Genomic DNA, 111,081 nt, shown 5'->3' with positions numbered 1-111,081 from the left:
TTGCCTCAGCCAGGACCCCAGACAGACTGTATCCTTCTCAAACAGCACAATATATATTTTTTTAAGACAGAGTCTCGCTCTGTCACCCAGGCTGGAGTACAGTGGCCTGATCTCGGCTCACTGCAACCTCTGCCTCCCGGGTTCAAGCGATTCTCCTGCCTCAGCCTCCCGAGTAGCTGGGACTACAGGCACACGCCACTACGCCTGGCTAATTTTTCTATTTTTAGTAGAGACAGGGTTTCACCATGTTGGCCAGGCTGGTCTTGATCCCCTGACCTCATGATCCACCCGCCTTGGCCTCTCAAAATGCTGGCATTACAGGTGTGAGCCACTGCGCCTGGCCCAAGGCTGTGTCCTTCTCAAGCCAAGGTGAGTTGTCAGCATCCTGAGAACAGGGACTTGTCTGTTCCCTGTTGTGTTACTCCTGGCCTGGTGACCTTAGGACTGAGTGCACATGTGGTGAATGCAGGAAGGACTGAGCTATGATTGCAGGGGCTCAGAGCTGGATCCTTGAACCTTCTGCAGACTTGCCCCCTTCCCAGAGAAAAGAGTCGGGATGAGAGCCAGGGCTCAGCTTCTCCTTCCCAAGGCGGTGGACTCTGCCAGCAGAAGTGACCCTAGCCCTGCCACAGGACAGATCCCATTCAAATTTTGGTGCCTAAAGAGAGTTACTACGTGACCCAGAAATGCCACTCCTTTATTTCCCAAGAGAAAGAAAAAGTTATCAAATTTTGTACTTTATATATGGCACTTTACTATTTGTCAATTACATCTTGCGAAAACTGTTACGCACACACAGCTACTAAAATGGCTAAAATAAAAGATAAAAACAGGCCGGGTGTGATGACTCATCCCTGTAATCCCAGCACTTTGGGAGGCTGAGGTGGGAGGCTCACTTGAGCCCAGGGGATTGAAACCAGCCTGGGCAGCATAGCAAGACCCTCATCTTTACAAAAAATTAAAAAATTACCCAGGCATGGTGGTGCACACCTGTGGTCCCAGCTACTCAGGAGGATGAGGTGGGAGGATCATTTGAGCCCAGGAGGTCGAGTCTGCAGTGAGCTATGATCATGCCACTGCACTTCAGCCTGGGTGACAGAGTGAGACCTCGTCCCCAAAAAACAAAAACAAAACAAAACATTAAAACTGGGCTGGGTGGGGTGTCTCATGCCTGTAATCCCAGCACTTTGGGAGGCCGAGGTGGGTGGATCGCCTGAGGTCAGGAGTTTGAGACCAGCTTGGCCAACATGGCGAAACCCCGTCTCTACTAAAAATACAAAAATTAGCCAGGAGTGGTGGCACGTGCCTGTAATCCCAGCCACTTGGGAGGCTGAGGTGGGAGAATCGCTTGAACCCAGGAGACAGACGTTGTAGTCAGCCGAGGTCACACCATTGCACTCCAGCCTGAGTGAAAGAGTCAGATTTCATCTCAAATAAATAAATAAATAAATAAATAAAACTGATAATGACAAGTGCTGACAAGGATGCAGAACAACTTCAGCTCTCTCAAATGTTGCTCGTAGTCCACACACAAACCTGGACAGGAATGTTCACAGCTGCATTCTTCATAATAGCCCCAAAGTGTTTCCATTTATGAACCCAAATGTCCGTCAGTTGATGAATGAACAAATAGAATGTGCTGTATTCATCCAGACACAAAAATAATGAAGTTCTGTTATGCACTGCAACATGGATGAACCTCAAAAACATTATGCTACGTGAGAGAAGCCAGACACTAAAGACCACGTGATGACTTGTATGATCCATTACTATGATGCCATTTCTATGAAATGTCTAGGATAGGCAAAGCCATAGAGACAGAAAGCTGATTAGTTGTTGCCAGGAGCTGAGAGGAGGAGGAAATGGGGAGTGACTGCTCATGGCTATGGGGTTTCCTCTTCAGGTGATGCAATGTTCTAGAATTAGATAGGGATGATGGTTGCACAACCTCGTGAAGATACTAAAGCCTGCTGAATATCCTTTAAGTGGATGTAGCCTTTAAGTAGATCAATTGTGTGGCATGTGAGTTATATCTCAATACAGCCATTTTTTAAAATCCTGGTGCAGGGCCGGGTGTGGTGGCTCATGCTTAAAATCCCAGCACTTTGGGAGGCCGAGGTGGGTGGATCATGAGGTCAGGCGATTGAGACCAGCCTGGCTAACACGGTGAAACTCCGTCTCTATTAAAAATACAAAAAAAAAAAAAATTAACCGGTCGTAGTGGTACTTGCCTGTAGTCCCAGCTACTTGGGAGGCTGAGGCAGGAGAATCACTTGAACCCGGGAGGTGGAGGTTGCAGTGAGCAGAGATCGCACCACTGCACTTCATCCTGGGTGACAGAGTGAGACTCTATTTCAAAAAAAAAAAAAAAAAATCCAGGTACCAGCCAGGCGCAGTGGCTCACGCCTGTAATCCCAGCACTTTGGGAGGCCGAGGCGGACAGGTCACCTGAGGTCAGGAGTTCGAGACCAACCTGACCAACATGGAGAAACCCTGTCTCTTTTTATTATTATTGTTATTATTTTCGAGACAGAGTCTCTCTCTTGTTGCCCAGGCTAGAGTGCAATGGCGCGATCTCAGCTCACCACAACCTCTGCCTCCTGGGTTCAAGCTATTCTGCCTCAGCCTCCCAAGTAGCTGGGATTACAGGCATGCGCCACCACGCCTGGGTAATTTTGTATTTTTAGTAGAGACAGGGTTTTCCATGTTGGTCAGGCTGGTCTCAAACTCCCGACCTCACGTGATCCTCCTGTCTCAGCCTCCCAAAGTGCTGGGATTACAGGTGTGAGCCACTGCACCCGGCCTGAGAAACCCTGTCTCTACTAAAAATACAAAAATTAGCCAGGCGTGATGGCGCATGCCTATAATCCTAGCTACTCGAGAGGCTGAGGCAGGAGAATCACTTGCACCCAGGAGGCGGAGGTTGTGGTGAGCCAAGATCGCGCCACTGTACTCCAGCCTGGGCGACAAGAGCGAAACTCCATCTCAAGAAAAAAAAAAAAAGAAAGAAAAAAAAAAACCTGGTGCCACCACTTACCTAATGGCTGTGCATTCTTGGACAAGTCCTTTGTCTTTTCTGAGCTCAGTCCCTGACTCTCTCGAAGGGGCTGTCACCCCATGCAGCTCATTCCCTGGAATGATTGAGTCACAGCAGTGAGCACCTGCAAGGTGAAGATTTGTGGTCTTGGTGAAGATTCGTGGTCTGGGTGAATATTCGTGGTCTTGGTGAATATCGGCCCCCCAGAGTTGAAGAATGAGCTGTCCATAGATACTGAGGTGGAGGATGGATTCAGTTCACTGGCAGTGCTCAGGGTGGGCACCACAGGGCACCCAAATGTCACTCTATGGCCCTCAAGATTGACAGGGTGGCCATGACTGCAGAGTGCCAGACCCCCTAGGTCCCGGAACATTGCCAAGTGTTGCATGTTTTTCCTGTGTGTGTGTGTTTCTGTTTAAAAAGAAAAATACATACTCCTTACTGTTACTACTTTTTGTAGAGGTGGGGTCCCATTATGTTGCCCAGGCTGGCCTTGAACTCCTAGCCTTAAGGGATCCTCCTGCCTGAGCCTCCCAAAGTGCTGGAGTTAAAGGTGTGAGCCTGTAAAAACCCAAAACCCATGCCTGGTGCATGCTCATTACAGAAATTCAGAGACCTATAAAAAAGAAAACTTAACCCCAGCCACCCCACTATCCAGACAGAACCACTGTTGACCCCCAGGGCAGACAGGCGCTTCCCTCTGTGTGAAGGCAAGGATGGGTAAAGCTAGAGGTAAAATTTTACAGAAATGGGGCCTTGGCCAAGCGCAGTGGCTCACGCCTGCAATCCCACACTTTGGGAAGCTGAGGTATGTGGATCGCCTGAGCTCAGGAGTTCAAGACCAGCTGAGCACCATGGTGAAACCTCATCTCTACCAAACATTAGCCAGGTGTAGTGGCATGCACCTGTAGGTCCAGCTACTTGGGAGGCTAAGGTGGGAGAATTGCTTGAACCCAGAAGGCGGAGGTTGCAGTGAGCTGAGATCGTGCCACTGCACTCCAGCCTGGGTGACGGAGTGAGACTCTCTCAAAAAAAAAAAAAAAAAGAAAAGAAAAGAAATGGGGCCATATCATTTTTTCAGGCTGCTTGGCAAACTGCTTTTTCTGCCTGTCAGCACCTTCTCAAGGCAATGTGTGACAATCGAGTTTGTCCGTGGGACTATTGACTGCTTGCTTGTGAACTAAAAGATGCTCCCTTAGGGGAAGCTATCATAATACAGACGCAGAAGAGGTTAAACATTACCTAACAGGAAATGCCCTCCTCCTCGCCATTGCCTCAGCCTCCTCTCCCAGAAAATCACTGTGACTGTGGGTACAAACCTTCCAGATCCTTCCTTTTTTCCTTTCTTTTTCTCCTTTCCTTTCTGTCAACAAATATTCACTGAGTACTGACCGCTTATTCGTTCATTCATTTAATTGTTCAAGAAACATTTTGGGGCCGGGCACTGTGGCTCATGCCTGCAATCCCAGCACTTTGGGAAACCAAGGCAGGTGGATCACGAGGTCAGGAGTTCGAGGCCAGCCTGGCCAACATAGTGAAACCCCATCTCTACTAAAAATACAAAAATTACCCAGGCGTGGTGGCGTGTGCCTGTAGTCCCAGCTACTGGGGAGGCTGAGGCAGGAGAATCGCTTGAACCCCGGAGGTGAAGGTTGTGGTGAGGTCAGACTGTACCATTGCACTCTAGCCTGGGCAACAGAGCAAGATTCCAGCTCAAAAAACAAACAAACAAAAAAACAAAACCTAAAAATTAGCTGGATGTGGTGGTGCATGCTTGTAATCCCAGCTACTCGGGAAGCTGAGGCAGGAGAATTGCTTGAACCTGGGAGGTGGAGATTGCAGTGAGCCAAGATTGCGCCATTGCACTCCAGCCTGGGTGACAGAGAGAGACTCCATCTCGAGAAGAAGAAAAAAAAGCATTTTGGGCTGCTAATCATGTGCCAGGCTTATTCTTTCTCTGTTCATATGAGATACATATAATGGGCCGGGCATGGTGGCTTATGCCTGTAATCCCAGCACTTTGGGAGGCTGAGGTGGGAGGATCACTTGAGCTCAGGAGTTTGAGACCAGCCTGGGCAATGTGGCAAGACCCCGTCTCTACAAAAAAAAAATAATAATAATAATGCAAAAATTAGTGAGGCGTGGTGGCATGCACCTGTAGTCGCAGCTACTAAGGAGGCTGAGATGGGAAGGTCACTTGAGCCCGAGAGGTCAAGGTTGCGGTGAGCCGAGATCTCACCATTGCACTCCGTCCTGCATGACAGCGCAAGACCCTGTCTCCAAAAAAAAAAAAAAAAAAAAAATAGAGAAAAATATACATACCATGTATATTTTAGGGATTGTATAATCATCTATAATTGCAAAGTTTTCAGAACACACCAGGACTCCAGGTAACATATACAATCCACTTGTGCTGGGCATGTAGATTGTTGATGGTGTTTGCTCTACTGAAACGTGCTGGGTAAAATGTGTGTGTTAAAGTGCTTTTTATTTTATTATTGGGTCAAAAGTTAAGCACATTTTGGTGACCTGCAAAGTGAAGCTGGAGAAGGCAAGGACTCATCCTGGGTCACAAAGTGAGACATTGGTGGCATTTGTAACTGCAAGCAGAAGATTGACAGCCTTGGGAAAGCCCCGTGCCCAGCGCTGGGTCTTTCCCTGGGGTAAAGATGAGTTTCTCTGAGGGATCCCCGTCCCGAGGGCCCCCATGAGTGACACATGGGTTTCATTTCTCCTTGCTGCTACCTTTTCAGCCCCATTTAAGCTTTTATTTCAGGCCATAGCTCCAGCTAAATAGAATTGAGTTTGGTGCCCTGCGTCCCCTAGCCTGAGGACCTTCCAGGTTGTACCCAGAGAGGAAGTGTGCACGGCAAGTGTCCCGGCTCCTCCAGGTCTGGGCTGCCCAGCCCTGGCACTCAGGATTCCAGGGGATGAAACAGGATGCCAGACCCTGGGATCTGCAGGCCAGCTCAGGTCCCCAGACTTTGGTAAGAGACGCAGAGTGCCTGAAACCGTAGGATTATCCTCTAGATGAACTTGGAAAGCTTCGCTACTCTCCCTTTCTTCATATCCGTAAAATGGGCATAGTTACAGCCACTGTTTACTAAAGCTTACTCTTCCAGGCCCGAGGGCAAGCAATTTACAAGTTTTTTTTTTCTTTTTTTCTTTTTTTTTTTTTTTTGAGACAGAGTTTCTCTCTTGTTGCCCAGGCTAGAGTGCAATGGCACGATCTCAGCTCACCGCAACCACCGCCTCCTGGGTTCAAGCGATTCTCCTGCCTCAGCCTCCTGAACAGCTGAGATTACAGGCATGTGCCACCACGCCCAGCTAATTTTGTATTTTTAGTAGAGATGGGGTTCCTTCATTTTGGTCAGGTTGGTCTTGAACTCCCTACCTCAGGTAATCCGCCCACCTCGGCCTCCCAAAATGCCGGGATTACAGGCGTGAGCCACCGTGCCGGCCAATTTACAAGGATTTACTCACTGAATCTGTACAACAACCCCAGGAAGGAGAGGCTGCTTGTCAGATAAGAAAATGGACACTCAGAGAGGTTGAACAACTTGCTCTAGGTCACACAGGAGGTAGGCAATGGAGCAGAGACTGAACCCAGGAAGTTTGACTCTAGAGCCCCTAAACTCTATAGGACCTTCTCTTATACCCACATTGCCTCAGGCTGTTGTGATGATTAAATTAAATAATCCGTGCAAAACAGGTAGTGAACTGGAATGAAGTGTTTCTGTTACCATCATCGTCATTATTATTTGCCTGAGTGTTTGCTCTTTGCCTCCCTGGGTCCTTATTTCCCTCACTTGGCGAAAAATCCTGTCCCGGCATCATCCTTGTCTCCTCCCTCAGTCTGCTCATTCATGTGTCGCCAAACAGCACCCCTGCCTCATCTGCCACCATCACGGGGCCGTGGCCACCTCCTCAACTGCTCTTCCTGCTGCCAGACCTGCTCCCATCACAGTGGCCCCAGGGATCTTTCCAAAGAGTAAACCCACTCAGTCCCCTCCCTGCCAGCCCCTCCCATGGCTCCCCATTGCCCTCAGGATAAATCTGTAGTTCCCCACTCCGAGGCCCGCATGGCCTGGCCCTGATGCAAGCCGACCTCTCCCTCTGTGGCTGTCACCCAACCCTGGGGTACCTGCTCATGCAGTAACCTCTGCAGTCAGGGCTTGGTGGAGCTTTGACCTAGGGCTCTCTCTCTCTTCCTGGAGCCACAGAGGCAAAATCCTACTCACCTCCCAAGTCTCCTCCTAAGGGTCCCCTCCTCCAGGCCACCTTCCTGACCCTCCTGCAGGGTTTGGTGAGTGAATAATAAAAACTTCCTGGATCTGCTTAAGGCTACAGTGAGCTGTGATTGCACCACTGCACTTCCACCTGGGTGACAGCGTGAGAACCCCCCCCCCCCACCGACCTCCAAATAAATAAACAGATAAGTGCACCTGGATTCATTCCAGACCCTGAGAAAGCCTTGCCAAGCCTTTGGTTGTAGCCACCAGTACACCTGGGGTTGAATTGTAGAACCCAGAGATATGTTCAAGTCAATTCCCAGGACTTGGGAATGTGACCTTATCTGGAAATAGCATCTTTGTGGATGCAATCAAGTAAAGATTAGATAATCCTGGATTAGGGTGGCCCCTACATCCAATGACTGGTGTCTTAAGAGAAACAGAGACGGCTAACCAGTCGCAGTGGCTCACGCCTGTAATCCCAGCACTTTGGGAGGCCGAGGCGGACAGATCACCTGAGGTCAGGAGTTCAAGACCGGCCTGGCCAACATGGTGAAACCCTCTCTCTACTAAAAATACAAAAATTAGCCGGGTGTGGTGGCACATGCCTGTAATCCCAGCTGCTCTGTAGGCTGAGGCAGGAGAATCGCTTGAAGTAGGAGGCAGAGGTTGCAGTGAGCAGCCTGGGCGAGAGAGTGAGACTCCATCTTGAAAAAAAAAAAAAGAGAAACAAAGACACAGAGAAGAGACAAGGAAGGAGTCTACCCTACAGTCTGTGGAGGAAACACAGCCCTGTGGATGCCTTGATGTCCTGCTTCTGGCCTCTGGGACCATGAAGGAATAAACTTCTGCTCTTCCCACCAAGTTCATGGGAATTTGGTGGGGGCAGCCCTAGGAAACTAATATATCACCCAACTGTGGGTTTCACAGCAGAAGGAAGTCTAACCAAACAAACTCAAAAACAAAAATTCAAAATGGGCCAGGCGCAGTGGCTCATGCCTGTAATCCCAGCACTTTGGAAGGCTGAGGTGGGCGGATCACTTGAGGCCAGGAGCTCGAGACCAGCCTGGCCAGCATGGTGAAACTCCGTCCTACTAAAAATACAAAAAAAATTAGCTGGGCTTGGTGACACACACCTGTAATGCCAGCTACTTGGGAGGCTGAGACATGAGAATCATTTGGACCCAGGAGGCAGAGGTTGCACTGAGCTGAGATCGAGCCACTGCACTCCAGCCTGGGTGACAGTGAGACTCTGCCTCAAAAAAAAAAAAAAAAAAATGCTGGGCGCAGTGGCTCACGCCTGTAATCCCAGCACTTTGGGAGGCTGAGGCAGGTGGATTACCTGAGGTCAGGAGTTCGAGGTCACCGTGGCCAACATGGTGAAACCCCATCTCTACTAAAAAGACGACAACAACAACAAAAGGCATGATGGCAGGCGCCTGTAATCCCAGCTACTCGGCAGGCTGAGGCAGGAGAATTGCTTGAACCCGGTAGACGGAGGTTGCAGTGAGCTGAGATCACACTACTGCACTCCAGCCTAGGCAACAGAGGGAGATTTCATCTCAAAAAAAAAAAAAAAAAAAAATGGTGACCACACGGTGTTTCTGACAGGCACATATCAACTCACTCATCATTCCTTCAGCAATGTTTCCCGGAGCGTGTGCCTCCCACATGTGAAAGGGACTCCAGGGATCACTGCACAGTGAATGAAGAAGACAAAATTTCCACCTGCATGGCTGGGCATGGTGGCTCATGCCTGTAATCCCAGCACTTTGGGAGGCCGAGGCGGGCGGATCATGAGGTCAGGAGTTCAAGACCAGCCTAACCAACATGGTGAAACCCCGTCTCTACTAAAAATACAAAAATTAGCCATGCGTGGTGGTGTGCACCTGTAATCTCAGCTACTTGGGAGGCTGAGGCGGGAGCATTGCTTGAACCCTGGAGGCGGAGGTTGTGGTGAGCTGAGATCGTGCCATTGCACTCCAGCCTGGGCAATAAGAGCGAAACTCCATCTCAAAAAAAAAAAAAAAAAAAATTCCACCTGCATGGAGCTGACATTCTGGTGGGGGAAGACAGTCAACAGAGAAACTCTGAACAGGGAAATGAGTGTTTTGTCAGATGGAGAAAATAACAGGGAAAGGGGTTGGAATGAAAGGGAGAGGGATGGGAGGTGAGTGGCCATGTGGCTCTCTAGGGTAGTGCTCCTGGCAGAAGGAGTGGCAGTGCAAAGGCCCTGAGGGGGCAGGGAGCCTGGTGTGGCTGGAAGGAGTGAGGGGGGCGGGGAAAGGGATGAGGCAGAGGTGGTGGAGGCCCTTGTGGAACCAGGTAAGTGAGACGGAGCCATGTATGCATGGAAATATATTTGCTCATTTTTTTTTTGCTGGGTGCAGTGGCTCACATCTATAATCCCAGCACTTTGTGAGGCTGAGGCAGGTGGATCACCTGAGGTCAGGAGTTCAAGACCAGCCTTGCCAACATGGTGAAACTCCGTCTCTACTAAAAATACAAAAATTAGTGGGGCATGGTGGTGGGCGCCTGTAATCCCAGCTACTTGGAGGCTGAGGCAGGAGAATCACTTGAACCCAGGAGGCAGAGGTTGCAGTGAGCTGAGATCAGATCATGCCACTGCACTCCAGCCTGGGCAACAGAGTGAGACTCTGTCAAAAAAAAAAAAAAAAAAAAAAAAGAGACAGAGAGAGAGAAAGAAAAGAAATATAGTTGCTTTTTTTTTTTTTTTTTTGGAGACAGAGTCTTGCTCTGTTGCCCAGGCTGGAGCGCAGTGGCACAATCTCGGCTCACTGCAACCTCCGCCTCCTGGGTTCAAGCTATTCTCCTGCCTCAGCCTCCTGAGTAGCTGGGATTACAGGCACCCGCCACCATGCCCAGCTAATTTTTTTGTATTTTTAGTAGAGATCAGGTTTCACCATGTTGGTCAGGCTGGTCTCGAACCCCTGACCTCATGATCCACCCACCTCGGCCTCCCAAAGTGCTGGGATTATAGGCGTGAGCCACCACGCCCGGCCAGTTGCTAATTTTTTTAACTGACAAAGATGTAAACCAAGATCTCCATGGCGTCATGCTGGGGACAGTAAAGGCATAAGGATAGAGAGTGTTGATCACATGCCACTGGAGCTTCACATGTCACCTTCTCACTCTTTTAAAGGAGGGAATACGTTCCTGTGATATTTATGAAACTGACAATTTGGGCAGGTGTAGCGGCTCATGACTGTAATCCCGGCACTTTGGGAAGCTGAGGTGGGAGGATAGGTTGAGTCCAGGAGTTCAAGACCAGCCTGGGCAGCATGACGAAACTACATCTCTGCAAAAAACACAAAAATTAGGCAGGTATGATGGTGTGTGTGTTTAGTCACAGCTACTCAGGAGGCTGAGCTGGGAGAATCTCTTGAGCCCAGGAGGTTGAGCCTGTAGTGAGCCGAGATTGAGCCACTGCACTCCAGCCTGGGTGACACTCTGTCTCAAAAAAAAAAAAAAAAAAAAGGAAAAACGAAAAAAATAAACAGTTTGAAAGCAAAGAAGAACAAGGACAGTCCTGATCCCTGTCTACCAGGAGACCCTCATCCCAGCTCAGAGGATACCCATAAGTAGCCAACAGGTCACTAATGCAGCCCAGATGTGCCCAGAGATGGCCTTGGCCCCAGACCTGCCTGCCTTGACACTTGCATGGAGACTGGCTTTATAGCCAGTTTATTTCCTGGACTCGTTTTAAAGAAAATCCCCGGGGAGGATCTAATGGCCTGGCCAGATCCTGCTGCTCCTGGCCCCATTTCTCCCAACCCACAGCTCTAAGCCGCTGCCCCGACAGAGGGGAAGTCCTGCAGGAGAAAGCCAGCCAGTAAAGTAGAAGGAATGATGGGGTTAGAAAATCACCGTTTGGGCCGGGCGCAGTGGCACACGCCTGTAATCCCAGCACTTTGGGAGGCCGAGGCGGGCGGATCCCAAGGTCAGGAGATCGAGACCATCTTGGCTAACACGGTGAAACCCCGTCTCTACTAAAACTACAAAAAATTAGCTGGGTGTGGTGGAGGGTGCCTGTGGTCCCAGCTACTCGGGAGGCTGAGGCAGGAGAATGGCGTGAACCCAGGAGGCAGAGCTTGCAGTGAGCCAAGATCGTGCCACTGCACTCCAGCCTGGGCGACAGAGCAAGACTCTGTCTCAAAAAAAAAAAAAAAAAAAGAAAGGAAATCATCATTTGGTAACTACCATCGTAAAATGTAATTGATTTAGGCAAAAAGAACCTGAAAGGGATGAAACTTGTGGATGGAAGTTTGAGGCATCATAGGATCACATGGTCCTTTCCGTATCTTGTGAGGAGATACTCGGAGGCATCACATGGTCTTCAAGTATCTCTTCACAAGATACAGATTGAGCGCAAAGGGAAAAAGAGGAACTTCAGCAAGGAGGGACCTAGTGGGCCCCACCTTAACCAAGCAGTCAAAGTTGATGTCAGTCTGGGATGAGCCGACCTCATGTGCTTCATGACACCTTGCACCAAACAAGACACATGCTGCTTCTGTGGTTCTGCCCAAAGTGCGTATCCCAAATGTAATTATGAGGAAACATCAGGAAAAAAACTGGAGGGCATTCAACAAAACAACTGGCCTGTACTCTTCAAAAAACGTCAATGTTGTGAAAGACAAAGAAAGGCTGAGGAGCTGCCTTGGGAAAAAAGAGATTAAGTGAGCGGTGGCTCACGCCTGTTAATCCCAGCACTTTGGGAGGCCGAGGCGGGTGGATCACCTGAGGTTGGGAGTTCGAGACCAGCCTGACTAACATGGAGAAACCCCATCTCTACTAAAAATACAAAATTAGCCGGGCGTGGTGGCTCATGCCTGTAATCCCAGCTACTCAGGAGGCTGAGGCAGGAGAATCACTTGAACCCGGGAGGTGGAGGGTGCAGTGAGCCGAGATCATGCCATTGCACTCCAGCCTGGGCAACAAGAGAGAAACTCTGTCTCAAAAAAAAAAAAAAAAAAAAAAAAAAAGAGTCAGGACAAGTAGCTGGGCATGTCTGTAATCCCAGCACTTTGGGAGGCTGAGGCGGGCAGATTGCTTGAACCCACAAGAGTTCGAGACCAGCCTGGGCAACAGAGTGAGACCTTGTCTCTGTTAGAAAAAAAATTTTAAATAAATAAATAAAAGAGTGAGGACAAGTGAATGCAGTGTGTGATCCTTGCATTGCATCCTGGTCATTCCCCACCAGCTACACCCCCCAAAATGCTGTGAAAGACATCATTGGGGCACTTGCAGAAATGTGATTATGACTATGGATTACAGAGTAGCATTGCACCAATGTTAAATTTCCTAATTTTGATCATGAAACTATGGGAGAATGTCCTTATCCTTAGGACACATAGCTTAAATATTTAGCAGTAAAGGGGCACTGTGTCTATAACTTACTCTCATATGGTTCAGGCCGGGCGCCGTGGCTCACACCTGTAATCCCGGCACTTTGGGAGGCTGAGGCGGGCAGATCACTTGAGGCCATAAGTTCGAGACCAGCCTGGCCAATATGGTGAAACCCCGTCTCTACTAAAAATACAAAAATTAGCCGAGCATGGTGGCACATGCCTGTAATTCCAGCCACTGGGGAGGCTGAGGCACAAGAATCGCTTCAACCCAGGAGGCAGATGTCGCAGTGAGCCGAGATCACGCCATTGCATCCCAGCCTGGGTGACACAGCGAGACTCCATCTGAAAAAAAAAAAAAATTCAAATGGTTCAGAACTAAATAATGTGTGTGTATGTCTAGGAAGAGAGGGAAGATGTATCCATGATAAAACGTTAACGTATTGAAGAATCTGAATGTACGATTCCAGTTTACTGTTTCTTGCAATTTCTGTCAGGCTGCAATTATTTCAAAGTAAAACGTCTTAAAAATCTTTAAAAAATGGCTCCCTTCTTCCCTCCCTCCAGTCCTTGTCCACCCCAATCCCACCTCCTGCAACCCACCAGGGAACCACTTTTGTTAGTATATTGTCCTAACCTCCAGAGTCTCCGTATGCAAATACAAACAAGAATGAATCACGTGTTGATGATTTTCATCCCTCTTCTGCCCACAGAAGGGAGCACATCTGCCGGTGATTTCTTTTTCACTTAGTGCTTTGGGGTTTGCTCAGGATCAGAATATAGAGGCTTTCCCCATTCTTTTCTCAGCTTCATAGTATCTACCCCCACTAGATCCAACATCCCCTTGGTGGTGTGCTCCACCAAGCCCGGACTTTTTTTTTTTTTTTTTTTTTTTTTTTTTTGAGACAGAGTGTCACTCTGTAGCCCAGGCTGGAGTGCAGTGGCACGACCTCGGCTTACTGCAACCTCTGCCTCCCAAGTTCAAGGGATTCTCGTGCTCAGCCTCTCAAGTAGCTGGGATTACAGGCATATGACACCACACCCAGCTAATTTTTGTATTTTTAGTAGAGACGGGGTTTCACCATGTTGGCCAGGCTGGTCTCGAACTCCTGGCCTCAAGTGATCTGCCCCACCTTGGCCTCCCAAAGTGCTGGGATTACAGGCGTGAGCCACCTCGCCCGGCCAATTTTTAAATTTTTTTGTAGAGACAATGTCTCGATGTGTTGTCCAGGCTGGCCTTGGACTCCTGGGCTCCAGCAACCCTCACACTTCAGCCTCTAAATAGCTAGGACTACACAGATGTGAACCACCATGCCCAGTTCCCCAGATAATAATACTAAATAACTGTCACCCACTAGGGCTCAGGTGTGCTGGGCCATGGGCTGGGTGGCCACAACTGCCACAAGTTTCTTAAATACAGGCTTCATCTCCAAGGCCACCAACACCCTGAGCCAGGCCACCATCCTCCCTCCTTTCCTTCCCTCCCTCCCCTCTGGCCCTTTTTTGTTTGTTTGTTTGTTTGAGACAAGGTCTCGTTCTGTGACCCAGGCTGGAGTGCAGTGGCGAGATCTCAGCTCCCGACCTCAAGCGATTCTCCTGCCTCAGCTTCCCAAGTAGCTGGGACTACAGGCATATGCCCCACCATGCCCGGGTAATTTTTTATTTTAGTAGAGACGGGGTTTTGCCATGTTAGCCAGGCTGGTGTCGAACTCCTAGCCTCAGGTGATCTGCCTGTCTAAGCCTCCCAAATTGCTGGGATTACAGGCATGAGCCAGGGTGCCTGGCCCCCTCTGGCTTTCTCATGGTCTCCCTGCCTTTGTCTTTCTCCTCCTGGACCCCTGAGATCCATTCTCCCAAGCAGCCAGGGAGATCTTTGTAGGAAAGGTAACAGCAGGCCTCAGCACTCTCCTGCTTTACAGCCCCAGTGGCTGCCCTAGGGGCTTAGACAAAATTCCCACCTGCTTAGCACCACAAGCTCTGCAGAGCTGGGCCCACTCTCCTCTCCCACCCTGTCTTCCCAGTCCCTCCGCCATCCTGGTCTTTCTCATGGGGGCAGCACATTCCAGCAGGCTTGCTATTCCCTCCCCCAGATCCTTCCCTGCCGGCATCTTTCTCCTCCTTCAGGTCCGGGCTGGAATTCAGCTCTTCCAGGGCTCTCACTGCCTTGGCCTGGGGAGCCCCACCCCGTTGTTCTCTAGTGCCTGGCACCCTTTCATTCTGTCCTGGCACCATCACTGTAGAAAAGCGGCTTGTTTATTTAATCACTTGTTTGCTTTCTCTCTCCCCGACCAGAACATACGTCCCATGAACGCAGGGATGGCCTGTCTTGTTCACGGGTGTAACCCCAGGGCCTGGCACATATGGTACCCTCGAAACCCCTGAATGAATGAATGCCTCTGTACAGTCTCCGAGAGGAAGGCACTACTGTCACCCTGTTTTATAGACACAGAAACTGGGGCCCCCAGAGGGAGAGAGCCTTGCTCCAGGTGCCCTGAGAGTCAGCGGCATGAGCCCAGCCTACCGAACTCCCAGGATGACCTGAGGGGCCGGGCTTGGTGACCTCAGGCAAGCCCACCTCTGTGCCTCATTTTCCGGAGGCCCGACCCCCAGGGATTATGTGAAGTCATGAAATCATTCATTCAGCACCTACTGTGGGTGGATGGAGACGACCTAGAGGGACCCGCAGGGACCCAGGACACAGTAGGCCTTCAGCTCATGGATGCCCAACCCCCATCCCCCCAACTCCCTAACTTCCCTTCAGGGAGGCAGGCCACAATTTGGCGATTGTTAGAGAACGTTTTTTTTTTTCCTTTTGGGAGGAAAGCTGCAAGTCATTAAGGGCTGCTCCCGGCCTGCGGGTCACCATTTCCTGTTTAGAAGAAAGAATCATCTCTCCTTTGGAACATGAAGCTCCCCCCACCCCCAGCCTGACTCTGGGGCTCCGAAGCTCTGGGACGCCTCAGCTCCTCACAGGAAACTGGCACCTCCAGCACCTTTTGTGTTCAAAAAGGACACTCATTTTCTCCTGGCCCCAAGAGGCCCCCAGTGGTGAGGTCACCACCATCGGCTGGCGGGGAATGAATTACCCTAGCCCAAGACGCATGCTGACCGTCCCGCCGTCCTCGGAGCAGGAAGCTGAGTGACCCCTACCCTTTGGCCTGGCTTCTCACCCTACTGGCTCCAGCCAGCCAATTTCCTCGCATCAAAGGCCATTTGGTACCCAGCAGCAAGACGGAGGTGTGGGACTGACAAGGAGGCCCAAGGGGGCCTGGAGCCCTTGGAAACAGGAAGGACATCCTCTGTCTCCTTGGTCGCATTCCACTCGCATCTGGGGGAAGCGGACAATCCCACCCCAAAAGACCTGCAGTGCTGGGGCAGAGCTTTGCAGCCTGTCTAGTTGATAAGACCCAGGAAGCCAGCTTTGCACTCCGTGGGCCAGATCAACTTCAAAATTCAAGAACGAGAAAGTAAAAAGCCACAGTGTATAGTGAAGAGCTCGTATGGATGCCGCTGGCTCACCCAAACAGCAGCAGACAGGACACCCAGGCCAACGGGAAAACCCAGTCTCATAAGGTCCCTGACAGTGACACCCAGGACTCCAAAGCCCTATGATGTTTCCAAGGACAAGATTTAAGGCTGTGTCAGAAATATCTAAGCTTCAGGAATTCCTGTCCCCTCCTCCCTTACCAAAGACCTTTCAAAATACCCACTCCTCTATGACACCAAAGACTTTTTAATATATAAATTAACTGCTTTATTGAATATCAATAAACTGTACATATAACTATACAAAACGTTTCCTTGATACAAAATGTTTGAAATATAAATACCAGTGTACCTTTAAAAATGTAAACATCTTCCTCCCAGGCCCACCTGTCGGGCCCCCAGAATAGTTCTGGGAGACACATCGGTCAGACCAGAGCACCCCACTTGGGCCCCCGACAAGTGACAGCCATTACTCACAGTCCCTTTTCAGACATTGTTAAATTGCCCGGGAAACAGGTGCCACCCCACCAAACAGGAGGCTGAAATAGCTGCCTGGGCTCGGGGCATCTCAGACTCTAGTCTGCCACCGCCTCCGCAGGCCCTGGGGCTGCACCTGGGGGTGGATTATTGCATAGTTAGTCACACCTCGTGGAGGGTGGCCTGAGGGTTCCTTGTGGGGGGGTGTGTGTGAGGGGAGTGGGGTCCCCTGAGTGGGGTGGGAGCTTCCCAGTGAGTCTGTCAGCCTTTGTCCTGTAGCTCAAAGCAGCTGTATCCAAACAGCTCTGGATACAAAAACCCACGCAGACAGGCCAGCTCAGGAATCCCCCAGGGCTGGGGGCCAGCTGCCCTCCCTCCACAGAAATGGCCATGGGAAGGCCTCTTCCAGAGCCCAGGCAGAGGACACAGAACCAGAAAATGGTCTTCATCAAAGTCCTGTGGGGCTGATGTGGCCAGAAGTGGGGCACTCAGGAGGGAATTCCATGGCAGTGAGAAGGATGTGGGGTCCTTCCTGCTGGAGCTGGGGAAGGCTGTCAGGCAGGGGCAGGTATGGAGAGGAAGAGGGAGCCTCGAGGGTCAGCGGGGACATCCTGAGCAGCCGGACTCTTGGTGCTTGTGGAGCAGGGACATTCGGGAGAAGGTCCGAGCACACGCCTGGCACTGGTACTTCTTGACATCTGAGTGGGTCTGGAGGTGGGCCCGCAGGTTGGAGCGGTCAGCGAAGGCACGGCTGCAGTGGGGACAGGAGAAGGGCTTCTCGCCTGGGGAGAGAACGCCAGAAAGGCCGAGTGAGCCGTGGGACAACGGCTGGCAGTGATGGGAATCCCTCCCCGCATACCCCAAACCCTGAAAGAATCCCATGATCCCAGGAAAGCCAGGCCTCCGTCAAACACACAGCCAGGGTCCAAAGGCCGGGACCTGACGGAGCTCTGCTGCTTCCCACTGTGCAACTCTGAGCAAGTTGTCTGGCTTCTCTGAGCCTCCATTTTCCCACCTGTAAAATGGGGCTATTCACCCCCCACTCATAGGGGTTGATAAGTGACAGAAGGTAGGGTACTCATCCACATCCCGCAGGGACGTGCGAAGTGGTCAACAATGACTCAACACCTTTACTGATTCATCCTACTGTCACTTGATCCTACTGTGGTCTCATTTCAGAGACAGTGAAACTGAGGCCCAGAAGTAGCATGTTCAGGTTCCCCTGGCAGGACCCCAAAGCCTCTGATTTCACCTACTGCCCTTACTGCCTTCAGTCAAGGGAGGACGTGACTGGTGTCCTTACCATCAGTCCTGGAGTCATTCCTTGATTTACTCTGTTGGGGGCCAAAGCCAGAGTCAGCCTTAAGAGGCTTCCCCACCCCCACCTCCAAGCTGGTTAGGCCACTCCTGGGGCCCGGCCAGCAGCCTGCTTTCCTCACCACCCCACCTCCTGCGCTGTAATCCCAAATCTCCTTGTCTGTTCTCCAATCAGGCTGAGTCCCATAAGGGCAAGGGCCTCCTTTGAGTCCCTTCTGAGCCCCAGCCCAGGGCCTGGGCCCCTTTCTATCACCCAAGAGGCTACGGAAACCTGTGGCCCTGACACACCATCTGCCTGGCCAAGGCTGTGTTGGGAAAAGTCTTGCACATGGAGCTGGGTGCCCAGTAAATCCTCAACAAGCCCTTAGAGAATAAATAAGTCTGTTTTAAAAATTAAAGAGGCCTCAGAGGAGTCTGCCCCCTCACTCATGCCTCATAACAATCCCTGCTCCAACCAAAAAGCTATATAGTTCCAAAAACACCAATAATGTTGATTTGTTTTTTTCTGGGGGATGCAGCATTTTCCAAATAAAAGGTCATAACAGTAACCCATTAAACAAAAATCTATTGAGGCTGGGTGTGGTGGCTCACGCTTGTAATCCCATCACTCTGGGAGGCCGAGTGAGGCAGGATTGCTTGAAGCCAGGAGTTTGAGACAAGCCTAGGCGATAAAGCAAGACCCTGTCTATAATTTTTTTTTTAATCTACTGAGCTCCTACTAAGTGCTAGACACTATTCCATAATACTGAATAGTCTTTTTAAAAAACATGCAATTCTCCAATCCCCTCACGCCCAGTCTGATATGCCCGCAAGGTCAGGGCCCGCCTGTGAAATCCCAGCGCTGGATGGAATTTAAGAGCTGAGAGTGAATTCATTCCATCACCTCCTGGGTGCCTAGGGTGCCACACTGAGCTACCAGGGTAGGAGAGAGTCCAGAGGATGGCTCCAATGGGACCCATGCATTCAATAGGGACTTATGGAGCGCCTGAGAGCTGGACTCAGTCTCATGGGGCAGAAATGGAAACTCGCCACTCCAAAGGGTGGGGGACATAGAGGATTGGGGGAGGGGTGCCTGAGCACTACTCCACTCTGCCATTACTCAGCAGCCTCCACACGCCACGCCTGAAGGGTTTGTTGATTGCATTCTAAGTCTTCATGTGAATGAGAAGGGTAAGTTCACCCTTGTGAACTAAGGGCTGACTCTGGAGATCTGGAAAAGGGGCTGGAGTCCATTTGTAAGACCAGAGTTAGGACAGCACCTCCCTTCCCTTCCCAGGGCTGTTGGTGAAGTCCTGAGCACTACCCTCCTGTACAGTAAGTGCCCAAAGTGTGATGAGACCTGAACCCAAACAAAAGGGGAAGGAGACATTCTAGGACATGATGGGCTGGGGGCGGGGGCTGTGTGCACACGCAGGAGGCACAGACCCCCACTCCTTGGATCCCTCGCCCCCCAGACGCCTTCATGGTACTCCTGGCAAGTGTGAAATCGGCACCAGGCCGGCGGGGACAAAGGGCGCCGAGGGGGGCACTGTACATGCGATATCCCCGGATTAAAGGGGCCTGCCATGCAGTGGGCCAGCAGCTGTGACTGGAACAGGTGCTGGGCACCGCTGCCCCATGCACCTGCTCCACCCCTCCCAGCCCCCACCCACTGGGCCCACCATTAAGGCACACAATGGGAGTCAATGAGGACCGCAATGATACATTTCAAGGGGATTTCTGTGTCTCAGCCATGCCTTTACATTAAAATAATGTCCAGATGGGAGGTGAGAGAGGCAGGCAGGACTGCAGCACCCTGAGGGGTTCAACTGTCCCAAAATAGAGCCCTGTGAGCTGGGCAGGCACCCAGGAGGCCAGGCAGTTGGACCTTTACATGTTAAAATCAGAGCAATTGGTGCACGAAGGAAGAGAAATGGGTAGCCTTAGTCGAATAAGATGCCAATAAAGCCCGCGAATTGCCAGTCCTCCCAGACACCTCACTAACCCTCACCGCTCAGAGGTCAGGCGCCAGGCCAGGAAATGGCAGAACCTGGCCAGCTTGAACCCTGTGGAATCTTCTCCCTCAACTGTCACTCTCCAAAGAGCAGCTCCAGGCACAGTGGCTGCCACCATTCAAGTTCTAAAAAGTTCTACCTTTTCTCCATGTCCAGAAAGTTTTTTACACATTTAGTAAATTTTCAAAAGACGTGATTGTGTTTTCTGCCCCAAAGATGCCGTTTCCTGGTCTGTGTGCTAGGATTCAGTGGGGGTGGGGAAGCCGACCTGAGAACCGTTCGGGTATAATAAATTACTATAAAGTGATTAGCCACCTTTACAGCCACTCTCTAAAACATATGCTATCATAGTTTTCCCCTAAGGCTCAGAGAGGTTAAGTTGCTTGCCCAAAGTCACACAGCAAGGAAGCAGAGCAAATGCCAAGGAACCATTTTTGTGAGAGTTTAGCAGGTACCGGCACTTTGCCAGGTGCTTCCCATATGCATTCCTGCATTTAGCCTGTATAGAAACCCCAAAAGCTGTTCTCATGCCCATCTGAAAGATAGAGAAAATGAGGCTCACAGAAGAGAAACATCAGCCTAAGTTTTGAGAAAGTTCTCAAAGAAGGATTCAGAGCCAGGCGGGGGGTCTGACAACATCCTGTCTGGCTAGGGAGGGGGCGGACCCGGGAGAGGGTGTGGCCGGGTGGGCCCCTTCACACCTGGCCCCCACAGCAAGGTGTTGGTTGCACCTTTCCCATATCCAGCTCCGACCCATTTGGCTGAGAAACAGGCTGCAGGGGATTGGGAAGGTGTCTGCTTTGCCCATCTGCTTAGCTGATGAAGAAAGTTTCTGCCAAACGTTTCCAGAGAGCCAGGCCCTGGAACTTGAGCTAGAAGTTAGAAGACTCGGGGCCTCAGTGTCCACAGCTTTGGGAATGAGAACAGCAAGCCCAGATTCACAAAAGCTGCCAGAGAGAGCAACGGTGGGGGCGCCTGGAGGGGCACGTACCAGTGTGGGTCCGGACATGGCCTTGTAGCAGCCAGGGCCTAGAGAAGGCCTTCCCGCAGGTTCCGCAGACGCAGGGCAGCGTGTGGCTTCGGATGTGCATCTTGAGGGCACCCAGGCTGAGGTATTCCTTGTTGCAGTATTTGCAGTTGAAGGCCTTTCGAGCCTGGAGATCCTTGGCCTCAGAGAGCTGGGCCAGCTGCTTGGGCACTTGGCCCAAGCCTGGGAAGGCAGCATAGGCCTCGGCCTCCAAGGAAGAGACTGAAGTAGAGGAGAAGGACGAAGGAGCCGGTGAGGGTGGGCTGGGGGGCTGGGAGCCTTTCCCACTGTCCTCATCTGACAGGGAGGTCAGCTCTGCCACCCTGGGACTCTCCTGGAGCCGAAGGGAGGCCCAGGCAATTGGCTGGGCTTGGGGCGCCAGGACAGAGTCCCAGATGAGCATTGGCAGCGAGGCGGTGGGGTTGAGGATCTCCGGAGGTGGGATGGCTGCCAGCAGGTGGGCCTGGTCGTAGGGCTGCTGGAAGGTAAACTCTGAGGGAGAAAAAGCAGAGTCAGGCGTTAATTAAATCATTCACTCAATCAACAAACATGAGCCCACCGCTGGCCAGGGGCTGGGTGGGGCCGATTCTCAATACATAATTAGATCAAAAAAATTATCCACAGGACAGACCAGGTTCCTGCCCTCCTCGCCCAGGTCACCCAATCTGAGTCTCTCACACGTAGGACCCCCAGTTGAAGGAGGTCATTTCCTGATCTCCCTCTCCTAAGTCCCCAGTCTCCAGCCTGAGGCCAGAACCCCATCATCCCAGCCCCGGAGCCACCACCCTGCCCCAATCCCCCTCCTCACACACATCTCGTCTCCCCACCCCTCCCCTCAACCCTCTGGACTCCGGACTCTCCCCAGCAGCGTCCAGAGGGCCCTCCTGACACAGGCCTCCTCTCCTTCCCCTCTTGCGGAGCTCCTCCGCCTCTCGCCGGCTACAAAGGCCCCCCAAGCTGAAGACCCCTGCCCTCTACACGGCACTCCCCCAACCACCCAGACAGATCCCCGGAACTGGGGACCCACTTGCCCGGTCTCCCGAGCCCGCAATGGTCCACAAAACATCCTGTGACTCGATCCTGGCTCAGGCAGGCCGCCTCCCTCAGGTGCCCCCCACGCAGCCTTCGCCTGTCTCCCCCAAACCTCCTGGAGCCCAGAACCCCTCCAACGCACCTGGATTAGAGTCCTGCAGCTCGCTGTAGTTAGGCTTCCGATTGGGGTCGGAGGGCTTCCTGACGAGGAAAGAGCGCGGCATAGTGGTCGAGGCACTGGGGTCGCCGATTCGCGCAGCAGTAGCGCAGAAGAACCACTCGCTAGGCCGTGCCGCGGCGCAATGAATGCAGCAGCGCCGCCAACTCCCTTAAGTACTCCGGGGGGGTGGTGGGGGGTGGGAGGGGCGGGGCCTTATCTGCCACGCCCCTTTGTCACCTCCGCGCCAATCGGAGGCTCGTCTCCGCCGAAGGCCACTCCCCGAGCAGGTGCGCCGGCTGCTGGCCGGGCTCGCGCCGCGTGGCGGTGAGAGCCCGGGCGGGGACTCCTCCGAGGCGGGGTTCGCTGGCGCAGCGCGGGTCGTCCCCGGTGCTGGGGCTGTCCGGGGCGGGACGTCGAGCGAAGCGAGGCCTCTGCGAGGTGGGACCCCGGCAGGACGCCGCGCGCCCACCGGCTCAGCGCCCGGTGGTCTGAGCGCTTCTGACGCCCCCTGGCGCTGCGCGCCGGCCGGGACACCTGACCTTCCGACGCCCGCCCCCGCCTCGGGCTTGGGAGGGGGCGGAAATTTCCTCCGCCCGGCTGGCGCCTGGAGAGCGTGGCATTGACGAGGGAAACGCACATCACTGGGGAGGAAGCGAGGAAAGGGACACCGCACGTGGCTCTCGGCGGCTTGAAATGCCACGGCCTTTTTGCAAAGCAGCCTGGCCCAGCTAGCCAAGAGCACCCGTTCCTTCCCTTATCCAGTGTTTACGGAGCGCCCAGCACGTGTGGGGCACTGTACCTGGGGCCAGGGCACAGCCCCGGACAGAACACTCAGAGCCTCTCCCGAAGGGTAGCTTCTGGTCCAGTGAGGGAGACAGACGAAGTAAACAGATAATTACAATGCAAAGGGAAGTGTGCTTTGGTGGGGGAGAGACGGGACGCGGCGACCGTTAAGAGGCGGGTCACCTGACAGGGGGTCGGGGTGACTTCCCAGAGGAAGTGAAGAATTATCAAGGGAAAAGGCCCGAGGGAAGAAGTGGCAACTGCTTCAGAGTAACTCCTAGAGAGCAGCTTCCAGGGATGGGGTGGGATGGGCATGCCCGGAGGGGTCAGATGTGCTGGGCCCCAGGGCCTCGTAGGAGTTTGGACTTTGCCTCAAGGGCACTGGGGAGCCACCGAAGGATTTTCAGCTGAGGAGGGACCTGGTTAGAGTTTCGTTGAAAAAGATCCCTGTAGGCTGGCGGGAGAAAGAAGGCATGGGCCGGGCGTGTCTCCTCACCCCGTGAAGATCCTCGATCCTGTGTCTAAAGGCTGTAACACGGCTCCATAGGGGCCCTGACTGAATGCATGTGGGGTGGGCCCAAGTGAGGGGCAGCTGCACCCCCACCCCAGCTTCCCTGGGAGGCGTACCAGGCCCGGGGGTGGCTCTGAAATAAACCTCACAGGTCTCACCGTTCTTGTTTCCACCTGTGAAGGAAGACTATAAAAACCTATAAGCACCCCACACCACCACCACCACCAACCTGAAGGGCAGAACTACTGTCTGTTTAGTCACTTGGTGCCGGGTGTGACAGCCGTGAACAAAATCGTCCTCCCCTGGTTCTAGCTGGAGAGCGGGCAGTAGGGTGGGGGACAGAGGCAGTAAGCAGTCATTAAGCGGAATACTCCCCGTCCCGTGTCAATTTAGCTCCAATCAGGATCCTTTGCTTGAAGCCAAAGTGAGGCCAGATCACCCCCTCCTCTGCTCAAACCCTCCCATGCGCCTGTCTCAGAGTAAAAGCCAAAGTCCTCTCCTCAGCCAACTCGGCCCCGCTGCTCTGACCCCAGCTGACATTGGCTTGAGCCTCTCTCCCTCCCCCATGCACAAGGATCCCACCCCCAGCCTTCCTTCTGTTCCTCCAACATCCCAGACCTTTCCCACCTTGGCACCTGCTGCTCTTCCTCCTCTCCCCTACGTCTCTTGCTCCTAGATCTTCACGCTGGCTTCCTTTCATTCTTTGTTTCAGCAGCAACTTCACTAACTGCTCAGCCTCGTTTAGTGAAGAGAGAAATGGCAAATTCAAGCCACAGTGAGCTGCCATTTCACGCCCATCAGAAGGACAACAAGGAAAAATTTGGTCACTATCAAGAGTTGATGAGGAGGTGAGAGCTGGCGAGAGGGTCGGTGGGCATAGTCACTTTGGAAAAGTTTGGCATCAGCTAGCAACAGGTGACTCCTCTCCCTGTCTGTCCTCAAGCCAACTGCATCCCAGGGGCTGCAGCTGACAAGTCTGTCCTCAAACCAACTGCATCCCAGGGGTTCTCAGCTCTGGCAGCACATTAGATCCCCACAGGGAAGGATTAAAACACCTAAGCCTCGGCCCACCCCACCCCCACCCACATCTTGATTTAATTAGTCTGGGTGGGGCCTCTGGCATCAGCATTTTAAAAAACTCCCCTGGGGATTATAATGAGCAACCAAGCAAAGTAAAGAACTGTTGTCCAGCCCAAACCCCGAAAAAACAAAAAAGGATATTCATTGTACCCTCGTTCCTAATAGCAAAAAAAGCAAAAACTAAAACAAAACTGGATACAACACAAATGTTTATAAACAGTAGACTGGATTAATGAACCCTGGTGCAATCCTGTAATAGAATACTATACAGCAATAAAAATGAACTACAACTCCATGCAGCAACAGGGATGAATCTCAAAAACACAATGTCGAGCAGAGGTCACAAACAAATGCATAGTTATTTGGATTTATACGAGGTTCTGAAGCAGGCAAATGAAACCCTATATTATTTAGGGATGTATGTGGGGGTTGTAGAATTAGAAAGAAAAGCAAGGAAGTGGTTTTTTGTTTTGTTTTTGAGACGGGGTCTTGCTCTGTCACCCAGGCTGGAGTGCAGTGGCACAATCACGGCTCACTGCCGCCTGGAACTCCTGAGCTCAGCCTGCCAAAGTGCTGGGATTACAGGGGTGAGCCACTATGCCGGCTGCAAGGAGATGTTTGATACAAAATTCTGAAGAGTGGCTGGTGAGGAGGGGAGGCAAGAACAGGCTGCACATGAAGCTTCTAGAATTTTGGTAATGATCTGTTTCCTAGGCAGGGAGGGATCTTTATTGTTAGTCTTTCTACTGTACATGGACTATTTATTTTACCGTATCTTCATGACATGGTAGTGTACAGAGACAATTTAAACACTTTTAGGTATGAATAATATATTTAACACAAAAAATGTAAGTCACTTCCTCAGGGGAGCCTTCCCTGATCACCCTAGCCAAAGTAGGACCCACCCTTGCCCCAGCACCCACCTTCTTTTTTCTTTTTTTCCCCCTTTTTTCACTGAGACGCGCTACCATGCCTGGCTAATTTATTTTTTGTAGAAATGGGGTCCCACTATGTTGCCCAGGCTGGTCTCAAACTCTGCGGCTCAATTGATCCTCCCACTTTAGCCTCCCAACTTGGTGGGATTACAGGAGTGAGCCACCGCGCCCAGCCCACCTTTCTCTCTCATTGTCTTATTCTGTTTTCTTCAAAGCACATAATGGGGGCTCAATCAAGTACTTGCAGGCAGCCACTGCCTGGGCCTCCCGCTTTCCACTTTCCTTCAGTGGTCAGGCACCTGCGCGGGGCATGGGGGTGGGAGGCAACGCAGAGGGGAGGGGCCTTGCTCAGATCGGATCGAATTGTCCCCGCCACCCCCTCCAGGCCCGCCCTCGCTCCACTCCCTCCTGCAGGCGGCGGAGACCACGAGGTGAGAGGAGGCTTCGGGCCAGGCCTCTCGGCCGCAGACCCAGCTCCCTTTGCAGGGGAAGGTGAGGTGACACTTTTGATACTGTGGGGTCAGGTCCTCCCGGAAATGGGCGACATCTGCGGCCCAGGTGGCCTGGGACCCGGCAGGGCCAGGCCCTCCCCAGCTCCCCGCACGAGGGGGTCCCGCCCCAGGCCTGGGGCGCGGTCCTCTGGCGCCCTCTGCTGGCCAAGGCGCCTCCCTGCAATCGTCGCGGGGTGCAGGGGGCACGTGCTTTTCAGGGAGGTGAAGGCTGGTATAACTGCCGGGAGGGCAATCTGGGAATACCTAGTGTGCTCACGAAAGGCTTCTGGAAGGAAGGTACATTTGAATAGACACCTGCATTTTCTGCAGGTGCCAATCTCCCACTAGAAGTAAAACCAGTAGCTAAATAATGTGATTTACAGTTACCCAACTAAAAGAAGAGTCTCCCTCCATTCCAGACCTCCTTTTCCCTCCCCAAAGCAACCTTTTTTTTTTTTTAAACCAGTGTCTTGTATGACCTTCCAGGGATGGCCTATGTATATATTAATATGTGCATGGGCAGTGCGTGGTGGCTCACACCTGTAATCCCAGAGCTTTGGGAGGTCAAGGTGGGAGGATCGCTTGAGCCCAGAAGTTTGAGACAAGCCCGGGCAATATAGCAAGACCCTGTCTCAAAAAAACAAAACAAAACAAAACAAAAAATAGGCAGGTTACATGCCTGTTGTCCCAGCTACTCGGGAGGCTGAGGTGGGAGGATCACTTGAGCCTGGGAGGTAGAGGCGTCCATGAGCCAAGATCATACCACTGCACTCCAGCTTGGGCAACAGAGTGAGATCCTGTCTTTAACTATATATATATATATATATATATATATATATATATATATATATGTATATATGTACAGCCCTTTATGTATTACAAATAGGAACCTCCACACTAACCTACACCTTGCTATAGTAACATTTTTTTGTTTTGAATCGTCATCACATGGGTAATGCTATAACAATATTCAGTGTTTTGAAAATCATTCCATATCATTACACGCAGCTCCCTTAGTTTTCTGCAGGGATGCGGACTATTCATTGTATGGATTATAGCACAATCACACAATTTACCTAACACGAAGACTCATGATGGGCATTTAGGTTAGATTGCAATTTATTGGCTACTACAAATAATGTGGCAATTTCAATGAATGCCCTCTACACACATCATTGCACTTCACATCAAATGGTATGTTATATAAAATGTTGATACATTTGTCCAAATGCCATCCAAAAAGATGAAACTGAACTATACTCCCACTAGCAGGGAGTTGAGGGCCCCTTTTCAAAAGTTGCCCAACACAGAGTATTGTCTTTTTGTTTTTCTTTTTTGAGACAGGGTCTCGCTATGTTGCCCAGGCTGGAGTGCAGTGGCATGATCATAACTCACTGCAGCCTCCATCTCCTGGGCTCAAGTGATTCTCCTACCTCAGCCTCCTGAGCAGCTAGGACTACAGGGCTACAGGCATGAGCCACCACACCTGACCCTGTCTATTTTTTATTTTTTGAGACAGTCTCACTCTGTCACCCAGGCTGGAGTGCCATGGCATAATCCCTGCTCACTGCAACCACCGCCTCCCAGGCTCAAGTGATCCTCCCACCTCAGCCTCCAGAGTAGCTGGGACTATAGGTGCGAGGCATCACATCTGGCTAATTGTCTTTTGCTTTTTTTTTTTTTTTTTTTTTTTGTAGAGCCGAGGTTTTGCCATGTTGTCTAGGCTGGTCTCAAACTCCTTGGCTTAAGTGATTCACCTGCCTCGGCCTCCCAAAGTACTGGGATTACAGTCATGAGCCACCTTGCTGGCCTTTAACTTTTTTATCTTTGCCTGTCTGATAAGGGAAAATGGGATCTCCTGTTGTCATTTGCATTTCACATGACTAGGGTGGAGCATTTTTTTTTTTTTTTGCGACAGAGTTTCACTGTTGTTGCCCAGGCTGGAGTGCAATGGTGTGATCTCGGCTCACCACAACCTCCGCCTCCCACGTTCAAGTGATTCTCCTGCCTCACCCTCCCATGTAGCTGGGATTACAGGCATGTGCCACCACACCCACCTAATTTTGTATTTTTAGTAGAGCTGAGGTTTCTCCATATTGGTCAGGCTGGTCTCAAACTGCCAACCTCAGGTGATCCACCTGCCTCGGCCTCCCAAAGTGCTGGGATTACAGGCATGAGCCACCGCACTCAGCCGTGAGCCACCACGCCCGGCAGTGTGGAGCATTTTTTACATACACCAAAGCCATTTCTGTTTCTCTGTGCTCTGAACTATTGCTTCATGTCCTTTGGTCACCAAATTGATGAACTTGATTTCTTTCCTTTTTTAAAATCCTGCATGTCCTTCCAGTGAATGAACTTCTTAATTTCTAAGAGCTCTTTATTAGACTGGTGGCCCCTGTTGATTAGCTCATTATCAGTGAATGAATTGATCAGGAGTTGGAAAGTTAATCTTGACCAGGAGAAAGACATTGTCTACAGAAAGTTCAATGAATGAGTCAATGCTCTACTGCCATCCTCATCCTGGATTTAACCTCTTCCTATGCCTCACACTTGCCTAAAAACAAACAGTGATTCAGCCGTGGGCCTTATCCAATAAGCCCTCTGTGAAGTCACCATTTCAGAATACAAATTGCTTCTAAGGGAGGTTTCTGGGTCAAGGTCTAAGTCCGTTGGGCATGACCCATGGGGGGAGGCTCCAAGATAAGCTATACAAGCCTTTGTAAAATGGTATTTATTTTTTATAATTTTAAAAATTAGAGATGGGGGTCTCACTATGTTGCCCGGGCTAGTCTCAAACTCCTGGGCTCAAGCAAACCTCCCACCTAATCCTCCCAAAGTACTAGTATTACAGCTAGCCTTTTCATTCCTATTTACTGAGCACCTGCTGGGTGCCAGGCTCGTTGTAGGAGGCTCACCTCAGGGATGTCCCTATAGCATCCCAAAGTTGTATTCTAGGCTCCTGCATACAGGCCGAGGCCATGCGGGGACCAATGAATACATTACCCATCTGCCCCGAAAAGAAGGAAAAAGCTCTGGATGTAATGAAATCATATCAAGATATTAAGTGCTAAAAAGCAAGGTGCAAGCCGGGCTCGGTGGCTCACGCCCGTAATCCCAGCACTTTGGGAGGATGAGGCAAGTGGAGCACCTGAGGTCAGGCATTCAAGACCAGCCTGGCCAACATGGCAAAACCCCGTCACTACTAAAAATAAAAAAATTACCTGGGCACGGTGGTGTGCGCCTGTAATCCCAGCTACTTGGGAGGCTGAGGCAGCATGGCTTGAACCTGTGAGGTGGAGGTTGCAGTAATCCGAGATTGTACCACTGCACTCCAGCCTGGGCAACAGAGTAAGACTCTGTCTCAAAAAAAAAAAAAAAAAAAAAAAGCAAGGTGCAAAACACCATTATACAGGTATTTCTTAGGACATTAAACCATCTCTGGAGAGAGGGTAATGTGCCTGTCTCTGAGGAGAAGCTGGTAGCTGTCAGCAGGGGTGGAAGGAAGATTCTTTACTAAATATCCTTTCCCATGTCTTGATTTTATTTTTTATCATTTACAAGTATTATCGGCATTATTATTATTATTATTTTAGAGACTGGGTCTCGCTATGTTGCCCAGGCTGGTCTCGAACTCCTAGGCTCAAGCAATCCTCCCTCCTCGGCCTCCCAAAGTATTGGAATTCGGGTGTGAGCCACGAATCTGGACAATTGGATTAATTTTTAATAGGGTAGCAAAAGTCGTCCATACGGCCAGGCGCAGTGGCTCACGCCTGTAATCCCAGCACTTTGGGAGGCCAAGGCGGGCGGATCACGAGGTCGGGAGATCGAGACCATCCTGGCTAACACGGTGAAACCCCATCTCTACTAAAAATTCAAAAAATTAGCCGGGCATGGTGGCAGGCGCCTGTAGTCCCAGCTACTCGGGAGGCTGAGGCAGGAGAATGGCATGAACCCAACAGGCAGAGCTTGCAGTGAGCTGAGATCACGCCACTGCACTCCAGCCTGGGCGACAGAGCAAGACTCCGTCTCAAAAAAAAAAAAAAAGTCGTCCATGATAGAGGAACTGTTGAGTGTAAAACAGGCGCATCAATGGAATCTTTCACGACTGTTAAAATGTTCACGCCTGGCCAGGCATGGTGGCTCATGCCTGTAATCCCTGCATTTTGGGAGGCCGAGGTGGATGGATCACCTGAGGTCGGAGTTCGAGACCAGCCTGACCAACATGGAGAAACCCTGTCTCTACTAGAAATACAAAATTAGCTGGGCATGGTGGTGCATGCCTGTAATCCCAGCTACTTGGGAGGCTGAGGCAGAAGAATCACTTGAACCCAGGAGGCAGAGGTTGCAGTGAGCCAAGATTGTGCCATTGCATTCCAGCTTGGGCAACAAGAGCAAAACTCCGTCTCAAAAAAAAAAGAAAAAAAATTATGTTGATGCTCGGCCAGGTGCGGTGGCTCACACCTGTAATCCCAGTACTTTGGGAGGCCAAAGTGGGTGGATCACTTGAGGTCAGGAGTTCGAGACCAGCCTGGCCAACATGGTGAAACCTCATGTCCACTAAAAATACAAAAAATTAGCTGGGCATGGCAGCAGGCACCTGTAATCCCAGTTACTTGGGAGGCTGAGGCAGAAGAATTGCTTGAACCCAGGAGGCGGAGGTTGCAGTGAGCCAAGATCGTGCCACTGCACTCCATCCAGCCTGGGGGACAGAGGAAGACTCCATCTAAAAAAAAAAAAAAAAATGTCGATGCTGTTCTGTGGGTACATAAACCCTCCCTGGTCCCAGCTCTCTTGTAGGAAAATCCAGAGCCTTCACTATGGCCCACAACGAGGCCCTACAGGATTGGCCCCCTGTGGCCCCTTGAGCTCCCCACCCTAGCCCCCATACTCACTATCGCCCACAAGGCTCCGGCTGCAGGGCAAACCACATCAGCCATGCTCCTGCTTTGGGGACCTTGCATCTGGTGTTCCCTGTCTCCTCCCAGCTCTTCTCCCATATAGCCACAGGGCTCACCCCCCATCGCAGCAAAGCCTCCCAGGCCACCACTTCATCCCCCTCTCCTCCCTTTCCCTCTGGCACGCCTTCCCCTCTTGCTGCTTAGTTTTTCTCCACTTCGCTCATAATCTGGCATGGTGTATGTTTCACTGATTTTGTTGATTTCCCTTTAGACTGGAGGTTGCCAAACTACAGCCCTCAGGCCAAATCTGACCAAGGTTTGTTTCTTGTATGGTCCTTGAGCTAAGAGTAGCTTCTACAGATGAACACTGCAACCGATTTAATGGTAGATAACAGTTACTTGGAACCTCAATTAAGGCAATATGTGAACCTTCAAAATTCCATGCTTGCTGGACCTCATGGTTCATGCCGGCAGTCCCAGCACTTTGGAAGGTGAGGCGGGCGGATTGTTTGAGCCCAGGAATTCGAGACCAGCCCAGGTAAAATGGCAAAACCTCATCTTTACAAAAAGTACAAAACTTAGCCAGGCATGGTGGCATGTGCCTGTAGTCCCAGCTACTTGGGAGGCTGAGGTGGGAGGATCACTTGAGCCCAGGAGGTCAAGGGTGCTGTGAGCGGTGATTGTGCCATCGAACTCCAGCCTGGACAACAGAGATTCTGTCTTGAATTAATAATAATAATAATAATAATTCATGCTTACAAAAAAAACTGGCTGGGCCCAGTGCCTCTCACCTGTAATCCCAGCACTTTGGGAGGCCAAGGCGGGAGGATCAGTTGAGTCCAGGAGTTCCAGACCAGCCTGGACAATGTATCAAGACCCTATCTCTATTATTTATATTTTAAAAACAGACAGGCTGGGCACGGTGGCTCACGCCTGTAATCCCAGCACTTTGGGAGGCCAAGAAGGGTGGATCGCTTGAGTTCAGAAGTTTGAGACCAGCCTGGCCAACATGGCAAAACCCTGACTTTACCAAAAAATAAATACAAAAATTAGCCAGGTGTAGTGGTGTGTACCTATAGTCCCAGCTACTCAGGAGGCTGAGGTGGGAGGATTGCTTGAACCTGGGAAATCGAGGCTGCAGTGAGCCAATACTGCACCACTGCACTCCAGCCTGGGTGACAATGAGAGACCCTGCCTCAAAAAAAAATTAAATTAAAAAAATGAAAAACAAAATTGTACTCAAATATTATTATAATTTAAATATTGTCCATAAAAATTTTGTGGGAATTTGTTTTCTCTTGTTATATGAGTACTGACATAACATCCTTGCTATTTAAGTCTGCAAAACCTAAACATTCACTTTCTGCTCTAGACAGCTCCACACAGGCAGGAACTTTGTCTTGTCTGCTACTATGACCTGAGCACCAAGAACAGGGTCTGGTTCAGTAATTATTAGCTGAATGAAATGAATGAACTCATATATATATATGTGTGTGCGTATATATACATATATATGTATGTATATATATGCTTTTTTTTTTTTTTTGGAGACAGAGTCTTGCTCTGTTGCCCAGGCTGGAGTGCAGTGGGATGATCTCAGCTCACTGCAGACTCCGCCTCCCAGGTTCAAGCAATTCTCGTGCCTCAGCCTCCCAAGTAGCTGGGATTACAGGTGCGAGCCACCATACTGGGGTAATTTTTGTATTTTTAGTAGAGATGAGGTTTCACCATGTTGGCCAGGCTGGTCTCAAACTCCTGACCTCAGGTGATCTGCCCGCCTCGGCCTCCCAAAGTGCTGGGATTACAGGCATGAGCCACCATGCCCTGCCGGAACTCATATTTTTAACTGAAAAAAATATCAGGTGTTAAAAAAAAAAAAGAAGAAGAAGAAAAAATTCAAGTGGGCTGGGTGCAGTGGCTCACGGCTGTAATCCCAGCATTTTGAGAGGCCAAGGCAGGAGGATCAGTTGAGCCCAGGAGTTCAAGACCAGCCTGGGCAAGATAGCAAGACTCTGTGTCAACAACAACAAAATTAATAATTAGTTGGGCATAGTGGCACACACCTGTAGTCCCAGCTACTTGGGAGGCTGAGGTGGGAGGATCCCTTGAGCCCAGGAGTTGGAGACTGCAGTTAACTATGATCATGCCACTGCGCTCCAGCCTGGGTGACAGAGCAAGACTCCGTTGCTTTTTCTTTCTCTTTCTTTTTAATTAAAAATATGGAATGCTTTATGAATTTGTGTGTCATCCTTGCATAGGGGCCACATTAATGTTCTGTGTATCATTCCAATTTTAGTGTATGTGCTGCTGAAGCAAGCACAGGACTTCATCTCTTAAAAAAATATATCAGATGAACAGCATATGTAATAGGCTGCCTTTTGTGCAGAAGTAAATAATATCTGTCTCTGAGAGGTCCAAGAAGCTGACTGCTTCAGAGGACAGGAGCAGGGTGGGGTAGAAAGATGTCTTCTTTTTCTACAAGCATTTTTTTTTTTTTTTGGAGATGCAGTCTGGCTCTGTTGCCCAGGCTGGAGTACAGTGGCTCGATCTCGGCTCACTGCAACTTCCACCTCCCCGGGTTCAAGTGATTCTCCTGCCTCAGTCTCCTGAGGAGCTGGGATTACAGAAACCTGCCACCGTGCCCAACTAATTTTTGTATTTTTTTAAGAAACGGGTTTTTGCCATGTTGGCCAGGGTGGTCTCGAACTCCTGACCTCAGGTGATCCACCTGCCTTGGCCTCCCACAATGCTGGGATTACAGGTGTGAGCCACTGCGCCCGGCCTCTAGGAGCCTTTTTGTTTTTTGTTTTTGACGTGGAGTCTCTCTCTGTCACCCAGGCTGGACTGCAGTGGTGCGATCTTGGCTCACTGCAACCTCTGCCTCCTGGGTTCAAGCGATTCTCCTACCTCAGCCTCCCCAAGTAGCTGGAACTACAAGTGTGCACCATCACACCCAGCTAATTTTTTTTTTTTTTTAATTTTTAGTAGATATGAGGTTTCACCATGTTGGCCAGGCTGGTCTTGAACTCTTGACCTCAGGTGATCCACCTGCCTCAGCCTCTGAAAGTGATGGGATTACAGGCGTGAGCCACTGTGCCCGGCCTAGAAGCCTTTTTTAAAGAATATGAATGTTTTATTTCAGATATATGTGTCACCATTTCAAATAAACTTTTCATGAAAAAAACCCAGCCCCAAAAAATGAGGCAGATACTGACAGCCTCTGAGACTCTTCTTCCTCTGTCCAATGGAGTAATATGTCTGGTGACCAACCAGTCCAGTTTGCCTGGCAGTGAGGGTGTTCTGGGGCAATCCTGGACAAAGTGGGATGACGTGGTCACCTTGGAAAACAGAAAGCTGTGGAAGCCTTCGAGGGTGGACATGTGGGGGCTGAGCTGGGCCCTGAAGCCAGGCCTCTCTGCACCTGCCCGAGTCCGATCACACACCTGCCAGAGCCCAGCTCTACGCCTGGGAGATGGATGCCTCTGGAGCTCAAGGACTGAGATAGGCCATTGGGATGTCTCTATAGTGCAAAACACACCTTCCCCAGTGAGTCTCCAGGCACTTGCAGGGTGGGCGGGCTCAGGGGCTCATACACGCACACTTGCTCGCAGACTGTCTCGGGCCTAGGCCCCTTACCCATCAGACTGCACTGATAGAGCCCTGCTCTCTCCATCTTCCTCGCAGAAGGCTGAACCTGCCTCCAGGAAAGCCCCAGGGTCTCCTGGCTCCCCTACCTGCACCTACCTTGCATACCTGTAGAGCTTTGTGCACCTTTGACCCACAGCAGGTGAGAGGTATTGGCAAGAAGGGGAAAATGAGAGCAAACTCCTTTTTTTTTTTTTTTCTTAGGGACTTGGCTGCCACACAGACCGCAGTGACCTGGCTCTCACGGCTGCCCGCAGTCTCCTTTTTTTTCCCAAGGATGCCTGGAATACCCTTCCCCAGATCTTCCCAGTGCTGGCCTCAGTTGAAATATTACCTTAGTGATGCTAATGCCATTTCCCTTTCCCATCTCTGTCACATTGGCCTTGAGTGGTAGGCAAGATGATCAGCTCCATTTTACAAATGAGGAAACTGAGGCTCAGAGAGACGCTTTACTAACATGTCCAAGGTGTAGTGAGTAAGCTGTGGCATGTACCTGGCTGAATGGGCTAGGATACTGTGATAAACCAGCTGCACACAGACAAGGTTCCTGCACCTGCGTAGCTCACAGGCGAGGGGGGAAAGGGGGTAACAGCTGGTTCAGTGTTCTTGCAACTCCGAGGCACCTAAGGTGACTCAGAGGAGTGAGAACCAGGCTGACTCCAGGTTGAGGTCACAGGCATGAGCAGGTGAATGAGGGGGTTGGGGGTGGGGTGGGGTAAGAGGGCATTCCAGGCGACAGTGATAAAAAAGCCCAGGGGCAGATGAGTGTTCCAGGAAATGAAAATGTTCAGGGAGGCCCCTTAGAGTTTCTGAGACTGCCAGTTTGTTGTTGTTGTTGTTTTATTTTATTTTATTTTATTTTTTGGTGAGACGAAGTCTCACTCTGTCGTCCAGACTGGAGTGCAATGATGTGATCTTGGCTCACTGCAACCTCTGCCGCCCAGGTTCAAGTGATTCTCCTGCCTCAGCCTCCCAAGTAGCTGGGATTACAGACGCCTGCCACTGTGTCCGGTTAATTTTTGTATTTTTAGTAGAGACAGGGTTTCACCATCTTGGCCAGGCTGGTCTTGAACTCCTGACCTCGTGATCCACCCGCGTTGGCCTCCCAAAGTGCTGGGATGACTGGTGTGAGCCACCACACCCAGCTGAGACTGCTAGTATTATTTTTTTAAATCAGAAATGTTTAAATGGAGTTTAGAAAATTGTGGTCTGTCATACTTTTATTGAAAACACTTTTAACACATATATACAAATCACTACAGAGCACGGACCCTGGAGTGGAGCCTAGCCCTTCAACCTCTGCTTATGTGAGCCCGGATCAGTCCCTTCCCTTCAAGTGTAACCACACCCAGGACAGGAGCTGAAACTGACGGCCACCTCAGCAGCCCAAATACACACACACCCTCACCAAGAGCAACCCCTCTCCTGACCTCACCTGGCTTTTCTCACTTATCTTGGAGATTAATAGTTTCCAGATAAAATATACATGTGAATTTTAGATAAACAACAAATAGGTTTTTAGTGTATAAGGAAGGCTGCATGAGACATATGCTTCATTTTAAATTCAAATTTAACTGGGCCTTCTGTGGTTTTATTTGCTATTATCTGCCAACCCTACTTGGAGATGGGCTTCTATCAGCATTTCCAGCACAATCTATAACCAGTCCCCTGTTGATGGGCAATTAGGTCGTTTCCCATTTTTTGCTTTCCAGGAACAATAGCCCCATGAAGATCCTTGCACAAAGGACTCTGACCTCATCTACGATTGTATCTGTTGGGTGTGTTCCTAAAAGTCACTTAGTCACTTTCCTGACTGGATTCCTGTGGCCATAGAGACCCCATGGGTCAGAGGAATTCCTTCTCAGTCTCCATCGAAAGCAACTCCCTGTCACCCTCCCAATCTCGCTCTCTCTCAACCCTCAACCTTGCTCTTTCTCGTCTCTCTCCATCTCTTTTTTTTTTTTTTTTTTTTTGAGACAGAGTCTCACTCAGTTGGCCAGGCTAGAGTGCAGTGGTGCAATTTCGGCTGACTGCAACCTTTGCCTCCCAGGCTCAAGCGATTCTTGTGCCTCAGCCTTCTGAGTAGCTGGGACTACAGTCGTGTGCCACCAAGCCTGGCTAATTTTTGTATTTTTAGCGGAGACAGGGTTTCGCCATGTTGGCCAGGCTGGTTTCAAACTCTAGAACTCAAGTGATCTGCCCACCTCAGCCTCCCAAAGTGCTGGGATTACAGGCGTGAGCCACCGCACCCAGCCTCTGTCTCTCTCCATCTGTTTCTTTCCCCCTCTCTCTGCTTCTATAGATCTCTCTCTCTCTCTCAGTCTTTCTCTTGCAGTCTCCCCGACTGTCAGCCTCTGTCCCTTCTCAGAGACTCTCTCCTTTTGACCCAGCAGCTCTGCAAACAAAATAATCTGACAAGTTGGGGAAGATGTATTTTTAAGGATGCTCACTCTAGTACTGTCTGTAGGAGTCAAGCTGGAAACAACCTAAACACCTATTGATAAACAAAGTATGCTCTGTCCCTACCAGGCAGCATCATGCAGCCATTTGAAACACCAGCACATTAACATGGAAAGATATTGACATACATCAGAGTGAAAAACACAACTTATAGATGGAAAGTAAAGCATTCACGCATTTCAGTTTCAATCAAAAATATAATGCCCCAGGCCGGGTGAGGTGGCTCACGCCTGTAATCCTAGCACTTTGGGAGGCCAAGGCGGGTGGATTGCCTGAGCTCAGGAGTCGAGACCAGCCAGGGCAACATGGTAAAACCCTGTCTCTACTAAAATACAAAAAAAATCAGCCTGGCATGGCGGCATGTGCCTGTAATCCCAGCTACTTGGGAGGCTGAGACAGGAGAATCACTTGACCCTGTGACCCTGACCCTGGGAGGCGGAGGTTACAGTGAGCCGAGATCGTGCCATTGAACTCCAGCCTGGGTGACAGAGCAAGACTCTGTCTCAAAAAAAAAAAAATATATATATATATATATATATACACACACACACACACACACACACACATATACACACATATATATATATGCACATATATACATATATATAAAACGACCCAAAGACATGTAAGAGTTTCACTGCTGATTGAAATAGTCATCCTGGTTGTCTCAGGGACGGGGGATAGGGGAGGCAGGGAGGGAAAGGGGGGCGGGGGGGTAGGAGTAGGAGTGGCTTCCATTTTCTTCTTTATATTTTTCTTCCCGGTTATTTTTTTTTTAACAAGGGGCATTATAATTTTTAACACTGTGCATTTTTGCATATTTACTTTATTATACCTTACCTGCGTGTTCATGTGTGTGTGTATATATATTTTTATATGCACGTACACTATTATTTTCTAAACCATATCAGAGTGGATTAGAGATGTCATGCCCCTTTACCCCTATACTCTTTACTGTATGTCTGCTAAGAACAAGGACATTCTATTATGTAACTCTGATATCATTATCAAAATCAGGAAATCTAACATGGATCAATTACTTATTCCTTATTCCATAGGCCATATTCAACTGGCCCAATAACATCCTTTATAGCAACCCCCACACCCTCAAAGATTCAATTCAGGATCATGCAGCATTGCAGTGTTGTCAGGCATCTGTAGTTTCTGATGTTGACATTTTGGAAGATTTGTGGACTGTCCCTCAATTGCATTTGCCTGGTGCTTCCTTATGATGACACTGAGCTTGTATGTTTTCCTGCCTGGAACCACAGAAGTGGTGCTGCCTCTTCAGTGCATCCCATTGAGTCATCTATGGTCTGTTCCATTATCTGTGATAGTAACTTTCATCGCTTAGTTAAGATGGGATTAGCTAGGTTTCGCCACTAGCAGTGATTCTACAAAGTCACTAATTTTCCCTTTCTAAATAATGTATGTGATCATCTGAGACCATGTAAATAGACTAGTTTTTTGTTTTGTTTTTTGAGACAGTGTATCACTCTGTTGCCCAGCCTGGGGTGCAGTGACGGGATCTTGGCTCACTGCAACCCTCCACCTCCTCAGCTCAAGAGATCCTCCCACCTCAGCCTCCTAGCTGGGATTACAAGTGTGTGCCACCAAGTCTGGCTTATTTTTTACATTTTTTTGTAGAGACGGGGTTTCACCATGTTGCCCAGGCTGGTCTCGAACTCCTGGGCTTAGGTGATCTTCCCACCTAGGCATCCCAAAGTGCTGGGATTACAGGTGTAAGCCACCACGCCCAGCCCTAGATGATTTTTATAATCAGAAAAGGTAATCATCACTTTAAATTCTTGTAACCTGTAAGGGCTGAGCTAGTCCACCGATTCTAATCACCGGGCGCCTCCACCCCACCCCTGTCACAATGTGTTTGCTGTAGCACTATCCGGTCTTTTTTTTTTTTTTTTTTTTTTGAGACGAGTCTCGCTCTGTCAGCCAGGCTGGAGTGCAGTGGCATGATCTTGGCTCACTGCACCCTCCACCTCCTGGGTTCAAGCGATTACTCCTGCCTCAGCCTCCAGAGTAGCTGGGACTACAGAAGCATGTCACCACGCCCAGCTAATTTTTGTATTTTTAATAGAGATGAGGTTTCACCATGTTGGCCAGGATGGCCTCGATCTCTTGACCTTGTGATCCAACTGCCTTAGCCTCTCAAAGTGCTGGGATTACAGGCATGATCCACCGCGCCCTGTCTTTCCGGTTTTACATTACATAAGGACTTTCGAAATCAGCCTACAGATAGATTTCACCCGAGGCTTTTTTAAAGATACAGATTCCCAGGCCCCACCAATTAGAATCTCTAAGGCAGGGACCTGAGAATAGATTTCTGTAGCGAGTGCCTTCCAGGTAATTCATCTCTTCAGGCCAAATTAGGGAATCACTTCACTTCATAGTAATGTTTAGTCATCAAACATTAACAGCTAGCCTGCTGGGGTGGGGTTGGGCCCTGGGAGGGCTTAGGAATGGAGGGGACAAACAATAGTGACATTGGTAGCTCGCATTGATTAAGCACTTACATTGTGCCATGCTCTGGATTATTTCACTAAATTCCCACAACTCTACGAGAAAGACACTTATTAGCCCCATTTACAGATAAGCACAGATTAGAATAACTTGTCCAAGGTCAAGCTAGTGAGTGATCAGCTGACCCCTAGATCAGCTAGTGAGTGTGGATGCTGGGAATAGGAGACTCCACACAGTCTGTGTGGGGGACTATACATCTAATCGCACCTCTGCACTGGAATATCAAGTCTCACTTCTTGTCCTGGGCAAATGACCTCAGCTTCTCTGGGCTCCATTCCCTCATCTGTAAAGGTAATGCTATTTAGTATCCCTCCACCAATGCTGGCTAAGATAATTCCATGAGATCCACTTTCCTGGAGAAACTGAATGCCTGGTTTTGATCACCTTTCAGGGCCTAAAGTGGGGAGGATTAAATCAAAATTATTGTCAGGAACCAGGAATGAAAATAATTACCATCATTGTTGCTATTCTTGTATTCATAGGGCCCAGCTGAGCCCTGCATGAGACATTCAGCAGAAGACACCGCAGAAAGCCAAGGAGTAACAAGGGAGGAATAAAGGGACCACATTGAGGACCTGAGCAGGTCAGACCCCACCTGGCAGTAGCCATCTTGCCTGCCCACCTGTCTTGCCTCCTCTGCCTTCCAAGTTCCAGTTTCATGTGCTTCCGATTTGAGGCCCTGCCTCCCCATGGTGATGGACAACAGGAAGCCAGAGCCAGGGGGTGACACTGCCCCCTTCAGGCTCTCCTTACCGCTGCACCAGACTCCTTCCAGGGTGGACAAGCTGCCATGGAAAGAAAGTAACCACTGGAAATTCTTTTTTAGTTCTATTTCAATTCTAGGAACATTTATTGAGTCTACCCGGGGTCAGGCATGGAGGCCGGTGGTGCATAAGACAGACACAGCCATTACCCTCAAGAGCTTAATTTCTTGTAATTGGACAAATAACTTAATGAGAAGGTGTGAGTTGCCTGGCACAGAGCAGATGTTCAGAACATTTGTTCTGCAAACATGTCGAGTAGGGTTGCTAGAGTTAACCAATAAAAATACAGAATGCTCAGTTAACTGTGAATTTCAGATAAACAGCAAATAATTTTTAGGATGAACATTCCTGGCATTTACTTCCTGGCCTGCTTGTGCAAATTATTCACACTCGTATGCAATATTTGGAAAATATTTATACTAAAAAAGTATTTGGCCAGGTGCGGTGGCTTGTGCCTATAATCCCAGTACTTTGGGAGGACAAGGCAGATCCCTTGAGCCCAGGAGGTAGAGGCTGCAGTGAGCTGTGATGGTGCCACTGCACTCCAGCCTGGGCAATGAAGCAAGACCCTATCTGAAAAAAAAAATTTTTAAAAAAGGCAAAGATGGGCCTGGGGCACCAAATATTCCAGAGGAAAGGGAACGTGTGTACTCCTTGAGGTGGGGAACATGACCCACTTGAGGTGCAGAAAGAAGACTTGTATGGGGCTGGGCGCGGTGGCTCACCCCTGTAATCCCAGCACTTTGGGAGGCCGAGGCAGGCGGATCACCTGAGGTCAGGATGTCGAGACCAGTCTGACCAGCCTGAGAAACCCTGTCTCTACTAAAAATACAAAATTAGCTGGGCATGGTGGCGCATGCCTGTAATCCCAGCTACTCGGGAGGTTGAGGGAGGAGAATTGCTTGAACCTGGGAGACAGACGTTGCGGTGAAGCAGGTTGGGTTGCGCCATTGCACTCCAGCCTGGGCAACAAGAGCGAAACTCTGTCTCAAAAAAAGAAAAAAAAAAAAAAAAAGAAGGCCCGTGTGGTTGGAGTAAAAAGAGTGCAGAAGTAGATGTGAAAATATCAACCTAAATAACAGAGAGAGAGGCTCTCTAAAAGAGAAAGGGTCCTCAGCCTCCTGAGTAGTTGGGACCACAGGGGTGCATCACCATGCCTGGCTAATTTTTTATAGAGGTGGAGTCTCGCTATATTGCCCAGGCTGGTTTAGAACTCCTGGCCTCAAGCTATCCCTCCTGCCTCCACCTCCCAAAGTGCTGGAATTACAGGTATGAGCCACTGCACCTGGCCATATACAGTATTTTAAGATAACAACCAGAATCATGACTGACACAGTCACACAAGAAACATCAGACTTTTATAAATTGAATATAATCTTTAGAATATTCACATTAATTGGCCGGGCGCGGTGGCTCACGCCTGTAATCCCAGCACTTTGGGAGGCCAAGGTGGGTGGATCACAAGGTCAGGAGTTCGAGACCAGCCTGGCCAACATAGGGAAACCCTGTCTCTACTAAAAAATACAAAAAATAAGCCAGGCTGGTCGTGGGTGCCTATAATCCCAGCTACTCAGGAGGTTGAGGCAGGAAAATCGCTTGAACCCGGGAGGCGGAGGTTGCAGTGAGCTGAGACTGTGCCATTGCACTCCAGCCCAGGCAATAGTGTGAGACTCTGTCTCAAATTAAAAAAAAAAAAAATTCACGGCCGGGCGCGGTGGCTCACGCCTGTAATCCCAGCACTTTGGGAGGCCGAGGCGGGTGTAGCATGAGGTCAGGAGATCGAGACCATCCTGGCTAACACGGTGAAACCCTGTCTCTACTAAACAAAATACAAAAAATTAGCTTGGCGTGGTGGCGGGCGCCTGTAGTCCTAGCTACTCTGGAGGCTGAGGCAGGAGAATGGTGTGAACCTGGGAGGTGGAGCTTGCAGTGAGCCGAGATCGTGCCACTGCACTCCAGCCTGGGCAACAGAGTGAGACTCCATCTCAAAAAAAAAAACAAACTCACATTAATAAAATATCCAGATAAATTTAACTTTAGAAGAGATTAACATAACCAAAATTATGACAGATAATATTAGGTATCTATGAATTTATATAATTTTTGAAATATTTATATCAATAACAGACCCATAAATGTAACTGAAAGATCTAGTAATAGAATCACTTATCACTTGACAATGCTTCCTGTACAACTTACCAGATAAACCTAATCATTTAATATCTCTACAAGCTGAGAAATACATCATTAGAGGCCCTCCACTGGCCCAACTGCAAAATCCCTAAGTTCATTCCAGTTCAAACAGACTTAATTGGCTTGGGTGTGGTGACTCAGGCCTGTTAATCCCAGCACTTTGGGAGGCTGAGACATGAGGACTGCTTGAGGCCCGGAGTTCCAGACCAACCTGGGTAACATAGTGAGATTCCCATCTCTACAACAAAAAATAAATACAAATTTAAAAGAAAAAGAAAACCTGCCAGGCAAGGTGGCTCATGCCTGTAATCCCAGCCCTTTGGGAGGCCGAGGGGGGCAGATCACCTGAGGTCAGGAGTTCGAGACTAGCCTGACCAACATGGTGAAACCCTGTCTCTACTAAAAATCATGGTGGTGTGCGCCTGTAATCCCAGCTACTCAGGAGGCTGAGGCAGGAGAATGGCTTGAACCAGGGAGGCAGAGGTTGCAGTGAGCCGAGATCACGCAACTGCACTCTAGCCTGGGCGACACAGCAAGACTCTGTCTCAACAACAACAATAACAAAAATTAGGTGGGCGTGGCAGTGTGCCTGTAGTCCAAGCTACTCGGGAGGCTGAGACACGGAGAATTGCTTGAACCTGGGAGGCGGAGGTTGCAGTGAGCCGAGATCGCGACACTGCACCCCAGCCTGGGTGACAGAGCGAGACTCTGTCTCAGAGAAAAAAAAAAAAAAAAAGAAGAAGAAAACCTGGGCCAGGGGCAGGGGCTCACGCCTGTAATCCCAGCACTTTGGGAGGCCGAGGCAGGCGGATCACGAGGTCAGGAGATTGAGACCATCCTGGCTAACACAGTGAAACCCGGTCTCTACTAAAAAATAGAAAAAATTAGCCGGGCGTGGTGGTGGGCACCTGTAGTCCCAGCTACTCGGGAGGCTGAAGCAGGAGAATGGCGTGAACCTGGGAGGTGGAGCTTGCAGTGAGCTGAGATCGTGCCACTGCACTCCAGCCTGGGCGACGGAGCGAGACTCCGTCTCAAAAAAAAAAAAGAAAAGAAAAAAGAAAACCTAGTTGTTTTAACATAGGGGATATGAATTTTTTAGTTTTCTATCAGTGTATTTTTAATCTATCTTTAGAAAGACGTAGAAATAATTCCCTTCTAATTATAGCCAACTTGATGACACACAAAATGCCTTTCATAAGTTCTCCCTTCATGAACACCATCATGACTTATTCAGACCATTGATGATGTGCTTTGACTCTGTGCCCTGTCTTATACTTCCTCTTCATTAAATACCAATCATTTTACTTTAGAACATAAATTTACCAGAGACTCTTTCCCATACAAAATTATTCTTTTCAACTTTCCTTTTAAAAAATATATCTTCATAACCATAACTTCCTTCATATCTCTGTCTCTCAGTTATTGGTTTTCTTACTATCTTGTTTCTATTTCCTTCATAAGTCCATATTTTCTTTTTTTTTTCTTTTCTGTTTTTGAGACAGAGTCTCGCTCTGTCGCCCAGGCTGGAGTGCATTAGCGCAATCTCGGCTCACTGCAAGCTCCTCCTCCTAGGTTCAAGTGATTCTCCTGCCTCAGCTTTCCATGTAGCTGGGACTATAGGCACGTGCCACCACGCCCAGCTAATTTTTGTATTTTTAGTAAAGATGGGGTTTCATCATGCTGGCCAGGCTGGTCTCAAACTCCTGACCTCAGGTGATCTGCCCGCCTCAGCCTCCCAAAGTGCTGGGATTACAGGCGTGAGCCACCGCGCCCAGCCAGCCCATATTTTCAAAAAACTTACATAATCTCCAAATTAAACAAAATTATTCTTTTATTTTCAATAAAGAACACATTTTTTGGCCAGGTGTGGTGGCTCACGCCTGTAATTCCAGCACTTTGGGAGGCCGAGGTGGGCGGATCACGAGGTCAGGAGATTGAGACCATCTTGGCTAACACAGTGAAACCCCGTCTCTACTAAAAATACAAAAAAATTAGCCAGGCATGGTGGCGGGCACCTGTAGTCCCACCTACTCGGGAGGCTGAGGCAGGAGAATGGCGTGAACCCGGGAGACAGAGCTTGCAGTGAGCAGAGACTGCACCACTGCACTCCAGCCTGGGAGAAAGACTGAGATTCCGTCAAAAAAAAAAAAAAAAAAAAAAAGCGCACACTTTTGGCCAGGCATGTGGCTCACGCCTGTAATCCCAGCACTTTGGGAGCCTGAGGAGGGCGGATCACTTGAGGCCAGGAGTTCAAGACCAGCTTGGGCAACATAGCAAGTCCCTGCTTCTACAAAAAAAAAAAAAAAAAAAAAAATTAGGTGGGTGTGGTGGCACGTCTATAGTCCCAGCTACTTGGGAGGCTGAGGCAGGAGGATCACTTGAGCCCAGGAGTTCAAGGCTGCAGTGAGCTATGATTGTGCCATTATATTCCAGTCTAGGGGATAGAGTGAGACCCTGTCTCTAAAACAAAACAAAACAAAAAAGCCTCTACCAAAAAGAGGGAGGCTCAACCTGAGAGAAGACTCACCAGGGCAGAAAAGGGGAGCCATGGAAGCAGTGCGCTCAAAGGGCTCTAGTGAATACTGTACACCAGTTCCAAGAATCACCGATTTCTTCCAGTACTAATCTTTTTCAGGTCCCATTTCTGACACCATATATGTCAACCTAAATAACAGAGAGAGGCTCCCTAGAAGAAAAAGATATTTAGTCGGGAATAGAGCATTACCATGGGAATACATTTGTCATAGCAAACTACTGCATATTCAGGGAGGTAAAGGAAGACAAAAGCTTTTGTTTTGTTTTTTGAAACAAGTTCCCCCTGTCGCCCAGGCTGCAGTGCGGTGGCACAATCATAGCTCCGTGAAGCCTTGAACTCCTGGGCTCAAGTGATCTTCTCGCCTCAGCCTCCTGAGTAGCTGGGACTGCAGGCACGTGCCACCACACCTGGATAGACAAAGGTTGGTTCTTTTTGATGATCAAGTATCAACCAAGCTATGGAACAGACAAAGTTGTTTAAAGGACAAAATGAGGGTTACTTTTTAAAAATTGTTATTTTTTTTTATCTTTGAGATAGGGTCCCGTTGTGTCATCCAGGTTGGAGTGCAGTGGTACAATCTTGGCTTATTGCAGCCTTGACCTCCTGGGCTCAAGCAATCCTCCTGCCTCAGCCTCCTGAATAGCTGGGACCAGAGGCGGGTGCCACCACACCCAGCTAATTTTTTTTTTTTTTTTGAGGTTAGTCTGGCTTTGGTCCTGAACTCCTGGGCTCAAGTAATCCTTCTATCTCTGCCTCCCAAAGTGCTGGGACTATAGGCATGAGCCACCGTGCCCAGCCTACATAATTAAAAATAATTTTTTTTTCAAAGACGAGATCTCACTATGTTGGCCAGGCTGGTCTCTAACTACTGGCCTCAAGCGATCCTCTTGCCTCGGGCCTCCCAAAATGTTGGGATGATAGGCGGGAGCCACTGCGCTGGGCACATAATTTTTTTGAAAATTTATCTTTGGCTACAAAGATCATTAACAAGGGTGAAGGCAGCGTGAGGTTGTACAGGCAGTTGCTGGGCAGATGTCCTTGTAGAAGTATTTTTTGTATAAAGTTGCATTCTGGGCCGGGTGCAGTGGCTCATGCCTGTAATCCCAGCACTTTAGGAGGCTGAGGCGGGAAGATCACCTGAGGTCAGGAGTTCAAGACCAGCCTGGCCAACATAGTGAAACCCTGTCTCAACTAAAAACACAAAAATTACCCGGGCATGGTGCTGCGCGCCTGTAATCTCAGCTACTAGGGAGGCTAAGGCAGGATAATCGCTTGAACCTGGGAGGCAGAGGTTGCAGTGAGCCAAGATCATGCCATTGTGCTCCAGCCTGGGCAATAAGAGTGAAACTGTCTCGAAAAAAAAAAAAAAAAAGTTGCATTGCGATGGCCTTTGTGCAAGGTTGTGTTTTTGCAGAGTCTTTTGTGATGGTTTTTGTTATCAGGCATGCAAGCATTCACTGCATAGCCTTCCCTGACTCTGTGTCAGGGTTTTTTGGGGGTTTTTTTGAGACGGAGTTTCGCTCTTGGTGTCAGGGTTGTTTTGTTTAATACTGGTGACTACGTTTTGATTCTGACCTTTCACAAGAAGCCGACGTTGGAGACGTAGGCAGTTGGCAGAGGTCACAGGGTCTTGAGGACCCTGTGAGGTGTGGGGCTTTGAGGGTAACTGAAGCCACTGAAGGGTTTTAAAGGATATGGTCGGTCACATTTGGATTTTTGGAAGATCCTTCTGGCTGCTTGGTGGCGGAGGACTGGATGTTGGCTGGGCAGCAATGGAGAGAGGTCAAATGGAAAGTTGTGGCAGTATTTCAGATGAGATCACAGTGGCTTTTAAGATGTAGGTGCCGGCCGGGCGCGGTGGCTCACGCCTGTAATCCCAGCACTTTGGGAGGCTGAGGCGGGCGGATCACGAGGTCAGGAGATCAAGACCATCTTGGCTAACACGGTGAAACCCCGTCTCTACTAAAAATACAAAAAATTAGCCGGGCGTGGTGGCGGGCGCCTGTAGTCCCAGCTACTCGGGAGGCAGAGGCAGAAGAATGGCGTGGACCCGGGAGGCAGAGCTTGCAGTGAGCTGAGATAGCGCCACTGCAGTCTGGCCTGGGCGAAAGAGCAAGACTCCATCTCGAAAAAAAAAAAAAAATGTAGGTGCCAGTGGGATGATAAGAAAACACAAATGTGGGTTTTGTTTTGTTTTTTTACCTCTGAACTTTTTATTGGCCTCCTGTTTCCCAAAGGGTACCCTGCTTCTGCTGGCTTAATGTCTCAGAACTTTGGTGTCGTTGGTCTCAGACACCACTTTGCCATCCACTGTCTGGCGGGTGGTGGTCTTTTGGATGGTTTGCATGGAGTTGCGGCTGTCCAGGGCATCACCAAGATTGAAGTCCTCGCTGTCTTCCAGCAGGCGGCAGTAGGTGGTGATCTCAGCCTCCAGCTTGACCTTATGTTCAGCAGGGCTTCCTACTCCTGGGCCTGGCACTGTCCCTCTGCCTGGGTCTGTGCCAGCTCTGACTCCAGGTACAGCAGTATCCCACTGAGCTGTTCCATCTGCAGGAAATAGCGGGCCTCCACCTCCCTCAGGCTGTTCTCCAAGCTGGCCTTCAGATTTCTCATGGAGTCCAGGTCGATCTCCAAGGACTGGACTGCATGTCTCAGTTCTGTGAGTCATCTCAGCAGTTCCAACCTCGGTGGACTGCGTGGTGACTTCTGTAGTGTTCTCCTCAATCTACTGAGATCAGTACATGTCCAGCTCCTCTCTGTTCTTCTGAGCCAGCTTGTCATATTGGGCCTGCATGTCTGTCATGATCTTGCTGACGTCCTGAGATTTGGGGGCATCTACCTCCACAGTCAACCCAGAGCTGGCAATCTGGGCTTATAGGCCTTTTACTTCCTCTTTGTGGTTCTTCTTCATGAAGAGCAGCTCCTCCTAGAGAGCCTCGATCTCTGTCTCCAGCTGCAGCCAAGTGACATTGGTGTCATCAGTGACCTTGCAGAGCCCATGGATGTCGCTCTCCACAGACTGGCGCATGGCCAGCTCTGTCTCCTACTTGACTGTAAAGTCATCAGCAGCAAGACAGGCATTGTTGATCTGCAGAACAATGCAGGCATTGTCCACAGTATTTGTGAAGATCTGAGCCCTCAGGTCCTCGATGGTTTTGAAGTGATGGCTCCAGTCTCTGACCTGGGGTCCCTTCTTCTCCAGGTGCTCCCGGATTTTGCTCTCCGGCTTCCAGTTCTTGGTCTCCAGGCTCCTCATTCTGTCCAGGTAGGAGGCCAGATGGTCGTTCAGGCTTTGCATGGTCTCCTTCTCGTTCTGGATGCCTCCCATTCCTGCCAGATCCCCAGCCATCCCCCCGGCCAGGTCCCCGGACCCCATGCCGCCCCAGAAGCTGGTGGAGTGGGACTCGGAGATCCGGGAACCAGAGCCCCGGGCACCTGCATAGACGCTAACCATACTGCTGACCGGCCGGGCGCCATAGCTGGGCGCCTGGACAGAACCCAGGGACCGGGTAGTTAGTGGAGAAGGTGGAGCGAGTGGTGAAGGTCATGCTGTCCAGTGGGGAGAGCGAGAGGACAGGACTCAGGCTTTGCCAACATTATTTTTTTGTTATTTTTTTGAGACGGTGTCTCACTCTGTCGCCCAGGCTGGAGTGCAGCGGCGTAACTGCGGCTCGTTGCAACCCCTGCCTCCAGGGTTCGTATGATTCTCCTGCCTCAGCCTACTGAGTAGCTGGGACTACAGGCACCCGTTACCATGCCCAGCTAATTTTTGTATTTTTAGTAGAGACAGGGTTTCATCATGTTGGCAAGGCTGGTCTCGAACTCCTGACCTCAAGTGATCTGCCCGCCTAGGCCTCCCAAGTGCTGGGATTACAGGTGTGGGCCCCCACATCTGGCCCAAATGTGTTATTTAAGAGCTAAAATTAACTTGAGGCAAGAGAGCAAGAATCTGTCTCAAAAAAATAAAAATAAATAAAATTAACTTGATTTGGTAATATGGGGCATGGAGGTGGACAAGGAGTTAAAGATGAGGTGTGGGTTAATTCTTGAGCAATTAGAAGGATGGTGGTTACGTCTGCCGGGAAAGAGAAGCCAAGCACACAGTGTGGGGTGGTAGGAAGGTGGTGGATGAGTTCAGTTTGAGCCATGCAGAACTTAGAATGCCTTTATTTATTTAGAGATGGAGTTTCACTCTTGTTGTCCAGGCTGGACTGCAATGGCGCAATCTTGGCTCACCGCAACCTCCGCCTCCCGGGTTCAAGGGATTCTCCTGCCTCAGCCTCCAGAGTCGCTGGGATTACAGGCATGCACCACCACGCCTGGCTAATTTTGTATTTTTAGTAGAGATGGGGTTTCTCCATGTTGGTCAGGCTGGTCTTGAACTCCTGCCTCGGCCTCCCAGGTACTTGAGAGGCCAAGGCGGGAGGATCGCTTGAGCCCAGGGGTTCGAGACCAGCCTAGGCAACATGGTAAAACCTCGTTTCTACCAAAAATACAAAAATTACCTGGGCGTGGTGGCTACGCCTGTAGTCCCAGCTACTCGGGAGACTGAGGTGAGATGACTGCTTGAGCCCAGGAGGCAGAGGTTGCAGTGAGCCAAGATTGTGCCACTGCACTCCAGCCTGGGTGACGGGGTGAGACCTTGTCTCAAAAAAACACAGAAAACATACCTGACCACGTCAGACTACCTCAAAATCCCACCACCACCATCACCACACAGTTCCAAGCCCCCATCACCAGCTGCCTGGATTCCTGCAGCCGCCTCCCTGGTCTCTGCTTCCTGTTTCCCTACTACAGTCCCTTCTCCAAACACAGCCAGAAGCATCCTTTAGGAATCTAAGCTGGATCACCTCACTTAGAACCCAAGAATGCTCACTGAGAAAAGCCCAAGGCCTGACCATGTGTACACAGCCCCTCTGGTCTGCCTTCCAGACTGCCCCGTGCTGCCTCATTCTCTCCCTCATTCACTCCACCATGGGCTTACCAGCCGCCTCCTTGCTGCAGGGCCTCAAGTGTAACCCATGGGCTCCCACCTTAAGGCCTCTGAACTTGGTTCCCTCTGCAAGGAATCCTCTTCCCCAACATGGTCACTGGGCTTCTCCCCATTTCATTCAGGTCTCAGTTCCAGTGTCATTTTCTCGACCTGTTTTGGCGTGACACGGGACTTCATTTCCAGAGGATGTCAGACCTCAAAGAAACAGGCACAAATTGCAATATTCTGAGGTAACTGGCGTCCAGGACTCAGCTGATACTTAGACAGAGGTGGCCTGCACGGATGTGAGGGAGGAAGAGGCCTCCCAGGTTTCTGGCTTGGGTAGTTACCACTGCAAGATGGAATAATACAAAAGAAGGCATGGGTGAAGATTGGAGATGCTGAACTGTCTCGGCTGTATTAAATTTGAGGTTCCAGGGCCGGGTGCAGTGGCTCATACCTGTAAAACCAGCACTTTGGGAGGCCGAGGCAGTCGGATCACGTGAGGTCAGGAGACCAGCCTGACCAACATGATGAAACACCACCTCTACTAAAAATACAAAATTAGCCGGGTATGGTGGTGGGCGCCTGTAATCCCAGCTACTCGGGAGGCTGGGGCAGGAAAATCACTTGAACCTGGGAGGCAGAGGTTGCAGTGAGCCGAGATTGCGCCACTGCACTCCAGCCTGGGCAAAAAGAGCGGAACCCTGACTCAAAAAAGCAAAACAAAACAAATAGGTTCCAGGCCAGGCTCGGACTGACACCTGTAATCCCAGCACTTTGGAAGGCCAAGGTGGACCACCTGAGCCCAGGGGTTCAAGCCCAGCCTGGGCAACATAGTGAGACCCTATCTCTTACTAAAAAAAATTAAAAAATAACGTTTCTATGGGATTGGAATGAAGCTCAAGCAGCCAAACACTACAGTGAGCACCCACGATGCAGCGCTGTGCAGGGAGAGCTCTGTGTACTTTGCTCCTTGGATCCTAGCATCCTTAAGAGGCAGATAAAATTATCCCCACTTCATAGGAGACAGGTTCAGAAAATATTCGCTAGATGCCCCACAGCTAACAGCAGAGTATGAACTTAAACACATCCAGGACCTGAAACTTGACCCTGCGGAGCCCCTTTACTACAAGCCCTCAGCACTGCTGCTGTTACCCGCACGTAGCAGAAGCCGCATGTCTAAAGCCTTGCTATATGGAGCGCTGCCACTTCTCACCTCCCAGAGCCTCCCAACTGTAACAAGTGTTCTTTTTCCAGAGGACAGGCACCATGAGGCCCAGCTGGTGGCATCAGCTGAGATTTGACGCCAAACAGGACTCAGCAACAAGCAAGAACTTCCCTTCTAGAAAGGGTAACCATCTTCTGGAGACTCCCCAAGCCCATGCTATGGCAAATGTGTTGAATGAAAACAAGAACCATAGCTTACCACTTAGATTAAGTTATGAAATTTATTTATATTTTACCTTTTAAAAGCCAGAACATAACAAATCTCACTTTCTGGAAAGTCATCTTATTAGAAATACAAGAAGTGCACTTAATACAAGGAAGTAAGTTTCTCGGTGCCACCAGTGAGGTGGACATACACTCACATCAGTCCCTCAAACGAAGGTTTCGCCAGATTTCCCTCCAGACTTCTGAGATGATCTGAATTCAGGAAGGTCTGAGTGAACTTCTTCCAGAAATTACAGTGAACAAGCTGACCTTAACTTTTGGGTCCTCCCGAGAAATACTAATGAAAAAACTATTTTTTTCCAGTGGGCCCTGTGTTTGCTGGCTTCTCGGCATCTGCAGCTCTTCACCGGCAGGCGCGGAGCCCCACAGCAGCAGTGTACAAGCGCGAGGTAGCACTTGCAGCCCCATCAGAGACATATGACATCAAAAAACCAACCTAAACCCATATGCCTTTTGGTCAATCAGAGGTTCTGCTCCTACAGATTAGGCTGACAGCTCTTGGACTTATATTTATTAATATTTGTGAAATATGAACTCCAAGGTTCTTGAGCTGTTCCTAAAGCAAGTTTCCAGCAACAGCTTTTATTAACAACTGTTCATCTTGCGATGTGCTGTGCCTTATGAACGATGTCTCGTCAGAACAGACCAGGGGTGGTACTGGGTTTCCTATAGCTTCTCTCTGCATCTACAAAGCAGGTTTTCAAACACATTTTACATGTCGAAACCAGTGTCATAAGGAAAACATTTGTGACAGAAAAACAATGCTCAGTTTAATCTAAGTTACCAAGCAGAAGGTAAAAGAACTAGTATCCGCTGAGTCCCCAAACCTCTTTCTTCTAATTCATCTGAGGATTTTTTGTGCTTCTAGAACAAGAATGTAGGCAGGCTCCCAAATGGAGAGGTAAACATGACCGCGTTGTTTGAAACTACTTCATTAATTTGTAAATCAGAACCAAAAAGCTCTGGCCCTCCCACTTCTCTTAGCTGACCCTCCTCCCCACTTACGGATAAACAGACTTTAACTTCCCTAACCCAGAAACACTTCCACCAAAAATGTATGGTTATACCTTATCCTAAAAAGGCACCATGCAGGCATTTAAGACTGAACCAGTGAACTCTAAATATGTAGTAGTAGAAAATATCACTAATCAAAACTTCCAGCATCAGATGGTACAAAACCCCAAGAGGACTGGTGACATGTACCCCGGGATGGCAACCCCAGCTTCTGGCAACCCCACAGCCCAGCGGGAGCTTCAGCTCTGGTCAGGTGCACGGCTGCCAAAGTCTGCACACCTTGGGGACAAGGAAAGGAGACACTTGCTTCATTGTGCTATTCATGACCCAGAAAAGGTCCTGGCTGGCTTGAAGGACCCGAGAGACAAACACTGGATGGGAGGAATGAGTGTGAAACAAGAGGTGGAGAAGCTAGATTATCTTCCACAGGAGGCGGCAGAAGCTCCAGGAAGTAGCCGAGAACCAATACGAACTCGACCGTGTGACAAACAAGGTTAACAGTAGGGGAAGACAGCTTTGGCAAGAGCCCAAAGGGAAGAGAAGGGCTGACCTGGGGACCCACTTCCCCTGTCAGAAGTGACCCTGTCCCAATGCCATGGCTCATTTTCAGGTCTGTTGAACAGGTAAGGTACAGGAGTCATAGATTTCACGTTTAATATGTAATGGAAGCTCTGTAACATGAGACAGATAGCAAGCACGGACTCTGCTCACTGGTCGATGATGGAGCGCTGCAACACCTGATTCATCATGTCCTCTTCATCAACATCATAATCCTAAGGGCAAAAAGAGACATGCAGCCTCAGCAACTGTTTCTAGATGCAAAGACTGGCTTTCAGTAGAAGCAGGACAGCCTAGCAACTGGATCCGGAGCAGGTTGCCAGGGACCGGATCCCCAGTGCAACTGTTTGTGATGCTAGGTATGTAACTTTGGGAAAATTAATCTGTCTCTGCTGCCTTCTCTTTTTTTTTATTTGATGGAGTCTCGCTCTGTTGCCAGGCTGGAGTGCAGTGGCACAGTCTTGGCTCACTGCAACCTCTGCCTCCCAGGTTCAAGTGATTCTCCTGCCTCAGCCTCCCGAGTAGCTGGGACTAACAGGCGTGCGCCACCATGCCCAGCTAATTTTTATGTTTTTAGTAGAGACAGGGTTTCACCATGTTGGCCAGGATGGTCTCAATCTCTTGACCTCGTGATCCACCCGCCTTGGCCTCCCAAAGTGCTGAGATTACAGGCATGAGCCACTGCACCCAGTCTGCTGCCTGATTCTTAAATGAAGTTAAGGATGCCTCCCTTAAATGGAGATTGAGAAACCCAGACAGCACACGAATGGAGGCTGGCACAGACCAAGTGCTCAGAACATTTGTAAGTCTGTCGGAACAGAGCACGCAGATGCACTGAGCTGAAGAGTTGTTTCTGAGAGGTGGAATCAGTGCACAGTACAGAATCAGATTTTTAGAGCCATACAATACAGCAGAAACTATAGCGCAACTAGCCCTCTTTAATGAGTCATTTTTAGGACTCATTTTTAATGAGTCATTTTTGTTAATGTGACACAGATGAATGTAATTCATCTGTGTCACATTAACAAAAAGGGCAGTTATTCTGAAGTCTGAGTTTCAGACACTGTCAGACTGAGAAAAAATATTCTTTATGACAATTTAGCAGAGAGCTTTCTTTCTTAGATACTGAAATTCAGCCATCAAGACCGAATACCACTCTAAAATCCTAACTTGACATCTATATATGTAAGTAAGAGGTTTACTTGATATAGTTGGCCAAAGTTACCTACTACTATAATGGCAAGACAACAGTGTGCCCCTTTGAAACCATCCAGCTCTAGGGAAAGAATATAAACCTGACAGCCGTATTTGGCTAGTGGATATATGCTATTTGACCTGAAGTATTTTTGAAGATAATTAAAACCTGTGAAACCTCCTGTGAAATTTTCCTGTCCTGCTTGGGCATGGGGGGTGGAGAAGCTAGGCAATGCTGCGCCTGCATTTCCATAGGAAAACAAGGTGATGGCAGCATAACGAGTCAGGCACCACCTGGCTTGGAAATCCTCAGGAGGATCATTTCAATTATGGTCCCCATGGACATGCGAGATTGAGCCTCCCAAGTCCAAATTGTTGTTGTGTGTGTGTGTTTTGTTTTTTTTTTTTTTTTTTGAGACAGGGTCTCATTCTGTTGCCCAGGCTGGAGTGCAGTGGCATGATCTCAGCTTGCTGCAACCTCCGTCTCTTGGGCTCAAGAGATCCTCCTGTCCCAGCTCCCTCAAAGTAGCTAGGACTACAGGTAGGAGCCACCACACCTGGTTACTTTTTGTATTTTTTGCAGAGACAAGGTTTTCCCATGTTGCCCAGGCTGGTCTCGAACTCCTGAGCTCAAGCGATCCACCTGCCTCAGCCTCCCAAAAATGCTAGGATTGTAGGTATGAACCACTGCACCGCACCTGTCCCCAAACCAAGTTCTATAACAGGCAGAAATTATATAAACCACAAGAAAAGTAGACAAAAATTTGGTGGCAGGGCTAGGAGATGGAAAGAGCAAGTATCACTGTCTCTGTCTCAAAGACTGACCAGATCATCTTCTTGTTTGTTTTGAGACAGTCTTGCTCTGTTGCCCAGGCTGGAGTGCAGTGGCACGATATTGGCTCACTGCAACCTTGCCTCCCAGGTTCAAGCGATTCTCCTGCCTCAGCCTCCCAAGTAGCTAGGATTACAGGTGCCCACCACCACACCTGGCTAATTTTTTTGTATTTTTAGTAAAGACGGGATTTCACTATGTTGGCTAGGCTGGTCTCGAACCCCCGACCTCAGGATCCGCCCACCTCGGCCTCCCAAAGTGCTGGGATTACAGGTGTGAGCCACTGCGCCCAGCCCAGATCATCTTCTTAAATGTCACTCTGGGCCGGGCGTGGTGGCTCACGCCTGTAATCCCAACACTTTGGGAGGCCAAGGTGGGCAGATCACGAGGTCAGGAGTTCGAGACCAGCCTGGCCAACATAGTGAAAGCCTGTCTCTACTGAAAGTACAAAAAGTAATGGGGCATGGTGGCATGCGCCTGTAGTCCCAGCTACTCAGGAGGCTGAGGCAGGAGAATCACTTGAACCCGGGAGGTGGAGGCTGCAGTGAGCTGAGATCACGCCACTGCATTCCAGCCTGGGCGACAGAGCAAGACTCCATCTCATGTAAGTAAATAAATGTCACTCTGGCCACCTGCCTGGCCCATGAATAGAAACTGTATAGTAGCTACAGTATACAGACTGGAAGCCCATCTAGCTCCCCAGCTACAGCTGCCTGCCCGCCTCTTCCACTCAGTCTTCTTTTCTCTCTTGTCAATCCCCTTTATCACTGTATCCAGTATACAGACTGGAAGCCCATCACAACAGCGACAAAGTTCAACACTGGGGATCCCCATTTCCCCTTTTGAGAAGAGTGAAGTAGCCGTGCCACTCCCCCAGGGGAGGGATCAGAGCCCAGGCTCCAGACTTACCACAAAAGTGTCATAAGAAAACCGGTGCCGGCGCTGGATGTGCTCTCTGAAGTTGGCGCTGCGGTAGTTGGGGTCTCCCCAGGGCATCGAGGCACATATCGGACAAACCTTTCAACACAAAAGCAAGGTCTTAGGCACCCAATTTCCAAGCTTGCACCAGCCCTCTGTGGCCTGTGTCTGGCCTCCTTTCTTCCAGGACAGCTTTCCTGACATACTGTCCAGGGCCAGTAACTCCTTCCTGTGCACATCAGCAGCCCAAAAAAACACTGCAAATTTCCAGCTCAAGTCAAATGACACGTGGGACTGGGTAAAGTTCAAATCATGATACCACCCTTTCTCATTCCCTACTGTAAGCAGAGAAGTGAGTCAGCCTGGTGGGGGGCCTAGACTGGCCTTCCAATCCAGCACACAAGACAATCCAAAAGCATGAGGAAAACTAAGAAAATAAGCCGATGAGCAATGTCCCAGGGAAGTAAAACACAGCCTTACATGCATCTTAACAAAGGAAATGCTCAGAAGAGGGGGATCAGGCTGAAAAGCCCTCACACAAAAGGTTGATTTGGTTTTTGAAGATTGGGAAGTATTTGGAAAGGCAAAGAGGACATGAAAGAGTGCTCCAGGCCGGGCACAGTGGCTCACACTTGTAATCCCAGCACTTTGGGAGGCCAAAGCGGTAGATCACCTGAGGTCAGGAGTTTGAGACCAGCCTGGCCAACATAGTGAAACATCTTCTCTACTAAAAATACAAAAATTAGCCTTGCATGGTGGCACACGCCTGTAGTCCCAGCTACCTGAGAGGCTGAGGCATGAGAATCGCTTGAACCCTGGAAGTGGAGGTTGCAGTGAGCCAAGATTGTGCCACTGCACTCCAGCCTCCAGCCTGGGTGACAGAGTGAGACTCTGTCTTAAAAAAAAAAAAAAAAAAATTGTGCTCCAGAAGAGAGGCAGCAGCACGGAGAAAAGGCCAGAAGGCGGCAGTTACTGTCAACACATGTAAACAACCAGACCAGTGAGTGCAGAAAACTCATGCCAGGGAGAGAGAAGACCTAAGTGCCCCCACTTAAAGGTGGAACCCTACCCCACAGCAAGGAAGATACAGTGATAAAGGGGATTGACAAGAGAGAAATCTGGAATGGTAGAAGACTGAGTGGAAAAGGTGGGCAGGCAGCTGTAGCTGGGGAGCTAGAACATAGGGTGGGACTAGAGACTGAAAAGGAGATGGCTTCTAAAGGGAAGGGAGAAACGCAGAGTTAAGAACTTGCAGAGGGCCGGGCGCGGTGGCTCACGCCTGTAATCCCAGCACTTTGGGAGGCCGAGACGGGCGGATCACGAGGTCAGGAGATCGAGACCATCCTGGCTAACACGGTGAAACCCCGTCTCTACCATAAATACAAAAATTAGCCGGGCATGGTGGCGCGCACCTGTAGTCCCAGCTACACGGGAGGCTGAGGCAGGAGAATGGCGTGAACCCGGGAGGCGGAGCTTGCAGTGAGTCGAGATCGCGCCACTGCACTCCAGCCTGGGCGACAGAGCGAAACTCCGCCTCAAAAAAAAAAAAAAAAAAAAAAAAAAAAAAAAAAAAAAAACTTGCAGAGGGAGAGGAAGACAGAACAGAGGGCCAAAGGCTGAAGAGAAGGCCTCAACATAGACAACATAATCAGAGGGATTTCAGAAGCCAAAGGAGGGGAAAAAGACAGAAAATTAGGCTGCCATACCAGAAAAGTTCAGCAATAACAGTATCCAACAAAATTATGAGTGCAAGTAACATTTAACCAAGTCAATCTGTATCTAAGACTTTAGCTTATAAACATACATAGATACAGGCAAAGATATGTTTCTCAAAATGGCCAGTTCCATCTTAAGATGAGCATTGATAGCTGCCCTAGTACTCTCACAAAAGCTCATTAAAATTCTAAAATTTCTGCACCACTGTTTACAGCAATGGAGCTGAAGGCTGCCCATACAACAGAGTATGTAGTTCAAGAGAAGCAGTATGAGATAAATGGAAAAATTAAAACTATAGAGGAAGTATACACCTAACTATAAAAAAAGACCTGGTCTGTCAATCACATTGAGAGAGAAAGGTAACACATTGCTAAGATGGAACAAATACTTTTTTGGGGGGGGGGGGGGGGGGGGGGGCAGTTTTGTTCTGCTGCCCAGACTAGAGTGCAGTGGCAGGATCTCAGTTCACTGCAACTTCTGCCTCCCAGGTTCAAGCAATTCTCATGCCTCAGCCTCCCAAGTAGCTGGGATTAAAGGCGCCCGCCACCATGCCTGGCTAATTTTTGTATTTTTAGTAGAGATGGGGTTTCACCATGTTAGCCAGGCTGATCTTGAACTCCTGACCTCAACTGATCCACCCGCCTTGGCCTCCCAAAGTGCTGGGATTACAGGTGTGAGCCACCGTGCCCAGCCTACATTTTTTTTTTTTTAAAGGAGACTACACATGCCAGTAGGTAATATCTGAGTAAAATGTCCAAGGATTGATAAGCCTTTTCCTAATAATTTCACCTAAATCCTCTTTCCCCACAACTATGAAGAAGCTACTTCCAAAAATAAAATGGCAGCTTCATGGAGAAATTTGGTGGACACCAAGGGAACCAAGTTAATGTTACCAACAACAGACATCACATGACTTAATGTAGCACCCAGAGGACAGAGAACTCGTGTACCATCCCTGCCTCTGCCTTGGGGGGAGGGGGAAATTGCTATGAAAGACATTACAATTGTTAAAATTAAAACATGAATTTCACATTAGACATTAGATTGAATCAATGTTAAATTTCTTGAATATGATTAATTATACACACAAAAATATAATTTTCCAAGAAAACATTCTTGTTCTTAAGACATACACACTCCTGTATCAGGGTGCGAAGTATTCAGGGTGCAAAAATGGTCATGGTATCTGTAGCTTATTCCCAAGTGGTCAGCAAAAAATGTGTACTATAGAGCATGGTTAAGCAAATATGGTAAAATGTTAACAATCTGTCAATCTAGGTGAAGGGCACACAGGAGTTCATTCTACTAATCCCGTCATTTTTCTCCAAGCTTGATCCTTTCCCTTAATGAAGTTTAAAAAAAAAAAAAAAGGTTACTCACCACAGATTTGGTATCCGTGCTATGGAATAATTTGCAGTGTTCCACAAGTCCTTCCTGATCAAAGTTCTTCTCAGGACAGTAAGGACAAGGAAAGGTGTAACGGTTTGGAACATTCCTGGAAGGTGAAACACAGGAAAAAAGAAAACTTTTCTGTGAGTACCTTTCCATTAAACTTCAACCACAGTACACTCCAAAAAGGAGCAAAGCTCACCAAATGTGTAATGATAAGGATGCTGATGATCACTTCAGACTCAGGTCAAGTGTTGTGAAAATAACAGCTCAGCTGGCCGGGCGTGGTGGTTTACGCCTGTAATCGCAGCACTTTGGGAGGCCAAAGCAGGCGGATCACCTGAGATCAGGAGTTCAAGACCAGCCTGACCAACATGACAAACCCTGTCTCTACTAAAAAATACAAAATTTAGCCAGGCATGGTGGCAGGTGCCTGTAATCCCAGCTACTTGGGAGGTTGAGGCAGGAGAATCGCTTGAACCCGGGAGGCAGAGGTTGCAGTGAGCTGAGATTGCACCACTGCACACCAGCCTGGGCAACAGAGCGAGACTCTGTCTCAAAAAAGAAAAAAAGAATATAGCTCAGCTAACATCTGAAGTGAACACCAGAGTCCTCCCTTGCATACTCCTCCCAAAATACTTGTATCAGCTTTAGCCAGCATAACAATTCATACAACTAAACCCCTGGGCATGCAACCTCTTTGTATTAATAGCAAGAGATGACCTCCACCTAAGGGGAGACTGAGTCATTTACCTTGGCTGAAGAGATGCATCCTTAATGGTGGCCTTCACACCTTCCATGATGTAATTCTGGTATTTGGAACAAGTAGCCACGTGGGACCGGATCTTGGACAGGAAGAACTCAAATAGGAAGAATCAGAGCCCATAAGTTAGTGAGGACCTTGCAACAGGCAAAATATAGTCCCAAACAAGGGCACAAAGAAAACTAGACCTACACCACCCTGGCAAATAATCTCACCAAACTCCTGACTACGCTGATGGGGCTGAAACCCTGATTATTGCAGATTTCCCATTAATACCAAGGCTGCTATTTTATTCGACTAAATCAGGATATCCACTTCCACTCTAAAATAACTCTCCTAGAGGTTTGCTCCTATTCATGATAGGCTGTCTGCTCACAGACAAGCTCCAAATCTAGGATGTTTTTAAAAGTTTTCTATACTAGCATTTAAACTAGTCTCCTTACAGCAAGCCAAAAACCACATTCTGTTATGTGCAGCAGAGAAAAGTGATCCTTTAGGTAAAACATATAAAAGCCACTAACCCTGGTTAAAGTATCTATCACCAGCCTCTGAGAAATAATCTTTAAAATCTAAATTCTCTTTTTTTTTTTTTTTGAGACAGAGTCTCACTCACTCTGTCGCCCAGACTGAAGTGCAGTGGCACCATCTCGGCTCACTGCAACCTCCGCCTCCCGGGTTCAAGTGATTCTCCCACCTCAGCCTCCTGAGTAGCTGGGATTACAGGTGTGTGCCATCAGGCCCAGCTAATTTTCATATTTTTAGTAGAGATGGAGTTTCACCACGTTAGCCAGGCTGGTCTCGAACTCCTGACCTCAAGTGATCTGCCTGCCTCAGCCTGCCAAAGTGCTGGGTTTACAGGCGTGAGCTACCACGCCCGGCCCAGCCTTTCATATAAAATCTAGGCTGTGCAACAGTAAAACAGAAAGAGAAGAAAACCCAGAGAATAGTGCTTCATTACAGGTTTTCTAAAAAGAAAGAAAGTTTTAAGAATTGAAGAAAAGAGGGAAGATAAAGGAAAGAAAAACATTTTCTGAGGCATGCCAACAGTACAATCACTAATCTTGAAAATGGAGAAAAGCAAAAGCATACAGTAAAACAAACAAAAAGCCCATCATGGGCGGAGTACGGTGGCTCACACCTGTAATCCTGAGGGAGGCTGAGGTGGGCCATCACTTCACGCTCCCGAGTTCGAGATCAGCATGGGCAACATGCAAAACTCGTCTCTACTGAAAATACAAAAAAATTAGGCAGGCGTGGTGACACATGCCTGTAGTCCCAGCTACTTGAGAGGCTGAGGTGGGAGGATGGTTTGAGCCTGGGAGGCAGAGGTTTCAGTGAGCTGAGACCACGCAATTGCACTCCAGCCCGGGCAACAAAGCCAGACCCTGTCTCAGAAAAAAAACAAAACAAAACCAAAAACCACATTATGCATGCATAAATAAAGATGAAGAGACCGGGTGCAATGGCTCATGCCTATAATCCCAGCATTTTGGGAGGCTGAGGCGGGCGGGTCACGAGGTCAGGAGATCGAGACCATCCTGGCTAACACAGTGAAACCCTGTCTCTACTAAAAATACAAATATATATATATATATATATATATATCTCTGTGTGTATGTATGTGTGTGTGTGTGTGTGTGTGTGTATATATATATAGCTGGGCGTGGTGATGGGCACCTGTAGTCCCAGCTACTCAGGAGGCTGAGGCAGGAGAATGGCGTGAACCCAACAGGCGGAGCCTGCAGTGAGCTGAGATCACGCCACTGTACTCCAGCCTGGGCAACAGAGTGAGACTCCGTCTCAAAAAAAAAAAAAAAAAAAAAAAAAGAAGACAGTAGGGAATTGTATTTCAATATTTTGAGTTTCTAAAAGTAAACTTCAAAGGGGGAAAAAAATGCTCCAATATTTGAGCTCCAGCTTACCATGATGATTGTCTCACCTCCAGCTCAAGAACTTGACTTTAAGCTACAAACTGAGGAATCCTCAATTTTTTTTTCCTTTTTTTGTAGAAACTGGGTCCACTATATTCCCCAGGCTGCTCTCAAACTTCTGGGCTCAAGCAATCTTCCCACCTCAGCCTCCCAAGGAGCTGGGACTACATGCATACACCACTACACACAGCTGGTTTTGTTTGTTGGTTTGTTTTGGTATATACAGAGTCCCACTATGTTGCCCAGGCTGATTTCGAACTCCTGGGGTCAGTGATCCTCTTGCCTTGGCCTCTCCAAATGATAGGATATAGGCATGAGCCACCATGCCCAGCCTCAAGAGTGAAGCCCCCAATTAAGACACAGAAAATAGCCCTATTCAGCATTGAAATGGCCCTACTATGCATCCCTAATACTAAATCACGCTGAAAAGGAGATGGTAAGGTATATTCTTACTATGGGCATCCATACCGAAGTGTTAAAAATAATGAAACTGACATGCAAGGCTGTCCAATATGTAAGAGAAAAAAAACCTGAAAAGTGGAAAAAAAAAGTTGGGAATGAGTGTACATTTAAAAAAGTGAAAAAAGTTGAAGAAATATATATATTATAGTATAATCTCATTTTGCAAAAATCCTACAACTTGGTTGGTAAAAATTCTACAGTGTTTGTCAAAGGGCAGAAAATGTTATGCAGCTTTCGAAATTAAATCACTTTTTTTTTCCTTGAGACAGGGTCCGGCTCTATCACCCAGGATGGAGTGCAGTGGCACGAACTCAGCTCACTGCAACCTCTGCCTCCTGGGCTCAAGCCATCCTCTCACCTCAGCCTCCCGAACAGTTGAGACTACGGGCACACACCACCATGCCCTGCTAGTTTTTTGTATTTTCAGTAGAGCCGAGGTTTCACCATGTTGTCCAGGCTGGTCTAGAACTCCTGGACTCAAGCAATCCACCCACCTTGGCCTCCCAAAGTGTTGGGATTACAGGCATGAACCACCTTGCCAGGCCTTAAGTTGAACGAATTTTGAAGTAATCTCTGGAATGAGGAACAAGCCTACATTATTGTGTACTTTTGTATGGTCTGCAATTTTAAAAATTTTAATGATTCTAAAATCAACAAGGCTGTGTATATCTCTTGGAAAATAAGACAACAGTATTTCTCCTTTCCAGTAGCAGTTATAACAGGTATGAAAATAAATATACTTGACTCTGATTATACAAGAGCATGGATGCATTTCAAATGTTAGCTATTGTTATTACAATCCAATGATTTCATATTGACTTTTTTTTAAGAGACAGGGTCTTGCTGTCAGCCAGGCTGGAGTGCAGTGGCATGATCATAGATCACTGTAATCCCAAACTCCTGGGCTCAAGTGATCCTCTGGCCTCTGCCTCCTGAGTAGCTGGGCCTACAGGTACATACCACCACACCCGGCTAATTTTATTTTTTTGTAAAGATGAGGTCTCACTATGTTGTCCAGGCTGGTCTCTTAACTCCTAGCCTCAAGCTCTTGCCTCGGACTCCCAAAGAGCTGGGGTTACAGGAATGAGCCACCGCGCCTGGCCATAATTGATCTTTTATAGGAAAAAACTGGGATAACTGATTTCTATGGCTTTCAAACCTAAAATATATACTTAACCAACTCTTAAAAAAAGAAACAAAAACCAGTAAGGTTATGAAAACAAACCAGCCCAGCCATCACCACAGGTAATTGGCATGCACGCGTGCTGTTAGTGACCTAGTCATGCTCTAACTTCAGCAACAACATGGCAGCTGTACGTTTTACCCCAACTTATCATGGAAAGACATGGACTCTTCCACATCACTTCCACATACATTCTTACGGCAGCCATGGCAAGAAGTCTCTGTGCTCTCGATCTGCCGCTCGAGCTCCACGGCTCGGACGCCAGGTGCCAGAGCGCTGCGACACACCCCACAGACAGGCTTCTTCGGCTTCAGACATTCCTGCAGGCATGCAGAGCAAAAGCTAGAACAAGACATACAGAGAACCTCTGTCACGCATCATGGAGACAAGACGACAAATATGGATCAACTTTTAAAAAGACATCAATGGATAATGGAGTAAAAAACAACTTGCTCTCTCCTCCCAGTTCAAATACTAAGTCCTTCCAAGCCAGAAAAAATGAGGGATAGGAGTGGACTACAAAGAACACACAACTACAGAAACAAATGCAAACTCCTGTGATAGACACAGTGAAGGTGTTAAGGTTGAGGCTTCAAGCCTTAGGCCCTGCCACTGAAGGATCTCAGTGGGGTTTCTTGAATCTCCATTTTTTCCTTTGTGAAATGGAGAGAGTAGTACCTACCTCTAGGACTGCTGGGAGGATACAGTTTGTATAGCAGACCCCTGGCAGAGTGTCCAGCCCTTACAAAACGCACCACAAACGGGAGCTGCTATCATTACAGGTGAAGGCAAAGCGCTACAGGAACATAAAGGGAAAATCAACTAGTGACCTGAGAAGGAAAGGGCTGGTAAGACTGCAGTGAAGGCTGGGAGCGGTGGCTCACGCCCGTAATCCCAGCACTTTGGGAGGCCAAGGCAGGCAGATCACGAGGTCAGGAGTTTGAGACCAGCCTTACCAACATGGTGAAACCCGTCTCTACTAAAAATACCAAAATTAGCCAGGCATGGTGGCAGATGCCTGTAATCCCAGCTACTCGGGAGGCTGAGGCAGGAGAATTGCTTGAACCTGGGAGGCAGAGGTGGCTGCACACTCCAGCCTGGGCAACAGAGTGCGACTCTGTCTCAAGGGGGGGGTGGAGGGGAAGACTGCAGAGACGGCATCTCTGATCAGCCTTAAAAGGGTTCAGCTCAGCCAGGCGCGGTGGCTCATGCCTGTAATCCCAGCACTTTGGGAGGCCGAGGCGGGCAGATCACAAGGTCAGGAGATCGAGACCATCCTGGCTAACACAGTGAAACCCCGTCTCTACTAAAAATACAAAAATTAGCTGGGAGTGGTGGCGGGTGCCTGTAGTCCCAGCTACTCGGGAGGCTTAGGCAGGAGAATGGCATGAACCCAGGACGCAGAGCTTGCAGTGAGCCAAGATCGCGCCACTGCACTCCATCCAGCCTGGGAGACAGAGCGAGACTCCGTCTCAAAAAAAAAAAAAAAAGGGTTCAGATGGATCCTTTTGTAGTTCATGAACCTGAGGACTGGGTGTTCATGTGCATGTGTGAGATGTGCCACCCTCGAACCTTGTTACAGATGTTGGCCCATTACCCCTCTGGCATTTTAAAAAAAGAGGTCAGCTAGCAGAGGAAGGGAAGACTATTCTAGGCCTAATTTAGGCTTAAAATTGATATGTATCTGAGGAAATAAAAATCTAACAGACTTTTCCTCATAAACAGTAGGGAGCCAGGAGTTTAAAAGGAAGGTATTAACAAAACAAGGCCAAATCCAGGTTTCAGAAAAATATCTCTGTGCTATCATGGAAAACAAAGTTTTGTTACTTTTTTTTTTTTTTTTTTTTTTGAGACAGAGTCGTGCTCTGTTGCCCAGGCTGAAGTGCAATGGTGCAATCTCGGCTCACTGCAAAATCTGCCTCCCCGGTCCAAGCGATTCTCCTGCTTCAGACTCCCAAGTGGCTGGGGTTACAGGCGCGCATGACCACACCCAGCTAATTTTATATTTTTAGTAGAGACGGGGTTTCACCACGTTAGCCAGGCTGGTCTCGAACTCCTGACCTCTGGTGATCCACCCGTCTTGGCCTCCCAAAGTGCTGGGATTACAGGTGTGAGCCACTGAGCCCAGCCCTATAGTTTTTTTTTTTTTTAGGTGAGAAGGTGAGAAGAGACAAAGTAGAAACCAAACAGATGGCTAAAGGCAGAGGATTGTGAGGGTCTGACTGAAGCAGCAGGGGATGAATTCAGGAAACCATTCACAGAAAGGTAGAATCAGGAGGACTTGATAACTTACTGACTTTGAAGAAAAGAAGTCAAAGATGACCGAGTTCCTATCCTGAAGCCTAGGAAGATGGTAATGCTGAGATAAGGCATACAGAAAGAATGGAGAAGACACCCTGGGCTACTTACCCAACCTGATAGATTAAGACAGTATAACCAAATCTGCCAGAAAGAACTAAAGATATATAATGAAAGGCCATCTTCTGAACACTTGACCATTTTCTACTGCCTCTAAGAATCTCCTTCCTCCTTGTCATTAAGTTAGATGTTAATGCTGTTAGGCAAAATTCCAGACCAGGTACAGAGAAGGTGAGGGAGTCTATTCATTCACCACTGAGGGCAATGGAAACTTGACAAAGCCCTGTTCTCATGATGCTTACATTCTAGAGTGAAGGGAAACACAAATGTTAATTTCAGATAGTGATTAAAAATATGAAGGAAATATGGCAAACAGACCAGCTGGGGTGATCATAGAAAGCTGCTTCTGAGGAGTTGGCATTTGAGCTGGGTGGGACCTGATTACGAGGACAGCCACACAGATCTGGGTGCAGAGCTCCACACCAAGATCACGCCACACACAAATGAGGACTGGAAAGGAAGGCAGGCAGACCTTGGGGGCCATGATGCGGTAGACCATGGTGAGAAGGGCAAGTGATGAGGCAGTAGAGACAGGCAGGGCCTGTGGCCATCACTTGTGTTGCCTGTTCACAAAGGCAGATGACAAGAGGAACCCAAGAGAGCACAGAGGGTCCAGTGAGTATAATGGAACCAAACCCAGCATGCAGATAAAAGCAGCTCGAAGTCTCTTCTCAAGCACACACACAGGTACAGCTCATCTATCAAATGTTCACGAGTCACTTTGTGCCTGAGACATGCCCAAACTACCAGCCTGCTTTTGAACAACTCAAATATCCTGGGATGGCTTTTCAGTTTCTATTTCCTACTTATGCGCCCTTTTCTAGTTCAGCCTTCCGATGCTCCACTCCGTCACAGTGCTAGGAAGAAATTCCCTTCTCTTGGGCACCCAGCCAGCTGCCTTTCTCCAGCTGTATTCTACCAGATTGGAGAACACAGTCATTCAGGGCTTGAAATAAAGTTTTATAAAAATCCAATGCCCCAGCCAGAGTTGCAGTGATGCTCAACTTTCCAAGCACAAAAGGTAAAAATCAACTAGGCACAGGAGAAAGCAGTCGGTTGGAGCTAGCGGGGATTTGGGCTGCCCTCACAGAGGTGCTTCCATCTGTCTTCAATTTGCACTGAACTGCTGATCACGTGGGGCTAGGACAGCGAGGATAGAGAAGAGCCAAGGTTTGAAAACCAGTACTGTTCCTTGCCCTCTGACCTAGGAAAGGTTCACCAAGCTCAAGAAAATCTCAAATTTTGCTGCTCTTCATTTAGCAAACTGTGCTGGGTCTAGCCTTTTTACAAATGTTAATAGTAAATGAAATCCACTGAATTAATCCAAAATCAGGTAAATCTGATCCAAGGATAAGTGGATTCAATGAAAAAGCTAAAGACCACTTCAACTCTCGTGAAGCTTGCTTACACGACTTATTAGTTCATTCAACCATTACCTGATCACTCACCCCACGCACAGAGGTGTGATCCCTGAAATACCCTCCCACTTGCAGAATGAATTTTTACAATAGTTTGACCAGTCATTGGTACTTATTTATAATCAATTCACTGGACTGTAAACTCTGAAGGCAGAGTCTACCCCAAAATCTGGCACACAGAGGCCATTCCAGTCAGTTCAGGGGCAATAAAGATATGGCCACTCCGTCATGAGCTGTTAAGTTTTGCTCTGTGCAAGCAAGGAGAAGGAAGTTAAGTCCCAGAAAGGAAGTGGGGGAAGTAATTTAGATGGGGATGGTATTTGGTGAGGTAACTTAACCTGGGACTTGAAGCCTGAAAAGGGAGGGGTGGGGGGAAGAGTTCCAGGCTAACCGAATTGCAAAGATGAATAGCCTAAAGCAACATGATGAAGCAAAAAGCAGCCAGCTAGGTGCCAAGCACTGTTCTCTGGACTACTGAAATGGTCACCTGCAGTACATCTGGGAAGAGCTAGGCCACGGTGACCCTTCCCTAAGAGAGCCTCGGACCCTCAGTGTATTCACCTGTAAAATGGCTGCCAACCCTCCCCCGCTGCAGGGTGGCTATAGAATAATGCCCATGGAGTGCAATGGCTACTGTGCCCGCTGCCAAGACCAATGCCAAGGTGATCCCACGATAAGCACTGAGAGGGGCCAGAGGAAAAGCCAATTCTGAGGCAAGAAGCAGGTGGCCACGTTGTCTACAATTCTTTCAACTCAGATGTGTTTGTGCGTCTGATGGAACAAGGCTTAGATTCAAATCGACCAACCTGACCAACCTCGAAAGCCCCGGCCACAGCCCAGGACCTGGACTGGACATTTATACACATATCTGCTTTAATCATTATAACCACTCTATTCACAATATTCAGGTCATGAAGGCTTAATTGAAAACTGAAAGAAACAAACCTCCTACACAGGAAGTAGAATGCTAACAATCCCATCTGCCAACTCCCACCCCCCTTTCACAGCTAAGGGCAAACTGGCCAGATCCCCATAAAGACTTCCCTTTTGTTGTTTTAGTCTAGTTCAGCGTTTCTCCCGACTTTAGTGCACAGTAGAATAACTCGCCACAGCTAGACACGACGCCAAATGTCCTATGCTTTAAGAGCGACGTGGACTAGAAAGGAAACGTCGGCTCTCCAAGGGCGGACTTCGGAGCCTAAAGTCCCCGCAGGGCACGAGTCCACTATCACGTGTGGGAAGGAGACTGACAGGCCGCCTGGAACATCGCAGGCGCTCAACAGACAGCAGCTGCCCCGCTAAGACGGGCGGAGGAACGGGATACTTAGGAGTGAGCGGGGCGGGACAGAAGAGCGCCCCGGCAGCTTTCACGGCCCTTAGGAGCCCCGGGGGACACCCCCGGGAGGCCCCTCTGGGTGGGTCCTCTGGCTCCCGCCCTGAGACCCATCTCGCTCCTCGGCTCCATTCCCTTCCCAGTTAAGCGCCCCCCGACCAGGCCCGGGCTCGCCGCTTACACGTGTCCGCAGGGCACCTGTACCGGCTTCTCGTACACCTCTAAGCACACGGGACACGTGAAGCGTCCTAGGGGGTCAGCCTCCGCCGCCGGCCCCGCCAGCTGCGCAGCACCCCCGCAGTCCCGCTGTTGCGCCGCCATCTTGCTGCCGCTCTGCGCCGCGCAACGGCGGCCGATGAGGAGGAGGCCGAGGGGGCGGGGCTCGCGGGGCGGTGAGCGGTTGGGGGCGGGGCTAGCGGGTGGGCCGCCCCTCGGGGCCCCTCTGACGCAAGCGAGCTAGAGGCCGAGGGAAATCTGGAAAACGTGGAAGCCAAATCCAAAGGCTGCCAGAATTGGGACGGGCTCTGCGCGTGGGCCGCTGTTTTCCAAATTTATCGTTAGTTCGGCACCACTTGCACTATCACTATTTATCTTCGAATCAAGTTGCTTTTTCCTTAAATTTATTTATTTATTTATTTAATCTATTTTGGGACAAGGTCTTGCTTTGTCGCCCAGGCTGGTGTTCAGTGGCGCGCGCGATCATGGCTCCCTGCAGCCTCGACCACCGGGGTTCAAGCGATCCTCCCACCTCAGCCTCCTGCGTAGCTGGACCACAGGCAGTCACCACCATGCCGGACTAATTTATTTATTTTTGTATTTTTTGTAGAGACGGGGAAAGGAGGGGGGGAAGGAGTGGTGCAGAGAGCGGGCGGGTCTCACTGTGTTGCCGAGGCTGGCCTCGAACTCTTGGACGCAAGCAATCCGCCTGCCTCGGCAACCCGAAGTGCTGGGATTACAGCGGTGAGCCACAGTACCCAGCCATTTCTTAAATTTAAGCAAATTCTAATAACAGATCTAATTCCTGAGCTGCAAGAAGAAAATCAATATCATTTATTTATACAAAGGAGCTGGGCAAGGTGGCTTACTTCTGTAATCTCAGCACTTTGGGAGGCCGAGGTGGGCGGATCGCTTGAGCCTAGGAGTACTAGAGCAGCCTGGCCAACATGGTGAAACCCCGTCTCTACTAACAATACTAAAATTAGCCAGGCGTGGTTGCCCATGCCTGTAGCCTCAGCTACTCAGGACGCTGAGGCAGGAAAAGCCTTTGACCTGGGAGGCGAAGGTTGCCGTGGGCCAAGATGGCTCACTCACTCCAACAGTCACTAAACTCCAGCCTGGGCAACAAGAACGAAACTCCGTCTGAAAAAAAAAAAAAAAAACAAAAACACAACCTGGCTAACACGGTGAAACCCTGTCTCTACTAAAAATACAAAAAATTAGCCGGGCGTGGTGGCGGGCGCCTGTAGTCCCAGCTACTCGGGAGGCTGAGGCAGGAGAATGGCTTGAACCTGGGAGGCGGAGCTTGCAGTGAGCCAAGATCTTGCCACTGCACTCCAGTCTGGGCGACAGCGCGAGACTCCCTCTCAAAAAACAACAACAACAACAACAAAACAAAACAAAAAAACCCCAACAACAAAGTACATTCATTTCATATTGTGCAATCATCACCATCAGCTATCTCTAAAATTCTGGTCTTCTTGCTAAACTGAAACTGAAATTCTGTCCCCATTAAACAATAACTTCCTCTTCCCTCCTCCCATCCCCATACCCCCAGGCCCTGGCAATTTTCTGTCTATGATTTTGAAGCACTTATAGCTATAAAATTTCCCCTGAGCACTGCTTTCACTGTGTCCAGTAAATTTTGGCATGCTGTGTTTTTGTTTTCATTTGTTTCTCAATATTTTCTCTATTTATTTAATTAATTTATTTATTTTGAGATGGAGTCTCACTCTGTCGCCCAGGCTGGAGTGCATTGGTGCAATCTCTGCTCGCTGCAGCCTCCCTCTCCTGGATTCAAGCAATTCCCTTGCCTCAGCCTCCCAAGTAGCTGGGATTACAGGTGCCTGCCACCACGCCTGGCTAATTTTTGTATTTTTAGTAGAGACAGGGTTTCACAATGTTGGCCAGGCTGGTCTCAAACGCCTGACCTCAAGTGATCCGCCAACCTCGGCCTCCCAAAATGCTGGGATTACAGGTGTGAGCCACCCAGCCTGGCCTGTTTCTGAGTATTTTCTAATTTCCCTTGTGATTTCTTCTTTGATCCATTGGTTCTTTTAAGAGTGTGTAAATTTCCACAAATTTGTGAATTTTCCAGTTTTCCTTTGATATTGATTTCTTTTTTTTTTTAACCCCCCCATATTGATTTCTAGCCTTATCCAATTGTGCTTGGAGAAGATATTTGGTATGATCTCTTTTATTTCTTCTTTCTTTCCTTCTTATCTTTCTCTCTTTCTCCTTTTCTTCTGTCTCTTTTTGTAGAGATGAAGTCTGGCTGTGTTGCCCAGGCTGGTTGCAAACTCCTGGGCACGAGCAATCCTCCTGCCTCAGCCTCCCAAAGTGCTGGGATTACAGGCCTAAGCCACCACAGCTGGCTGATGTCTACCTTTTAAAATCTCTTGAGGCTTAATCTGTGGCCTAACATATGGTCCATCCTGGAGGATATCCCATGTGTGCCTGAGAAGAATGTGGATGCTGTTGTTGCTGGGGAGTGTCTGTACATGTGTTAGACCTGGTTGTCTTACTGTGTCGCTCAAGTCCTTTATTTCCTTACTTGTCTCCTGTTTGTTCTATTTATTCTTGGGAGTGGGGCATTGAAGTCTCTAACTATTATTGTGGAATTGTCTATTTCTTCCTTCAATTCTACCAATTTTTGCTTCATATGTTCTGATGGTCTGTTATTAGGTATATAAATGTTTATAATTGTTATATCTTCTTGCTGTATTGAACTTTTTATTAACATACAATGCCTTCTTTATCTCTTGTAACCTTTTGGACAAGTAATTTTTCTTTTTTCTTTTTTTGAGACAGGGTCTTGCTCTGTCGTCCAGGCTGGAGTGCAGTGGTGTGATCTCAGCTCACGGCAACCTCTGTCTCCTGGGTTCAGGTGATTCTCCTGTTTCAGCCTCCTGAGTAGCTGAGACTACAGGCATGCACGACCACGCCTGGCTAATTTTTGTATTTTTAGTAGAGACAGGATTTCACCATATTTTTTAGGCTGGTCTCAAACTCCTGACCTCAGGTGATGCACCCGCCTCGGCCTCCCAAAGTGCTAGGATTACAGGTGTGAGCTACCGTGCCCGGCCTGGACAAGTAATTTTTCTGATATTAGTATTGCCAGCCCTCCTCTTCTTTGGTCACGCAAAAAGATATTTGCATGAAATATCTTTTTCCATCCTTTCAGAACCAGTCTATAAAGTGAGTTTCTTATAGAGAGCAATACAGTTGAATCATGTTCTTTAAAAAAAAAAAAAAAAAAAGCTGGGTATGGCGGCTCATGCCTGTAATCTCAGCAGGAGGAGGCTGAGGCGGGTGGATCACCTGAGGTTAGGAGTTCAAGACCAGCCTGACCAACATGGTGAAACCCTGTTTCTACTAAAAATACAAAAATTAACCGGGCCTGGTGGTGCATGCCTGTAGTCCCAGCTACTTGGGAGGCTGAGGCAGGAGAATCGCTTGAACCTAGGAGGCAGAGGTTGCAGTGAGTGGAGAACGAGCCACTGGACTCCAGCCTGGGCAACAAGAGTGAAACTCAGTCTCAAAAAAAATTTCTTTTAAATTAATTTTTTTTTTTTTTGAGACAGAGTCTCGCTCTGTTGCCCAGGCTGGAGTGCAGTAGCACAATCTCGGCTCACTGCAAGCTCCGCCTCCTGGGTTCACGCCATTCTCCTGCCTCAACCTCCTGAGTAGCTGGGACTACAGGCGCCCACCACCACGCCCGGCTAATTTTTTTTGTATTTTTAGTAGAGACGGGGTTTCACCATGTTAGCCAGGATGGTCTCGATCTCCTGACCTCACGATCGGCCCACCTCGGCCTCCAAAGTGCTAGGGATTACAGGCGTGAGCCATTGTGCCCAGCCTAAATTTTTCCTTCCTTTTTTCCTTCCTTCCTTCCTTCCTCCCTCCTTCCCTTCCTTCCTTCCTTCGTTCCTTCCTTTGTTCCTTCCCTCCTTCCCTCCCTTTCTTTCTTTCCTTTTTTTTTTTTTTTTTTTTTTTGAGACAGAGTCTCACTCTGTCACCCAGGATGGAGTGCAGTGATGTGATCACAGCTCACTGCAGCCTTGACTTCCCAGGCTCAAGTGATCCTCCTGCCTCAGCCTCCTGAGTAGGTGAGACTACAGGCATGTGCCATCACACCTAGCTATTTTTTCTATTTTTTGTAGTGATGGGGTCTCACTATGTTGCCTAGGCTTTTTTTTTTCTTTTTTGAGACAGGGTCTGGCTCTGTTGCCCAAGCTGGAGGACAATGGCAAAATCTTGGCTCACTGCAACCTCCACCTCATGGGCAAAAGCCGTCCTCCCACCCCAGCCTCCCAAGTAGCTGGGACTATAGGCGTGCACACCACACCCAGCTAATTTTTAAATTTTTTGTAGAGACAGGGTTTCACCATGTTGCCAAGGCTGGTCTCGAACTCTTGAGCTCAAATGGTCCTCCTGTCTTGGTCTCCCAAAGTGCTGGGATTACAGGAGTCAGCCATCATTATTAAAATTTGTTTGCTTAAATTTAAGAAAGGGCTGGGCATGGTGGCTCACGCCTGTAATCCCAGCACTTTGGGTTGCTGAGGGGGGTGGATCACTTTTGTCCAGGGGTTTAAGACCATCCTGGGTAACACAGTGAGACACCCCACCACCCCCAACTCCCTCCCCCATCTCTACAAAAAATACAAAAATAAGTGGGAGGATCACTTGAGGCCAGGAGTTCAAGATCAACCTGGGCAACGTACCAAGACCCTGCTGTCTACAAACAAACAAACATAAAATTAGCTGAGTGCAGTGGCATGTGCCTGTAGTCTTAGCTACTCAGAGGAGGGTTGCTTGAGCCCAGGAGTTCAAAGCATCATTGAGCTGTAATCTTGCCACTGCACTCCAGTCTGGGCAAGAGCAAGACCCTGTCTCAAAAAAAAAAAAAAAAACAAAATTAATGCCAGGTGCAGTGGCTCACACCTGTAATCCCAGCACTTTGGGAGGTCAACATGGGAGGATCGCTTGAGGCCAGGAGTTTGAAACCAGCTTAATCAACATAGCAAGACCCCGCCATCTCTACATAAAAAAAACTAGCTACGTGTGGTGGTGCACACTTGTGGTCCCAGCTACTCAGGAGGCTGAAGTGGGAGGATTGCTTAAGCTCTAGAGATCGAGGCTGCAGTGAAACATGATTGTGCCACTGCATTCCAGCCTGACTGACAGAGACCCTTTCTCAAAAAAAAAAAAAAAAAAAAAAAAGGCCAGGCGCAGTGGCTCACACCTGTAACCCCAGCACTTTGGAAGGCCGAGGTGGATGGATCATGAGGGCAGGAGATCGAGACTATCCTGGCTAACACAGTGAAACCCTGTCTCTACTAAAAAATACAAAAAAATTAGCCGGGCCTGGTGGCGGGTGCCTGTAGACCCAGCTACTCGGGAGGCTGAGGCAGGAGAATGGCGTGAAGCCAGGAGGCGGAGCTTGCAGTGAGCTGAGACTGCACCACTGCACTCCAGCCTGCGCGACAGAGCAAGACTTTGTCTCAAAACAAAACAAAACAACTAAATAAAATATAAAATTCTATTCCCCAGTCTTACTAGCCATATGTCTAGTGCTCAATAGCCACAAGTGACTCGTGGCTACATATTGAAAAGATCAGACACAGAACATTTCCATCGTTGCAGGAAGATCTATTGGACAGCGCTGCTATAGATACCCTCATGCATGTGAGACAGCTACATGCACACGGATATCCAGGACAGCGTTGTCACACTAGGAAGATACTGGAAGCAACCAAAATGATGATTGGGGGTGATTAAACAAATGCAATAGATATAATTACTAGTATATCAATTCCATGAGGTCAGGAGGTTTTGTCAATTTTGTTTACTGCTGTTATCTTCAGCTTCCAAAATAATGCCTGGTGCATGCTAGGTAATTACATAAATATTTGTTAAATAAATATGAAGCTGATATTGAATCATCTCATATATATATATATATATAAAACTTTTTTTTAAAATGGAGTCTCGCTCTGTCACCCAGACTGGAGTGCAGTGGCACGATCTCAGCTCGCTGCAACCTCTGCCTCCTGGGTTCAAGAGATTCTCCTACCTCAGCCTCTCGAGTAGCTGGAATTACAGGCATGCGCCACTGCACCTGGCTAACTTTTGTATTTTTAGTAGAGACGGGGTTTCACCATGTTGGCCAGGCTGGTCTTGAACTCCTGACCTCAAGTGAGCTGCCCACCTTGGCCTCCCAAAGTGCTGGGATTACAGGTGTGAGCCACTGCACCTGGCCCAAAAAATATTTTTAATTAAAACAACATCAAGATGCCAAGTAATGCAACTAATATATGTATATGTTTGTATATGATAAATAGATGCCTTTGGAAAGTAGGGTGACCAAGTGTCCAGGTTTGCCTGGGAGTGAGGGGTTTCCCAGGATGTGAGACTTTCAGTGCCAAAACTGGGAAAGTCCCGGGCAAAACAGGATGAGTCAATTGCCCTACTGGAAAGATTTTTTTTTTTTTTTTTCTGAGACGGAGTCTCACTCTCACCCAGGCTGGAGTGCAGTGGGACCATGTTGGCTCACTGCAACCTCCATCTCCTGGGTTCAAGCAATTCTCCTGCCTCAGCTTCCTGAGTAGCTGGGATTACAGGTGTCCACTACCACGCCCGGCTAATTTTTTTATATTTTTAGTAGAGACGGGATTTCGCCATGTTGGCCAGGCTGGTCTCGAACTCCTGACCTCAGGTGATCCACCCGCCTCGGCCTCCCAAAGTTCTGGGATTACAGGCGTGAGCCACCGCGCCCGGCCTCCTGGGAAGATTTCTGAGAATCTGGTACCAATGGTTCCTATTAGAAAGGGAAAATGGCCCGGGTGTGGTGGGTCATGCCTGTAATCCCAGCACTTTGGGAGGCTAAGGCAGGTGGATCACTTGAGCCTGGCGGTTTGAGACCAGCCTGGGAAACATGGCAAGACCCTGTCTCTATTTTATATGAAAAGAAACAAACAAACAAAAAACCAAAAAACAAAAGGGGAGCTAAGGGACTGGGTCTTAGGTTCTGGGCCTGGAGAAAGACTTCTCCTTCTGTTTCCTCTTGTGTTGTCTAAATATTTATATCAAGTTCATGCACCACTTTTTAATTAAAAATTCGGGACCAGGTGAGGTGGCTCACATCTGTAATCCCAGCACTTTGAGAGGCTAAGGCAATTGCCTGGAGCCCAGGAGTTCGAGACCACCCTGGGCAACATAGCAAGATCCCATCCCTACAAAAAATACAAAAAATATCTGGGCATAGGGGCATGCACATGTGGGCTCAGCACTTGGGGAGGCTGAGGAGGACTGCTTGACCCCAGGACGTTGAGGCTGCAATGAACCATGATCGTGCTATTGCACTCCAGCCTGGGTGACTTTTTTTTCTCTTAAAAAAAGAAAAAATAAACAATGATGCATTAAGAACAGTTAAGATGAATCGGAAGTAACTCCAGCCCTCAAATCCTGTAACTCTCAGGCGTCACAGTTCTATCAGCCTCAGGCCACATGTAAAATTTATCGCTATACTTGTCTAAGTTAGGCATAATTTACCCCATCATGTATTGCTACATTTTTAAACCTGTGGGCAGATAATTTCATCTTGATTTCAGCCGGTTCTTCAAGATTGCCAAATTGCTGAGCGCCAGGAAGAATTCCTACTGACACCACCAGGGGGCGTGTGAGCATCTCACAGACTCACCGGGCCCTGCGAAGAGAACACCGGCTCCTTTATTCTTTCCAGTTCTCTAAGTATTTCCTGCCTCTGCCCATCATGGCTTACTGTACATTGCCTGAAAACAAAAATTAAAAAAAAAAAAAAAGAGTCTCAGCCTAAAAGGAGTCTTAACAGAGGAGACACTGGCATGTAAATATTCATTCAACCAATAACTCTATGTGCTAAGTATCCTGGTAAGTGTTGGAAATGTAACAGTGAATTATTCAGTCTCAAACAGGAAAGCCACGCGGGGATGATCACATAAAAATGCGGCCCCTGGCAGGGTGCAGCGGCTCACGCCTGTAATCCCAACACTTTGGGAGGCAGAGGCCGGTGTATCACTTGAGGTCAGGAGTTTGAGACCAGCCTGGCCAACATGGTAAAACCCCAGTCTCTACCAAAAAAATACAAAAATTAGCCGGGTGTGGTGGCGCATGCCTGTTAATCCCAGCTACTAAGGAGGCTAAGGCAGGAGAATCGCTTGAACCCAGGAGGCAGAGGTTGCAGTGAGCCAAGACTGCGCCACTGCACTCCAGCCTGGGCGACAGAGTGAGAGCCTGTCTCAAAAAAAAAAATTAAAAAAAAACTGCCTCCAGAAAATTGCATTTCATCAGTTATCCCACCAGCTCATAGCATTTTACAGTTTCTATTATATCAAGGGTCAGCCACATAATGAGGTAAAAACATAACGATCTCATAATATCTGACAAGAACTACAACCAAATAATGAGTACTAACAAGAAGACATTGAAATAGGGGATTTGAATCCACCTTCATCTACAATAAACTGCACCTCATGTGTATATTGTGACTTGAGACATTGGCTAAGGATAGAAGAAAGTCATCACAATTAACAAGACATTTCAAAACTAAGCATTCACATAGAAGTAGAATTTCCGGGTCATTTCGTAAATGTGTGTTTAATTTTTTTTGTTTTGTTTGTTTGTTTGTCTGTTTTGTTTGTTTGTTTTTGAGATGGAGTCTTGCTGTTGCCCAGGCTGGAATGCAATGGCACGATCTCGGCTCACTGCAACTTCCGCCTCCTGGGTTCAAGCGATTCTTCCACCCCAGCCTCCTGAGTAGCTGGGATTACAAACACCTGCCATCATGCCCGGCTAATTTTTGTATTTTTGTAGAGATGGGGTTTCACCATGTTGGCCAGGCTGGTCTTGAACTCCTGATCTCAGGTGATCTGCCCGCCTTGGCCTTCCAAAGTGCTGGGATTACAGGCGTGAGCCACCGTGCCCGGCCAATGTGTGTTTAATTTTATTAGAAACTGCCAAACCAAGCCATTTTCCAACTATTTCCCATGACCACTAACAAGGTATGAGTTGCTTCACGTCCTCACCAACATTTGGTTGTCAGACACTTTTAGCCATTCTAGTGAGTGTGTAGTGGTACTGTGCAATTTTAGATTTCATAATGATTAATGACGTTGAGTACCTTTTCATTTGTTTATTGGCCATTTTGTATGTTTTACCTCTGTGAAGTGTCTGTCCAGATCTTCTGTTATTTATTTATTTATTTTTTTTTTTGAGATGGAGTCTCACTTTGTTCCCAGGCTGGAGTGCAGTGGTACCATCTCGGCTCACTGCAACCTTTGCCTCCCGGTTCAAGTAATTCTTCTCCCTCAGCCTCCCTAGTAGCTGGGATTTCAAGTGTGTGCCACCACGTCCAGCTAATTTTTTTGTATTTTTAGTAGAGACAGGGTTTCACCATGTTGGCCAGGCTGGTCTCGAACTCCTTACATCAAATGATCCACCCAGATTGGCTTCCCAAAGTGCTGGAATTACAGGCATGAGCCACTGTGCCCAGCCACACCATTTTTTTTTTTTGAGACAGGGTCTTGCTCTGTTGCCCAGTCTGGAGTGCACGGATTCCAATGGTGTGATCGTGGCTCACTGCAACCTCCACCTCCTGGGTTCAAGCAATTCTCCTGCCTCAGCCTCCCGAGTACCTGAGATTTCAGGTGGGTGTCATGAGATCCAGCTATTTTTTTTTTTGTATTTTTAGTAGAGACAGGGTTTCACCATGTTGGCCAGGCTGGTCTCGAACTCCTGACCTCAAGTGATCCACCCACCTCAGCCTCCCAAAGTGCTGGGATTACAGGTGTGAGCCACTGGCCTGGCCCCCCCCAAAATTTTTTTATTGTGATAACATACATAACATAAAAATTGCCATTTTAACCACCATAAAGCATATACTTTAGTGGCAGTAATTACATTCACAATGTTGTGCAAACATCGCCTCTGTTTCCAAAATTTTTTCAGCAACCTAAACAGAAACTCCATCTATAAGAAATAGCTCCCCATTCCTCCCTCTCCAGCCACTGGTAACCTCTAATCCTTTTTCTGTCTCTATGAATTTGCCTATTACAGACATCTCATCTAGTGGAATCACACAATATTTGTCCTTTTGTGACTGGCTTCTTTCACTTAACATAATATTTTTAAGGTTTATCCATGATGTAGCATTGGAATTTCCTCACTTTTTAAGGCTGAATAATATTCCATTGCATGGATGTACCACATTTTGTTTATTCATTCATCTGTCAGCAAACACTTGGGTCGTTTCTACCTTTTGGCTAATGTGAATAATACTGCAATGAACATTGATGTACAAGTGTCTGTTTTGAGTCCTTATTTTCAATTCTTTCAGGCATATGCCTAGGAGCAGAATTGCTGAGTCATATGGTCATTCTGTATTTAACTTTTTGAGGAACTGCCAGACTGTTCTTTACAGTGGCTGCACCATTTTACATTCCCACCAGCAAGTACGAGTATTCCATTCTTTACATCATTGCCAACATTTGTTATTTTCCTTTTCAAAAACATTTTATTATAGCCACCCTAGAGGGTTTGAAGTGGAATCTCACTGTGGTTTTGATTTACATTTCCCTAAAGATTAGTGATGACACACATCTTTTCACATGCTTATTGGCCATCTGTGTATCTTCTTTGGAGAAATGTCTATTCAAGTCCTTTGCCCATTTTTAATTTTATTTATTTATTTATTTTGAGATAGAATCTCACTCTGTTGCCCAGACTGGAGTGCAATGGTGAGATCTTGGCTCACTGCAACCTCCACCTCCTAGGTTCACATGATTCTCTCACCTCAGCCTCCCAAGTAGCTGGGATTACAGGGGCCTGCCACTACACCCAGCTAATTTTTGTATTTTTAAAAAAATTTTTTTATTATTTTTTTTTGAGACAGAGTTTCACTGTTGTCACCCAGGCTGGAGTGCAATGGCAAAATCTCGACTCACTGCAGCCTCCGCCTCCTGGGTTCAAGCGATTCTCCTGCCTCAGCCTCCCAAGTAGCTGGGATTACAGGCACATGCCACCATGCCTGGCTAATTTTTGTATTTTTAGTAGAGATGGGGTTTCACTATGTTGGCCAGACTGGTCTCGAACTCCCAAACTCAGGTGATCCACACACCTTGGCTTCCCAAAGTGCTGGGATTACAGGCATGATCCACTGCTCCTGGTGTATTTTTAGTAGAGATGGAGTTTCACCATGTTGGCCAGGCTGGTCTTGAACTCCCGACCTCAGGTGATCCTCCCGCCTCGGCCTCCCAAAGTGCTGGGATTACAGGTGTGAGCCACTGTGCCCGGCCAACTTTTGCATTTTTAGTAGAGATGGGATTTTGCCATGATGGCCAGGCTGGTCTTGAACTCTTGAGCTCAAATGATCTACCCCCCTTGGCTTCCGAAAGTGCTGGGATTACAGGTGTGAGCCACCATGCCCAGCCACCTTTGCCCATTTTTAAATTGGGTTGTCTATTTGTTGTTGCGTTATAGAAATTCTTCATATATTCTGGATATTATACAATTCTACACTTTTTTTAACTTATTTTTTTTTTTAGAGACAGGGTCTCACTCTGTTGCTGAGGCTGGAGTGCAGTGGTGCCATCACAGTTCACTGTAACCTCAAACTCTTGGGCTCAAGAGATTCTCCCACCTCAGCCTCCCCAGTAGCTAGGACTATGGGCTCATGCTACGTGTCTACCTAATTTTTAAAATTTTTTGGAGAGATGGGGCTTTACTATGTAGCCTAGACTGGTCTCCAACTTCTGGCCTCAAGCAATCCTCCAGTTTCGCCCTCTCAAAGCATTGGGATTACATGCGTGAGCCATGGCCCCTAGCCAAAATCCTCCTCTTTTGAGCAGCATAAATGCAAGGTGTCAAGGCCTGACCATAATGGCATAAGTCCCATTATGTTCCCCATTGGTCTGAGGCTGACTCTACACCCCAGCCTGGCAAGCCCTGTGACTGAGTCAGTCATATCTAGCTTGTGTTGAATGCTCACTCTGCACTTGGCATCGTATATTATTAGCTCATTTAATCTCTCAATAATCCTCAGGGGTACTATTAATCCCATTTTACTGATAAGGAAATAGAGGCAGTCCCAGAGAGGTTAGATAGCTTGTCCAAGGTCACACAGATGGAAAGCGGCAGGGCTAGGATCTGAACTTAAGCCTTTCGGCTCCAGAGCCTACTTCGACTTCTGGCCTAGGGATAATGTTGCTATGTAATAAGGACAACCTGTGTGTGGCTTTCCTTTGCTTGCTTCAAGGGAGAGGGAAGGACAAAGATGTTTGCTTCCAGCAAGCCGTCTTCTAAAACCCAATACTTTTTTTTTTTTTTTTTTTTTTTTGCGATGGAGTCTCGCTCTGTTGCCCAGGCTGGAGTGCAGTGGTGCAATCTCGGCTCACTACAACCTCCGCCTCCTGGTTCAAGCAATTCTCCTGCCTCAGCCTCCCAAGTAGCTGGGATTACAGGCATGCGCCACCATGCCCGGCTAATTTTAGTATTTTTACTAGAGATGGTGTTTCACTATGTTGGCCAGGCTGGTCTGGAACTCCTGACCTCAAGTGATCCTCCTGCCTTGGCCTCCCAAAGTGCTGGGATTACACAAGTGAGCCACTGTGCCCAGCCCTGAAACCCAGTACTTTAAGAGACTGTTATAGTACACACTGGGGCTCGTAACTTTGGGGTTACTGTTTTCAGGAGCAATTAAGAATCATAAGGAAGAAATGCTGAGTTGCCCACATCCAGTCCCATGAAGTGTGTCTCCTTGGAGCTGGGCTGGGCTGGGTGGATCCCACTAACAACAGCCCTCTGCCAGCTGCCTCACCTTTGGACTCGTGGGTTGCTCCTGCTGCAGACATGAAGACTTTAAAGCGATTGGCAGTTGGGTTTATATTTAGGGAAAAGGGGGAAGAAAGCCGTTCTTACTGATTGTGAAGAAGCTTGACAGCGCCAGCTTTCAGTTCAAGACGTGCCATCTTTAGAGTTACAAACCTCCCCCAAACCCTGCCTCCACCCGTGGGAGGCCAGAATGAATTCTGAGCTTTGGGAGCCAGACAGAATCTGTAGCACCCAGCAAATTCATGTGGGACAACAAGAATCCTAATCGTGGATAACATTTGCTGCAGGATCACTGCCTTCCAGGCACTGGGGGAACTTCTTTGCACATGTTATCCCATTCAATATGCAAAATAACCTTATGAAGAAGATACTATGATCAGCTCCATTTTACAGGTGGGGAAACTGAGGCTTAGAAAGATGATGAGGCTGGGCGCAGTGGCTCACGCCTGTAATCCCAGCACTTTGGGAGGCCAAGGCGGGTGGATTGCTTGAACTCAGGAGTTTGTTTGTTTGTTTGTTTGTTTGTTTGTTTTTATTGATCATTCTTGGGTGTTTCTCGCAGAGGGGGATTTGGCAGGGTCACAGGACAATAGTGGAGGGAAGGTCAGCAGATAAACAAGTGAACAAAGGTCTCTGGTTTTCCTAGGCAGAGGACCCTGCGGCCTTGCGCAGTGTTTGTGTCCCTGGGTACTTGAGATTAGGGAGTGGTGATGACTCTTAAGGAGCATGCTGCCTTCAAGCATCTGTTTAACAAAGCACATCTTGCACCGCTCTTAATCCATTCAACCCTGAGTGGATACAGCACATGTTTCAGAGAGCACAGGGTTGGGGGTAAGGTCACAGATCAACAGGATCCCAAGGCAGAAGAATTTTTCTTAGTACAGAACAAAATGAAAAGTCTCCCATGTCTACCTCTTTCTACACAGACACAGCAACCATCCAATTTCTCAATCTTTTCCCCACCTTTCCCCCCTTTCTATTCCACAAAACCGCCATTGTCATCATGGCCCGTTCTCAATGAGCTGTTGGGTACACCTCCCAGACGGGGTGGTGGCCGGGCAGAGGGGCTCCTCACTTCCCAGTAGGGGCGGCCGGGCAGAGGCGCCCCTCACCTCCCGGACGGGGCAGCTGGCCAGGCGGGGGGCTGACCCCCCCCACCTCCCTCCCGGACAGGGCGGCTGGCCGGGCGGGGGGCTGACCCCCCCACATCCCTCCCGGACGGGGCGGCTGGCCGGGCAGAGGGGCTCCTCACTTCCCAGTAGGGGCGGCCGGGCAGAGGCGCCCCTCACCTCCCGGACCGGGCGGCTGGCCGGGCGGGGGGCTGACCCCCCCACCTCCCTCCCGGACGAGGTGGCTGCCGGGCGGAGATGCTCCTCACTTCCCAGACGGGGTGGCTGCTGGGCGGAGGGGCTCCTCACTTCTCAGACGGGGCGGCTGCCGGGCGGAGGGGCTCTTCACTTCTCAGACGGGGCGGTTGCCAGGCAGAGGGTCTCCTCACTTCTCAGACGGGGCGGCCGGGCAGAGACGCTCCTCACATCCCGGACGGGGCGGCAGGGCAGAGGTGCTCCCCACATCTCAGACGATGGGCGGCCGGGCAGAGACGCTCCTCACTTCCCAGATGTGATGGCGGCTGGGAAGAGGCGCTCCTCACTTCCTAGATGGGATGGCGGCCGGGCAGAGACGCTCCTCACTTTCCAGACTGGGCAGCCAGGCAGAGGGGCTCCTCACATCCCAGACGATGGGCGGCCAGGCGGAGATGCTCCTCACTTCCCAGACGGGGTGGCGGCCGGGCAGAGGCTGCAATCTCGGCACTTTGGGAGGCCAAGGCAGGCTGCTGGGAGGTGGAGGTTGTAGCGAGCCGAGATCACGCCACTGCACTCCAGCCTGGGCACCATTGAGCACTGAGTGAACGAGACTCCGTCTGCAATCCCTGCACCTCGGGAGGCCGAGGCTGGCGGATCACTCGCGGTTAGGAGCTGGAGACCAGCCCGGCCAACACAGCGAAACCCCGTCTCCACCAAAAAAATACGAAAACCAGTCAGGCGTGGCGGCGCGCGCCTGCAATCGCAGGCACTCGGCGGGCTGAGGCAGGAGAATCAGGCAGGGAGGTTGCAGTGAGCCGAGATGGCAGCAGTACCGTCCAGCTTCGGCTCGGCATCAGAGGGAGACCGTGGAAAGAGAGAGAGAGGGAGACCGTGGGGAGAGGGAGAGGGGGAGGGGGAGGGGGAGGGGGAGGGGGAGGGAGAGGGAGAGGGCGAACTCAGGAGTTTGAGACCAGCCTGGGCAACATGAATAAATCCTGTCTCCACAAAAAATACAAGGGCATGGTGGCGCATGCCTGTAGTCCCAGTTACTTGGGAGGCTGAGGTAGGAGGATTGCTTAAGCCTGGGAGGTGGAGGTTGCAGTGAGCCAAGATGGCACCACTGCACTCTAGCCTGGGTGACAGAGACCCTGTCTCAATAAATAAATAAATAAATAAATAAATAAATAAATAAATAAATATGATGTCCCAGGCAGTCTGACTCCATGTCATAACCCTGAAGATAAGCTGTCTGACAACACAATTAAATTATGCTCTTAGATCAGAGTGAGGATCCTGAAAAGAAAACAGTATGGGAAGTAAGAGCTAGTAGTTAGCAAAACTGTATCATTTCATTCAATCAAGAGAAATGTAATAAATGTAATAAGCAGCCACTATGGATAAAGTGCTTCTCTAGGCTTTAAAACATATAAAAGGATTGATTCATGATAGCTAATGCTAATTGAGTAATTAACATGTTATCATGTCACAAGGACTATCTCATTTAACCTGTATTTTGGTAGGTACTATCGTTACCTGTAGCACCAACCAGCTCGACTGCCTGTCGTTCCTCACCCATCCTTAGTGCAGGGTGCAGACCTGGCACCCAGGGCCAAACACAGCCTCAGCCACACTCCTGTGATAACCATGGTATTGACTGGTCCAATTGCAGTGGTGCTTACGACTAATTCATCACAACCAGTTATAGATTTGTTTCTTCTCCATTCCCATTGCTTCACTTGACTAGCCTAAAAAATAAAAAATAAAACATGGTTGTTGTTGTTTTTTTTGAGACAGAGTCTCGCTCTGTCACCCAGGCTGGAGTGCAATGGTGCAATCTCAGCTCCCTGCAACCTCCACCTTCTGGGTTCAAGTAATTCTCCTGCCTCAGCCTCCCAAGTAGCTGGGATTACAAGCACCCACCATCATGCCCAGCTAATTTTGTTTTGTATTTTTCTAGAGATGGGGTTTCACCATGTTGACCAGGCTCCTGACCTCAGATGATCTACCTGCCTCGGCCTCCCAAAGTGCTGGGATTACAGGCATGAGCCACCATGCCTGGATGAAGCATGATATTTTATGTTTAGCATTAGTATGGGCTCATAACTTCTCTCCCCACAATTAAGTTTTATAATCTGTTATTATTATTTATTTTGATACTCACATTGCCCATATCTGGCCAATAGGGACCCTCCATCCTGGCTTTTGTGTGCTTTCAACATGTCCCATCATTCTTTGGGCACTTCCTACTTTCTGGCTCAATAACATGTTCCAACCTCATGTTGTAATTTCCCTGACCTACCCCTGGGAATCAGCCATTTCTCCAGGAAGCCCTGGTTCCATGGACTAAGATCTGGTTAGTCTTAGTCTACGTGCTTGTTGCTACAGGTGTGCCATTTCTTCTAGGCCCTCTCAACAGGTAGAAACAGGAGGTATATTTACAAATATTGTTTATAATTAAGAAATTTTATTTAAAAATCTGGATTCCAGGCTGGACGCAGTGGCTGGTGCCTGTAATCCCAGCACTTTGGTGGGTCAAAGTGGGAGGATCACCTGAGGCTAGGAGTTTGAGACCACCCTGGGCAACACAGCAAGATCCCACGTCTTCAGAAAATAATTAACTGGGCATGATGGCATGAGCCTGTAGTCCCAGCTGTGTGGGAGGCTGGGGTGGGAGGATCCCTTGAGTCCAGAAGTTTGAGGTTGCAGTGAGCCATGATCATGCCACTGTACTCCAGTCTGGATGACAGATCAAGACCTTATCTTTAAATAAATAAATAAACAAACAATCTGGATCTCTAACTCCTCTCCAAAAATCAGAGTATCTGGTCATTCCTGGTGAGTGGGGATCTTGGCCACAAGTCAGCTGAAGCATGGAAGGAATTCAACAATATTTGTTTTCTCACTGAAGTACTTATTGGATGCCTACTGTGAGCCGGGTACCATGTTAGATTACATTACTCATTTCTGGTCCTACGCAGTGTGAGGCTATAGTACTCTAGTACCTCGTATTTGCCCACATTATGTGCTTGCAGGTAGCTGAGTTTGTGTTTTTGTTTTTTGTTTTTGTTTTTGCTTTTTTGAGACAGGGTCTCCCTCTGTGTCCCAGGCTAGAGTGCAGTAGCGTGATCTTGGCTCACTGCCACCTCCACCTCCCAGATTTAAGCGATTCTCCAGCCTCAGCCTCCTGAGTAGCTGGGACCACAGGTGGGCACTACTACAGGCTGGCTAATTTTTGTGGTTTTAGTACAGATGGGGTTTCACTGTATCGGTCAGGCTGGTCTCAAACTCTGGGCCTCAGGAGATCCGCCTGCCTCGGCCTCCCAAATTGCTGGGATTACAGGCTTGTGCCACTGAGCCCAGCCACAGGTAGCCGAGTTTTTGATCTCAGGTCCTTGCCTTTGATTGCTCCCTTTACTCCAGCTGGAAGGAAAGCTGGACAGCCTCACATGTCCAGGTCACTCAAAGCCCAGCTCAAATGCTACTTCCTCCTGGAGGCTATCCTTCATTTACCCTGTCAGAGGTCACTTCTCCATGCTCTAAGCTCTATACCCCTCTCATATCATTTACCATCTTCTATCCTGAATTCTAGGGTTTTATTAATCCTACTCCTATGTTATGAATATTCTCTTTCGGTTAAGGAGACTGGATGCTCTGTGAGGGCAGGAACTGTGTCTGTCTCACTCACAGTTATGCCCTTTAAACCTAACATCAGGGTGGGCATGGTGACTCATGCCTGTAATCCCAGCACCTTGGGAAGCCAAGGTGGGAGGATCACTTGAGCCCAGGAGTTTGAGAGCAGCCTTGGCAAAATTGCGAGACCCTCCCTCTACAAAACAGTTAACAAAATTAGCCAGATGTGGTGGTGTGCAACTGTGGTCCCCGCCACTCAGGAGGCTAAGGTGGGAGGATCGCTTGAGCCTAGGAGGTTGAGGCTGCAGTGAGCTATGATCATGCCACTACACTCCAGACAGGGTGACAGAGTGAGAGACCCTGTCTCAATTAAAAAAAAAAAATCTGACATCAAACTTGGCACATGGTAGGTATTCAGTGAAAATTCTGGTCAGAAACAAATTATGTTGAACAACCTATTGCATGCTAGGTAGTGCATATATGTCAGGTAGTAGTAATATAATTGTGAACAAAACAGACATAGTTTTGTCCTCATGGAGTTCACTGACTTCTGGGGGAGAAAGATATTAATACAGATCACATAAATGTGTGTTTGTGGAATGAAAGACAGATATCTGTATCTGTGTTCCTGTCCCCAGTTGACTTTTTTTGTTTTGTTTTTTTGAGACAGAGTCTCACTCTGTAGCCCAGGCTGGAGTGCAGTGGTGCCATCTCGGTTCACTGCAACCTCTGCCTCCCAGGTTCATGCCATTCTCCTGCCTCAGCCTCCCGAGTAGCTGGGACTACAGGCACCCGCTACTGCGCCTGCTACCACACCCGGCTAATTTTTGTATTTTTAGTAGAGACAGGGTTTCACTGTGTTAGCCAGGATGGTCTCGGCCTCTTGACCTCGTGATTTGCCCACCTCGGCCTCCCAAAGTGCTGGGATTACAGGCGTGAGCCACCGCGCCTGGCCATGCATCACCCTTTTTAAGTGATCCACAGTATTTGTTAGTATGGATATACCATTACCCCAGTGATGGAGATTTAAATATTTCCTATTATTGCTTTTGCATTAGAAACAATGATGCAAGAGGTCTCTTTGGGCACAGTGTATGTTTCTCTAGCAGATTTTGAGAAATCCAATTGCTGGGTCATGGGGTAGCTTTTCTGTTTTGCTTTTTGTTCTATACTCCTCTGTATTGTTGGAATCATGTATTACTTTGGTGATGGAAAAAAAAACTAAAAAATAGAAAGAGGTAGGTAGATTGTTCGTGTTGTTGGCTCTTCGGAAGTAGAAGTGCCTAATCATTGTCACGTGACCCTTACATAATCTGGTAATCATTATATAATAAAGTCGGGAAAGGACGCTCCTGTCATTTCTACATCACCAAGTAGAGAAATCACAAGCCTTCAACTGTGTTTAAAAGATGAGAAACATGGCCGGACACAGTGGCTCAGGCCTGTAATCCCAGCACTTTGGGAGGCCGAGGTGGGCGGATCACGAGGTCAAGAGATGGAGACCATCCTGACCACCTTGGTGAAACCCCATCTCTACTAAAAATACAAAAAATTAGCCAGGCGTGTTGGCGCGTGCCGGTAGTCCCAGCTACTCCGGAGGCTGAGGCAGGAAAATGGCGTGAACCCAGGAGGCGGAGCTTGCAGTGAGCTGAGATTGTGCCACTGCACTCCAGCCTGGGTGACAGAGCGAGACTCCGTCTCAAAAAAAAAAAAAAAAAAAAAAAAAACTGAGAAATGTGACTGTCTTTGGAGACTTTGGGTCTTTTCTGATAGTAGATGATGACCAGGGTTTCCTACTGGTAAAGCCCTTCTTCAAAATCTTTGTTTCTCTTTTGCCTGTCATAGACCCACAGAGCTGGAGGGGACTTTTTTAAGCAGCCCCACGTGAAAATGCAATATTGTAAGAGCTACCAAACCAGAGTGCTGAGTTGCTGTAAGAGGCAGACTTAAGGTGGGACAGTTTGTCTCAGATGGAATTCCTGTGAACATCATCACATTGCAGATAATTAAGAGAGGAGCTTAAACATGAGCTGATAAAGAACACAGGGACTTTGAGCGGTGCTCAGGCAACGACAGGTAAACACAGTAATGCTACTGTTTGGACAGCAGCAGATTGCTGGTTCTCCAAACGTTTCCCAGTATTGTGTCACTGACTCATCACACAAGCCCCACCGGTTTTAGCTGGGGTCACCAAGACTCAGAGTGAGAATCCTACAATCAATGAACATCTGTTGTGTGCCTCCTCATCAGACATGTGCAGAGCTCGGGGGGAAATAGATGAATAAGAAGCTCAGGGTCTGGTGGGGATGTCAGATTATATATATATATAGTTTATCCGAAAGTGCTGGGATTACAGGCGTGAGCCGCCGTGCCCGGCTTTTTTTTTTTTTTTTTTTTTTTTTTTTTTTTAAGAGACGTGGCCTCGTTATGTTGCCCAGGTTGGTCTCGAACACCTGGGAGCAAGCCATCCTCTCGCCTCAGCCTCCCGACTAGCTGGGACTACAGTCGCGTGCCACCACGCCTGGCTTTATTATTTAATATTACAGGTTAGAAAGCTGAGGCTCAGAGAGGTTAGGTAACTTGTCCAAGGTCACACAGCTAGTAAGTGGCAAAACTAAAAATAGAACCCACGCTCTTAACCGCCGCCCACGGCCCGTAACACCCGCAGCCCTAGCAAGGCTGGATTCCAATCACGCGTGATTTCAGCATCTCACTGGCTCTCTTTGAGCCTCGGTACTTCTGTCCGTAAAATGGGGGCGAGGGATCCGACCGTCAGCCCCTGCTTGCTTGTGCGGAGTCATGAGTACAGCTCGTGGATCATGATAAGTGGCAGGTCCGGGAAGTGGAGGCCGAGTTCACGCAGTCAGCACTCATAGCTCCCAGCTCCCTGCTCCTGAGCGGTTTCCATGACAACCCGGCCAGCCACCATCCCTAGGCCGAGCGGCTTGCGTCACGTCCGGCCTGTTTACTTCCGGGTCCCAGTCTCAGACGCAGCGATGGCTCGTTAGGCTCCAAAGTGCGGTTCCGCCGGTTTCGTCCTCGCTCTTCGGCCTTCCGCTTTGTCCTCCGCCTCTGGGTTGTAGTCTCCGTCGGCCGCGGGCATCGACCGCTTCCCGGAGCCAGCGCGCAGCCGTGGTCCACCCTCTCTTCGGGCCCGCCTCATGGTGACATCATTTCCGGGCCGAGTGTTTCCGGGTCGCTGCTGGCCCCCGGGTACTGGTCTCAGTACCCCTGCAGCCGGCCGGAGAGGCTAGAGCCCGACGGGGCCCGGCTCCGGCGGCAGCCGCGCCTCTCGCTTGCTTCCCTCGGCCGGGCCGTCCTCGGCGGCAGTGTCAGGGTGAGTGACGGGCGGCCGCGGGCGGAAACTGCCTTCGGGGCTTCCCCAGGCGGAGGGGGCGCCAGACAGCGGCAGGGCTCGGCTGGCCCGGGAGCGGGGTACCCTCACGGCAGGCAGGACTACAGGTGGGCCCGCTGTTTCGGCGCTCCCGGGACCCCCAGCCTATCCTCAGGACCCCCATTCTCCCGGGAGCTGCCTCGCAGGCTCCTGGGACCCGCCGAGGGTGGCTCAGGGCCGCCCAAGAGGAACACCCCTCTTCGGCGACTGGCCAAACAGAAGGACACCCCGATTTCGCCACGAGGCAGTTACCGCGCAGGGGTTCCCAGTTCAGGCTCTGGCGGCACACCTGGGTTTGTACTCACTGTGTGACCTTGGATAAGTCACTTCATCTTAAGAGCCTCAGTTGCCTATTTAAGTGATTGAACCTGGTTGCTAGGGCTGGAGTGGAGATGGAATGAGATCATGCAGGGCCTCTGGCATACAGCAGGCGTCCAATAAGTGATAGTTCCTGTTACTTCATTCAATTCACGAAGCCGTAGGGGGGGCCAGAATTTGAGACTGGGCTGTTTTTCACAACTGACGTGGCCCCCCGAGGCTGTAGGAATGACCGAGCTGGGACTTAGCAGCCGCCAGCTTCTGTCCCCTGCAGGGAGGGAAACAGCTTCCTTCAGAGCTTCTCCGAGAGAGGCAGCTGCCACTAGGGAAGCTTCTTTCAGCACCGCTGAGGTTATTTTCAGAGGTTTGGAAGGACTCTGTGTGAATTTCTTTGGAATCTAGTAGGAGTGTGGGGACCTTCTGGTGTTTCACAGCCAGTGGAAGGTGCCTTGGATGTTTCTCGGAGCCTCTTGCTTGGAACGAGTGCATTGGTGTGGGTGGGGAGGTGGAGGGGGTTGAACTGACTTCCCCGTCTCCTGTTTGGAGGCTGATGGAGCTAGACCAGGGATGTGTAAACCTGTGGACAGGGGCAGTGCACAGACCAAAATAGGTCTGCCTGTGCAGAGAGGGGGCGCCTTCAAATGCTGCTTGGGGAACATTTCTGCTTGAATGGGCCAGCTGAGGTAAAGCCAAGCTAATGCTTAGCTACTCGGAATCACTTCACTTCCATGCAGTGGGACTCTAAACAGATACAGCTTTCCTCTTAGATGTTCAAAAAATAACTAAAGAAGCCACTGGCTCCCTGACTGTGCAATATCTCTTTTTCCATTGACTTGCTTTTCAAGAAGGTACCTAGATTGTGGGTGCAGGAGGTGCTGACTGGAGCCGTTGACTCTGGGCACCTGCCTGTCTCTGTGTTCAGGATATTCACAGTGCTGTTTTTTTGTTTTTTGGGTTTTTTTTTTTTTTTTTTTCCACCAGACTGGCACGGCTTGGCGTTCCAATCCTTGGGTTGCTTGGAGAAATTAGCAGCTTCTGTCGCTGGGCTGTCTCGGTCTCCTGTAACCACGATGTTTTTGCAGAGAGCGTATTTTGTTGTTCTTGCAGAGTGCTGGGAATGAATTGCTGGCTCTGTGCTCAGAAAAAACACCAGCTATGACCAGCTACAAGGCATCTTGTATTCTCAGAAAATGTTTTCAGCAGGGATGATGTCAGCTGCTTCATCACTGGCCGATGTCTCTGACCAGCCTCTTTCCTTGGCCCTTGAGCTTACATCATATAGAGATTAGCTCTCCTAGCCCCATTCGGTGTGGGAAGATGGGAATTTTGCTACTACAGGAATTTTTGTAACTCAACTCTGCTCGCGCCGCCATAAGGCATTCTAACTTAGCCAAACACTTTCGAGTAGAGCTGTCCAGCAGATGCAGCAGGATGGCTTTGCAAGAGTCGGAGTTTTGGCGTTAGACCTAGGTTCAGAGCTCAGATCCACTTCTTCCTAGCCTTACGACTTAGGGTAAGTGAGTTGGCCTCTCCGAGCCTCAGTTTCCTCTTTAACCTTGGATCTATCCTGTGGATTTCATTGGTTTTCACAGAGCAGTTAGCAGAGGGATGCCACACAGTAATCCCTTGGTAAATGGTACTGATGTAACAATAAATGAGTGAGGTAAATTGGAGAAAGCCCAGGCATCAAGGGCCTCCCAGCAAGAGTTCAGATTCCAGCTCTGACCCTTTCAAACTCTGTTGGGCAGGTTGTTTTAATGGGAAGAGCCTGTTTTCCTTATAGAGTTGTGAGGATTAAATGGGATGATGTAGGTAAAGTGGGAAGCCCAATGCTTAGCACATAGTAGAACCTCAGTAATTGTTAGTCTCTTTCTTTCCTTTCCTTATTGACTGATTGAGACAAGGTCTTGCTCTGTCACCCAGGCCGGAGTGCAGTGGTGCCATCATAGCTCACTGCAGCCTCAAACTCCTGGGCTCAGTGGATCCCCCCACCTCAGACTCCCAAGTAGCTAAGACTACAGGTGGGTGTCACCACACCCACCTAATTTTTTTTTTTTTTTTTTTTGTAGAGACGGAGTCTAACTATGTTGTCCAGGCTTGTCTTGCCCTTAATTATCTTTTAGCTTTTACTTTCTTCCGCCTTTTCCCTCACCTACCCAGGTTGGTTTGAGATTTGTTTTAGATAGGCTTCCTGTCCTTATTGTGAGTATTTTGAACATCAGCTGGGCTGTTTGGATCCCTTTCCTTTATTTATTGTTTTTCAGCAACAAACAAGGGTGTGGACTGTGGTGCGATTATAGAGCAGCAGACGCTGAGCCGAGCTTGAGACTGGCTGACTTTGTAAAAAATCAGTCTCTTTGAGTTCAAGGCTGACTTCCTTGGAGAAAAATTACAGCAGTATTCGGAAGCTTAATGTCTCTGTGTTTGAATGGTTCTCAGACTACCAAAAAACAGACCCTGGGGCCAGAGGCGTGATGGCAGCTTCTCTTAGATAAGTCAAGAATGGTAAATGCATGTGTGACTATCCTCTCCAGTGGTGCAATACATTTATTTATGTAGAGATGGAGTTTTTGCTCTGTTGCCCAGGCTGGAGTGCAATGGCACGATCTCAGCTCACTGCAACCTCTCCCTCCTGGGTTCACGCCATTCTCCTGCCTCAGCCTCCTGAGTAGCTGGGATTACAGGTGTTCGTCCAGCTAATTTTTGTATTTTTAGTAGAGGCGGGGTTTCGCTATGTTGGCCAGGCTAGTCTCAAACTCCCAATCTCAGGCGATCCACCCACCTTGGCCTCCCAGAGTTGTAGGATTACAGGCGTGAGCCACCGCGCCTGGCCTGCATTTTTATTTTTTAAGAGAATATACATTTTAAATTGTTTATTTTTTTATGGACAGAACAGTATGAAGTTAGAGCACATACCTACTTTGATACTAGGTGGTATGCTCTTCCAGCTAGAGCTGCAGGCAGGATGTGTCTCCTTTATTGCTGTCCTCTACCTGTCCCACCCATCCCCATTCCCCGACTGGGTCCAGCTCAGGCAGAGGGTGGGGGCTGCAGAAATGCTTGCTGGACATGGGAATCGTGGGGTGGTGAGAGGAATACAGGTTCCAAGTCAGAAGGCCAGGCTTGGATTATCGGGTCCATCATCTGCTAACCTTGAGCTACTTGTCGTACCTCATGCCATCTTTCTGAGCCCGTTTCTTTGCTCTCCAGCTGATCTCCCAGGATTCTTGGGAGGTACCAATGAGAAACTAAAGTGATGGCATCGTGAATGCAGACATCCTTTGCAGCATCCATTTCTCTTTTTCTCTTTTCTTTTTCTTTTTCTTTTTTTTTTTTTAGAGACGGAGTCTCGCTCTGTTGCCCAGGCTGGAGTGCAATGGGGCGATCTCGGCTCACTGCAGCCTCCGCCTCCTGGGTTCTAGCAATTCTCCTGCCTCAGCCTCCCGAGTAGCTGTGATTACAGGCGCATGCTGCCACACCCGTCTAATTTTTTTTTAAATTTTGGTAGAGACGGGGTTTCACCGTGTTGCCCAGGCTGGTCTCGAACTCCTGAGCTCAGGCAATCCACCTGCCTCGGCCTCCCAAAGTGCTAAGATTACAGGCGTGAGCCACCGTGCCTGGCTGCAGCATCCATTTCACCTACTTTATCAAGCACAGGCAGGCTCTGTGTTAGGCATCGTGGTGAACAACACAGACATGGTCCTTGCCTTTATGGAGCTTACCACGAGCTTACCAGCTTACCAGGGAGGGTGAGGGGTGGACAAAGAGAGGAAGCTAATGAATGAATGAAGTTGATAGTTTCAGATTGTGGTTATCGTAGGAGAATGTGACAGTGTGGAACTGGGAAGGTGAGATAGGGTGGTACCTCTAGAGGCTGATGTTTGAGCTGAGGCCTGAATGATGAGAATCTTCCTGAAGCAGAATTTTATCCCAAGTGGATTTTGTTTTCTTTTGTAAAGACAGGGTATTGCTATGTTGCCCAGGCTGGTCTCGAACTCCTGGCCTTGAGCAATCCTCCTGCCTTGGCCTTCCAAAGTTTAGGGATTACAGGCGTGAGCCCCCGCACCTGGCCCCTAAATGGATGTGTTTGCCTCCTGTACTCCTCAGCCTTATTTGTCACTGTAGCACTGGGCTCCCTCAGCAGTGCAGTGTGTTGGAGACAGTGGCCTCTCTGTGTCCCTAGTTTTGCTACACATCCCACCTCTCACCGCACCATTAGTACTCCCAGGAGTCTCCTCCTGGGGACAAAATCTGTGGAGGAGCCAGACTACTGGCTCTTTGAGATGAGGATGATTTTGTTGACCTCCTGATAGTTGCTGGGCTCGTAGGACCTTCCTAGCTGAACACAGGTCTGCTAAAGGAGTCCCCCACATGCCAGGCCCAGTCCTGCTGCAGCTTCTCTCAGCCCCTTGCTGTCTCCCACACTCAGCAGACATGAAGCACACAGGTCACCTTACTGAGCAAGATGGTCACAGGCCTGCACCCACGGAGCTTCTGGGCAGGAGCAGCAGGACCAGAGCATGTGAAAATGCACATCTACCACCCAGTCAGAGGTATTTGCCCCACTCAGAGAAGGCCTGTCCACTTAGGGGTACAGCACCTTCAGACAACAGCAATGGCCATCAAGGACTTCCCGGAGCCGGCTCTCTGAGCAGCTTCATATTCCATCATGCATAATCCTCTCGCCAGCTCTGGACAGAGGCGCTATTATTAACCCCGTTTTATAGGAGAAAACCGACACCCAGGGAGGTGGAGCAATTTGCCCAAGTAACCTGGAGAAGCAGCCCTGGCCTCACTCGCAGGTGCCTGGCCTTGGACCCCGTGTCCGTGACCCTGCGCGTGTTGTCTCCCCTGGCCCTGGCAGTGTCCCTCCATTAATCCGGATTCGCTCCCAGCGTTGTGGTGACAAGAATATTGCTGGATCTGTGCCTGTTCTACTAACAAGTGGCTAAGCAGATGACAAGATTGTGTAAAGCCTGTGTCCCAGCTCAGAACATTCTATCCTCTCCCAACAGGGGGCTGTCAAGCGCTCTGGTGATAAAGGGGCCGCAGGCTGTCAAAGGCCGGTAACAGCACTCCAGGGGCCGGTAGCCACGGTGGCCTCTTTTGAAAATTGTAAATAAGACCGTATCTCTCTCCCCTCGCTGTAAACTCTTCAGTGGCTTCACGTGGCTCTTTGTATAAAATATCGAATTCTGAATGTGCTCTTGCGGCCTTGGGGCTGAGGGTCCCGCTGATGCTGGCATCTGCCTCTCCTCATGCCCCTGCCCTCGTGGCCTCGGCCTCACTGGCTGCAGTTCTGTTACTGTTCCAGGCTTCCTGCCTCAGGAAAGCAGGGTGTGGTGGGTAAGGGCATGGACTTTGGAGCCAGATTGCCTGGGTTCTGAGCTCAGCTTCTCTGCCTCCTGAGAGTTCTATAACCTTGGACAGTTTCTTTTTCTTAAAAATTTTTTTGTATTTTTGTAGAGACGTGGTTTCACCGTGTTTCCCAGGCTGGTCTCGAGCTCCTGGACTCAAGCCATCCTCCCCCGTCAGCCTCCCAAAGTTCAGGAATTACAGGTGTGAGCCACTGTGCCTGGCCTACCTTGAGCAGTTTCTAATGTCTGTGTCTCAGTTTGCACATGGTCCACTGGGGCTGCCTGTAGCGTCTCTCTCCTAGGATTGTTTAAGAAGAAAAAGTGAGGCTGGGTATGGGGGCTCACACCTGTAATCCTGGCACTTTGGGAGGCCAAGGCTGGTGGATCACTTGAGGTCAGGAGTTCGAGACCAGCCTGGCCAACATGGTGAAACCCCATCTTGACTAAAAATACAAAAATTAACCAGGCGTGGTGGCAGGTGCCTGTAATCCCAGCTACTTGGGAGGCTGAGGCAGGAGAATCGCTTGAACCCGGGAGGCGGAGGTTGCAGTGAGCTGAGATCACGCCACTGCACTCCAGCCTGGGCTACAGAGCAAGGATCCATCTCAAAAAAAAAGTAAGCGAGTTAGTGTGTGTGAAGCTCGTCACGTGTCTGGAGCCTCTGGTACTATTAGCTCAGGGCCTTCCTCTACTGCGACTCCTTCCCCGGCCTCTTGGCCTGGCAGACTCCTCATCCTTCAGGTCTGTTGCTGTCTCAAGAGGGCTTTCCTAAACTCGCCCTTCCCCAACGAAACCAGGACAGGAGCTCCTGCTGTACTCACCCGAATTTCTCTTTCAGGAATATTAATCGTATTTTTCATTTGTGAGCACAACAAAGTCAAGGTCCATCTCTCTCTGGCCTCTGTTGTAACCCTGCTTGTAGTACATGCTCTGTAGTGTGCTGCTGGGGTCCAGTGTAGCCCAGGCCAGTTCTGCTGTTCATTTTGCCTCAGCGACCTGAAGCCGAAGCGCGACCGTATCGAGGAATGACATGCTTCTTGTTCCCCTCCTTCCAGAGCACTCCGCTGGTCCAGGCGGCAACATGTCCATGCTTTTAGTGATGTCCCTGCCTCTAATCCAGAAGCCATGGAGGAGATAAGGTAGCCCCCCTCGATCGGATGGGGAAGCCCAGTTCAATGGATACTAAATTCAAGGATGACTTATTTCGGAAGTACGTGCAGTTCCATGAGAGCAAAGTGGATACCACCACCAGCAGGCAGCGGCCTGGCAGCGATGAGTGCCTGCGGGTGGCAGCCTCAACCCTGCTCAGCCTGCACAAGGTGGATCCCTTTTATCGATTCCGGCTGATCCAGTTCTATGAGGTGGTGGAGAGCTCCTTGCGCTCGCTCAGCTCCTCTAGCCTGCGGGCTCTGCACGGCGCCTTCAGCATGCTGGAGACGGTGGGCATCAACCTCTTCCTCTACCCGTGGAAGAAGGAATTCAGAAGCATCAAGGTGAGGTCCTGGAGCAGCCTCCATACAGGCCCTCCTTCTCTCTTCCTGCCCCTGGCAGTCCCTCCTGAGAGGCTATGCCAGTCTGATCCCATCCATCCTGTGCTCTCAGATCCTTCCGGGCTCCGAACCTTCCCCGTCTCTCCAGCATCACCTCTGAACCGTTTCTGGCCCGGCTGCCACACCTTAAGCAGAGAAGCTGGGAAGGCAGGGGCAGCCAGGTTATGCAGGGTCTTGTGGCCCAGGGCAAGGCTTGGATTTGTTCTGAGTAGGCGGGGAAGGAGGCAGTGTGGGATCTGGCTTGCATCTGAAGAGGGTCATTCTGGCTGTGGTATGGGAAGTAGGCTGTAGAGGGGTGGGGGGAGGTGGGAGGGATGGGGAGAGCAGTTAGGAAGCTTCTCAGCGGTCCCAGCAAGCTGAGGGGTGTTCTGTACTAAGTGGGAACAGTAGAGGAGGAGGGGGAATTGAGAGAGGGATCCTGAATCAGACCACGCGGGGGATGGCACAGGAGAGCTGTCACCTAGCCAGGCTTCTTCATTCTGCCATGGGAGGAGTGGTAATCAAGAGAGGGGATGGCACAGGAGAGCTGTCACCTAGCCAGGCCCTTCAGTCTGCCGTGTTACTCAGCCCCTCATGGAAATACCAGAGAGGAACGTTCTGATTGTCACCGCGTTCTGCCTGTAATCTGGCCCCTTTATTCAGCCATGTTTGCCCAGGCTCTCTCTTCATATGGAGTAGAGTCTTCGTGCCCCACTAGGAAGCGAGAGGTTTTGCTTCCTGTGTTTAACAAAGTAGCTGCTGCCAGGCGCGGTGGCTCACACCTGTAATCCCAGCACATTGGGAGGCCGAGGCGGGTGGATCACGAGGTCAGGAGTTTGAGACCAGCTTGACCAGCACGGTGAAACCCCATCTCTACTAAAAACAGAAAAATTAGCTGGGCGTGTTGGCGGGCGCCTGTAATCCCAGCTATTCAGGAGGCTGAGGCAGGAGAATCGCTTGAACCCAGGAGGCGGAGGTTGCAGTGAGCCAAGATCGCACCACCGCACTCCACCCTGGGCAAAAGAGCGAGACTCCGTCTCAAACAAAAGAAAGGAGCTGCTGGGTCATTTCCTTGCACAATTCCTGAGTGCTTAGCAAGCCCCAGCTCCTGCGTCTTCTGCCTCCCGCAGGGTGAGGCTGTCGAGATCCTTCCCTGCCCTGCCCTCTCCCCGCCGCCCCACTTCAGAGCTGGACATCCTTTGCTTTGACATAGTCTCTGTCTTGTGTCTCTGACAGAAAACCCCACCTTTCTTTTCTACTCCCTCCCTTCTAGACCTACACGGGCCCTTTTGTTTATTATGTCAAGTCGACATTACTGGAAGAGGACATCCGAGCCATCCTGAGCTGCATGGGCTACACACCTGAGCTGGGCACTGCATACAAGCTCAGAGAGCTCGTGGAGACCCTCCAGGTGAAGATGGTCTCCTTTGAGCTCTTTCTGGCCAAAGTCGAGTGTGAGCAGATGCTAGAAATCCACTCACAAGTGAAGGACAAGGGCTACTCCGAGCTGGACATTGTGAGCGAGCGCAAGAGCAGTGCAGAGGATGTGCGCGGCTGCTCGGACGCCCTGCGGCGGCGGGCAGAGGGCCGGGAGCACCTGACGGCCTCCATGTCACGAGTGGCACTCCAGAAGTCGGCCAGCGAGCGGGCGGCCAAGGACTACTACAAGCCCCGCGTGACCAAGCCCTCGAGGTCAGTGGATGCCTATGACAGCTACTGGGAGAGCCGGAAGCCACCCCTGAAGGCCTCATTGAGTCTTCGGAAGGAGCCTGTGGCAACGGATGTGGGGGACGACCTCAAGGATGAGATCATCCGCCCATCCCCTTCGCTGCTGACCATGGCCAGCTCCCCCCACGGCAGCCCGGATGTGCTTCCACCCGCCTCCCCCAGCAACGGCCCGGCCCTGCTGCGCGGTACCTACTTCTCCACTCAGGATGACGTGGATCTGTACACAGACTCTGAACCCAGGGCCACCTACCGTCGGCAGGATGCTCTGCGGCCGGATGTGTGGCTGCTCAGAAACGATGCCCACTCCCTCTACCACAAGCGCTCGCCCCCTGCCAAAGAGTCCGCCCTCTCCAAGTGCCAAAGCTGCGGGCTGTCCTGCAGCTCCTCCCTCTGCCAGCGCTGTGACAGCCTGCTCACCTGTCCTCCAGCTTCCAAGCCCAGCGCCTTCCCCAGCAAGGCCTCGACTCATGACAGCCTGGCCCACGGGGCATCTCTGCGGGAGAAGTACCCAGGCCAGACTCAGGGCCTCGACCGCCTCCCGCACCTTCACTCCAAATCCAAGCCCTCCACCACGCCCACTTCCCGCTGTGGCTTCTGCAACCGCCCAGGCGCCACCAACACCTGCACCCAGTGTTCAAAAGTCTCATGTGACGCCTGCCTCAGCGCTTACCATTATGACCCCTGCTACAAAAAGAGTGAGCTGCACAAGTTCATGCCCAACAACCAGCTGAACTACAAGTCCACCCAGCTCTCCCATCTCGTGTACAGATAGACCGGCCTCGCCCCTTCCAGCTCCAAGGGCTACATCAACCGACCTTTCGGGTTTCACGGTGAAGAAGTACTAACGCATTGATCTCAGAGGCGGAGGCCTGCACTTGACCATGTAGGTGGCAGAGATCGTGGGCTGGCTGTGTCCACGTGGGAGTTCACTTAGCGACTCAGATATCTCAACCAATGGCTGCTTTGTTGTCTGACAAGGGAGAAGGTGGCACTTCCGTTCAGATTCATTTTGCTAATCTCTCCACTCCCTGTTCAGTTGGTTCTTTTTTTGGGGTTTTGTTTTGTTTTGTTTTGTTGTTTTGTTTTTTCCTTTAAAGAGGATTTCTGTCTCTGGGACCCTCGCTGCACCTACCCCTCCCATTGCAAAGCCAACTTGGACTGGGAAGGGCCCTTCAGGTCACCAAACATCCACCTGGAGCGGCGAGCTAGAGGCCTGTTGGCTTGTGAAATGAGCCCTCCTGCCACACGGGGCCTCTCCCAAAGGCTCATCCCTTGGCCGCCCCCTTCCTAAACACAAGGATCCCCAGCTGGACTCCCCACCCCCTGGCTTCCCCACCTCTCCAGGTGTCAAAGGTGAACCGAGTCCAGTATTAGCTGAATGTCATTTCGTACACCACAGCTCAGTCAGCCCATGGCCTTCGTGAACTTTGCTCCAACACACTGATGTGTGGGCTTCCCACAGCAGGACTGACTTCCCCCTTTCTGTTGTTTGCACATGCCCCTCTTACTGTACTGTCAATAGATATTTTTGAGATTTATTTTTAAATAAATATTCAACTTGCTGTGTGTTTCAACGTGGTTAAAAAAATGAATTATGTAGCTATTTATTAAATGCCCTGGGTTCTTTAGTCTTCCAAGGGAGGGCCTCGCGCCCATTCGTGTTGTATCCTCCACTCACTATGGCCCGAGGGGAGAGGAGAGTTTGGGGCAGGGAGGAACAGACATGAAGCCTCCTTTTCTTGAGCTGGTGGAGAGCCACTGTCTTCCCTGCAGTAACTATCTATACACCTACCTCCAGTGTGCACTTAGGGGGTGAGCGCGGGTGTCGAGGTCTGTGTGTCTGCAGACTGCTAACCTATGACAATTCAGGGACCTCACCTGTCGGACCTATAGCTTGCTGAGCAGGAACCTTGCACTTCACACTTCTTGAGTCTCGTTTCAGAAGGAAAATCATTTGGGATTCCTACTGCCCCTCCATCTCAATCCTCTTCTCTTCACCAGTTTCCAGGACTCATCTGCAACATTTGCAATCTTTTTGCACTAAAAGTGGGCAGGAGTCGGCATGTGCCCATCAGAGAGACGGCTCCTCAGATGCTCAGCTAAGCCTAAGCGCTTCCAAGCCTGAAGGCCCCTTCAGCTTCTCATGTGAATTACCAACCCCTGGATTTTCCTTGTGGGGGTACAAGAGCAGGAGTGGGGCAAGAGTTTGAAAATAAAGCCGCTTCCTTGTGAACTAACTATATTTTAGCCATAACTGTTTGTGATGTACACAATGTTAAGGGATTTATATGCAGTGGGCTTTTCTGGGAGAAAGTTATTCAGCTCTTGAGCAAGTTTAAGTCTGGCTGAATCCTGAGGCCACTGTGAATTTGCTGATGTTCTTCCAACTCAGTTGAGTGATTTTAAGGTTTTCCAAATCTTCTATGGCTCTCTTTTTAATATATATATATATATATATATATATATATATATATATATATATATATATCTATCTGGTAGATCACATGTAGATGTACAGTGTGTATATTAAGCTGAATTTCAACCAACTTTATTACTAAGACCAGCCTAGCAGGGCATTCATCTTTGATGTTCTTCCTTTTCACATTTCAGAATCGGCAATGCCTGGCCCACTCCTGAGAGCTCTAGTTTTCTAGTTTTCCATTTCCAGATTGCGCCAGCATTACAGTAACTAACTCTTTCTAACCAACCGTGATGCCACGTAACTTACCCTATGGACAAAAGCAGGAATGACTAACACATCCTAGGAGGGAAAGTCCAGTGTACCTGTCATCACGGACGCACTGTGGTCACAGACTGGAATACGAAATACTACAGCCCTGCTCCCAGGTGTGCATCTTACTGGATGAGGTTGCTGTGATTGAGATAGTTAAATACATGCTAATTTAAAAATGCAGATGTTTTACATTTGATTTCTACCAAGAGTTGAAATGTTGAGAGATGATTAAAAATAATAATAATAAAGTGTCTTCCATTGTTAAATGAAGTGTTTGGGGTTTTATGTCCCCTGGCCCTGCTTTGAAGTTTGGTTACTTGGGAGTTTATTTTTCCTTAAGCTGTATTTAGTTTTTTAATGACAAGACTTAAATTTTCTCTTCCATGAAACTGACAAATAGCATTTGAGTGCTATACTGCGAGCCTGGCACTTTTTATTTTTTTAATTTTTTGTAAAAAAAATTTTTTTTTTTTTCGAGACGGAGTCTTGCTCTGTCGCCCAGGCTGGAGCACAGTGGCGCTATGTCAGCTCACTGCAAGTTCCGCCTCTTGGGTTCACGCCATTCTCCTGCCTCAGCCTCCCAAGTAGCTGGGACTACCACACCTGGCTAATTTTTCGTTATTTTTAGTAGAGACGGGATTTCACTGTATTAGCCAGGATGGTCTCGATCTCCTGTCCTCGTGATCTGCCTGCCTCGGCCTCCCAAAGTGCTGGGATTATAGGTGTGATCCACTACGCCCGGCCATGTTTTTTTTTTTTAGTTTAAGACGGGCTCTGTTACTTCCCAGTCTGGAGTACGGTTGTGTGATCATGGCTAGCTGTAGCCTGGACCTCTTGGACTTGAGTGATCCTCCCACCTCAGCCTCCCAAGTAGCTACAGGTGGGCACCACTATGTCTGGCTAATTTTAATTTTTTGTAGAGGTGGGGTCTCACTATATTGCCCAGGCTGGTCTCAATCTCCTAGGCTCGAGTGATCCTCCCGCCAGGCATTTGTATCCTGAGACTATGTGCATGATCTTACTTACTAGCTTCAGTCATCCTATTAAATAGGCACTGTTACCATCTCCATCTTACATATGGGGAAATGGCGGTACACAGAGTTCAGATGTTTCCCAAAGAGGGGACTGCATCATCCAGGAGAAATGCTTGTTAGTAGAGACAAAGAGGCATTAATAACATTGGAAGATGTTTTTTAAAAGTTAATTCCATTTGAATTTTTTTCCATCCATTTAACTGTCTTGAGGAGGGAGTCAGTTCGATGCTACCTTGTCTTTAACAGAGAAACCTGGCATCAGACACAGCGTGTGGCAGGCTCTTAGCCAGGTTTTGTTACCTTCTAGGGCAGGCCATACTACTTTTCCATTGTAACAGTGATAGGTTTGCTTTAAAAATCAATTTAAGGGCCGGGTGCGGTGGCTCACGCCTGTAATCCCAGCACTTTGGGAGGCCGAGGCAGGAGGATCACCTGAGGTTAGGAGGTTGACTAGCCTGGCCAACATGGTGAAACCCCGTCTCTACTAAAAATACAAAAATTAGCTGGGCATGGTGGCGGGTGCCTGTAATCCCAGCTACTTAGGAAGCTGAGGCAGGAGAATCGCCTGAACCCGAGAGACGGAGGTTATAATGAGCCAAGATTGTGCCATTGCACTCCGGCCTGGGTTGACAGGAGTGAAACTCCATCTTGGAAAAACAAAACAAAACAAAAAAGGTGTTTTTTTCTTAAGTGAGGATTGACTTAAAAGCAAAATACATGGCAGAAATCTTAAGGCAGCAGCAGCAGGCCTGTGCCCACCCACTGACCACGCTGCTGTGTGGGCTCCCACCAGGCAGCTCAGCTGTCAGGGCAGACACTGAACAGGTTTCTCCATTTCATTTGCTGGCTGAACAAATACCCAGGCCTTGGGCCAAAGCCAGGCTCAGGTGCTGGATTGCTTTGAGCTATAGCATAGGAAACGGCATTGCCACCCTGGCTGTCGGGGGTAGCAGTTTCCTGGAGACGCACACCTACCCTGGGAGAGCTAAGGAAGCCAGGTGCTTGCTCCGCATCCAAAAGGGAACAGAGACTTCAGAGCAGATTGCTTCATGTACATTACATGTACATGTAAATGACAAACATATTTAAACCTCATTGGGCCCACCAGCTGGACAGCATTAGCTCTGCTGGCCGATCTGTGGCACCTAGGATGCTAGATTACCAATCTCAGGGATGAGAGCTGTGGCAGACACCAAATCGTACCCCAGTCTCCATCCCCTCCCCCTTGGTAGTAGAAGCCCCGGTTTTCAAATCTGTGGCCACCTATAGTAAAGATTGCCTTCCCTAGCCTTTCCTGCAGCCACGTGTGGTCAGATGACTGTCTGGTCCCTGGATGGAGAGGTGCTTTGTGTGGTGTCTGGGCATGGCCTTCAAGGAAGGGAGCTTGCCCTTCCCACCCAGCCCTTCTTCCTGGCTGGAATGGCTGTGATGGCTGGAGATGGAGCTGCTCTATGAAGCTGAGGGGGCCAAGCGAGGAAGGGGTGGGCAGCAGCTACAGCAGCTGGCCCTGATGCTCTGGAAGCTGCCCCCATGGCCTGCCCGTGCTGCCTGCCTCTAGGTCTGTTATATGAAAAATAAACTGTTATCTCACTTAAGCCCCAATTTGTCTATTTTTTTTTTTCTTTGAGACGGAGTCTCGCTCTGTCACCCAGGCTGGAATGCAGTGGCGCAATCTCGGCTCACTGCAAGCTCTGCCTCCCGGGTTCACACCATTCTCCTGCCTCAGCCTCCTGAGTAGCTGGGACTACAGGCACCTGCCACCACGCCCGGCTAATTTTTTGTATTTTTAGTAGAGACGGGGTTTCACCATGTTAGCCAGGATGGTCTCGATCTCCTTACCTCGTGATCCACCCGCCTCGGCCTCCCAAAGCGCTGGGATTACAGGCGTGAGCCACCACGCCCGGCCTAATTTGTCTGTTTTTAAAACCTTTTTGTTTACAAAAGACATGAAGCCTAATCTGGGCAACATAGTGAGACCCCATTAAAAAAAAATTAGCTGGGATGGTGGCACATGCCTTTGGTCCCCAGCTACTTGGGAGGCTGAGGTGGGAGGATCACTTGAGGCCAGAAGTTCCAGGCTTCACTGAGCTGTGATGGCACCAGTGCAGTCCAGCGTGGGCAGCAGAGTGAGACCCTGTCTCAAAAAAAAAAAAAAAAAAAAAGCAAAAAAGTGATACTAGTATAATGAATCCCAGCTTCAGCAATTGAACAGTTAGTTACCAACTTGTGGCCAATCTGGTTTTGTCTCTACCCTTGCCATCCACTTTCCTACTCCTGAACTCTTCTGAAGCAAATTCTAGATGTCTGTCTCATTTGTGAATTTTTCAGTGTTTATCTAAGAGACGAGGGCTTTTAAAACATGATACCTGCTACGGACTGCATATGTCCCCCCAAGAAAAAACAAACGTTGAAATCTAATCCCCCCAGTGTGCTTGTATTAGGAGGGCACTTTGGGAGCTGATTAGGTCATGTGGGTGGGGCCTTCACGAATGGGATGGGTGCCCTTACAAGGGGCTGAAGAGAATGGAGTTCTCCCAGCACAGGAAGACCCAGCGAGCTGACCGTCTGTGAACCAGGAATTGGGCCCTTGCCAGACACTGAATCTACCAGTGCCTTAATCTTGGACTTCTCAGCCTCCAGAACTAAGATAAATAAATTTTTGTTGTATAAAAGCTACCCAGTCTGTGGTATTTTGCAGCCTGAACAGGCTGAGACAGTATTACCTTCACATCTAACTTTTTTCTTGCGACGTGTTTGTTGAGGAAACTGGATTATTTGTCCTTTAGAGTTTGCCAGAGCCTAAATGTTTACTTCAGCCTGCTTGTTGTTTTAGCACTGGGAGTAGTTGTTCTCTCTGTTTACCTCCAATTTCCTACTGTTTATTTGCACATATTGTGCAAAAGTAGAAAAATAAATACTTCTTATGGGAATGATTCAAGGCTGCAGCTTCATAAATGAGAGATGAGAGGAAATCACTTAAGGCAGGGGTGAGCTTAAGGGATGGGAGTAGGTCCAGGTTTTCAGACATGCGAATCTCCACTGGTAACATATTTCAGGTCCTATGTGAGGAGGAGGAGGCGGTTCAAGTGGAACTGCAGGACTATACGGCGTTCTATTTTTAATGTTTTGAGGAGTCTCCATACTGTTTCCATAGCAGCTGTACCCATTTTATCATTTTTATTTATATTTTAATTAATTTTCTTATTGTACACCTGAACTTAATATATTTTATTTTTTTGAGATAGAGTCTGACTCCGATTACCCAGGCTAAAATACAGTTGGCATGATCTTAGCTCACTGCAGCCTCGACCTCCCAGGCTCAGGTGATCCTCCCACCTCAGTCGCCGGAGTAGCTGGGATGACAGAGGCACGCCACCATGCCTGGCTAATTTTTTTGTATTTTTAGTAGAGACGGGGTTTCATCATATTGCACAAGCTGGTCTCAAACTCCTGGACTCAAGCGATCCACCTGCCTCAGCCTCCCAAAGTGCTGAGATTACAGGCATGAGCCACCACACCCGGCCAGCGGTACCATTTTATATTCCCACCTGCAGCACAGGAGTCCCCATTTCTCCACCTCTTTGCTAACGCTTGTTATTTTCTGGGGTTTGTTTGTTTTTATAGCAGCCTTCCTAATGGGGTGAGATGATATCTTATTGTTTTGATTCATATTTCTCTAATGATTAGTGATGTTGAGCATCTTTTCATATGCTTTTCGGCCATTTATATATCTTCTTTGGAGAAATGTCTATTCAAGTCCTTTGCTCACTTTTAATTTTTGTTATTTTAAAAATAGAGACGGGATCTCTCTATGTTGCCCAGGCTTGTCTCAAACTCCTGGGCTCAAATTATCTCCTATCTCGGCCTCCTAAAGTGCTGGGACTACAGGCATGAGCCACTGTGCCCAGCCCTTTGCCCACTTTTTAATTGGGTAAATTTTTTGTTTTTTATTTGCAGTTCTTTATATAGTCTGGATATTGATCCCTTATCAGATACATGATTTGCAAATATTTTCTCCCATTCCATAGGTTATCTTTTTCATACTGTTATTTCTTTTGATGTGCAAAAATTTAAAAGTTTGATGTAGTCGGCTGGGCGTGATGGCTCACACCTGTAATCTTAGCACTTTCGGAGGCTGAGGTGGGCAGATCACCTGAGGTCAGGAGTTTGAGGCCAGCCTGGCCAACATGGTGAAACCCCATCTCTACTAAAAATACAAAAATTAGCTGGGTGTGGTGGCGCATGCCTGTAATCCCAGCTACTCAGGAGGCTGAGGCAGGAGAATCGCTTGAACCCAGGAGGCAAAGATTGCAGTGAGCCAAGATTGCGCCACTGCACTCCAGCCTGGATAACAGAGCAAGACTCTGTCTCAAAAAAAAAAAAAAAAAAAAAAGTTTGATGTAATCCCATTTGTCTATTTTCGCTTTTACTGCCTATGCTTTTGGTATAATATCTAAGAAATCATTGCCAAATCCAATGTCATGAAGTTTCCCCTTAAGTTGTCTTTATAGTTTTGGGTCATACATTTAGGTCTTTTATCTATTTTGAGGTAATTTTTGTATACAGAATAAGGTAGGGGTCTAACTTCATTCCTTTCCTTATGAATGTCCAGTTTTCCCAACACTATCTGGTGAAGAGACAGTCCTTTCCCCATTGAGTGGTTTTGGTACTCCTGTCGAACATCATTTGACCATATATGTGAGGGTTTATTTTTGGGCTCTCTATTCCATTCCATTGGTCTATGAGTGTATACCTGTTTTCATGCCAGTACCACACTAGTTTGATTACTGTAGCTCTGTAATATACTTTGAAATCATGAAGTGTAACGCCTCCACCTTTGTTCTTTTTAAAGATTGTTTTGGCTATTCAGGGTCCCTTGAGATCCCATATGAATTTTAGGATGGTTTTATTTCTCTATTTCTGTAAAAAATGCCATTTATAGGGATTGCATTGAATCTGTAGATCCACTTTGGGCAGTATAGATCGTTTTGTTGTTGTTTTTTTGAGACAGGGTCTCGCTCTGTCACCCAGGCTGGAGTGCAGTGGTGCAGTCATGGCTCATTGCAGCCTTGAACTCTTGGTTCAAGAGATCCTCCCACCTCAACCTCCCAAGTAACTGGCACCACAGGCATGTGCCACGCATGGCTAATTCTTAATTTTTTTTTGTTGAAACAGGGTTTCACTGTGTTGCCCAGGCTGGTCTTGAATTCTGGCCTCAAGTGATTTGGGAGGTCTTGGCCTCCCAAAGTGCTGGGATTACAGGCGTCAGACACCATGCCTGGCCCTATTTGTGTCTTTTAAAATTTCTTTCAGCATGTTTTATAGTGTTCAGTGTACAAGTCTTTCTTGCTGCTTGGTTAAATTTATTCCTATTTAATTCTTTTTGATGCTATTATAAATGGGATTTTTTTCTTAATTTCCTTTTCTGATTGTCCACTGTTTATGGAAATGCAGCTGACTTTTGTGTGTTGACTTTGTATCCTGCAACTTTGCTGAATTTATTTATTAGTTTGAACAGTTTTTTTCTTGTGGAATCTTCAGGGTTATCTACATATAAGATCATGTCATCCATGAGATAATTTTAGCTTCTTTCTTACCAACCAGGGTATCTTTTCTTTGGTTTTCTTGCTTAATTGCTCTGGCTAGAACTTCCAGTACTACGTCGAATTGAAGTGGTGAATGTAGGTATCCTTGCCTTGTTCCTGATCTTAGAGGATAAGCTTCCAGTCATTCACCATTGAGTATGCTGTCAGCTGTTATCCTAGATGGCCTGTATTGTGTTGCAGTAGTTTCCCTCTATTCCTAGGTGGTTGAGTGTTTTGATCGTGAAAGGGTGTTGAATGTGTGCATGTATTGCATGGTAGCTGGCTGTTGGGGTTTGCTTGGATTTGGGTCTGATCTCTGTGGTAAGAATACTTGATGCGTATTCTCTCATCAGGAGGCATATTATGTCGAGTTCTCTCCCTTTGGGGAATTAGCAGCTATTAAGGCTGTTACTTCCCACTTAGATCCATTATTTCACTGGAAGTTACAAAATAGAGATATTCCAATTCAATGATTTCTTCTTTGTTTGGCAGCTGGAATACTTCTATAAAAGGCAACTTCCCTGTGATGGTGGTTATGCGAATCTACACGATATAAAATTGCGTAGAACTAAACACACACACACACGAGTGCCTGTAAAACTAATGAAGTTGGAACAAGATCTGTGGACTGTGGCAATGCCAGTTTCTTGGTTGTGAAACTATTCTGTAGTTGTGCAAGATGTTACCACTGAGGGTAACGGGGGGAAGGGTACATGGGACCTTTCTGTACTATCTTTTTTGCAACTTCTTGTGAATCTGTGATTTTTTTTTCTTGAGACAGGGTCTCATTCTATCACCCAGGCTACAGTGCAGTGGCACGATCACAGCTCACTTTAGCCTTGACCTCCTGGGTTCAGCCTTCTGAGTAACTGGGACCACAGGTGTACACCAACATGCTGGCTAGTTTTTTTTAATTATATATAGAGAGACAGGGTCTCCCTATGTTGCCCAGGCTGGTCTCAAACTCCTGGGCTCAAGCAGTCTTCCCACCTTGGCCTTCCAAAGTGTTGGGATTACAGGTGTGAGCCACCACACCTGGCCTTACTCTTCTGTTTTTTTCCCCAACCTTTAAAAAATGTTAAAACCATTTTTAGCTCTTAGGTAGTACAGACACAGGAGGCGGGCTGGATTTGGGCCACAGGCAGTAATTTGCCAATCTTTGCCCCAGGGCTAGAAGAGGAATCGTGGGTGGAAGGGCCACAGGCCTCTCCGTGGTGACTGCATCAGTTTGGACCCTCACCTGTTTCCCTAGGGGCCTTCAAGTCACTCCATCTAATGCACTGCTCCTCTAGTTCTGGTCAAAGAACATGTGTGTTCCTTATTATTGACTTAATAAATATTCTTTATGAGAGAAATAGAAAGTATATGCAAACAGCAAGATTTTAAAAGTTACCTATAATCGGCCAGATGCGGTGGCTCATGCTTATAATCCCAGCACTTTAGGAGGCTGAGGTAGGTGGATCACTTGAGGTCAGGAGTTTAAGACCAGCCTGAACAACATGGTGAAACCCCGTCTCTACTGAAAATACAAAATTAGCCAGGCGTGGTGGCAGGGGCCTGTAGTCCCAGCTACTTGGGAGGCTGAGGCAGGAGAATCTCTTGAACCTGGGAGATGGAGGTTGCAGTGAGCGAAGATCGTGCCACTGCACTCTAGCCTGGGCAACAAGAGCAAAACTCCATCTCAAAAAAAAAAAAAAATTTACCTATAATCCTTCCACTTGGAGAGAACCAAAGTTAAGTTAAAACTCTATGTCTATCCTTTAAGATTTTTTTCCTGTATACACATACTGCTAATTTAATTTATAGAGCCACATCTATTGATATGGTTCTGAAATCTGCTTTTCTCAGTTCATGAAGTTATAACAGCATTATTTCTGTTGTAACAAAATACCCAACCAGAAATGGCAGATACAGAACATGTATTGCCCCATGTCATGAGATCCAGAGGGAGGTCAGTTCCAGGACTGGTTAATTAACTGCTCCAGCAGTGTCCTTGACAACATACAAGCCTTCTGTCTTTCTGCTCTGCCATCCTCAGCATGGTGGCAAGGTGTTCCCTCCTGGTCTCCAAATGGCTGCAGCAGGTGGAGGCATTACATCCTCAAGTAATGGGAGGCAAAGGTCAGACAATGGGAAGAGAACATGTCCCTTCCTTGAGTGTCTTTTTGAGAGTAAGGAAAGTTTTAGAAATTCCTCAAAAGATTGCTTCAGGCCAGGCGCGGTGGCTCACACCTGTAATCCCAGCACTTTGGGAGGCCGAGGTGGGCGGATCACCTGGGGTCAGGAGTTCGAGACCAGCCTGGCCAACAGGGCAAAACCCCATCACTACTAAAAATACAAAAATTAGCTGGGCATGGTGACGGGCACCTGTAATCCCAGCTACTCAGGAGGCTGAGACAGGAGAATCGCTTGAACCCACGAGGCGAAGATTGCAGTGGCCGTGAGCTGAGATGGTGCCACTGCACTCCAGCCTGGGCGACAGAGCGAGACTTCGTTTTTTTTTGTTTTGTTTTGTTTTGTTTTGTTTTTTTTAATCGCTTCATTCTCCTGCCAAATAAGGTCACAGACCCATTCCTCAGCCAATCTCAGACAAGTAGAGGGAATGACCAGGAACAACCTGAACCGAGAACTGGCTCTGTTTCCCCTTGAAGCATACAGTCACCCATTACACGAACCACATGGGTTCTCTTAGCAAAGACAACAGGGCTCGGGGAAGAAGTGGTGGTTGAAAGGAACCACCAGGTCTTCCATATTAGGGATGAATGGGTGCGCGCTGGAGTGCCAGTATGTGTATTTGTATAAAAGGATGTACTAAAATTTCTACTTTCGTTTTTAGTCATTTTAAAATCTCAAACAGCATTTAAGGA

General features: G+C 48.8%; 3 protein-coding genes, 1 long non-coding RNA gene, 1 other non-coding gene and 2 pseudogenes across 9 annotated transcripts, besides 28 other annotated features; 2 read left to right on the top strand and 5 right to left on the bottom strand.

Moving 5' to 3' along the window:
• Positions 5,437 to 5,816: an enhancer, noted in NCBI's record as "active region_18080". NCBI's record gives its function as "activates an Ori minimal core promoter by ATAC-STARR-seq in GM12878 lymphoblastoid cells {active_cell/tissue: GM12878}" and the evidence as "EXISTENCE:reporter gene assay evidence [ECO:0000049][PMID:35858748]".
• Positions 5,867 to 5,986: an enhancer, noted in NCBI's record as "active region_18079". NCBI's record gives its function as "activates an Ori minimal core promoter by ATAC-STARR-seq in GM12878 lymphoblastoid cells {active_cell/tissue: GM12878}" and the evidence as "EXISTENCE:reporter gene assay evidence [ECO:0000049][PMID:35858748]".
• Positions 14,838 to 15,590: an enhancer, noted in NCBI's record as "H3K27ac-H3K4me1 hESC enhancer chr20:48606199-48606951 (GRCh37/hg19 assembly coordinates)". NCBI's record gives its function as "activates a minimal SCP1, AML or CMV promoter by ChIP-STARR-seq in naive H9 embryonic stem cells {active_cell/tissue: H9 hESC(naive)}" and the evidence as "EXISTENCE:reporter gene assay evidence [ECO:0000049][PMID:30033119]".
• SNAI1 (snail family transcriptional repressor 1) lies at positions 16,366 to 22,272 on the bottom strand. The gene is made up of 3 exons (NM_005985.4): positions 22,111 to 22,272; positions 20,901 to 21,428; positions 16,366 to 17,380 (listed from the first exon to the last, which is right to left on the bottom strand). Exons 1-3 carry the CDS (start codon positions 22,190 to 22,192, stop codon positions 17,196 to 17,198), a joined length of 795 nt encoding a protein of 264 aa, NP_005976.2. The 5' UTR covers positions 22,193 to 22,272; the 3' UTR covers positions 16,366 to 17,195.
• Positions 22,258 to 22,777: a silencer, noted in NCBI's record as "silent region_13011". NCBI's record gives its function as "represses an Ori minimal core promoter by ATAC-STARR-seq in GM12878 lymphoblastoid cells {active_cell/tissue: GM12878}" and the evidence as "EXISTENCE:reporter gene assay evidence [ECO:0000049][PMID:35858748]".
• Positions 22,930 to 23,867: an enhancer, noted in NCBI's record as "H3K27ac-H3K4me1 hESC enhancer chr20:48597922-48598859 (GRCh37/hg19 assembly coordinates)". NCBI's record gives its function as "activates a minimal SCP1, AML or CMV promoter by ChIP-STARR-seq in naive H9 embryonic stem cells {active_cell/tissue: H9 hESC(naive)}" and the evidence as "EXISTENCE:reporter gene assay evidence [ECO:0000049][PMID:30033119]".
• Positions 25,839 to 25,938: a silencer, noted in NCBI's record as "silent region_13010". NCBI's record gives its function as "represses an Ori minimal core promoter by ATAC-STARR-seq in GM12878 lymphoblastoid cells {active_cell/tissue: GM12878}" and the evidence as "EXISTENCE:reporter gene assay evidence [ECO:0000049][PMID:35858748]".
• Positions 26,039 to 26,098: a silencer, noted in NCBI's record as "silent region_13009". NCBI's record gives its function as "represses an Ori minimal core promoter by ATAC-STARR-seq in GM12878 lymphoblastoid cells {active_cell/tissue: GM12878}" and the evidence as "EXISTENCE:reporter gene assay evidence [ECO:0000049][PMID:35858748]".
• Positions 33,040 to 33,146, bottom strand: RNU6-147P (RNA, U6 small nuclear 147, pseudogene; annotated as a pseudogene).
• Positions 37,867 to 38,457: an enhancer, noted in NCBI's record as "H3K27ac-H3K4me1 hESC enhancer chr20:48583332-48583922 (GRCh37/hg19 assembly coordinates)". NCBI's record gives its function as "activates a minimal SCP1, AML or CMV promoter by ChIP-STARR-seq in naive H9 embryonic stem cells {active_cell/tissue: H9 hESC(naive)}" and the evidence as "EXISTENCE:reporter gene assay evidence [ECO:0000049][PMID:30033119]".
• Positions 38,458 to 39,049: an enhancer, noted in NCBI's record as "H3K27ac-H3K4me1 hESC enhancer chr20:48582740-48583331 (GRCh37/hg19 assembly coordinates)". NCBI's record gives its function as "activates a minimal SCP1, AML or CMV promoter by ChIP-STARR-seq in naive H9 embryonic stem cells {active_cell/tissue: H9 hESC(naive)}" and the evidence as "EXISTENCE:reporter gene assay evidence [ECO:0000049][PMID:30033119]".
• Positions 39,951 to 40,120: an enhancer, noted in NCBI's record as "experimental_60755 CRE fragment used in MPRA reporter constructs". NCBI's record gives its function as "activates a minimal promoter by MPRAs in K562 erythroleukemia cells, with activity observed for the non-introgressed 20:48581754 variant allele {active_cell/tissue: K562}" and the evidence as "EXISTENCE:reporter gene assay evidence [ECO:0000049][PMID:34662402]".
• KRT18P4 (keratin 18 pseudogene 4) lies at positions 47,165 to 48,553 on the bottom strand (annotated as a pseudogene).
• Positions 47,808 to 48,057: an enhancer, noted in NCBI's record as "active region_18078". NCBI's record gives its function as "activates an Ori minimal core promoter by ATAC-STARR-seq in GM12878 lymphoblastoid cells {active_cell/tissue: GM12878}" and the evidence as "EXISTENCE:reporter gene assay evidence [ECO:0000049][PMID:35858748]".
• Positions 47,808 to 48,220: a biological region, named in NCBI's record as "Sharpr-MPRA regulatory region 11781".
• Positions 47,926 to 48,220: a silencer, noted in NCBI's record as "tiled region #11781; HepG2 Repressive DNase matched - State 25:Art". NCBI's record gives its function as "represses a minimal TATA promoter and a strong SV40 promoter by Sharpr-MPRA in HepG2 cells {active_cell/tissue: HepG2}" and the evidence as "EXISTENCE:reporter gene assay evidence [ECO:0000049][PMID:27701403]".
• RNF114 (ring finger protein 114) lies at positions 51,367 to 68,855 on the bottom strand. The gene is made up of 6 exons (NM_018683.4): positions 68,700 to 68,855; positions 63,541 to 63,691; positions 59,764 to 59,870; positions 59,002 to 59,116; positions 55,897 to 56,004; positions 51,367 to 53,176 (listed from the first exon to the last, which is right to left on the bottom strand). Exons 1-6 carry the CDS (start codon positions 68,837 to 68,839, stop codon positions 53,111 to 53,113), a joined length of 687 nt encoding a protein of 228 aa, NP_061153.1. The 5' UTR covers positions 68,840 to 68,855; the 3' UTR covers positions 51,367 to 53,110.
• Positions 62,318 to 62,487: an enhancer, noted in NCBI's record as "experimental_60738 CRE fragment used in MPRA reporter constructs". NCBI's record gives its function as "activates a minimal promoter by MPRAs in K562 erythroleukemia cells, with activity observed for both the introgressed and non-introgressed 20:48559387 variant alleles {active_cell/tissue: K562}" and the evidence as "EXISTENCE:reporter gene assay evidence [ECO:0000049][PMID:34662402]".
• On the top strand, positions 64,852 to 64,956 carry LOC124904976 (small nucleolar RNA U13). Its single transcript, XR_007067768.1, has one exon. It is a non-coding gene; the product is annotated as a small nucleolar RNA U13 (small nucleolar RNA).
• Positions 65,566 to 65,860: a silencer, noted in NCBI's record as "tiled region #5689; HepG2 Repressive non-DNase unmatched - State 14:Gen5'". NCBI's record gives its function as "represses a minimal TATA promoter and a strong SV40 promoter by Sharpr-MPRA in HepG2 cells {active_cell/tissue: HepG2}" and the evidence as "EXISTENCE:reporter gene assay evidence [ECO:0000049][PMID:27701403]".
• Positions 67,486 to 67,780: a silencer, noted in NCBI's record as "tiled region #7979; K562 Repressive non-DNase unmatched - State 1:Tss". NCBI's record gives its function as "represses a minimal TATA promoter and a strong SV40 promoter by Sharpr-MPRA in K562 cells {active_cell/tissue: K562}" and the evidence as "EXISTENCE:reporter gene assay evidence [ECO:0000049][PMID:27701403]".
• Positions 68,066 to 68,360: a silencer, noted in NCBI's record as "tiled region #103; K562 Repressive non-DNase unmatched - State 2:TssF". NCBI's record gives its function as "represses a minimal TATA promoter and a strong SV40 promoter by Sharpr-MPRA in K562 cells {active_cell/tissue: K562}" and the evidence as "EXISTENCE:reporter gene assay evidence [ECO:0000049][PMID:27701403]".
• Positions 68,601 to 69,206: an enhancer, noted in NCBI's record as "H3K27ac-H3K4me1 hESC enhancer chr20:48552583-48553188 (GRCh37/hg19 assembly coordinates)". NCBI's record gives its function as "activates a minimal SCP1, AML or CMV promoter by ChIP-STARR-seq in primed H9 embryonic stem cells {active_cell/tissue: H9 hESC(primed)}" and the evidence as "EXISTENCE:reporter gene assay evidence [ECO:0000049][PMID:30033119]".
• Positions 68,819 to 69,008: a silencer, noted in NCBI's record as "silent region_13008". NCBI's record gives its function as "represses an Ori minimal core promoter by ATAC-STARR-seq in GM12878 lymphoblastoid cells {active_cell/tissue: GM12878}" and the evidence as "EXISTENCE:reporter gene assay evidence [ECO:0000049][PMID:35858748]".
• Positions 69,575 to 69,654: a silencer, noted in NCBI's record as "silent region_13007". NCBI's record gives its function as "represses an Ori minimal core promoter by ATAC-STARR-seq in GM12878 lymphoblastoid cells {active_cell/tissue: GM12878}" and the evidence as "EXISTENCE:reporter gene assay evidence [ECO:0000049][PMID:35858748]".
• Positions 71,093 to 71,293: a silencer, noted in NCBI's record as "peak4247 fragment used in MPRA reporter construct". NCBI's record gives its function as "represses an SCP1 promoter by STARR-seq MPRAs in K562 erythroleukemia cells {active_cell/tissue: K562}" and the evidence as "EXISTENCE:reporter gene assay evidence [ECO:0000049][PMID:32103011]".
• Positions 76,266 to 76,560: a silencer, noted in NCBI's record as "tiled region #9917; K562 Repressive DNase unmatched - State 8:EnhW". NCBI's record gives its function as "represses a minimal TATA promoter and a strong SV40 promoter by Sharpr-MPRA in K562 cells {active_cell/tissue: K562}" and the evidence as "EXISTENCE:reporter gene assay evidence [ECO:0000049][PMID:27701403]".
• On the bottom strand, positions 76,431 to 89,430 carry LOC105372653 (uncharacterized). The gene is made up of 3 exons (NR_134564.1): positions 89,167 to 89,430; positions 84,439 to 84,650; positions 76,431 to 76,527 (listed from the first exon to the last, which is right to left on the bottom strand). It is a non-coding gene; the product is annotated as an uncharacterized LOC105372653 (long non-coding RNA).
• Positions 79,472 to 79,641: an enhancer, noted in NCBI's record as "experimental_60723 CRE fragment used in MPRA reporter constructs". NCBI's record gives its function as "activates a minimal promoter by MPRAs in K562 erythroleukemia cells, with activity observed for the non-introgressed 20:48542233 variant allele {active_cell/tissue: K562}" and the evidence as "EXISTENCE:reporter gene assay evidence [ECO:0000049][PMID:34662402]".
• Positions 89,682 to 89,741: an enhancer, noted in NCBI's record as "active region_18077". NCBI's record gives its function as "activates an Ori minimal core promoter by ATAC-STARR-seq in GM12878 lymphoblastoid cells {active_cell/tissue: GM12878}" and the evidence as "EXISTENCE:reporter gene assay evidence [ECO:0000049][PMID:35858748]".
• On the top strand, positions 89,723 to 101,861 carry SPATA2 (spermatogenesis associated 2). Of its 5 annotated transcripts, none has more exons than NM_006038.4 (3): positions 89,723 to 89,872; positions 96,660 to 97,097; positions 98,407 to 101,861. In NM_006038.4, the coding sequence occupies exons 2-3, from the start codon at positions 96,762 to 96,764 to the stop codon at positions 99,631 to 99,633; spliced, it is 1,563 nt and encodes a 520-aa protein (NP_006029.1). In that variant the 5' UTR covers positions 89,723 to 89,872; positions 96,660 to 96,761; the 3' UTR covers positions 99,634 to 101,861. The 5 variants fall into 5 exon arrangements, with proteins under 5 accessions (NP_006029.1, XP_006723957.1, XP_047296580.1 ...); XM_006723894.2 differs by having other exon boundaries at positions 89,723 to 89,997; XM_047440624.1 differs by having other exon boundaries at positions 89,723 to 90,222.
• Positions 89,772 to 90,021: a silencer, noted in NCBI's record as "silent region_13006". NCBI's record gives its function as "represses an Ori minimal core promoter by ATAC-STARR-seq in GM12878 lymphoblastoid cells {active_cell/tissue: GM12878}" and the evidence as "EXISTENCE:reporter gene assay evidence [ECO:0000049][PMID:35858748]".
• Positions 90,536 to 90,705: an enhancer, noted in NCBI's record as "experimental_60705 CRE fragment used in MPRA reporter constructs". NCBI's record gives its function as "activates a minimal promoter by MPRAs in K562 erythroleukemia cells, with activity observed for both the introgressed and non-introgressed 20:48531169 variant alleles {active_cell/tissue: K562}" and the evidence as "EXISTENCE:reporter gene assay evidence [ECO:0000049][PMID:34662402]".
• Positions 95,046 to 95,340: an enhancer, noted in NCBI's record as "tiled region #10189; HepG2 Activating DNase matched - State 5:Enh". NCBI's record gives its function as "activates a minimal TATA promoter and a strong SV40 promoter by Sharpr-MPRA in HepG2 cells {active_cell/tissue: HepG2}" and the evidence as "EXISTENCE:reporter gene assay evidence [ECO:0000049][PMID:27701403]".
• Positions 110,516 to 110,685: an enhancer, noted in NCBI's record as "experimental_60693 CRE fragment used in MPRA reporter constructs". NCBI's record gives its function as "activates a minimal promoter by MPRAs in K562 erythroleukemia cells, with activity observed for both the introgressed and non-introgressed 20:48511189 variant alleles {active_cell/tissue: K562}" and the evidence as "EXISTENCE:reporter gene assay evidence [ECO:0000049][PMID:34662402]".

This window comes from Homo sapiens, chromosome 20, assembly GCF_000001405.40.
Source record: "Homo sapiens chromosome 20, GRCh38.p14 Primary Assembly".
NCBI lineage: Eukaryota > Metazoa > Chordata > Mammalia > Primates > Hominidae > Homo > Homo sapiens.
This window is presented reverse-complemented; position numbering and strand designations above follow the sequence as displayed.

What these genes read in the sequence shown, in the direction of transcription:
- RNF114 (NM_018683.4), bottom strand. Translation starts at nt 68,839, where the DNA reads ATGGCGGCGCAACAGCGGGACTGCGGGGGTGCTGCGCAGCTGGCGGGG. An exon ending in CAGGTGCCCTGCGGACACGT is followed by an intron (nt 63,692 to 68,699) that starts GTAAGCGGCGAG and finishes GTCTTGTTCTAG; the next exon opens with CTTTTGCTCTGCATGCCTGC. An exon ending in TTTCTTATGACACTTTTGTG is followed by an intron (nt 53,177 to 55,896) that starts GTAAGTCTGGAG and finishes TTTTGCCCTTAG; the next exon opens with GATTATGATGTTGATGAAGA.
- SPATA2 (NM_006038.4), top strand. Translation starts at nt 96,762, where the DNA reads ATGGGGAAGCCCAGTTCAATGGATACTAAATTCAAGGATGACTTATTT. An exon ending in AGGAATTCAGAAGCATCAAG is followed by an intron (nt 97,098 to 98,406) that starts GTGAGGTCCTGG and finishes CCTCCCTTCTAG; the next exon opens with ACCTACACGGGCCCTTTTGT.
- SNAI1 (NM_005985.4), bottom strand. Translation starts at nt 22,192, where the DNA reads ATGCCGCGCTCTTTCCTCGTCAGGAAGCCCTCCGACCCCAATCGGAAG. An exon ending in GCTGCAGGACTCTAATCCAG is followed by an intron (nt 21,429 to 22,110) that starts GTGCGTTGGAGG and finishes TTTCTCCCTCAG; the next exon opens with AGTTTACCTTCCAGCAGCCC. An exon ending in CCATGTCCGGACCCACACTG is followed by an intron (nt 17,381 to 20,900) that starts GTACGTGCCCCT and finishes TTCTCTCCCCAG; the next exon opens with GCGAGAAGCCCTTCTCCTGT.